We start from the raw sequence: 144,179 nt of genomic DNA on the forward strand, positions 1-144,179 counted from the left end.
CATCTAAAAAGGTTTTGAAAAAGTTTGTAAATTGTCAAGTTAAGAGCTTCATCATTGGATTATCAAAGACTTCAATTAAAAAACCTTTTGTTTTAAAGTTATTTTTACTATTTGTACACTGTGAGGTACAAGAGCAAGTTAAACCTTTCCCAAAATTCAGAGCAGTAATGAGTCAAACCAAATCCCTTCTATATTAACACAGGAAACTGGTTTGGCTTGAACTTGCAGGCAGCCTCTCCAAACTCTTCGTTTTCGCTCAGACCTTTCGCAAGACTGTCAGCAGCCCAAAGTAGAACGCCTCAAAACAACATACATTCAATTTTGTTTGTCAAAGGCAGTAATCTACATTTAGTTTGATTTTGGCAGGAGAGAATGTGCTTTATGGCTCTTAATATACAGTACCTAACCACAAAATAACTGCAGCCAAGCACTCCTTATGTTTAAAGAAATTCCAATAAAAACTTAAAAGTTATTCAGATACAAAAGTGCACAGGTAAGTCAGTCAATCAGCTTGAACATAACATGTATGGAAACTATAGTCGGTTTCTAACATTAGTAATTTGTAGGTAGGTAACAATACCTTTTTTTTTTTTTTTTTTCCTCAAAGCTAGTTTCAAGTGACTATTTGACCTTTTCCCTTACAGAATCGGTAATGTGAACTTAACCAAATCAATGCTTTAAATAAGGTTAGGCTACATAAAGTTATACCAATAGACCATTTCAATTTTAAGCACTCCAGCATTAAACAATTAGATGTTGATTACATGAGCCCTACAATCTAGTCATTGATTGTTCTCGATGGAAAAGGAGAAATGAAGAGCTCCAGGCCAACGCAGCAGGTTCTCTTTACTTACGTGTTCTGTGCAAGACGCAAGCTTGCCTCACTATATTGCAGACACTGATAATGGGATGATTGTCACAACTTTATCATTGGCATCTTTACTTTAGTAAGCAGTATTGCAAGATTACTCCATTTCAGAAGTCTTTGCTTTCCCCATTTGAAACATCCCATCTCAGTTTTTTGGAAATGAAACAGAGATCAGAAATGTGATTCCTTAGGACTGTAGCTCAGCCTATTAACTTTTATATTAATTGGAACCAGGCCAATCAACCCCACCCCAACCCCCACACAAAATACAGAATACAAAATTTTCATACAGATGGGCTTCAAAATACATTTATGAAAAACAAGACCAAGAAAAGTACTTTAAAAAGTGGCTTTCAAAATCCCTAATGGGAAATGTATATAATTGATTAAAAAAAAAAAAAAACACTAAAAAAAAAAAAAATTAAAAGCTGAAGATTTCAAAATACTACAAATCAAAAAGGAGAAAATCCAGGGATTTGTCAGGAGTATAGGATGTCTTTAGGTTACCTTTTATTTACATATGAGCCTCATCCACATTCTGCTCTAAATGGCTGCATTAAACAGAAGGATTGGGTTTAATGTCCATGTCAGTAGAATCTTTCACATGACAAACGAAACTAAGTAGTAGTTCTGGAATTGGAACATCGATTTGATGAAGTCTATGCAAGGAACTCCTCCTGTTTCGTTGGCTTTTGGTAACCTCCATTGGAGTGCTTCTGCTCATCCAGGGCATAACTTCCTTCATCCTTTTTCTTCATCCTGTACACCATTAAAGCGACAAGCAAAACCGCAAAGGCCAAGCCAATGATCCCACCAGCAATAACACCTGCAGAGAGGAAACAAAAGGTTGGCACTTTATACTGACAAACATCTAAACACATAAGGATTTTATGGAAAGTTATTCATGGTCTTAGTGCTCTCATTAGACTCATACTGGATCAGATGGTTTAATCAGAAACATCTGGAGATTTAAACCAGGCTAGTGGTAGGATAGGGTGTAATGGTTAAGCATTGGTCTGCCCAAGGAAATGACCAATAAAAGCAGCAATTAAAGTTTTAAAAGAATTTGAACAGTTGGTTTTTAGAATAGAAAAATCATCCACCTCAATTTCTCACTCCAGTCTAAATTGTAATCTGTGCATTAAACACATCAGGAGCGGTTAACTAGGGTTTTGCTTAAAATGAGAGTCTTTTAAGACAGGAAATGGTTCATCAATAACAGTCTGTAATATAAGCCACTCATATTTACCCCCAAGTACTTCCTTGTTGTCCAGGAAGCCCTGGCTCCTAGCATTTTCTGCAGAATCCAGAGCACGCGTGTTAGAATTCTCGGTTGGAAACGAATCTACGAGGATGATGTCAGAGTCGTCCTTTAACACAAGATGGGGAGAAAAAATAAGTTAGTTTTATGGTTTCCCCCACTTTAAAATGCACATTTACACATGCTCTGGTGCTCTTGAAACACCACCCCGCCATGCCATTTAAACTTCCTCTCTAGTGTCCTTCAAGAAACAGCAGGGAAGAAATTCACCACCGATTAGCTAATGGAAACCAAACCGCAAGACAATGAGCCAAATGGGGTCTTGGGCGTACCCACTCGCTCATGATATTTAAGAAATAATTATTCATACTGGTCTTGCAGAGGATGTGTGGGTATGTTGTACAAGTTTAAAAAGTTTAAGACTAACAGAATATGAATTGTGTTAACATGACGTGGAAAGGAGAACTCCTAGCAGAGAAAAAATAGGACAACCCCCCCCTTAACTTTCACTTCTACAAACCCCATCAAGGAAATAAACAGATCCTTAAAATATTAACTAACCTACCTCCACTACATTAAAAGTGTATGGTGAGTTTAGAACTAACAAAGGAATTGTGATGCTTGGGGTTACAGAGCAGACTAACTAGATAAACATAAGATTTTAGACCAAAAGACTCTTTAAATGAAACGCGATCCTTACGGATTCGGTAGGGTCCTTGGGTGCTGGATTAAACATCTTGGAATCGATTTCGTTGTGTATGGGGTTTTCACTGAAAGTCTGCGTGGTGTAGACAGAGGGGGTGGAAATGACCTTCCCTTCTCCTCCAGAGGGGGCATCTTCTGGCTTTGACGTGAAGGGTGATTGGTTGACAGTGATGGAAGAATCTTTTTCTTTGGGAGCAAGATCTGGGAAAGCAGACGAAGCAGCGGTGGTAGTGGTGGTAGTGGTGGTGGCGATGTGAGGGGCCTCTGTAGTAGTGGGTGCCGAGCTGGTCACTGCACCATCATGGTGGACGGCACCTTGAGTTGTCGTATCTGGTACGGCAGAGGTGGTCTCCTGAACTGAACTGTCAGGTACTACTGCAATGTCAGGAGAGGCCGTTGAGATGGGGCTGATTGCGTAGGTGCTAGTTGTGATGGGGGTGGTTACAACAGGGTGTGTGGTACTTCCTTCAGTGCTGGTGAACGATGTAGCCTCTTCTTCCTTGTTCTCCTTTGGAACATTTTTAGGCTCCACTAGTAAAACATTCCCGGTTGTATTCACAAAATCTGAATGAACATCATGTCCAGGAGGGGTTGTGTCTACAAATTCTGCAAAAGCATAGGATAAAGGTCTGAGAGTCAAACTAGACCCAGATGAAACAAAGAATACAGATTCATGCTGAAGGACACATTTTGGCAACATCTACTTACGTAGATGTACATTAAATGTTACATTTGCAAGTTGGGTAGACTGATTTGTGAAGCCCTGTCTTGAGAGACTTATTTTGTTACCCAACAGCATGATGCATGAAGTTTTGACTACCTGCTTTTTACTTTTATAAAAATAAAAAGCAGCAGGGTGGAGTGAATGTTTAACCAACAATGCACGGACTTGAAGATTATGTCATTAGTTATAAAGTTCAAACATTAACTATGCAGCACAAGTAACTCATGGTAGAAAGATTCTACAACAAATAAATAGCTCAATTTACTGAAAAACAACTTGATTCACAAAAGACTGGACTTAAAATATGTGCCAAAAACAGTTAAGAGGATTTATGACAAAGCACAGTGGGATACATGAAAACATGTTTAAAACATTGAAGCGAGATCAGAACAAACGACCGAACCGGGTTTTTAACTTAAAGGTGTGTGTTGGACCAAACCATTAGGTTCGAGTGTCACCATTCTTGCCCCATTTGTCTAATTTTAGTGCACAGAGCCTGCCAACAAAGAGCTTACCAGCACTGTCTCCAGAGCCTGAGAATTCCTGATCGTCAGCTGATCCATCAAGGTCTTCAGGAGGAGTGGGATTCTGTTGGAAAAAATGGGAAATGCATAATTAACATAATACAATTTAAGTTAGATGTGTAGCTGACTGCCATGAATCACAGCCAAGAAGAGACACTTTAGAAGAAACCATTAACATTTAACAATCACATCGTATTCCAAGTTATGAATGTGGCGCCTATAAACAGACATTTAGACATTCAGGCCTGCTTCCCCCACACTAACAGAATGATACAATGTTCATTTAAGCTCTAGGATATAAAGACGGGACAACTCCAAGCTGGCGTTTCCAAACTGAAAGCACTATCTTTTTATTGCTCCTTTTTATGCTCTTACTATCAATGCACTTCTGATAAGAGACAAAGACATCTGTTGTCCACCCCAAAAAGCTAAAAAAAAAACCACAAGGGTAACATTTTAGGATGCAATCTTTACATTCATACTTTGTTACATCTAGTCTTTCAAACAGGCGTCCTCATCTTAGATCCTAGTTTAAGACTTCTCACAACCACTACCATTAAAGTATTTAAATGCAGGATTCTTCTTTCCCCAGATTCTGTCCTGATACTGCATTCATGTACAGTTGATCTTTGCCTATATACAAAATTGGATTAAAACCAAGGTATCAGAGTATGCCGATATGCACCATATATAATTTCATAAAACTTCCCATGTTACAATGGAGCAGTTCATAGCCACTGAGACAAACCTATAGCAAACATAACCAAAGCAATTAAACTTCATAGTATTGATGAAAGATCATGAAGTATGCATTTATTTTTTTTGTTTTTAAGTCAAACCATTAATCAAATCAGAAATTAAGTAAATCTATTGTAGAAGTGAGTTATTTTTATGTATTCTATATATGGGGGGTGAGAATACAAAACTATGAGAGTATAAAAGCAGGACAGTCAACACAAGCCACAGCAGTGACGATGTATGTTTCACCAATGTCTTCATTTCAAATCACAGTATTTGAGATGCAAATTTATAAACCCAGAACAATACATTTAAGAAGTGAAGGAAAAGCAAATGAACAGGCACGTCATACATGTGTCCCCCACAGACTGAAACAAGATCTTTAAACCGGCCACAGAAGCAGGTGCATCCAATTAGTCTTGGTCTCAAAAGTAAGGCAGTTACAGGTGGAGAATCTCTCTTGCTCTCTCTCCTGGTGTTGTGACTTCTCACTAGGTTGGTACTGTACCTCAGGTTTAAAGAACACTTGCTGAACCTTGATAAGATGCAGGAATCCTCCTGAGCAGTCTCAGGAGCTCCATTTGGCATCAAGGTATAATAACTAAACTCAACAGAAGCAGCCTTTTCCATTTTGGCAAACAATATCCTGCTTTATTGTACTGGGTATTACCTTTCAAGACGTTTCAGGTTGAGCAGCAGCACAAAGCACAACAGCGACGGGGTATAGGGTTTCCTCCGAGAGGCTGCTCTGAGCTTCAGCCTGGGAGGTTTCCACCAACAGATTTAAAAGTGAACATTAGGAGGCTAACAGGACTGCTGTCTCTATGGCAATAAAACACCTACACACAGTCTGGTTTGGTTAGTGTGAAGGTCAGTGGGATTTCCATCTTTAAGAAATGCATGCATTTGGTCACTGCCCTCTCAATGCCTCTGACAAACAGACTGGTTTAATTCCATGTAGGTGGATGTCCTTGTCATTTCATAGGCAACTAAATGAATGAAGGGTACTGGAACATCTTCATACAGGTGAACTTGAGGAAACAAGCAAAGCAAATTTCAGGGACCAAATGCAAAACGCTGGAAATGGGTCCAACTTCATAGATTTGGGGAAGGACAGGGGGGCGTTTTACTGCTGGCTGAAACTGAAGTAATACTTTTCCTTAAGATGTTTTATCAGCGTCAGCTGTCATGCTGAGACCTGAATATTACCTGTGATTTGGTAATGCCTTCTTACACTCTAAGATAAGGCAACAGTCCCACCTCAGCCTCTGGGGAAGGTTGTGAAATGATCAGATTCCTTTATACTAAACGATTGGCAAGTTACTAACAGGGAGCAAGTACTGGCAGGCTGGCCAATAGTTCTCTTTGTAAAAGGGAATTCATAATTGTCAGTAAGCATTTAGAGACAGACCCATAATAGCAGGTCTGAGAGGTGCAGTTTCTCTAAATGGAACTGGTGGCAATCTGCAAACTTAACCCCAAATAAAACAAATAAACTATGTTCAGTGAGCAAGTTACATTAAAGCAATTTGCAAAATCACTACAACGATTTAAATGAGGAGTCATCGGTACAGTAAAGCAGACCGACTGTATTGTGTACTTTCAAAAGATTACAGATTAGAGGAGGAGCTTTTAGAAATCAGGGAGGCCCAGATCCCACACCACATTAGTTCTTATGTAAACATTTATGACTTCTAAAGAAAGGAAAGGTGCCAGAGCAAGACTGACCTTTCACCTCTCCAGCAAACCTCACATTACACCGTTCTATATATATTTATACATACTTACATATTCATGTAATTGTGTGCTGATCAGTTCAAACATTTTATGGGGAGAACCTCACAATGCTTCATTTAGAATATTTGAAATGGATTTATTTTGCTGGGGGGTTGGGGGTGCTCTCCAAGCAACCGTTTTCCCAGTTGACAGTAATGTGAACCATGTACCAGGGGCTTTGATAAATTGACCTGGAGATATCCTTTTTTTGCATCTAGAGCAGTTTAAACTTTGCAAAAATCAATAAATGTTCAACCATAAAAATAAAGTGATTTATAGCCAGACAGCAAAGGAACTCCACATATCAAATTACTCATTCTGAACAGCACCTTTGTGGTAAAGAAATCTGAAACTCTTTTGGCACAGTAAACTATACTGTACAAGTCCCACCCTGTCTTTTAATACAAGTACAGTGCTTGTGAAACTTCCAAGATAATCTTAGTAGCTAATAATTTAATCTAAGGCACAGGTGGAATACAAGATTGTAGGAATTGCATTTTATATACATTTCACTTAGTCCTACATAAAGGCTATATAAAACAAATCTGTGCAATTCTCTCCAAATGCAATGAAGTTGCACATTATGATTAACCAAAGCCAGAGTTTACAGCTACATTTCTTCAGTGTTTAAGTTGATGTACATTTTTAATATAAATGCATGCATGCACGAGAGAATGTTGAGAAAGCTAAATGTAGTTGCATTATTTTACTGATGGAGTCTTTAAAATGATCAGCCTAGATCCGATTAATATATTCAATTACAAACTGGAAGAGCCTCATATTAAAGATGGGCTCCAAATGCTGTTTGTGTGTAGTGTAGCTTTCTCAAGCCCCTCCGACCGAGAGCCATGCTCACGAATGCTTAGAGAGGAGCTGCTGGTATTAAAGAGAGCATTTAACAGTCTCTCTACTGGCACCCATGGAATGTGCCGTTATCAAGATGTGAATTATTGTACATTGGGCTTGATGACAGCTCCCTGTCACCACCTGGAAGGTTAGCTGGCCGGACTTTAAGGCATTCAAAGGCACAGTCCAGGGCCAATTTCCTGCAGAACTGAGACAAAGAGCTCATGTTGGAAGGACAGACTGGGAAACAGGAACCAGATACCACAACATGCCAGAAGAGCAAGAGCCTTTCACAAATAAGCATATCATGTAATTTAACCAAGGTTACTACATTTTATACTGAAGATAAAACCTGTACATCCAGCCGTCTTAGAAATTGATCTGCGCCTACATGGGAGAGAGGGGAAAAAATAAAATCCATTCTTTCAATACCTGTCACAAATACCTTCCCACCATGGGATTGTTGCAAAAAAAAAAGTATTCCTTTGCATGTTTAGGACCTGGGTATTTTCAGGAATACCTAGGAGGAATGGCATGAATAGTATGAACAGTACAGCCAGCTGTGTGGAAACCCTGCACAGTAAGATGCGCCAGGTTTCACAAAGGACATGCTGAATGCCAAGGCTTTAAGAGAGACCCATAATTAAAGACATAGAGCTGGAGGTCCCAAGTGATGGGAAGTGGGGGGGGGTTACATAAAATAACCTATTGCTCAGTCTGCCTCTGTCCTATGGCCTCTATACCGTGTATAAACATGATGTAATGCAGCCACTGTCTTAACAATGAAGCTTCTAAAACTTTTTTTTAAATCTTTAGTGTTTAAACTCATTTCTCACCTTTATCTTTAGTTCTACTGGAACTACTGGAAAAAAACAAAAGCAAAACTATGTTCCCACACAAAGAGATCAACTTTAACTGCTTTACTGTCACTTGTGTTATCAGCTTCTCCATCAAAACAAAGAGAACCAATCTTACCTACAGGCTGTGGCCCGTTTATAATCTCCAAAGGTTTTTCCTCATAGCCTCTTCACAAAACCAACACAATGCCTCCCAGGGCTTTGTTTTCATTAATTCAATTCAAATCAGAGGTCTCTAGGTTTCAACTATATACTCAATTTACCACAGAAAGTATTTTTGAGTCGAGTCCCTTATCTTTTTCTATCAATCTCGATCTAGGACTCAAGTTAGTATTTTTTCAGTAGAGGAATATTGGACATCACAAAGTGCTTTTATTTCTTCTTGCAAATAAAATATGGGTGTGTGCATTTATGGCCAAGAGTGAGCAAAGCTCAAAATCAGGCTTAGCATGGAAGCTACTGCTCCCAATCATAGCAGATGTTCCTCATCTGTCCTAAAGAGGATTAGCTTATGTAAAGAGTCTTGTTTAAAGGTCAAGTAAAAGAAGAAGTTGACAAAGTTAATTGGTAGTCTTATTGCCCTAAAGTTCATCCAGCAAACACAAGCTGGTGTGGCCTGGATTCTTTCCACCTGGCCTAAACATCTGGGTTTCTTATTGACCATTTGAACGTCTGAAAACTAATCTTTTACAAAGGATTGTTATTAATATTTCTGATAATAAAGTCTGCACCTTTGGATATAAAGAGAAATGATAGCCTACAATACAATAGATAAGTACTGTAATCAGGTCACTAAATTGTTTTTCTTAAAAAGAAAAGTCTTGCACACTTCCATTTTAAATGAAAGATTACTCAATCTCCAATAAAGGGCAAATCTTATTATTGATTGAATCACACCAAATGCCTCTAAATTTGAATGCAAAAGGGAGGACTTGATCTATGAGGAGAAAAAGTCCTTGATTCAGTCCGAATGGATGGTAAAAAAAAAAAAAACAGTCTGAAATGCTTTGCAAAAAAAACTGCTTGGTGTAAGTGCAGAGAAAGGGACAACTGCAGGCTTCTTGTTCTTCCAATGCTATATTCTTCAGTTTGACAGTTCCCATGGATCTACTGAAAACACAGAGGCTGCCAAACATACACCTCAATGCGAACCACACACACAAATCAGAGGAAACTTGTTGAAAATAACATTAAAATTGACTAAACAAACTAAAAACAAGCCATAAACTAACCAACAATGCATCTCCAGAAGAAACAAGACTTTAGATTTAAATGCTGAAGAGCACATATAGGCTAATACTTTTTCCTTGCATTTATGCCAAGTCTGCAAAAAATAAGGTATGCCAAGACCACATGATAAAGCCTTTAAACAATCACTCATCTCAATACCACTAACTTTCCAATAACAGAGTATAGCAGTAAATAGACTATAAACCGTAGATTCAAATTATTTAAATGGTAAATCGCAATGCAAACCGGCTAATAAATTGAAGGCAATTTAACTTGAGTTATGTTGGAAAGCTTTTACACTGAAAAAACAATTGGAATAGCAATAAGTTTGTCTGAAGTTAATATTCAATGATGACACACTTGATCCTGGGAGAGGTTGAAGACAGGTTTGCTTAACCTGTAACCTATGGAGACATGTCAAATGTCTACTATTGTACATGTCAGATTTGTCTTTATTTACTGTAAGTGATAAGGCTAGTTGTAAGTTTACCAAATAAACGGAATAGAATATTTGTTGGAAACAGACATTACCCAACACACAAAGGCACTACTAAAAATACAGTATTCCTACATCTTTAATACAAAATAAAGAAGCTGTACTTTATTAAATTGACATTGGGATTTAACATGAAAGAGAACTGCTTATATTACAAGCAGAGCAACACTTGAAATCCAAACATTTGATTCTATAGAACAAGAACAAACTGGGATTAAATTAAAAGTTTATAGTACCAAACCTGAAAAATCTGTGCGTGTGTGTGTGTAGGAGTAGTAAACAGTTCTATAAGCCACTACTTAAATAAAATGAGTATCTATCTCAATTATGACCCCAAGTCTTCAAGGTTGTTAAATAGTGCAGTCTGACTAGTTAATTATACAGTTTACAAAACAAACAAGAGACTAAACATATTCCTAGCAGTGATTTTGGAGAAGACCTAGCATTTCAGATTTCAGAAGTAATTAATTCCAGTCTATCATCATGGGAAGCATATATATGAAAAGTTACTTGAATATTTCAACAGCTTCTTCATCAGTGTAAAAGTAAAATCAAATTTATTTTAAAAACAAGTGACAAAAGATCAGAGTGGGGTTTGTTTGATTACAGAAAGTGTAATTTAATGTTTGATATACATGCATTTGTATATACTTCTATTATGTCAAATCAAACCATTGAAAATCTCTGAAATGATTAAAGGATATGTATTCTGACATTTAACATGTTACTACTTTTTGAACAAAACAAAATGTGAAATAATAATCTCCTTATGTACACTGTATACAACAATAGTGTACTTTGTGTCCTACCAGCAAAAGTCAAATAAAGTGTGCATGTATAAATCAGACTAAATTGAATGAAGTCTGGTCTAAGCATGGCACCCAGTTCATATTATACCTAGACTGTGAAACTCACAGGAAAAACTGCAGAAATATCCAGACAGGATAACGCCAGATATTCCCTGCATAATTACTTCCCAAAAGTAATGTGTTATTTGCAGAATGAGGGTCCCAGAGACTTTTTTTTAAGGAGGGGGTTGCTGAAAGCCAGACAACACCAGAGTCTTAACTCAAGAGCCTCAACTTGTTCTCAAAAAGCCTACAAGAGTTTAGGTTACAAATAAAGACAACTTCAGAGCTCTCAGATCAAAGAATTTAAACAGTCAGCAAGATGCACAGCTGCTCACAGTTTATTTCCATGAATAACTGACTTATGTAAATATGCATGTTTTTGAAAAGAAATACCTGTTTCATGCTTGCCCACAAAGCGAACCGAGTCCTTAGAGCAGCAGTGTGCCACCGTGGTAATTGGGAGCCGTAACACACAGGTTGTACAGAGGGGCTCCCAACCTTTTACACACTGTGGCCCAGCTTTTTGTGGGATTAATAGTACGGAGGACAATCACAATATGAACTATACATTTTAACACAGACACGCACGCACTTGTGCAAAGGAAAAAAAAAATACATAATTACCAATAAAACAAAGCAAAACCAATACAGAGCACTTGAAGCATTTTGAAATATTTCCTTTACTACTGGTATAGAGAACTCCAAATGGTGACCAGAAACACCGTTTATCACACAGCAATTAAGCAGATGGCCCAATTAAGTAGTTCAGAGCTCACCTGCAACAAACCAGAAGAAGCAGCGCATCTCTTGGAACAGAGCTGCATTAGTCAGAAATCTGAAGTCAATACTGAAATACAGGATTCTTCAATACCAGGAAATGGTATAGCAAATTCATTTAATGAAGCGCTCTGGTGCAAAGAAAACCGAAGGAACATCTGGCCCTAGACCGGGGGAACACTGCTCGATTGCCCCCCTACATACCACCCTGAGGAAAGCTGAGGGGGGCATAGATAGGATAACCCTGCAGGAGATTGACTGCTCAGTTTGGGAAGCGCTGTTCCCTGGGTGAGAATGCAGTCATTAGTAAAGGTATTCTTTATACTTCTACTTCCCAGTATACAAACACCAGTGCTTTATTAACATGCACAATTAACCATTTCCTACCGTCTCTGTGCTGCTCTAAATCCCACCCCACCAAAAGACTTGGCAAAAGCAATTACTTACAACTCTTTTTAAAAGTGTCTCCCAGAGAACCTAATAATCGTGCACATTTTCCAGTAGCATTAAAAAAGCACGTTCATGCCTGCATTGCCCTGTCCCGACTCTGCTGGTTGCATTGAGACCATGGGAAGATGCACAGCAATCATTACAAGCTTTTGCAGACTGAACATTTGGAATTAGGAATAAAGATGTGGGTGGCAGTATGACTTTAATGAAAACTAAAATTAGTTAATGTGACCCCGACGCAGCGTGGTTGATGAGCATATCCAGTCATCAACACATTTTATTTTTAATACTGAAATGATTGAGCACTAGAGTTGAAAAGGTCTCACCGGGGAACCTATAATTCAGAATAACTGGCAAACGGATGATACATCAGAAAGACTTTTTTGACAGGCCGTCATTCACCCAGCAGCACTAATAATTCATTTTGTGTGATTTTACGGACTTGTGTGAAGCTGCTTGGAAGGGATCTATTGAGTGAATTTAATGATAATGACCATTTGAATGCAAGAAACCTTCCCAGCCAACATAAATCCAAACATATTGTGAAATGGCATGACCTGTAGGGTTAATCTATGAATTAGAATTTATAATGAAATTTCAGGAGTAAACAACCCCAATACCATACATACATACATACATACTTCCACTCAAACCATAAATCTGCTTTCTAACCCACCCACCCCCAAGTATTTGTCATTTCGCATCCCACCTCCTCTCCATTCACCGCCTCCGCAGCAGGTTCATTTCACTTGGCAGGAAGGGGTCCGACAGTCCGGCCCTTTCTGCCAAGCTCTCATTCCCCTTGGCCAAGTGAGTACAGTTGCCCAAAGCTTTCACACAACCAATCCCTCAAGCCAAGTCTTAATTGGGTTTGTAAACTACCATATTAATGGAATGAAAAACATCTTACATGAAGCCCATTTATTAATGCAGCACTTTCTAGTTTGATAAAAAAAAAACGGTCACTCAATCTTTCTAGCAGCTATACTTAAGATAGAGCTTGAACTGGACTCTGGATGCCTTAAGCCATTCTGCATGAATAAAATAAGCATTTCTCTCCGTCTTATTGCCACGTTGAAGACAACTGCTACTCAACCTCCCAGCATGAAACAAAAACAATTTCATTTTATTGAACCAATAAAGATTAAGTGAAATCATACTCAATTTTTGTGTTGCTTTTGGGCTAATAACAGGATGTCTGAAATAGTCAGCAGACAGTACAATTGTATACAACAAACAAGGTATACGTTGCATTACAGAGAGGAAAACAAAAAAGACCGGGTGTGTCTTCAGTCAAAAGCCAAGACTTTCTGGCCGTCAGCCTAGACTGGGAATTGCTAAATTGCAGTTTAATTGGAGACTGCCTTCTAAAACACAGACCAGCATCATGATCAGACATTCCCAGCCCTGACAGAATTCAGAGCACTCCACAAAAGACAAAAAAAAAAAAAAAAACAGATAACATGGGAGAAATAAGAAATAGTATTTTTCCCCCCAAGGAATGTGTTGCTTGAGAGGTAAAGTTTAAATCTGGCTAACCGAGGGTCGACTTCAGGGAGTTAGTTTGAATCCACATCACTGAAGGGCTTCTACAAATCTCCTCAACTGACACTTTCAGGTTTACAAAACCGCATGAATCCGTCTTGCTTGTAAACCAAACTTTTCAACACGTCCGACTTAACTGGGTTTCCACATACAAAATGCGCATACTTGCAACATTACACACAGGAGACCCAGCTGAATGTACAGGAGTTGCATAATGGAAGAATAAGAAGTGCTCATGATTCATCCCTGACATTAATCAAAAGTAGATGAAACAAAGCCCTTGAGGCAACCTCAAAGGTGCCGAGTAAAGCTAAACCAAGAATGCAGGACTGGGAACAAGAAGAATCTGTAAGTGTAGCCTCCATTTCCCTTTCCAAGAAAATGGCAAAATCCAAAACAGTTTTGGATCATGATGATCAAATGTTTGCATCATGCATTTCTTTGTTAGAAGCTTAGCAAGACATTCTGTCAAGCAACTTCTAAACCATAGAGTTGCAGTAGCCTGGCAGTGCAGTTTTATTCGGTTTTCAGTTATTTTAGAACATAATTTGCAAGTCTTTTGCATAACTGACTTGTTTGTCTGCAGTCAAATTTAACCCACAAATAACATGCATAATAAAAGGTCTCTTTTTAAGAGGACAAACAGTATTCTGGCATCTGTCATTACGGTGCCGGTACAGAGGGGTTCTTAATTTAAACCAGCTCAGAAGTCTTTCATTCAAGCGGTCACGCACAATGAACAGGTATAGCCTGCCAGCAGGATAATTATGTAGATAGAAACTGTCATTTTAGGAAAGATTTAGCTTCATGCTTTCTACAATTACGATTTCAAGGGGGTTTAACTGCAAAGCCTGTTTAATCTGCAAATAAATTCTGAAAGTACAAAATAGGTGAATTGTGCAACACAGTATACCAATATAATAACAAAGGGTAATGCATTATACATAGGTTAGTTATTAAAACAATCTAAAACGATAACAGACTATTAAGTATGGTTCTCGGTTTAATCTTAAACCGTCCAAATATAACCATAAAAGTTGGGAAAAGTTGTGTAAGCAATAAAACATGACGACATTGATTTACTCCCAGCTCAAAGCAGCAAACCTGTTCCAGTAGTGTGATTTGTCAAGTTATGCATTTTTCTTTAAACAAACTACAAAAAAGTAATATTCCTTTAATACCCAGACATATCGTTTACCCGAAAATAGCTATATCAAGTGATTATTTTCTGCACACAAAACACATTAAACCTACATGGCAAGTTTGTTTATATATATATATATATATATATATATAGCAGATGACCTTATACAGCTTTAACTACCAGTATTAGAGGAAAGTAAATAAAGTTTTTTACAGGACGTAGAAACTTCGAAAGGAATAAACGTGATGGATTAAAATGAGTTAATGACCGCATTACGTTTTAATGGTTTGTTCAAACTGAAGTCAGGAATGCGGGTTTGGCGGCGCAGAGCGCGTCCTGCCCGAGAAGACCACAGCACGCTGGGAGTCCAGGAATAAAATCCCCATTTCAGGGTTGGTTTTGCCCCCCAACTTGCCCTCTGCCTGCCCGTTTGTCAGCGGCTTGTTTTTTTGTTCTCAGTAACGTGCATTACAAACAAAGGGAAACGCACCCTACCTGCGTTACCAAAGCCAATGCAACCCACCTGGCTGCCACACTACAGCCAGGACACGCAGCCCTACTGCCCCACTCCTTTCCTCACAGGAGTCCATGTCCATTTTGGGACAACCAAAAAAGAAAAAGAAAGAAGAAACGCATCAAGGCCTTTTCTACCGAAACATGACTATTTCAGACATGATCCAATTCACACACATCAGTCCAACTCACCGACAGAGCTGCGGGAATCCACAACCCCAGACACAACAGTAGCGCTGCGGCGGCTCTCATTCTCATTGCTGGCCTATTTCAACAGTGGTCTTTCCTCTCGGGCAATATTACGGTTTTCTTTATTTATCTCAAATGATGAGAATAAGTCACCGGCCGATGTGTGAACTTTTCCCCGCTGGCTGCCGTGTTGTCCCGCTGCTCGGCGCAGTAAGCGAGGGGCGGGCCGGCGGGGACTATAACCGGCTCACAGGCCCGCCCCGCCGCCGCCACTCGCCTAGGTGAGCCCGGTGCCGCCTCCGCCGCCGTACGTGGACAAATCCGAGGCGCAAGGAGGGAGATGCGCGAAACTACCCAGAGAGCAGGTAACATTGAAACAACATTGACAGTTACGTCGATTCAACATCAATTTGGGGTACATTGAATCAATAACGTATTTACAATGTTTGCTTCAATGTTGTGCAAATTATTATTATTATTATTATTAGTAGTAGTAGTATGTTTTAACTTGAAGAACACTATTATGGAGGACATGATTAAAAACACATATACACAGTACAGGGCATAAGGGAATACAATTCAAATAAATGTGTGAGAGAAGAATGGACTGGACATCTGAATTTAGACAGTCCTTGCACTGTTGCATTTCACCATCTAGGGGCCAATGCAGTAATATAAAGGTTCACCATATTCTAATCACTTAAACCTAAAAACATGGCTAATATATTAAAATGCATCTGTCACTGATTGTAAAGTTGTGTTTATAATACATGCATGTTAAACGATGTACATTTACTGTGTATGCTGTCGGTTGCATGCAAGAGCATAAAACCACAAAAGCATTTGAAGACTTCCTATTCAAACTTTTTTTTTCCAGAAGAGGGAGAGTTAAATGCACAATGCAGTCATGATTAACCGACATTTCTTAACTGTAGCAGCCATTGTTTTTGATGATTTACTAAAAGTGACTGGTTTCCTCTGTTGTGTTTAGCAGGCATAAATATATAGGCTATAGTCAGAATGAGCATTATGTCTAAAGAGAGAGAGATGGGTCTTAGAGGTTCAACAGCTGTGATGGGATGCTCCAGGGCTCAGCGCTCAGACAGGTGAATGAGCAGATTGGGCATTGCTCAGATGTCCAGTATGTAGGCTACAATTAGGGATAGTATAGGGAAGGAAAACTGGTACCCATCCCATTGCTTTCTTGTTGAATCGAGATATAGCCTTCATTTGCTTCATTCATTTAATCCTTCACAGACAGAAGATAAGAGATTAATATAATGTGTGAACCCCCCTTTTGTTACTCTCGTCTTGTACAGTTACTTGTAATAGGCCTATAATGTCTCTTGTACCATCTAAAAGCTATTTAGGAATTAGGATAGTAACTAGCCCATTCTGTTTTCTGCATCATTACCAGTTCAGTTTCTATTGACATTGGCTACAGGCTACTGCAACAAACCCAAAAGGAATGGTCACCAATACCTTTACTTTAATAGAACTACATAACGAGCATAAGCAGAACCTCAGTATATAAACTAATGCTTATCCTCCCCTCTATCTACTACTATAGCACTGTCCTTTTATTACAGATTATACAGTGACAGTCAGAGGAACCAGCACAGTTTGTACTGACATTAATCTCTAACAATACAAAATGAATGATCACAAAATGACTTTATTTAAAAATATAATGATATACAGTAACTCCTTACATTTCTATAAAATAATGCCTATCCTCCAACACAGGTTGTTTGAAACTGATTACACAGTGACAGTTGTGACTGGAGAGCAACAGTGATATGAATTAAGCCTGGTCTTGTCTGCTCTCACCTGCTACACTCACTGTATTCTGGTGAGGTGGAAGTCTGATAGTATTGTAGTGATCTGGAACTGATCTGTGTCTGTTGTGTTAAATGAGGGGCTGCTGTGTGTTTGTGTGTCTGTCGGTTCTGTGTGTGGGGCAGATCGAATGGGGATCTGAGTAGAGAGCAGGGAATTGTGGGGTCTGGGGTCAAAGTCTGGTCCTCCTCAGGAAAGTGGGGAGATTGGGGAGAGGACATCATCGGGGTGAGGGGTGCCCTGGTCCCCCTGGGCAGATTCAGATTTGGGCTAGGCTTAGAGACTTGTGAGAACAGAGTGTGTGAGAGAGAGATTTGATGGCAAGTCTGTACCACTGATTCATTTAATGTGGAGAATAAACCATTTGCATATTTATCCTATGATTATTTATTGTTTTATGCAAGCTGGTGGATCCAGGTAGCAAAGAAGCTGAAAATGCTACATTTGGTGTCAGAGTTGGGGATAGAAACGCCGCTGTGCTATGAAAAAAAGAAGAAAGAAATGGATGCACCACACTTCGCAAGACGAGAGGAAATGTGGGGTGCTATCTTGTGGAGTGAGGAAGACTCAAACTCACAAAGGTTTAAATTCTGTGAGCTGTACCCGGAGCCTGAGCAGACAGAGAGTGACTACCTCCAGGAGCTTTGGGATACGGCCCAGTTGCCTAACCCAGGACGAGCAAGGAAGAGACACTAGACCTCATTCACGCACAGTTCGAGCGGGGGGCTGTCTCAATGGGGCTGCCCTGAGGACGAGGTAGGGTGGTGGAGGTTTCTGTCCAACAGGACGTACCTGAACAAACCGATACAGAGTACTTCCATGAACTCTGTGAAGCAGCATTGCTGGCCTTCCCCGAGTCCAGTCAGAAGGAGAGACTAGAACTCGTCCGATTACAGTTCGACTAGGGAACAGGGACGGACCCCCCTACTAGAGGCAGCAGCCGAGATGGTGAGAAGGGCCCAGTAGCAGCATGATAAACCCGTGGCAGAGCAGCAGGCAATAGTCGTTACCATGGAATAGGAAGCAGAGGTAGGTCGTCACTGCTACCCCGCTGCTGCTGGGCCTCGTGCACTGTGGGGTGGCAGTGACGACCTGAACAGAAGCTGAGCTGGACCGTAATATGAGTCAGACAAGGCAGCAACACATTTGGTCCCTTTCAGCATTTTTATACAGTAAAGTATAGTGTGGTGTACTGTGGTAAAAACTTGGTAATGACTATTGAGGAGTACAGTGGTGATGCAATAAAGTGTAGTGCATTGTACTGTGGCAAAAACACAACACAGTGTAGTGTGATGTATCATGCTAAAAACACAGTAAAGTGTAGGGTGGTGTACTTAGTGTTTAGTGTTGTGTACTTTAAAATCCCTACCTCTGCTCCTTCATATTTCATAATAACAGTGGCACAGATACTAAGGGGAAAGGTGGCAATTACGCCTCTTGGTCAGAAATGTAATACAATTCTGAAAAATTGAAATGCCTTAAAAATACTCTGGTATAACTATACTAGTTGGTGTTGGTTTTCTGATTCAGTTATTAGATAATGTGTAACAAACCATTCACGTCTAATTTGTATATTAAAATGTAATGTATGGCTGTAATATGATGCCTATATAAACATGATTAGGCCTACTACTTCGCAAGACAGACAGAGCTGATGCAAGTCTAGCAAAGCAGACAGACATCTGGAGATTACACAAATCCAACATGCTTAGTTGTGCAAAGTTGTTGATGGTGATGACACACACACACACAGAAACAACTATGAGAATTCTCACATTCAATTGATCAGCTCGAGGGTGCAAATTCGGTATGCAGTCCCTGGGACAACAGCAAACCCATTCCAAGTACACTAATTAGCTTTATGTGTGTGTTTCAATTGTCTTTCATTTTGGAGTTAAAAAAAAAAAGTCAAACTACACCATTGGTCAGCAAGAAGGAGCCCAGTAAAGATCTTAAATTTTTATAGTCTTCATGTATATGAATATTTATCATTGCAGTAATTTAAAGTTTCTTCACAATTTTGGAAAACATTATTTATGTCTGGGTTTCAAATTAAGTGAGGGTTGTTTAGTAAACATTAATCTGGATTTAGTCAGTGTTTGTGGAATTATATTAATTTCCAGTTGAGAACATAAAAACACCTTGCTTAACAGTTCAGTTAATCCCAGAGACTATGAGACAGATTAAAGCAGATCTACTACCCATGCTGGTGTTCATGGGAGTGTGAATCCTTATCAACGAAAGTGTGATGACTGCTCCCTAGCACTGTTTTGGTCAAGGCCATTCTGCACCCCTGTTGACTTGTGAGTTAATTTTAGACAGAAACACTGGCCTTCCAAATGCAAACAATTCCATAATGGAAAGAGTGATGGCAGAAAGATTTTGGGGGAGCATAATGTTGCCTACTGTTGACCTAAATCAAAACCACGCTCAGCCCTTCAGTCTGCTGCCCATGGGATTTATATGCAATACCTGTGTGGGATTGTTGCTGTGGGCAACTCAGGATGTCATGTCTGGGCCTGACGGGGTTTGGTTTCACTCTTGGTGTTCCATTGCTTGCCTTGTGATCAGTAGCATTGGAGATGGAGATCTGTGATGCATGGCTAAAATCATTGTTCTATATGGCAGAAAAGTTCACACAAGGTGACATTAGAACCATATGTAACAGTTTTAGAACCCTGAGAACTCCACTCTTGGGGTCACACTATTGTCTTTAATAATATTAATTAATTAAAGTTGCATATTTCTTGAAACAATGGCAATGACATATTGCTTAAGGAACAAAGGGATACACTGTTGTTGTACAGCCTTTTTTTGGTGTTTTTCTTACAAAAGTTTGATCTACATTTTTCAATTACTGTTTATAAAACAGGCCAGACACACTGCAGGCAATTTTCTTCAGGCATTTAACATGACTTACACAAGTGTCTTGAAAAAGAAAAGAAAAGAAAAAAACAATTCTGTGAATAAATTATCTCTCGGTCTTACCTCTACAGGTTTAATACTGAAATGTTGTTATGGAAACAGAACTCTTACTTTTCGGTAATAATTTGGTGCAATAATAACAGACATGTCGTTGCAATGTGAACACAACACTCTCAGATTTGAACTCTCCACAGGGCAAATGTAAAGATTATCAGCGCTAATGTTTATAAGATAATACAAAAAAACTAATTTTAACCATCTAAAGGGAATTACTATGTTAAGTATACTAATACCTATGAGAGCCTACATTCTAGTTAACACACCTTCACCGAGATTTCTTTCAACAGCAGGAAACGTGTCTGAGAGCACGTGAGCTGGTGATGCTGACAGCTCACCTCATATTTGTGTTAATTTCGAGTTAAATGTCACCAGAGATATATGATATTCTGCTAACGCCAGAGTATAAATATCACACGATCTTTATAGCAGGAGCTCGTGTTATCATTTCATGGAACAAAAGAGACATAAAAAAGTATGAGCAAATAGTGGTGGGATAATTGGGAAGAAAAGCCATCCATCTGTTTTGTACTTTTCTAACTGAAGACTTCATGCACAAGCTGGGGTGAACACACTCTCACCTGGATGAATGACAAATGCATTGTCTCTACATTGGTGTCACCAGGTGTTAATGAAAAACAGTATAAATGCATATGATAGCACTGGCTTCAGTATTGTTTTTTTTTTTGACTGAATGACTGAAAACAAAACAAAACATGTATAATAATTCAATGTTACAGATAATTTAGTTGTAGAGAGTTGAAGTTTATCATTGGCTATTATTTGTCATTCTCCAAACTATAGGAGTAGTTAATATCAGGGACATTTACCTATTGATATATCATATACTGACATGCACTGGACTTTGGGTTTTCTATTTTTCTATCTATGTTATGTTTCTTAACACTCTGTAGATAATACAGCATACCCATACAATAACACAGTACGTGTTATAAATGGTATCAGCACTACACAGACAGCTGTTATCCTTTGCATATAATACACACAGTAACATGTATTTGAATAAAATGGCACCTTTCTGTTCTTCTTCAATTTAAAGCATCCTATAATTAAATGTTTGAGTGCAAACAAACCTAAGGCTGGGGTCTATGTTTCTCTTAACATAAAAAATTAGTACCATACACTGAGAAGCAAAGTAGAAATGAAAATGAATTACCCTTATGATGATGTAATTGTTCTGTTTTAAAAAAAGGAAGAAAATACATGAAGTAGGGAGTTCAGCTGGTAGGACTCAGTGTTCTGGAATTAGTTCTCAACAATGCACATGTGGGGAGCACTGATTTACATGATAGGATGTGTTATTAGTATGATATTAGTTCCTCACATATTATTATTAAAATATTAACATTTTGTAGAGTTGGGTGATTAAAAGCAAATAATGCATTAGCTATATAATTTAATCCTCCGGTATCCAGTACAGCATCTGGTACAAATTCAGATTGAACATCAGAGTCACTCTAGTCCAAACCTAAGCAAAAAACACACACAAAACACACACTCCCTGAGACAGGAGCTACGCTGCTTTGTGGTTTGTATATTGCTCTGGGATGCTTGATGCAATGACCCGAGGACACAAATGGAAATCAAGTGAAGGAACATTCAGTACTGAAAACAGGAGACATTCGTTCATCAACATTGAAATCATGTATGAATTCAATATAAACTATAATCATAGAAAAGCTTTTGATGATGAACAAGATTCTCTCTTCTTCATCTAATAATAATAATAACAACATCATCATCATCATCATCCTTCCTTAGGACAGGTTTCTCACTGTCCAATATGAAGCAAGAAAGCAAGCAGTCTCCAGGCAACTGCAGGACTGGTTTACATTGCAATCTGTTTATATTAACTCTATTTGCTTATGAAAAGAAAATGTATATGGGTTTTCTTATCTAACAATTCTGATAGCAACCCTTATATGGCTTTGATTCCGTTGTCTGTGAAACCAATTTAAAGTGAAAGAATGGTGGGAAGGACTTTTTTTTGTTTTTGACCATAGACTGACTAAATCCTCATTATTTCAAGTCTACCTGGTCCTTGCTAAAATAAAAAAAACACACACAGGCACAGCTGGTGACTTTTAATGACTAATAGGTGGGTTTGAAGCTCCAAATTGCAATATAATCCTGTCGGATGCCTTGGCTGACCAACTGCAGTCCAGATCTGGTCTCCCACCCCCTTCAAATTCAAACCACACATTCTGCCCAGCAGCATCATACAATCATGAAGGACAATAATAGACTATATAAAAATATTATTAGAATGAAGAGCCACATACGTGCATTCCTAGTAGTGTAATATGTGCGATCTCTTTACATTTAGAAAATGTAATACATAATACACATTCTTCAGAAATCTGTGTTCTTCAGAATTGTGACAAGTCTCTGAAAAAGCATCCATCAGCGTTAGACTAACATCTACAAGCCTGCCAGTAATAACCAGAGCACAATCCGCATGGATAACCAACATTAACGTCCGTTGATTGGTTGTCGATGCATCCGTCTGATACCACTTGCTTTATGAGACTTGCTTCCCCATCTGTGCCAATTCTTTGAATCCAGACAGTCCATGAATTGGCTCCATGAAGACGAAGTTACTGGTTATGTTAACCAGAACAGGAAAATAAATACATAAACGGAGCAAGGATAGGTGGGCTTAATTCTTATAAATCGGATCCTTGAACAGGACAGGATGTGGGCCAGAGGACCATTATGCAGAATGGTATTTCCCCCACAGCAAATGCAGACTATGAGTGCAACTTTGTGAGGGTGTGACAGTGTTGCTGACTCTTTCCTTTTCTTTCAGATTTGTGCATGCGTGTGTGTACATTAGGAGATATGCAGTAGAGATAATGCACATGTTTTTAGAGCAATTCCCCGTTTCCTTGTTGCCACCACCCTGCATTGATGAAATCTAGGTAGAACGTCAGTAATGCATCAGCTACTTTTCCCATGGCAAATAAAGGATATTGCGGTTCAGCCCTAGTTTGTTTGGGTCTCCTCTCTATCCTCCAGTGAGTCACTTGGTGACACTGTCCAGACATTTCAATGAGGCATCATGTTACATCTACAAGACACCTAAAAAGGGCTTTTATAAAAAATCTGTGAACCTACATTATTATCACTGCTGAGCTGCACAATTCCTGGCTGCAAATAAACAATAACATAAAAAAATATATATGAAGATAAATTGGATGAACCTGGGATCTATGAAGTTGTACAAGAAATCATTTGAAGTTAAATTTCACAAAGCAGGAAAGCACAGCTTTGTATATATTTAGATAAAGAACACCATGCACACACTAACACACACACAAATGAGTCATGTTGACTTCTGAGTGATTTCAGACAGCAGATGTGGTAGTGGATTGTGTTGCCTGGGGGTTACTGGGGATATTTTTTTTTTGTTCTTCATTTATTCCATGTGGCTTTGTATTTTATTCTTAATGATGTATCCCACACAGGCTATTTCATGTGTAATTGGGAACAGCAGCAGAATGAAGTAGTCTCTGTTTATCAGATGTCTGAACCCTTTTCTTCATCATAAAAAAGGGTTGGGGGTGGAGGGTTCCTTTGCAAACCTGGAGACGCAAGCTTACACACTGCACGATAATTTACTGCACTCCTACACTGTCCCGACACAAAGACATTGCAGGTTAGGTTCCCAGAGCACACATTCTTCACCTGCCGTCAATCTGTGTTCTTCTCCCGTTTATAACTGTTAAGCAGCTGCAAATCAGCTTGGTTGGGGTCTGTTCCCAGCAAGATAAAATTGAAAGCAAATGAACAGTCCCTGTTCCCAGCAAAGCAACTTCAAAGACAGGAGCCTATTTGAGGTCACATTAGATCATGTGACAAGAGAACAAGACAATGAAAATGAAGTTCAGATAATTTTGAGATTTTCCCTCAGACCTCAGAAATAACCAAAGGTTATTTAACCACACATTTAATCACTTGGTACAACCAGTGAACAATCAGACATCCATCATGAATGTATAGGAAACGTTCCATCTCTTAACTCTTTTGTTTGTGCACGTTTTAATTTTTTTTTAAATAAACTTCCTAAAATCTTAACATTAATTGTCGAGGTAAAAAAATTAAATCTATAGGACTTTCCACACTAGTTGTTCTAAATTGTTTGACATTTGGTTGCTAAACAATGTACATATACAACCCCCTCTGAATTTTATTACTACTATTTATTTTCATGTTCTGTTTGGTTTACTACATTTTCTTCCACATTCAAGAAACTACAACACAAAGCCATAGATTTATAGTTTTCCGCTGCATGATAAAACTATATATATATGAAGAAAAATAGGTACGCTGCCCACCTGTCTTTTCACATTTTTCCAATTACCCCAGCCAACCACATAAATGTAGGTTATGGACAGCTTTATATTAAAAAAAAAATACTTCTCACTGTTTCTTTATCCCACTTAAATACCGTACACACCCCAGGAAATCATTCTTTATGAAATAACTGTAATTCAAAGTCATTACAGTTTAAGAGGAGAGAAACTGTAATTGCTGCACCACACAACACCACTCAATATTTCATCACACCTGTGAGAAAAAGGGTAATTTTATCAGTCAAGTCCCATGTAAGCTAGAGTTATCTAGAGAAAAACATCTACACAAAAAAAAAAAAAAAAAAAATGCATTCATCAACAGGCATACTTACTCTTTCAATAAAACAGACTCTAGAAAAGATGTTATTGAACAGACCCTCCCACTCCTGTAGTCAGACAAGATAAAGCACTTCAATGTGTGAAGATCTATAATCCACTGATCTTTTGAACTGTCCTTTCAGGAGCTAGAAGATGCTGCTGATCAGGTCCACAGGGTTACAGTAATTTCCCTTCATTATTGTCCCTGTATGTTTGAAAGTGTGATAACCGCTGCTGTGAAGAAACTAGTGTACACAATGTATTTGGTGTAGCAGTAAATATACTTAAAAACAAAGCCATATATGGATTTAATAAAGATTGTAATATAAATAATTTTAAAAGTCCAATGTTTTAAGAATAACACTTAAGTTATTACAATGATCCTCAATTTACCAGCAGGGAACCAACTATTAAATGCGTCTAGGTGTAAAACTAGGATCGATACATTTGATGGGACACAACATCAGTGCCACCTGTAGGTTTTACTTAAAAACTGCAAAAGGCTGTGCAAGTACCATACAGACTGCACACAATTGATCAGTAGTTCTGTATAAATACATACTTTGTAAAATAAATACCTTACACAGTGATACTATGACTTGAGTGAAATTAACCTTACTGTTTTTGGGTTTTAACAATTGTGTACTTATTACATGTGCCATGGGCACCAGGACTAAACCCCACTGAGCCGCTATGGGCTGTGTGTACAGTGTGCATGTGGTGCCCACTGCCAATAATCCCTGCTGAGGTGGGAGAGCTAGAAAACAGAACGAAAGGACTGCTCTATCCCTCCCTATTTGATAGAGAAATTCAAGTTGTCTTTAGAGTTTGCCTAACATGGGATTATGGGGCCAGGGAATGTGCACATTTGTACTGAAAGGAACTGAGCAAAGGATATTAACTGAACTATAAGTTATTTTTTCCATAGCCAATTACACATTATAGAGGAACATTGCCTGAGGATTTGAATTTAAATAAAGTATGGAGCAAGATGTCAGAAATTTAAAGGTCTATGGAGCAGAGAGCATATGAGAGAGTGTTGGAGATGTGAGCTGCCTTTAAAGTGATGCCACAGGACTGCTTACAGAGACTACCACAAACTACTAAGTAAGAACCCTTCACAATTAGGCCACTTTGAAATCCTAAAACCTTACATTTGAGTTGACCTCCAGAATGCTATAAAGCAAACTATTCTCATATGAGCAAGGAAGTGTTTATTTTTATGAAATACTTCTCAGTAGATCTTTCAATTATTCTTGTCGTTTTACTGTACTTTTCAAAACAATGGGCATTTTTTCCTACAGAAAACACATGACCGAGTTTATTTCATACAATGTTATTCACATTTCTTGTTTTTTTTTTTATACAGCATATACAAATTATTGAATAACAATTTCCATCAGAACAGCCATGGAGCCTGATAGCAGATTGAATCACACATGAAAGACAGATAAACTGGTCCATATACAAACCATGTGTTAAAGAAAAGATTGGAGGAAAAGCTCAGTGGTTTTGTCACAACTGTGAAGTTCCTGATCAGTACGACCATGGCTCCTGAACACCGAACCAAAAGGAAACCACAGCGTCACAGTCCCTACACAGTAAATAAATAGTTGCCATGGAAACTAGGGCTGTGCTCCCCTCACATCTAGAACAGCTCAGATGGAGTCCTAATAAACCACACGACAGATTGTAACAGTTACCTGGTTTGCATCAGGACATTTCACACAAAATGAGGTTACAGACTATGGGCATCAAAAAAATGCTACAATTAAGGCTGTTATATTAAAACAAAATATACATAATTTGTCAGTTCCCTAAACATAGATGTAGTTAAGTGAACTTCTGAAAGAACAGCCCCAAATAATCATAAAAAATATTCAATACCCATAGGCATCTAATCCAAGGGATTTGAAACAGAATTGGTAATAAAAACCTCCATAACATTCAAAAATTTGTCATCTTCTGTACAAAAAGCTGACTACTAAAAGCCAGTAAAATACAAAGCAAACTTTTAAAACGTTTGGAAACTGAATTTACAAACCGGTTTTCAAAATATATCCAGAGTCAAAGGTTACAAAGAATTGTTTAATTATACATATCTTGTCACAATTCTGCCTGCAAAAGAAGGATCCTTTTATCATTATTACTTCGGGAAATGTACATAAGGCCGCCTGTAAATGTACATCACTTTTGTTAGTGTTACAACCTCATATGTTCAAATGAATATAATTGACAATATCATACATTTTCACTTACAAGTTAGTAGATGTTTTAAAATACAGTACTCCTCTGTACAAAAAAGTCCTGTCACGTTAGATGGAAAGTTTCCATGGTAACTAAATGTTGTCCAGTCCTTTTGATTCTAAGCGCAGAGTACTGAAGTTATGACTGTATAATTTGTCAAAATTACCATATTAACAGAATATTTAACAACTATATGTATAAACAAAAGCTACTGTTCCTAACAATAGATAAAAAGAATGCAATTTCATATTTTGAAGCCATATAAAGATAGAATTTTTAAAAATCACTCTTGATCCAAAGAAATTTACAGTATACAACACTATATGCCATGGGAGAGGGGTGGGGTAGTGAATATACACTAAAATGCAAATTTTTGCGTTTTTTCTCAAAAGGGTAAAAGACATCACATTTACAGCATCAAGGTTTACAAATGTACAACTGTACAAACAAAATAAGCATCACTACTAAGCTAGCAAGGCTTGTGATAAACATTGAAACAAGATTGATTTTTCTTTTTTAAATTCGAAACTGTAAACTTACATCTATGTAAATAACTAGACATATACACTAAATATTTATGAAGCAAAAAACAATGGCTATTTGAATAATCATGCATGCCTTACAATGAGCTATCAAGTATAACTTTTGATGGCCCCTTTAAATTCCTAACTCTGCTCACGATTTGCATTTTACATTTCAAAGCAGAAAAACACGTCTAGACCTTCATACTCTTGACAATTCTGTATGGGGGGGTGGGGGAACATCCAGCTTGATTTAAAATTCAAAATATGCTCAAATGTTACTTTATAAATGGGGGGAGAAACAAAAACTAAACACCCCCTCCAGATTTTCAGTTTTTATACGTTTTTTTATTTTTTATTACTGCAGGTATGGAAGTACCATCATGATTTTATCCTCTACCTTTTGCAACGATTAAATATTTACTTATATACAAAGCTGCTATACATCACTGAATTGCTTGCTGCATAAAAATAATATAAATCGGGCAGTGTTCATCTCAAACTACTGAACATTGACAGTTCCACCAAATGAGATGATCGTAAATCATTAAAATGATTGCTAATATTATATTCTCTAACAGACTTATGCTAACTCTTGCCCTTTCCATGAAAAAGTTACAAAATGTGAACTACCAAAATACAACTTAACCTTGTGTTCTGTATCTACAAATTGCTTACATTTGTTCCTGTCAGCCACCCCCAACAGAGATGAAGCAGAATACATACTGTATATATATTTATATATAAAATGAGGGATCTCTGTTGTGCTGTCATGCCAGCAGACTTATCAAGACACTTGCTGGTGTATTGTAAGAATACCAATTTTCTTAGTTAAAAACTACCCATATTTTTACAGTGAATTTACAAGGTAAAAATTTACAAAATATGTGACAACTAATTTGATACAATTACATCATATACAAGCATTCTGTGCTTTACCCAGCATAGCAATCTGATAAATCTCTGGCAGTGTGCTGGAAGTGTAGCCATATACCAAAACAAGACGAGGACTGCTCAAGTGGCCTAAAACAACGTGAAGGGAGAGAGAAGTCACAACATTCTTAGGTTAAGTTGATTTTTGGTAATTCCTCTCAACTGATTGGATGCATCAAACACCTTGAAGGGCTGAAGTCGACTGCGTACATTCCTATATCAGCCCGTTTGTTGGTCCACCAATCGGCCCTAGGTCAGTGCTGTTCTTCATGTAATACTTCTCCAGTTTGGCCAAGATGTGTTTTCCATAGGTGTACTTGCGTAAAGTTGCGATGTGAGGCCGTATCTGTAAAAACAACAGTCAGTGTTTGCATACAATGGTAGTTACAAAAGGACAGAGGCCGTCTCTCTACAACCAGCAGCAGTCGAAGGGGGCAAGTCATGCACTGCACACTTCAATACCAATGGGATACCTTTCCAAGTGTGCAAAACAAAGCAAAATATATTTAACAGGACACCTTAAGATGTTATAAATAAAACTAGTATTATGGGCAACATAAAGACAAGGCTGCATTGTTTATGGTTTTATTTGGTTAAACATCTTCCCTTTGCTCTGCCAAATTGAAAACAAAGCAAAAAAAAGTTTTCCCAAATGCACAGGATATATTATTCAGAGTGTAGTAACATCCTGTCGGACTACTGACTGGAAAGCAACGATGATAATCCACTTCACAGGGGCTAGACTAAGATGACCAATCCTTCATTGCACAATATACTAAAAGTACAGTTTATTAACAGGGGAAAGAGGAAGGGAGGGGGGGTACACAGTAAGAAATGGATGCTTCACATTTTCCATATAACTGATGGAAAAATAAAAAATGGACACCTACCTTGTGCATGATAATTTTGCGCTGAGCTGGTTCTGCCATGTCAATCATCTTCTGCACCACGTAGTTGGCATACTGGTCTTTCATCATGGTGTATAAGGCACTGTGTGGGCCGTCATTCTGACAGCAAACCTCATCAATCAGCAAAGCTCTCTCTGCACGGGAGGAGTGGGTCACACACTTCTCCACCACATTGCTGACAAAAACAGCAGAAACAAAGACAGGTTTACAAACAACAATCACCATGGCACGTTGACAAAAGGGTTAGCGGTTAAGGCTTTAGACAACTTCAAATGAGATTTTCGGAACAATTCAGATTGTTTTATGTGCAATCCTCATGTCTTTCTTTCATGGCCCTTTGAACTGCCTTTCTAAGAACTTTGACCCATCTTTTCCTTAAGATGCGACACCACGACTAAATTAGCAGCGATTCATAAAAAGTACATTCACTCTACATTTTTTACATGGTTTAATGTGTTCTCAAATATGTGGTACACTACTTATATTTGAACATATTCCCTTTATTTCAAGTTATTTCCATTTCAGACCACAAGGGGACAGTATTTAAATGTGAATCAGTCATTTCCATACATTCTGGTGAATCAGCGTTAGCAATTCATGGAGTGATTTGATTTTTTTGAGCATTTTAAGAGAAAAACAATGCAAGGCCAGGCTGTTAACTTACCTTGCAAACTTATGTTGGCTCAAGGCTAAAACCTTCCCTCTGATCTCAGCTACAATTTTACTTTTATCTTCAGGGCGGCCATGTTCGAGAACATGCTGTATGACATAATTGCCATACTGATCCTGTTGGGTGGACAGTAATGTTATTTTCTTAATTTGTTGCTTGTTTTATGCTTCAAACATTGATAGACCTGCTGACCATTCTTTCCACATTAAGATCTAACAAATGCAAGAGCAACTGCAATAACAATCCCCCAGGGCCAGTATAATACCAAGATTCAGACATACAAACAAGTTAACTGCACATTAAAATCTAGAGGAAGTCATCCCTCAGAAATATAGAATATCCCATTCACACAAACCATCTCAATACCATTATATTAATAGAGGATAGGAACAGAGCACCTATTGCACAGTAGTTTTTAGTTATTTTGGGTTTATGGGCTGTCGTATAAAATGCACTGGTGGAGGAATTAACAGACATGGCTATACATACAAATGATGTCCACTATATGACAGGAGCACAATGTAAATGCATATGGATGCCATGGCATGCAACTGACAATTTCACAGACATTTAGAGATGAGTGGAACTTTCAAAAGAAACTAATATGATACCCATGGCTTGTGGTTTAGGAATATGACAAAAGAAAAATTGAAACCTTAATAAATTACTTTCAACAATGGTCTATACTGTCTAAAAGGAGCATTTCATGCCACAACAGCAACAGAGTAATAAGCTACAAGATTAGGGTTCATTTTAATCTACCCATCTGATCCAAATGGTCCTAATTGGCATGATGTGAAATTTAACAGACACAACAGTAAGTTCAATTAATGTTGTTTATATCTTTAATAGATTTAAAATGATCTGATTAATACAAATAAATCAATCACACCAAAAATGTCAAGTAGGATGGAAGTCTTCAACTTCACTAGAAGATCCCTGATTTTTCTGTATATACACAAGGTGACTATCATGATAAAGCTCTCAATAGCATGAAGTATTATAAGAGTAGTGACCAATGTTTCAAGTATAGCAGTTTAGGGCAATCCTGGTGCCGCAGAGCTGGTGGCCCTTCGGTATTTGTTTCACCCGAGCATGTTATTACCAGCAAGTGAGGATAGAGGGAACTATAAAACCTGCAGGACTGTAGGCCTCCAGTGCCATTGTGTAGCCACGCTGAGCCAACTGATAAGACTAGCATTACCATAAGAAATCCTGAAGACTTAACACAAATATCATTAAATATGTAATGCCATAAGCTACATGCCAAATAGGACGATGTCTCACTGGAAATAGTTTCTCAAATGAAGCCTACACGTTTGCACTTACTGTAGTTGTCATACTCTAACTACGAAGTGTTACTGGCAACTATCCGTTATAACACACAGAAAAGCTCTGTAATTCAGTTAATTCTAGATCTGCCATTATGATCACTCCTACTGCAATACAAACAAGGACGCTACCAGTAACACTTCAGAGAAAAAGGGCTCTTCCTTTTTGAGAAGGATCACGTTGTTCCAGATTGTGCAATGCTATTTACAACAAACATCTTTTCAAGCACTGAAAGATTTGAGAAATTGAGGGAATTAGAAAAATCCTCCAATTGTTTAGAGAATGTAATTGCTCTGACCTTGAATAGGGCATCACTTGACACTGTATAAAAAGTTTTGGATGTCATCTCCAATGAAACTCCTTGATATTTCTAGATAAAATAAGGGGTGTTTTATAAGAATGGTTCCACTTTTGTTTTAAGAAACGATGCACTGTTTTGTAGCATGAATATAACTTAAAATTATGGGGACATTTCAGAAATACAAATTGTCCATAATTAAAAAATATACAACACTATGTAAACATAACATGCAAACAGAAAACATGCACATACTTCTTTAAAAATCAACACCCCCCTACTTAAAATGCAAATGGCATTGCTAGTCTAGGTGCAACAGTTGTGGCTTTAGCTAAACAGCACTTCTTGTATTTCTACAAAAACAGGCATGCATTTTACAAGTGGAGTACATTTCTAAACCCCCCCCAAAAATATATATATATATGCCATTGGAAAATGGAAACATGCTTTCAATGGCAAATATGACAGTGATCAACAAAACAAGTGAGTGAAGCACAATTGTCAGGAGAAAAAGTGGAAAACAAATGTACAAGCATGACTAAAATTTACGTAGATAAAAATGCTGTAAATTCTGTTAAAAGAAAGACATTTTATTTTAAGTTTGCCCCCTCCGCGACTACACACCCATGTGCGGCCCCAAACCCCCGTCAGGGCCCCAGTGCTGCGGGTCCCCACGCGCGCTCACCTGTACAAGCTGCTCGGTGTGCTGATGCAGCTCCTCCAGGATGGGCAGGGTCTGCTCCTGGGTGCAGTGCTCCAGGATGCGCTGGATGACTCGGCAGCCATACGGGTGGGTTGACAGCACGAACACCTTCGAAGGGCAAAGCAAAGCACACTTGAGAAGTGAACCCGACACAAACGCACTCCTGTCAGAAAGGACTAGGTTGAGTGCAGTGAGACTGCAAAAGCATCTAGCCACCAGTTTGAGCATTACTGTGTTTATTAGTTGATTTGGCTGAGTATACTTTTACTGCACACTATCTATATATAAAAAAAACTTACTTTGGGAGACTCACACAATCACTAGAAGACAGAGGCAGAACAGCAGAGTGTCTGAGGAACAGGCGGTCAATACTTACTTGTCCTTTAAACGCATCTATGATGAACTGCAGGGCCTGCGGCTGGACACACTCTATGCACTTCTGCACAACGTGGTTCCCGTTCTGATCTTTCACACACTTGAGGACATGACCATCCAGTTCCCTGACCATTTCATTCTGGAGAGAGCAGTTCACAGATTACAGTTACAAACTTTTGCACAGGTACAGGAATTCCCCCACAAAAATACATTGTAAATCATTACAGAGGCTCAAATCTCATGTACTGAATACGGTCAACATTTATGATTGCCTCTCACTCTCACCATGTTCAGTCTTCCATCCCTTTGAGATTTAGCAATCAAGAATTTCAAAATGCGATCTTTTGATGGCCTAGCTGATATCATTACAGCCTCTAACTGCATGAAAACCAAAGGAAAAAAAAAAAAGATGTATACTTAAACTAAGATGCTAAAATATGGCACTAATTTTGTATTTGAGAAATACAAAAAATTTGCTCTAACTTACAATTACCTGCTGGTCTGAGGAGATTGACTCGAGGGCTTTCTGAATCACACGGCAGCCATACATCTGCAGAGCGAGAGGAAGAACGTGGCCGCGGATTCTAGTGGCCAGAGACAGCTTCTGATCAATACTTCCAAACTTGCAGAAAGAGAAAAACAACATTAACTTCAGAAACAACCAGTTACACATAACTGTACCTCAAAATTAGGTAAATCGCTGACTCAGTGACTGACCTTGGTTATTTTTTAACCATCATTTCACCATCTGGCATCAACATTTAAAAAGTTGTAAAACACCATAAAATAAAAATTGAGTAAGGGGAAGGTCCTGTAGAACTAACTCACACCAATTCATTACCTCAAAAAACTTCTGTATCACATAGTTGCCGAAAACATCCGTCATCAGTTGGTAGGCCGCCTGCAGAATTTCACTGAAAACCATCTGCCGCTCTGCAGGGGTGGCGCGCTCCAGTTTCTGCTGGATAAACCTGATCAACGGCACAAGAATGAGAAGACGATCATACAGTCGCTAAAGCAGCTGTTATTTCCCTACGGTACAGCACAGCCTAAGCAAAATAAAGTAAACAAATTACACATGAAATTCTAACAAATGTGGTCTGTTGAACAGCAATGCAATGCTTCTCAAACTCTCCCTACCATATGACAAAACTACTGAAAACATACTGTGTAATGCACAATCAATGTTTGGTGTATATAATTTGGTATGGAGCCATTCCTCCTGCCAGGCTAATGCGGTTACTACAATCATTTTGCAGTGAAAGGCAGCACACACAAGCCATTTTATGTAAATTTCTGAATGTAAAAAAATGTAATAAAGGCATGACAGTTTCTTTTACATTATCTGAAGAGTTCGATATTTCCACCGAGTCTCTAAGGAGACTAACACTGTGGTGGTATTCAAATCCCACTGAGATTACATTAAAATGCGTTAGTGTAAGGCTTCTGTGAAAGCTGGCAGTGGATCTTCCACTCTTTAGTACCCTGAGTATAGCAAATTAAAAATGGGAAATTACTGAAAAGATGAGGCTGAACAACACAGAACTGTAGGTGTTACACTGATCCTGCTTCACACAGCTCACCTGTATTATGCTTCATTGTTATAGGCAGTGTCTTTTACATGGCACTAATTACTGACAAGTTCAATTTTACTCCACCTTAACTACCAACCTTAACTAACTACCAAAAATCTGTGAAATCTGTGACAAATAGAAGCGTCAGATTACTACACCTCTCCCACACACACAAATATTTTATTCGGCATCACCGACTGCAAATGTACCTGGATCCGTGTTGGTCTTGGGAAAACTCCACTATGTGGCCGACCAAGTCCCTCAGCTGGAGGTTGGGGAAGCGATTGTTTCTGAAGTCCTCGAGCAGCCTGCTGCGGCCGGAGGGCATGATGTCTGAGCGGCTGTAGCGGAGTCGAGACGGAGGGAAGAGCTGGCTGCTGGAGCTGAACAGGCTGGAGGTACTGGCGGCGCTGCGGTACTTCGCCTCGGCGCCGGGGGCTGCAGAAATGTAGCGGCCGCTTCCATTGGTAAGCCCTCCTTTTACAGCAGAAAACAGAGCAAAACAAAACAAAAACAAAAAAACTGAGTGGGAAGATGCAATCTGAGGTTCATTCATAAAACCTTAAAAATCAAGTTACATGCATCACCTCTTTTACAGAAGACGAAAAACTAACAGCCAGTTTTTAATACTTCTGTTAAATTGAAAGTTTTACATAATTGTCTATTTTCTTCCCCACTGGAGAAAAACTTGTGTTTTTGTGTGTTCCATATAAAATGTTTTATAATTGTGTTTAAATGCAACATTTATTTTTGCTTTTTACAGAGAGGCATGTGCTTAGGTTTTAGCTTTGTCACCTTAAGTCTGCATAAACATAAAACCTAGTTAAAATACCAATTAATTCCAATTGCCTTTTCTCCAAAAAACTAGCTCAGGCTGCTTATTTGCAACCCCGCTTACACAACACAACACATCCTGAATTCTACATTCATAATAAACACTAGGATAAACGATGCATACAAAAGCGACAGACAAGTGAGCAGCTGGTACGTTTAACTTACTGGGATCTAAGAAGTGAAGGCCCGTAACCTCACCGGTGTTGGACATACCTAGATGTAAACTTGAGGAGGAGCCGTGGGAGGAGAGAGATGGCGGCGGGGTGAGGGAGTGTCCGGGGGTCTGGCTGGGCAGGGGCATGCCGATGGGACTGGGAGAGGAGGAGAAGCTCAGGCTGTTGTAAAAGGGCTGCCCAATGGGCGCCAGGCTGTTGCCAGATCTTTTGTACAGGTCCGAGCTGGCGGACAGGGAATCTCTCCGGGAGGTGCTGCTGCTGGCAGAGCTGGCAACTGAAGACACAAGGAAATTCACTGTCAGGGTATTGCACTGAGCGGTGATGCCACAATAAATATCTGTATAAAACTGATGAGCCGCTATAGTGTAATTTACAATATTTAACCCCTGAACGCAGTTATTCCAGTAAATGCATGCGTCTACAGCTCTACACTGGCACATGCAATCACACTGTAGGTCTATACACTATTTCAAAAGTCAAAATTAAACCAGCAGCTCTCTGGAATGTCAGCAGCAGACCTGCTGATCCGAAGCCCCCGAGTGCTGATCCAATGGCAGCTCCCAGGGAGTTGCTGCTCCCGAAGCCAAGGGAGGTGTTTCCAGGCTGGCCCGGCCCGTGGGAGAACAGGGAGCTGCTCTGGGAGCTGTTGGACATGGAGCTGCTGCCATAGAAGGAGCTGGACTGCATGTTGCTGTTGGGCGGCTGCTGCTGCTGTTGCTGCTGCTGCTGCTGCTGCTGAGAGCTGATGGGACGGAAAAGCCCATTGGCAGCTCCTGCCAGGTTGTTTCCTGTCCCCGATGCGGAGGCTGCTGCAGCTACGGCAACAAGACCAGACAGACACTAATGACATGGTGTTGACAAAAGGTACCAAGAATACGAAGGAGCGGCATTTACATTTCTTCAATTTCTCAAGCCAGTATTACAGTAGTCATTTTATGCTGTTTTTTTTTTTTTTTTTTTTTTTTTTTTTTTTAAGAATGTACCCATCCTATCAAACATAAGCCAGCAATGAATGGGGGAATAAAAGCTTTTTCACTAAGCATTTTTCTATGAACTCTTTTCCACACTACCACTGCAAGAAGGCTGATGCATTTTCAGAATTAGGGCTGTTCAGACATTTAACTGATGTAATTTCATCTAGAAAAACAGCCTTGACTCAGAGCAGAGAAAATAGGACGAGTTCGTACCATAAATGAAACCAATAAGGTGATGAGGTTAGGATTATAAACAGAAGACATAGTGAAGGCCGCTAGGGGTGGGATGACATTACTCCAATACATTTAAAATGTCACAGTATTGCCCAATTCCTGTGGTAGTGATGGTTTAGCACGGCTGCAAGCCTGACCACAGCAATGGAGAAGGTGACCCACCTGCTTGAGCAGCCGCAGAGCTGATAATGACTGGTGTGGAAGCCACCAATCTCATGGGTCCACTGAGTCCCGTCCGAGCTCCCGGGCCCATCACTAAGGCACCAGTCTGATCGTAATAGGCAGCTGGGGCTAAAACCTGATAGCCTGTGGGGATAAGAAGATCAGTATAGTGACAAAGCCAATTTTTACAGACATCTCTTCACATACACAAAAGAACACAATGTGCCTAATGAATTAAATCATTTTACATCTATAAGTATTGTATACAATATTTATTAAGAATTTAAAGACATTTCAAAGGCCAATTTTTGCACTTGCCAAACACTTATTTACTGCAACTAGATAAACATTTAATAACTTTGTATATACTATCCATTAAGGCACCAAACTACTACTAAGCAGAGCAAGCTGGTCTGTAAAAGAAGCATCTTTACCTGCCCTGAAGAACTGACCTGGCATCCCCGTGGCTAGCCCCTGCCCGAAGGCAAGTGCTGGGTTTGCAGCCGCAGCCAGAGACTCAGCCTGCTGGCCCTGCTGGCCCTGGCCGGGGGTGAGAGGACGCTGGCTGCCTCCCGCACGCATAACCTGCGACAGGAATGAAGAGCCACCGACCATTAACACACACTAACAAGTCAATAGACAGGAGTGGGGCAGCAGTGTCCTGAAGACGCACAGCACAGTGCAGACTGGTTCCTAGGTCTTTCTATCACAAGAACCATGAGAGAGAGGAGAGGACAACTGAAAGCCAATTAGTGCATTAATGCACCTATGGACTACATATCCTCTTCTCATCTGTATCTATTCTCTGGCTCCCCAGCCACCAGAGGACAGAGCTTGTGTTTAAATACTTGACCTTTGTGTCTTAATGCATATTAAGATAACCCAGCAGGATGCCCATAATGAAAATGAGATCTGGTGGCAGCTTAAAATGCATTTCTAAATAAGAGAAGGAATATTTTAGTGCCTACTTGTTGCTGCCCCTGTCCCTGGTTGGCAGCCTGGGCGTTCGCAGAGTTGTTGGCAGCTGCAGCCGCTGCTTGTTGCTGAAACAGATTTGCTGGATACACACCCCATGGAACGCCATAGTACTGAGGGGGCACAACAGCAGGGCCTAGGAGAGGGACAGAATAGAAGTGGTCAGAATCAAGTGATGAACACAAGGCTAACATACAGTGACGGAAAAAAGTATTTGATCCCCTGCTGATTTTGTATGTTTGCCCACTGACAAAGAAATGATCAGTCTATAATTTTAATGGTAGGTGTATTTTAACAGTGAGACACAGAACAACAACAACAAAATCCAGAAAAACGCATTTCAAAAAAGTTATAAATTGATTTGCATGTTAATGAGGGAAATAAGTATTTGACCCCTTCGACTTAGTACTTGGTGGCAAAACCCTTGTTGGCAATCACAGAGGTCAGACGTTTCTTGTAGTTGGCCACCAGGTTTGCACACATCTCAGGAGGGATTTTGTCCCACTCCTCTTTGCAGATCCTCTCCAAGTCAGGATTTTGTTGTTGTTATTCTGTCTCTCACTGTTAAAATATACCTACCATTAAAATTATAGACTGATCATTTCTTTGTCAGTGGGCAAATGTACAAAATCAGCAGGGGATCAAATACTTCCCCCCCCCCCTCACTGTAATTCCTTAAATGCACATGAGGAACTGCTATTAAACCTAAAACTAACAGAAATATAGTGCCAGTGGAAGGAGGGAGTTTCCAATACATAAACATATATCCATCCCATTCAAACAATGTAGCAGCAGTGTGGAGTAGTGGTAAGGGTTTTGTAGTCTGGAACAGGGGGTTGCGGGCTGTTGTACCCTTTACCTAGATTGCTCCAGTTAAAACCCACATGTATACATGGGTAATTGTATGCAAAAAATAATGTGATGCAAGTCACCCTGGATAAGACCATCTGCTAGACAAATAATAGTCATAACAGAATAGTGCACAAAGTTTCTGATGTTACCCTATAAATCAGCATTTGTAGCACTCAATCTTAAATTGGATCATTCCAGATCTGCGGTTTTAGATTTTACAATATACATATATATACACATAATATTACATCAAGGGTTACTTAAAACTGCACACAAAAAGCCTAGGAAAAAACAAGACTGCAATGTGAATGTCACATGGTAGTCAGAGTAATACTGAAAGGATGTCTAATGTGTCAGGGAAGTCCAAGACTACTCCCCTCTTATGCACAGTTTCATGTCGGCGATGATTCACAGAGAGAAGGGGAAAAACTGGGGTACCTGCGAGAGTGGCCGCCGCGGCGAGTCCTGCTGCAGTGTAGGGGTCGGTGCCCGGAGGGGCCGCGCTGATGATATATGGGTTTGGCACAAAGGCAGCTGGAGCAAGGCCTGCTGAAAATACACCTGCTGTCAACGAAAAGCAAATGTTTTACAACCATTTACAATCACTGGAGGCAGCTCTTGGTTTGTCAGCAGTGATTGTACATCAGGTGACAGTTATTGCTACAAAGCAAGTCTGGATATGAAACTGCCTTTGAAACCGTTACAATATTTCATGCTTAGATTAAGCAGCCAAATAACGACACATACTCTTACAAATTATACACTGCAAACCCAAAGAGATAAGATTGCAGCACCATTCTGCATTCTCCAGCAAACAGTCTGTTCTCATTCCTCTGGAGGCCCTTGCCCACAAATTTTCCCAGAAATAAGCCCATACCTACATTCCCTTAAGTGCCTTACCTTGAACAAGCACATTATTTTTCAAGCTATCCATGTCAATAAGTAATTTCTCCCCATGCACGTTATTACATCTCACCTATATGCTGCTGTTGAGCTGCAGCCAGTGCGTACTGCTGCTGCTGGGCTGCGGTCAGCTGCTGCACTGTCAGTGGATTGGGCCGTTGGAAAAGCTGGAGTAACAAAAAGAAAATGGGTATCCTTGTTATCTTTCCATTGATACCATCCTGCTGTCTTGTCTGCTCAAACACTAAGCAAGGTAATCGTTAGATAGGAATGGAAGAACAAACAAGGATTACACATCTTGGGATTTATTAATCTACTGCATCACCACACCACACACGTTTATATATTGTTTGTTTGTTTACAGAGCTGGTTCACTGTGGTTCTTCTGTTTACTATAAACCCTAATGAGGTCGGATGACATGCCCTACAGAATACATGGACATTAATCAGAGTACACTGTTGTCTCAGTACTAACATACACTTAATTTCAAGAAACAAACTAGTTGAATCACCATTGATAGTAAATTGGAAAAAATGGGCACAAACATAACATACCAGTAACTTTGAAATTCTCAAACTCAAAGCTTTTTATATTTTTAGAACAGTGGTGCTGCTGTTTTTTTCCTGGAATCCCATGTCATTCTGGTATCACCCGTTATTTCCGAATTGAGGAGAAATTTGTTTCTCCCTTAGCAGGAATGCCAATAGTCATGTTAAACAGGACATACAGGGTAAGTATGTGCACACAAAGCACATTCAAATAACTCCTCAGTGCCTTTGTTATTCTGTCTGGAGTCTGTATAAGGTAGTGCTACTCTGCTTGTCCTGAAATGCACAAACCTGTTGTTGGGAGCTGTAATCAAACAGTCCCACCGGGGCTCCAGATGAGTCCATCTGCACTTGATTGCCTGCATAATCAAACTGCAGTGATTCCAGCCCCACTTGTTCCATGTTGTCCATGTTCTGTGCCTCAGAGTTCTGGAACTCTTCCACAGGCACCTTGTTGACTGCTGGGTTTGAATGCTGCCCCATGCCATCAGCATTGTTGTGACTGAGACCCAGATGCTCAGCAACCTCTGTTGGGGATGCTTGACGGCTGCCAGGAGTGCGACTATGGGGAAAGGAAACCAAGACAGGCTTGAAAGTTATCTTGCACTAAAACTCAAAGGCAACCAAACTGAAACAAGTTATAGATTGCAAATTATAGAGGAAATTATTAGTTGTCTTGGAAGCATCACAAATAAGCCTAAAATGAACAAAGGCAGTTGCATACTTGAAGTCTTTGCAGTCAACATCCATTCCATTGGGTAGCCCCCGGCCATTGTTTTTGGAAACATCGTCATCTTGTTTCATCTCTCTGCTCTTGTCTTCCTCAAATGGGGATGGCTGGCCTTTTGGGTCACTCTTCTCTGCAACAACTGGTTCAGTATCTCCAGCACCCTGAGAGTGGAACACAAACTACTTTAACCCTTTGCGGTCCTATGTTGGACTCAATGCGACATTGTAAAAATGCGGTTGCGGTCCTGTGTGGGACTGTGTAAAACTGGTCTTTTGCATAGAAAAATAATGCTTTTCTGGAATCAGCCTTCAGCAGCCTTTAAGCCCTCCCTGGGAGAGTCTGGAGTGAGGAAGTGATAGAGAGATGCAGGCTCTCACTGCAGGCTAAACATCACCGCATCAGCATTATGGAGTCAGAATACCACACACACATCTGCACAACTGTTACAGATGATAGAATGAGCAGACAGTGAAGTAAATAGTTATTTAGATGGAGTAAGAAATGAGACTATATACTTATTCAAAACCTGCAGAAGAAAGCCTGCCATACACCCAGGTGTATGCTGCAAGAAGCATCATACACTGCAAAAACAGACAGAACATTGAGCATTGCAACAATTTCACATAGTATATCGTTTTTAGGTGACTTATTGCATATTTTTGTGCATTTTATATATTTTTTTCAAACCTCGCCACATGTAAATAGTTGCAAATGTTTTGGGTTTTTTGCTGGTTACCTTTGTTAGAGGTATGTGAAGTGCTGTAAGAAGTTTTGTAGCTTTTCTAAAGTCCTAAATTTATTGCCAGAAACTAACCGTTTTACACTTTTTTTTTTTTTTTTTATTCATTTGCGCCTGGAATGTAAAAATGACTAACAGTGCAAAAAAAAAAAAAAGCCTATTTTCAAATTTAAGGGTGTCCTTTGGAATACTGCTTTGTGCATTTATTTTTGCTAAAAAAGTGAAGTTATTTCAACTTGAACAACACATGCTCTGAAATGTTATATTCCTTACAAAATTAAATTGGACCTGAGCAGCCTGACAGCTGCAAAATAACTGGACTGCAAAGGGTTAATATCTAGCCGACAGCATGCAATTAGTTTTGGAATCGTGAAAGCGAACAACTCGGAGGTCACCCAATAAAACATGAGACTTCAGAAATACAATCCGACCACATTAAAGGAAATATTGAATATTGAATATTGAAAAAAGTATAAATTTATATTTTATAGATATGCAGTAAGATTAACAAATGACAAACATAAGATATTGAAATTTAAAACATTTTGCATCTCTTGATCATTCATGGCATATTTGCTCCAAATTATGTTTTGTCATGTCAAAACACTGACCACTGAAGGAACAATTTTCAGCTGAAACAAATGCTCTCTTGTGCTTCCCAATTTACCTAAAATATTAATTGTAAAATAATTTCCTATCTGCATATTTTTGTTTTAAATGGTTACAGGACATGACTTAATTCCTCCTGATGAAAGTACTCGATCTCAATAAGAAAATAAGAACAATGTGTAAAAATACTTGAATAAATAAAAATTAGAACTGTCAGCCCTAATGTGTTTTTAATGTGACTTACAAATGCTCCTTTTCTGTAGCGGGCATCCAGCTTGTCTCCAGGTGAGGAGCTGAGGACATACTCCACCATGCTGACTCCCAGACCTCCACCCTCGGAGCGTGGAGACAGGACCGAGTTCACCTCACTGTTCCCATGGAAACCCTGCCCAGGCCGCCGCTGTACCATAATGGGCTGTGATACCGAGTGATCTGTTTCCAGGAGATGGAGGCAGGGAGAGAGAGGGGGGAAGGAGATGGTAGGGGGGAGAGAAGGAGAGAGAAATGGAAATATATACATATACTTATGCTCCGTCAAAGATTTCATAAGTATAAGTTATAGAAATTGCTCCATTATTGTCAATGAGTGCTGAATGAGCTGAACAACAGGTTATGTTCAATGAGGCTGCATTTTTTGGAAGCAGAAAGTTTTCTGAAATAAAAGCAGAGTAATTATTAAATTACTGCTTGGTATTCTACAATAAATTCAAAAATGACATCAGACTAGAAACTGCTGTGCTACCTATATTATACAAAATAAAATCAACACCACAATGGCAGGTCATGGAGTATTGAAATGTGATGGGCTATCAATGATGAAAAAGATAAAATTAAAATATTTTGCACAGCATTATGCTTACCTATATAGATTCCTCGTGTACAAAACATGCATGTGCATGTTAAGCACAAAGAAGCTACAATATTGCTTATTAAAAAGCATCTACAAAGAAAATAAAAAATATCAGGTTGCATCCCACCAACTAATTTACTATACACATGGAAATTCCATTAATTCTATATATTTTGTTCACACTTAATACTAAATGTGTTAATCTCACATTAAAGCACCTTTCATAGTCAGATCTACATTTAGTGTTTGCTCTGTAATATAAAAGCATTGCTATATCAATAGGTTGTCATTCACATTAACTTGAGTGTGCACCACATACACAGCTACAAATCATTTGAATGATAGACAATAGCTTTCTAGTGGATCCCAAGTTTAATTTTAGGAATGCATTAAACGGATCTGTAAGTGAAGAAAGCAAACTATTTTGATCTCTTTCAGGTATGAGATGTAGTATGCCAGTAACATGCACGCAACAAAGCAAGTTCCCCTGTAGTGGCTGCTGAAGGTGCCTGACTGTTAGAGATGTCCTCGGCAGAGTGGAACGCTAAGTTGCACTTGTTTTAGAAATCAGTACTGCAAAACTCATAATACAAAGCTTAGGACTGCAGCTTAGCCAAACCAATATATAAACCATAACTTACGTGAGGCACCCCATGCATTGTCTCTCCACTCATCTCCCAAGAAAATCCCTTTTTGACCGTCTTTAGCTGACTCATCAGATTCCCAGAATTTTTTTGCAGGCAACAACTTTGGGGGGGGACAAAAAAAAAAAAAAAGTGGATTTCAGTTAATGGTTTGTTATCTTGTACTTTACAGTTCCTAGTTTAGTATAACTGAAGCAGTCAGGAGAAGACTACCTGAAAGACAAATTGATGGAGGTGCCATTGTAACCCACTGCTTTTAAACTTTTTTTCTCCTTAATCATCAGTAGGATTTATTAAATTGTGCATCTCTTTTAATGAATGTGTGCCGATAATACAGATTAAAAAGGAATTGTATTTTAAACTGCAATCCTCTAGCTTTTCCTTTGTCATATGCAGCTGTATAAATGGGCCAAATAATTCTGAAATGCAGTTACTGTACAATTTAAGATCAATGGGTTTTGGATGCATTTCTAAAGTGCATCCAAAACCTGTTGACCACAGTGCAACTTAAATGCATAAGCATACTGCACATCAGACTAACCAGTGCCAACATCTTATGTAAATTAGATACTTTACATAATTTTGTGATTGGCAATAAGATTAGTTTAAAAATGTCATTTTGCCCCCATTTTTTTGCAACTAGTGGCTAAAATAACTAGTGCATACTGAACAAGTATGATTAATACAACATTTTAATTACAAGAAATCTGTAGTCTAATATCAGAGTACATAACCTTGTGCTTTCAAACTCCAGACAGTCAACAAAGAAGAGAATTGAAAGCATTTTAATGCACATATATTTATAATGCACCTAACAAAGGGAAGTCCTTTTAAAATAGTTCTTAAGTAGACATTGGCTTCCACAGCAGTAGGGCTGTTTGTGGATATATACCAGTACTTGGTAAACAGTGTGATAACCATGTTATACGTTTTGCAGAACACTAGTATGAGAATGGGCCACAAATGTCCCCATAATCTTCTATTTACACCACCCAGCTACTCTACACCACCAAAATGTCCAATACAAGATGCCAGGTTGATAGGATTTTCACACCAAGGAGCCCTTTATTAGGGAGGGAGCAGAGCATGGGGATGTTCTGCATCAGGGTTTACTTGTCAGACACTAGGGGACACCCTCTATATAGTACATTTGACATACTACAATGCAGAAAACTTTTAAATCTAAAGTTTCTCAAATTAAATGCATTCTACTTCTGCATAAAAGGACCATAGCCTCTAAAATGTAAAGTTAAAACAAAATACTTTTAAAAGCATTGGTTACATACTTCACCCATTCCTCTAGATTCCAGTGCAAGAGCTTGAAAGTCATGATTCATCTCATCCACAGACCGAACCTGTAAATAAAAGACAAACTGACTTAGAGGTCACAGAGAACAAAGGTCAGGTTTGAGGGGCTCTGGTTGGTAATCGGATGGGTTATAGTACAGAAACCTACTGTTAGAATTGTATTTGCACCATGACAAATGCTTCAGAAATTCCTGTATTGAGACACTGAAATGCCATCAGGTAAATGGTAAAGGGTGTGCCGTTTTACAGAATGAGAGGAATATTGCCATCGTACAGCATTAGAACAAAGTTTACAAACGAGTGGATGCCATTCGACACAACGTGCTCGTTTGGTGTCCATTAATACCTAAGTGATCCAAGGATCCTATACAGTATATTTTTAAATGTTCCCAAATTTTCAGCTTCAACCACATCGCTGGGAGTTTGTTCCAGATTGTGACAACACTGTGTGAAGTGTCAGAAGGGTCCGTCAGTGTGTCCCTGCTGATCTGGAAAAGCTCCTCTAGTTTGATGTGGTCAATGCCTTTCATGATTTTGAAGACTTGAATCAAGTCTAGTCTCCTCTGTTCCAGGGTGAAAAGGTTCAGGTCCCTCAGTCTCTCAGTAGGACTTTCCCTTCAGACCTGGAATAAGTCTGGTTGCTCTCCTCTGAACTGCCTCTAGAGCAGCGATATCTTTCTTGAAGTGTGGAGCCCAGAACTGTACACAGTATCCAGATGAGCTCTAACTAGTGCATTGTACAGTCTGAACATTACTGCCCTTGTTCTAAATTCTAGGCTTTTGACAATATCATTTAAAAATTACAACAAACCATGGAGTCCAGAGAAAAGGTTGCACGTTTTTCCGAGGAACTCAGCAGCAGCTTGTATTGCATGGGACACATTGACCTGCAGCAAACAGCACTGAAGAGACAGACACTTCTGAAGTACTACTACTGTAATATATTATATGTATTGTATGTGTATGTAATAGACTTTCAGATTATAAATCTCAATAGGCTATTGATAACTAATGCATACAATTTCTTGTGATTTAAATGTAGATGTCCTACTACATGTGCTTCGCTTTCGGGTGAATTGTATAACAGCACTTTTAGACTTTCAGAATCGAAGATAGACATTCGATTGAACCAGCACATTTTTTAATTATACTAGAAAGCTTCGGCCGCAAAGGGTTAAGATTACTTTCAAAGAAAATATAGAACCGATCAATAGCCTATATAAATATCAATATTAATAAGTTGTGATTATAAATAAATTGCATACACCTGTAAGCAGACCTAATGTCATGCGTAACTGGTTTGTTTGAGCAGATTTGTTTAATTCCCGGCCTGCATTTCGTTTAGGCCTCCTTTTCGCCCGCATATGTGAACGCACTTAAGCCTCCTAAAAATGCAAATGTGAACAGGGTCTCTTTTATAAAAAAAAAAAATAGGAGTAAATTTGAGGCGTCCCAGGGCCGGCCTAATAAGTGTGAACGGGGTCTTAAACCTTCAAAACACACTTTAAAGAAACCAGGGATGTCAAAACACCAGAAAAAAAAAAAAAAATTAGCAATAAAATAAAATGTATACCTCATGTCACTTGGTGAATGACCATTCAATGAAACTTCATTTCTGCATTAATGATTTAAGCACAATTTAAAACACATTTTCAAAGAGCTTACACGAGATTCCGTTGTCCTTATCCCAATCATGTAAACATCACATTACTCATTTTAAAAAATATTATTTTTTTTAGTTGAAGTTTGATAACAGATTGTGCCAACTACTGTAACAGGTGCTCAGCCATACAGGTGTATCAGTCATACATCGATGGAATGCCTTTGCGGGAGAATGGAATTTTAAGATTTCCACTATTGCTGTCAATGGGATTTTTAACGTTTGCAATCTATAAGTCAATTAATCATATCCATAAAAAAAGCACAAGCAAAACTGATCATGGTGAACCATGTAGCATAAGAACTGTATGGGGAGTGAGTGTTTATCAGGATGGAAGAATAACAACATTAAAGATCTTAAGAGAACAAGACTGCATGTTCTTGCATGCAGATTAAGTCATTGCCATACACATTACCACATTGACAACATAAATCCTTACTGTTGGCATAAGGTGCATCAACCACACAGTAAAATGTACAATTTAAATCTTACTGCTTACTTAATTTACACTTGCTATTCAGAGTAATTATTCAAAAGAAAGGGCACAGGCAGACAGGGCAGAGAAATTATGTGGAGAAGAAAAACAGCATTAAAACCCTTACCTGTCAGAATGATATTAAATTTGATTACTAAATCAAAAAGCATAGAAATAAAAGGGAATTAATACATTATTTTGGTAATATTTTAAATATACTTATTCAACAGCTATTAACGGGTTACATTAGAGATATGTCTATATTAAGCATGTTTGTAAATTCAAAGACTGTTGTTACAGAAAATTCTACGTACATGGAAAGAAAGTGCAAATAATCTCACAGCCTCAGTGAGCTTGAACGACAAACTAGTACTTTAAAGTAAACAACAGCTGTAAGAACACCACATCAACACCACAAGAGAAGAAATTGAAGAATCTGACAAGCACTGCACATAACAGGTAAGGAGTTATTCACAATGATGTTCTTAGGTCTTGTTCATGACTGTAACATACAGCTCTAAGCAGATTTATATGGAGTGAAAGTCAAATGTTTTCATACCTCCCATCTTGCTTCAATGAAATGGAATCATTAGTTATCTCTAGGCTGTGTAAGTGTCCAAACATCACTGATAAGGTTTAAGAAAACAATATTTCAAATGTACAGTTTCAAAAGGGTGTGAAGTACAAGTATGTTTGTTAGAACCAAGAACAAAATCAGGTTACTATAAGCTTTAGTATACCTTTGTCACAAAATGCTGGAAGTCAGCTATTTATGGTGTTAAAAGCTCAATTCTGTGCATTATTTTATTTTTTTAAGATGGAAAGATCACAAACCACTTTTAGAGTAGCTGCACTGTGGAGGAATGACAGCTTGCTTGCAATGGCAACTGATAAATATTATTATTTTTTTTATTTTTTAACGGCATCCAGGAAGGTACAAGCAAAAAAAAAAAAAAAAAAAAAAAAAAAACACTAATACAGAATCATTACAAAATATCTAGGATGGGTATAGGACAGGGGTAGTCTACTTTTTGTCAGGGTCCAAATTTCATGGTCATGGTATAGTCCAGGTCCAGACTCCAGGGGGGGAGATCTCCAAATGCCCCTTTTAAACACACACAATTCTGTGAATTAGTAATACAGTGAATCCGGAAAGTATTCACAGCGCTTCACTTTTTCCACATTTTGTTATGTTACAGCCTTATTCCAAAATTGATTAAATTCATTATTTTCCTCAAAATTCTACAAACAATACCCCATAATGACAAAGTGAAAGAAGTTTGTTTGAAATCTTTGCAAATTTATTAAAAAAAAAAAAAAAAAAAGCAAAATGTACATAAGTATTCACAGCCTTTGCTCAATACTTTGTTGAAGCACCTTTGGCACCAATTACAGCCTCAAGTCTTTTTGAGTATGATGCTGCAAGCTTGGCACACCTATCGTTGGGCAGTTTCTCCCATTCTTCTTTGCAGGACCTCTCAAGCTCCATCAGGTTGGATGGGGAGCATCGGTGCACAGCCATTTTCAGATCTCTCCAGAGATGTTCAATCGGGTTCAAGTCTGGGCTCTGGTTGGGCCACTCAAGGACATTCACAGAGTTGTCCTGTAGCCACTCCTTTGTTATCTTGGCTGTGTGCTTAGGGTCGTTGTCCTGTTGGAAGATGAACCTTCGCCCCAGTCTGAGGTCCAGAGCGCTCTGGAGCAGGTTTTCATCAAGGATATCTCTGTACATTGCTGCATTCATCTTTCCCTCGATCCCGACTAGTCTCCCAGTTCCTGCCGCTGAAAAACATTCCCACAGCATGATGCTGCCACCACCATGCTTCACTGTAGGGATGGTATTGGCCAGGTGATGAGCGGTGCCTGGTTTCCTCCAGACATGACGCGTGCCATTCAGGCCAAAGAGTTCAATCTTTGTTTCATCAGACCATATAATTTTGTTTCTCATGGTCTGAGAGTCCTTCAGGTGCCTTTTGGCAAACTCCAGGTGGGCTGTCATGTGCCTTTTACTGAGGAGTGGCTTCCATCTGGCCACTCTACCATACAGGCCTGATTGGTGGAGTGCTGCAGAGATGGTTGTTCTTCTGGAAGGTTCTCCTCTCTCCACAGAGACACGCTGGAGCTCTGTCAGAGTGACCATCGGGTTCTTGGTCACCTCCCTGACTAAGGCCCTTCTCCCCCGATCGCTCAGTTTGGTCAGGCGGCCAGCTCTAGGAAGAGTCCTGGTGGTTCCAAACTTCTTCCATTTAAGGATGATGGAGGCCACTGTGCTCATTGGGACCTTCAATGCTGCAGACATTTTTCTGTACCCTTCCCCAGATCTGTGTCTCGATACAATCCTGTCTTGGAGGTCTACATACAATTCCTTGGACTTCATGGCTTGGTTTGTGCTCTGACATGCACTGTTCACTGTGGGATCTTATATAGAAAGGTGTGTGCCTTTCCAAATCATGTCCAATCAACTGAATTTACCACAGGTGGACTCCAATCAAGTTGTAGAAACATCTCAAGGATGATCAGTGGAAACAGGATGCACCGGAGTTCAATTTTGAGTGTCATGGCAAAGGCTGTGAATACTTATGTACATCTGCTTTTTTATTTTTAATACATTTGCAAAGATTTCAAACAAACTTCTTTCACATTGTCATTATGGGGTATTGTTTGTAGAATTCTGAGGAAAATAATTAATTTAATCCATTTTGGAATAAGTCTGTAATATAACAAAATGTGGAAAAAATGAAGCGCTGTGTTGTCAAAGTACAAAAATAATGATTAAATAAATATAAAAGTATTAAAACTGTTTCAGACCATTTTTAATTTTTTTGTTATAGTTTATTGTAGGCATATACACATCAGAAACTTTCAAGCATTTTGTGTCGTATTACGAGTCTTTACCACTCCCCTCTATCACTGTCCACTATTCACAATTAATGTTGCAAAATGAGGGCAAAGAGGATTGAGGAATTCAGGGCGGGGGGTCTGGGGTTCCTCCCCCAGAAGATTTCGAAAATTGGAGACCTGAAACGTCCGATTCTGAGTCATTTCAACGTCGAAAAACTTAGCTCAAAATCTCCATGAAAATAGGCAGATTTTGACTCAAACATATCTTTACTTCACAACCATATTTCACTAGCAAAAAACCACACATCAGCCAACATTATGAAGGCAACCTAGATGTGGTTTCTGGTGATTGTCAATCACAGATCTATTTCGGTGGAGCTCTGTAATTGAAACAGGTGAGGAGGCACACTTTGATTTGTGCGCTCGTTATATGTCTTCATTGGAAATCAGCCATTTCCACCGCTGATGTAGGAGTTTCTACATGAATACAAGCAATGGCACCGTGAACCCCCCCACCCTGGTCGTGTGAATTCACTTATATTTTGGAGTCAAGGTTGAAATATGTCCACACATCAAATGATCCGCAGTTTATCTGTTTATTTGACAAGTATAAAGTGACGCTCTTGCCCCAGTCCAGAACGCATACAGAGACGCCCGAACCAGGAATCAGCGAACAACTAACGGGAACATGAGCTCTATAGGACATCCCATATTAATATGCAACATTCTACTGTATTGGCTAATAACCAGCTACTAGTTTCCACACAATAAGCACCGAGTACAACAAACCTCCATAACAATACATAAAAAAAAAATCATAATTAAAATTATTCTCATGGTCTATTCATAGGCGTCTGCCGGTCCGGATTTGGCCCACAGTCCGCCTATTGACTACCCCTGGTATAGTACATGTTCCGATATATAATTTGTGGTCTTACTCATTTACATACACTCAGACTACATAAATGATTCACGTTATTTCCTGTTGTCCTCTGTTTATGGGGTTTGTGAATGTGAAAATACACCTACTGACAATAATCAATTACATTTAAAAAGTGTTATTTCCTGAGCATAATTTTATTTCCTAAAGAAAAAAATAATTTGTTTTGCAAACTGCATTCCCAGTCGTGTGGAAAATGAGCCGATTAATATGCACATTACGTGTTCTGGTACAATGTTCTAGCAAGACTGACAGGTGTGAGAAGGAGCTTTAGGTACACAAAGTGCTGGACTGCCAGCTTGAAATCCAAGTACTCCAGGTCAGCAACAGTGACAACAGTCACAGTTGGACTATAATGAGCAACGCTCACTTTGGACACAGTTTTGCCGTGTCTGTAAATGCATGCTAGGATTCTGTACTAGAGTATTACAGCCACATACATTTCTGTACCCCTCAGGATGTGCCACACTGCTCAGTGTTCACTGCATTCTGCTCATCCTACAAACAGTGACCACTACGGGAGAGTAGGGTTGCACAATTTTGGGAATATTCTTAGGTGGAAACTTTCAGTGGGAATTATTGGGAATATATGGGAATTATCAGGAATAAAATGGAAATTTGTGGAATACCACATTTTTGTGAGGCTAAACAATGCTTAAAGCACCTGTAGCAACATAAAATCCTGCTTCCCCTGTTCAGTCTAGTTACCCTGGATGGCACTGACTGAACACACCTGAAGTGATCTTAAACATGTGCTGCAATGTATAGCTGAACAGTGTACCAAATACATTCATTCATACATGATCGATGAAGCAGCAGACCGTGGTCTGTAATTACAGCAACCTCATACAACACGCAATACAAATCTCTGAAAGGCACCTCTATGTATTTCACACTCAAATCCCAGTAAAGGCTTGTCTGTTGATAAAATATATCAATTTAGCAAACCGGGATAATTACAAGCAATTAGTCTGGTGTCACGCATGAGTATAACTTTATAACAATTCGTTTTTCTTCTGAAAGTTAGTCAGTTTATCATTTATGATGCACTCCTATTCATATGCAAAATTCCCCCAAACCAAAATATGATACATTTGTGGTGTAATTTGGATAGGAATTCCACTTACTTACCTTGGGAACCTACTTTTACTGACTAATCTGATAACTAATTGCAGCCCACTGTTCATAATCCTGTCATCTCTCAACTAATTAAACTTGCCCATAATTCATCCATCCTACTCCACAATACTCTTGATGTATGAGGGGGATATCAACCTCATGGGAAGACCCTACCTGTCCCTATTGTTAAACAACAATACAGATATTAAGAAAATAATTACAGAGGGATATCATGATGAAGATATTTCAATTATGGAGCGCCGCACTGAGTTATGATTGATTGATTGATTGTATCCGCATGCAATTTGAACATTTGCCCTACACTGTACAATGAAGATTCTAAAGTGGTTAAATAAAATGTCAATTTCCTCAGATGCCTCACCCTCTCAACAATCACTGAATTACAAAATGAGATCACATAATATTTACTCCAGACATACTGACCATTCTGGTTTTCCTGAAACAGATCATTACTACAAATAATTCTGCCGGTGTCCATTCTTGAATAGTCACCTCACCACTACTTGAAAATATTGCCAATTTATTTGTTAATTTCAATAAGCCCTGGTGAAAAACAATGATAACTCCATAGTGTTGAACATTTAATTGCAAATAAAACAACTTTGGTGTAATTTCACACTGGACTGATAGTGTGGATAAATCACTGCTACTTTGAGCTGAATGTCATTCTTTGGATATGTTAATTAAATCGCTTAGAGTAATAAGTTGGATGATACCATTAGGTTAGGTGCTTTAACACTAGAAGCACCGATATTTTGAACTACCTACAAGTGCCAAAGCCGGTCACTGTAACCGATAGCTCTTTAACAGCTGTGATATGATAATCAAAGGCAAACCATCGTATAAAACTCAGAAGTTTAATTCATGAACATCAAACCCAACATTTAAATAGCACAAATGGAGTATTTAAATTTATACTGCTATAAATAACAAAATACTCTTCTAAATGCGCTCAATGCAGTCAAAACAAATATATAGCCTACAATAAGCAAAAAGCTCAACAATGGCATACAATAAGGGAATGAAACAAGTGTAAATGTAAATATTGGAATAATGCTCAAAAGTAATACTTTATAGTTGAAAAAAAAACTATTGCATTTATCAAAGTAAACATTTTCAACACACATGTAAACTTAGTATTCACTGTATCATATTTCAATAACCTATTGACTATGCATTTAGCCTGAATACCTGACAGCTCGGGACAGTCCACACAGGACATGTTTCTCCACTTTCCCTGCATGAGTGCGTACCACACACTGCATTTTGACAGCCCTGTCCAGGTGAACACTTTTGCTCCACGAATATATAGCATTGCAATAAATGCTCTTCTCTACCCATGAATCATTATTTTCCGTGTGATGTGCCTGTGCTATTGCATTCTGTACTATGTGCAGTAGCAATAGCAATTTCTATTGATCAGTAGAGTAACAGCAAACAGTAAGGTGCCATTTGGACCTGGCGTTTCACTCACAATGTTTTCACAGCACTGGCACAAACCCAAAAATGATCTGTCATTCTCAGTATCACTGATGCCCCTGAATCAGTCATGTTCATGTACACAGCATTTTCACTGATTTGCAGGGTAATCACTGTATCCACTCAATCTGACTACAGTTGTAAGAAGACAGCATTACAGGTACAATGCATGTGTTTTTCAAACACATGAAAGATTGTAGACAGGTAGAGATCACCATACTGACTGTATTGTAAAGGTCAGGCAGGATTATGCATTATATTTGATTATGTATTTAAATGACCGGTCTAAATAACTAGGTAAATGTGTTCATAACTTATTTATTTTCACATTTACGCAGCTAGAACGCTGTAGGCATGCTTAATACACTTAGTTAGGAAAAGTCATGAATGGGTATGTGCAGTGTATTTAGGAACACAGAGTAATTCAAATTTTAATAACCCTTTAATAGCCCTTTGATATATTCACTTTAACTAAAATACTTTTACTTTGAACTGCTGGGAGTTCCAAACATTATTTCAATATAAAATGTCCACACAAACTATTGGCATCTTAAAAAGTGGTGCCAGGAAAATCTATCTACATTCAAAAGAAAACATTTATTAAAGATTTTTAAATATGAACAACTACAAACATCTAAAAAAAAAAAAAAAAAAAGGAAATGTTTTCATGTTGTAATTTAGCCATGTTTTAATACAGTGCAGGTCTCACTCAGTAACTTCCTGCTTTGATTATAAAGATGGGCAATATTTGCTTTTCTAATTCAAAGTTAGTTACTGTTTTCAGTGCATTCATCCTTTTAGGATTATATAAACTTTAGGCAAGTTTAAGTAAATATTTTGGAATTTCATTTGGAGATTGGAAAGTTCAGTGGACTAAACTGCAGAGGAAAACTTTTTTTTAGAATTCAGTGCATGTCTTACTGCTTTCAAAGGGCCAGATGAGCACTAGCCTTGGACTACCATGTTATTTTTGAAGGATAGTCAAGAAATACCACTAATTTGGGTCTGTGAAACCCTCAAAATGTACAACCCTTCGTTCTGATTAGCCACACCTGGGTAATAGTAAGAGACAACCCTGTTCACCTGCACACTTACTGTCAATGCATCTTACCTGGTCTACGTGGATGCTGTCTCCCGTGGGCCAGCGGTGCTTGCTGGTGTAGCTCCCTAGCTGCTCTCCCGGCTGCCGCTGGAAGAAGTAGCCCACTGTGGCGTCGTCCTGAGAGCGCCCACTGAGAGGGGGCTGGGACCCCGGCGCGCCTGCAACTGCGGCCGGGTGAAGAGAGTGAGGATTGGAGCCCACATTGAGTGCTTGCGGAGGGGGTACAACACCCGGGCCCGGCCCTCCACCTGCACCGGCCAAAGATCCAGCCACAGGAACCCCAACTCCTCCGGTCTCCTGAGCACCATTCGCATGCATCATTCCTCCCCGGGTCTCCTGCCAGGCAACTTCATTCATGCCTAGGAGGACGCATGGAATGCTCATTCCACGTAGAAACCTGTGGAAGAGGGAAAAGGCAATAGCATTATTGGACATAGCTTTATTTAATTATATTGGAATATGGGGAAAAACTATAGAATGTTGCATTCGATTCAGTATACTGATAATGGTTCATGACAAAGTTCCTTATTCTTGTCAAAATAAATCATGAACTTGAGGTTTAAATATTGTAACCTCCATAAACAGTATGTAATTATCAATATAGTTACCAGCTGATGCAATATTTGAATTCCTTTCAAAATCATCACAAAGACACTTTTTTTTCAGTTTACTTTCTCAAATGGTATGTATAGTGGCTTTAGAGAATTGTGTGTATGTAGGCAATTTTTCATTTGCACCTATTTTTAATGTAAAGATGAAACACACACCTTTCAATGAGACAGTTCACATAAGTCTAAAGTCATAAATACAAATAAAAGTGATGAGACCTCCATGTTATTATGGCTTACACTGAATATTTTAGCCTGATTACATGGGCATTTTAACATCTCTTAGCTGGTTTAGAGTTTTATTCCAACTAACTGCTGCTTTGCAGGCTCAGAAAAGGATTAAAGCCATCCAAACTCCAATATAAATACTAAATACCGCCTAGAGACCTCTCAGCAAAGAGGTGTCAAAGGGCAACACCCCCCACAGAATTGCCATATGCCCAAAAAAGAAAATGGGAAAATAAACAAAAAGAAAAAAGTTAGTGTTCTGTAATTGCCTGGAGATCTGAAATTCACACACAAAAAAGCTACATTTTAATTTGTTCTTTTGGCATGTACATTATCAGTAAATACAACAGTTGCCATGTGTAAACTACTAATTGTGATTGAAAATGTCCAGTCCTAAAACATGTCCATGATGTGTGAAAACCACTTACAGAGAACTATAATGAAATTTAAAAATAACACACCAACCTCAAATCACTTAATGGGCATCGCCTCACTGGGACAAAGCCATAACTAGAGGTTTCTATAAAAACATCAACTGGTGTCATTTGTAAAGAATACACTATCCTTACTCCACCCTCCCCTCCCCCATTTCTTTTGCAACAACAGGGGCTTAGACCTGTAGGGTCTATGACCTTTCTGGCCTATTGAACAAAAGTGCCATTTCTGCTACCCTGCTGCTTATCAATGAAATGCATAAAACTGAATGCTTTATTAAATACATAACTAAATAGGCAAAACGTAATGAAAAATAAAAACGTTTCAGGCTGGTTCCTCTTTTAGATTTAGGCATTTAGACCAATGAAGGCACATTCAAATTAGCATTCACAATATTTTCAAATAGACTATAGTTTAGTATTCAAGAAAGGAAAAAAAAAAAAAAAAATTAAAAAAGTGGGACACTGATGATGAAAACTATTACATAGCGCTGAACTGCTCCTGACTGTTTTGAACACGCATTTCAATACACAAAGCATAAACAAAGAGTGAGGCCTAGTTACTGTCATGGCCAACTGTCTCGCCACTGCAACAGCTACACTGAACTTAGTGGAAAAAGCCGGGATTGTGCATTTCTGGACACACGTCCGTAAGTCAATAAGTGTCAAAACCGCGGGTATTTGTCACAGAAACGCAAAATCAACAATATTGACGGAAAAATGAGTCTTAGTGACACGGCACCGACAGCACCCGGTTGTTAGTAAACAAGCCAAGTTCTTCACAATTACAGCAGGAACAAGAACCACAACAAACCGAAAGGCTGAAACCATCGGCCGACCACATACTTTTACTCTTACACTGTAGTTTTGCTGCAATGGTTTTTTTTTTTGACCGCTCGGTCGCCTTTATTTTGTTACAGTGAAACAAGACACCTCGTAGAAAACCTCCAACACAAAAAAGCAAACATGATAATATGTATAAATTCAAATGCACTGCTTTCATAAATGAACCTATTTTTAGTTTGTTTGCGTTTTTACCTTGAACCGGACTAGGAAAAGACCAACACGGAGAGCATGCACTCGTCAAGAAAGGTCCCCCATCACAACAGCCCTTACTTCAGCCTGACCTAACTTACACCGTATTTACACACAGCCCGGGCCTCTTACCTTCACCTTTTTAAAAATGGAAGAAAGCAAGAGCAAGCCGGACACGTTTAGAAACACACATCGCTTGCCATCGCAGGGACGGAACTGCTCACGGAAAGAAAGACAAAAAAAAATCCCAACCAACACGAATCCACCAGCTTCTTAAAATAATCCACTAACACAACACAAACTCCTTAAAAGCAGCCGAGCCGGCCATTGCTGCTGGGTTACTACACTAACATGGCCCCCCTCCTTGTTCTAAACAGAAGGGCCTTACCCGCTAAACAAAAGGAAATTAAAAAAATAATAAAATGTTCTCAACTCTCGGTCCCTGGCAATAACCCCGGATTTGAATCCCCCGAGGTGTGAATCCGATCCGAAGCGGGGGCTGGACGGGATACTCACGGGCCGTGCTGTCGGATGGCGGAGGATTATAATTATATGTGTGTTTTGTTGTGTTTGGTGCAGGTCGGTGTTTAATGGTTGGGGTTTGGACGGGGGATGTGGAGTGGAAGTGTCGCCCTCTCCCCCCTCCCCTCTCGCACTGAGCCGCGGCGAGAGCAGTTCCGACAACATGGCGACCGCCTGCGAGGGAGGAGCCAGCGGAGAGGCCGGCGCCCGCATTTCTGCGCAGATCTGCACCATCCCGCCGATCCCATTGGTGGAAGAGCGCAGACCTGCGGAGATCTGCGCCGCAGGAACGCAACCAGCGCAGGCAGCGGCCGCAGCCGGGACTGTTAACAGCGCCGGCGTCTGTAATGTACGTTGTCAAAGTGCGTCTGCGCATTTAGAGTTACAGTCAGCCAACGAAAGAGATACGGCATTTTTGAAACAATGATCTTTATTGTATCTGTTGCTTTTTCAAATAGTCAAATAGAATAAAAGACGCCGTCGATGCCGAGATGCACTTCAAAAATAATTGGCTGATATTAAACAAAAGACATACAACGGTACACACGGGTGCAGACATACACTCACCTAAAGGATTATTAGGAACACCTGTTCAATTTCTCATTAATGCAATTATCTAACCAACCAATCACATGGCAGTTGCTTCAATGCATTTAGGGGTGTGGTCCTGGTCAAGACAATCTCCTGAACTCCAAACTGAATGTCTGAATGGGAAGAAAGGTGATTTCAGCAATTTTGACCGTGGCATGGTTGTTGGTGCCAGACGGGCCGGTCTGAGTATTTCACAATCTGCTCAGTTACTGGGATTTTCATGCACAACCATTTCTAGGGTTTACAAAGAATGGTGTGAAAAGGGAAAAACATCCAGTATGCGGCAGTCCAGTCTCGATTTCTGTTGAGACATTCAGATGGTAGAGTCAGAATTTGGCGTAAACAGAATGAGAACATGGACCCATCATGCCTTGTTACCACTGTGCAGGCTGGTGGTGGTGGTGTAATGGTGTGGGGGATGTTTTCTTGGCACACTTTAGGCCCCTTAGTGACAATTGGGCATCGTTTAAATGCCATGGCCTACCTGAGCATTGTTTCTGACCATGTCCATCCCTTTATGACCACCATGTACCCATCCTCTGATGGCTACTTCCAGCAGGATAATGCACCATGTCACAAAGGTCGAATCATTTCAAATTGGTTTCTTGAACATGACAATGAGTTCACTGTACTAAACTGGCCCCCACAGTCACCAGATCTCAACCCAATAGAGCATCTTTGGGATGTGGTGGAACGGGAGCTTCATGCCCTGGATGTGCATCCCACAAATCTCCATCAACTGCAAGATGCTATCCTATCAATATGGGCCAACATTTCTAAAGAATGCTTTCAGCACCTTGTTGAATCAATGCCACGTAGAATTAAGGCAGTTCTGAAGGCGAAAGGGGGTCAAACACAGTATTAGTATGGTGTTCCTAATAATCCTTTAGGTGAGTGTATATTGGTACTACATTAATAGGATTTTGGAAATCACCTGATTTGCAGTCAAGTCGCACGTATTTTATGTCACTCGGTACAGAATATGAATTTTATTAGAGAAAAGGATGTGGTGTTTTCTGTCTAGTAGCTCTGTTATTAGTGCAATATGTATGTTCAAAGTCTTTAAGAGCAACATTATGAAATAAGAAGCACCCTTGTGGTTATAATTTGCTGTGCACATTGCTGTTTAACACTAAAATAACCACAGAGATATAAAGATATATACATTTATATTGTAACACTGTAAATACTATTATACAACATATAAATAGTTCCATATTACAGTTTGAAAGCCAGTTTCATATCTGAGCTCCAAAACGTTAAAGACAGTATAAAAACACTACTGGTAATGTTTTGTAATTTGTGTCATAACTTTCCAAGAAATAATTTAAATCCTTATGATTGTTTTGAAGGTTGTGCAAAATGTCTCTAGCCAGGATTAAGTCTAATTTGGCCAGTTAGATTGTTCTGTGATGCTTTCTACTGAATATGAACAACCTATTGCATCCAATCCACCAGCTTCCTTTTATTACCTTTTTCCAACCCAAAGCCATATTCAAGAGCAAGCATCACAGAGAAGTCTTAAATATCTAACTGGCTAGATTGTTTCAGTAACTACATGCATTTAGTTGTTCAAGAAACAGATTCCTGTTTATTAAACTCAATATCTAAGATCTCAACATCTTTGTTATAATATTCTTCGTGACAGCCAAGTGATCTGACAAAACATGCCCTCACCACATTACTCATACAAATAACCCTTTCTACAAAACCACATTGGAAAACATTCAGAAATGCCTGTTATGGCTGTTTATTTTCAGTGCTATAACCCAAACATGTTGTGCAAGCAAAGATTAGCACATTTACTCACCCGAGGAATGTAATTATTAACTCTGACCTTGTCCTCTCCTGATGCCAAATACTGCTGTTACTTTCATATTCTCTGTTTTCTTAACAGAAGACAGGAACTCCTGAGTGGAGAAACGGGAGAAACTCAAGGAGTGAAAAGTCTGCCTCTGCAGAGACTCATGACAAGATGGAAAATCTCAGTCTGAAACGAGACCTGGGACTGCTCAATGCAGTATCCTTGATAGCTGGTACTATGATTGGTTCTGGGATCTTCATGAGCCCTCAGTGGGTTCTATACCACATTGGGAGCCCGGGAGCAAGCCTGCTGATCTGGGGAGCCTGTGGTGTCCTGGCTATGTTGGGTGCACTATGTTATGCGGAACTGGGGACAGTGATCACAGAGTCTGGTGGGGATTATATCTACATCTTACGGACCTCAGGACCACTTCTTGCCTTTCTCCTATCTTTCACTTCCATGATGGTGGTAAGACCAGCCAGCTATGCAGGTTTGGCCCTGAGTTTTGCAGAATATGCTGTGGCTCCTTTTTATCAGGGGTGCACCGCACCCCAGCTAATAGTAAAAATCGTGGCTGCTGTTTGTATTCTTGTGCTGGCAATCGTAAACACCCTCAGTGTGAGGTTTTCCATGTCTATTCAGATCTTCTTTTTGGTAGCCAAGGTGCTAGCACTGTTGGTGATAGTGATCGGAGGGGTAGTGATACTGTTCCTTGGAGGACACAGTGACAGCTTTCAGGATGCATTTCAAGACACAAAAGTGGGAATAAATCCAGTAGGAGCAGCTTTTTTTCAAGCTCTGTGGTCCTTCGAGGGGTGGAACAATCTGAATTATGTGACAGAAGAACTGAAAAGGCCTGAGGTGAGTACATTTTGACTTTGCAAATGAAATCGTTTTTCATCTGATATCACAATACCAACCAGATGGCTTTAAATTAGTATATACAGTACTGTCCAAAAGTTTTAGGCAGGTGTGAAAAAATGCTGTAAAGTAAGAGTGCTTTTTAATAGACATGTTAATAGATTATATTTATCAATTAACAAAATGTAGACTGAATGAACAGAAGAAAAATCTACGTCAGATTACGGCTGGGCGGTATACCTATAAAGGCATTCAGCATTCAGCTATCCCACAACTCGCTGCGCCGGCTGCTTGAGACTGCGCTGTCTGACATGAGACGCAAGACATGCGGTCTTGTAACGCATATTTCTGCAGATCTGCACGGATCTACCAATGGGATCGGTTGGATCCTGCAGATCTGCGCTACAAGAACGCGAGCACCTTTCTTCACAAACCATGCAGAAATCGATGTAATTGGATGACTTAAGTTATTATTTTTATATTATGTTTTTATTTAAAAAAATAGAATTGCCAATCATTTAAGTAACAACTTAAATATCGTGCATCATAGATTTGCATTATATTTAAAACAAATAATTGATGTAATTATTTAATAAAGCATTGACAATGCTAAAGTGTTGAGCTAGTATTCTGTATCTGTGGTTTTGACATTGCTGTTCACAGCTTCATTAAATAATGAAGGGGGCAGTAGCAGTTTTCATTCAGTTTAACTTGATTTCTGCATAATCTTTTGTCCCGCAGCCGCTTGTCAGAGCTGTGCTGCGCTGTTCGATTCTGCGCAGATTTCTGGGGGCGGGGCTTAGTGGCGTCACGCAGAAACGCTCCAAGAACGCGCATCTCTGAGTCTGCGCAGATCTGCGATTCTCGAACGCGACCTTGTATTGGAGTGAATATTCCTCAGCCAAATATCGAAAATAAATGCCATGTGTATTGCGTGTTGACATAAACAAACGTGATCAATGCACAATGAATGAAGACGAGATGGAGGAGAGCAGTGTGGGTGAAACTTCACAGCAAAGTGACCCCAGTGAATCTTTCCCCAATAAAGGTGCGTCGTTGATAGTGTGTGCATGATTTGGTTTCAAGACAACTGACACAGAACAGGGAAACATAATTCAATGTCAGTTGTGTCCTATTATTTTTGCTTTACGAACAGTAGAAAATGGCCATTGAATAATGCCGTCATACCATCAAAAAGGTGAAAAATACTTCAGCAAACAATCTGCCTTCTGCTACAGCCAAATATTTCACATTTTGTCTCATCAGTCCAGAGCACCTGCTGCCATTTTTCTGCACCCCAGTTCCTGTGTTTCCATGTGTAGTTGAGTCGCTTGGTCTTGTTGCCACATCGGTGGTATGGCTTTTTGGCCACAAGTCTTCCATGAAGGCCACTTCTGACCAGACTTCTCCGGACAGTAGATGGGTGTACCAGGGTCCCACTGTTTTCTGCCAATTCTGAGCTTATGGCACTGCTGGACATCTTCCGATTGCGAAGGGAAATAAGCATGATGTGTCTTTCATCTGCTGCAGTAAGTTTCCTTGGCCGACCACTGCGTCTATGGTCCTCAACGTTGCCCGTTTCTTTGTGCTCCTTCAAAAGAGCTTGGACAGCACATCTGGAAACCCCTGTCTGCCTTGAAATGTCTGCCTGGGAGAGACCTTGCTGATGCAGTATGACTACCTTGTGTCTTGTTGCTGTGCTCAGTCTTGCCATGGTGTATGACTTTTGACAGTAAACTGTCTTCAGCAACCTCTCCTTGTTAGCTGAGTTTGGCTGTTCCTCACCCAGTTTTATTCCTCCTACACAGCTGTTAATGATTGTGTTTCAACCTACATATTGAATTGATGATCATTAGCACCTGTTCGGTATAATTGTTTAATCAGACACCTAACTATATGCCTACAAAATCCCTGACTGTGTGCAAGTGAACCTAGAAGAATTGATGCTGTTTTGAAGGCAAATGGTGGTCACGCCAAATATGGCTTTCATGTAGATTTTTCTTCTGTTCACTCACTTTGCATTTAGTTAATTGATAAATATAATCTTTAACATGTCTATTTTTGAAAGCATTCTTACTTTACAGCATTTTTTCACACCTGCCTAAAACTTTTGCACAGTACTGTATATGTATATCTATATATAAATATCTGTGCAGCTGCATTTAACAACAAAAATATTTAAAAATATTAAAATCTGTTATATAAGTGTATATAAAGTATTTTATGTTTCATGTGCTGAAATGAAATGATCCCAGATGTTTTCCATATGCACAAAAAGCTTATTTCTCTCAAATTGTATGCACAAATTTGTTTACATCCCTTTTAGTGAACATTTCTCCTTTGCAAGATAATCTGTCCACCTGACAGGTGTGACATTTCAAGAAGCTGATTAAAAAGCATGATCATTACACAGATGCATCTTGTGCTGGGGACAATAAAAGGCCACTCTAAAATGTGCATTTTTGTCACAAAATACAATGCTACAGATGTCTCAAGTTCTGAGGAATGTCCATGAGAGCCATTGCCACAGAATTTAATGTTAAAATCTCTCGCATCTAAAGTCGTTTCATAGAATTTGTCAGTACATCCAACCAACCTCACAACCACAGACCCACGTGTGACCACACCAGCCCAGGACTCCACATCCTGCTTCTTCACCTGCGGGATTGTCTGAGACCAGTCACCGGGACAGCTGATGAATCTGTGGGTTTGCACAACCGAAGAATCTCTGCACAAACTGTCACAAACCATCTCAGGGAAGCTCATCTGTGTGCTCGTCTTCCTCATCAGGGTCTTGATCTGACTGCAGCTCTGGTGGACATTCCAATCGCATGTTCCCTCAAAACTTGAGACTTAAAATCCATAGATTAGGACCTAATACATTTATTTCAATTGACTGATTTCCTTATATGAACTGTAACTCATTAAAATCTTTAAAATTGTTGCATGTTGCATTTTATTTTTGTTCAGTGTATGTTGATATCCAGAAATTGTAGATTGATAATGTGTAAATCACAAAATAACTGGAGATGTACATTGCTGTAATCAATTTGTCAATCATCAACAACTGCTGGGCAGCTACTGTGTTCATTACAGTTAAATTGCTGAAAACCTAGTCTGTTGCTTTACTAATGGTAGTAAGCTTCACCCCCTACAGTCAATATTTGGTAGAGACACCTTTGGCAGCAATTACAGCCATGAGTGGACAAGTCTCTACCAGTTTGCACATCTGGACACATCCATTTTTGCCCATTCTTTTTTGCAAAATTGCTCAAGCTCTATCACGTTGGATGGGGACCTATGGTGAAAAGCAATTTTCAACTCTTCCCACATATTCTCAATTGGATTGAGGTCCGGGCTTTGACTGGGCCACTCCAGGACATTGACCTTCTTGTTTTTAAGCCACTCCAGTGTGGCTTTGGCTGTATGTTTGGGGTCATTGTCCTGCTGGAAGATAAATCTTCTCCCAAGTCCCAGGTCTCTTGCAGACTTCAGCAAGTTTTCTTCCAGGATTTCTCTGTACTTTGCTGCTTCCATTTTGCCCTCTATCTTTACAAGGTTTCCAGGCCCTGATGGAAAGAAGCATCCCCATAGCATGATGCTGCCACCACCATGCTTCACAGTAGGCATGGTTATCTCAGGATGATGTGTGGTGTTAGGCTTGCACCAAATGTTGCACTTAGCGGTGAGGCCAAAAAGCTCTATTTTGGTTTCATTAGACCATAGACTCTTCCTCCACTCAGAGTCTCAGAGTCTCCCACATGCCTTCTGTCAAACTCTAGCCAAGATGTAATGCAAGTTTTTCTCTCCCACTTTTGTGAAGTACCCGGGTTATTTTTGTAGTAGCACAGTGTCTCCCAGCTCAGCCATGGAAGACTGTAACTCCTTTAGAGTTGTCATAGGCCTCTTGGTGGCCTCCCTGACTAGTGCCCTTCCTGCCCAGATACTCTGTTTTTGAGGACGGCCTGATCTAGGCAGATTCACAGTTGTGCCATATTCTCTCCATTTCTTAATAATGGACTTTACTGTGCTCCTGGGGATATTCAATGCCTTGGAAATGTTCTTATATCCTACCCCTGATTAGTTATTTTGAAGAACCTTATTCCAGGTTTGCATTGAATGCATCTTCATCTTCATCTTCATCTTCATTATATAGTTTTTGTTAGGAATTGTACTAACCAACTGTGGGACCTCCTAGAGACAGGTGTATTTAACCTGAAATCATGTGACACACCTTAATTGCACAGAGGTGGACTCCATCCAATTGGTTTCACCACAGCTCAATCAGGGGGTGATTACTTATCCATTCAATAATTTTCTGTTTTGTATTTGTAATTCATTTAGAAGAATTTTCAGATGATATTTTTCACTTTGACATTATGGACATTTTCTGTGTTGATCAGTGGTAAAAACTCCTGATTAAATCCATTCTGATTTCATGTTGTAACACAATGAAATGTGGAAATGTCCAAGGGGGTGAATACTTTTGAGAGCCACTGTATGTCCATGTTAATGGGGTTCACACCAGAAACACAGTACTTGTCTCCTCCTTGCGCCTCTTGAGTCAACCTTTCGGACTGAATATGGCAGGAGAAAGTAATTTGTAAGTCTCTTGGCTGGGGCTGCATATACTGTACATTGACTTTTGCTTGCCAAACAGCAGCCAGTAAATGCAGTTGTGAAAACTATTTTGATGCATAAAATAAACCAAAAATGAAGATTGAGAGTCTGAATGACCTGAGAATTAAACTGCTGAGTGGAGCAACTTCCCTTTGGAGAAAGTTTACAGTACTTGGAGGCAACTGAGACAGAGTATGACTCTGATGACTCAACTACTATTGAATGGTTTAATTAATCACTACCTACATTAGTCTTTTTATTTTATTCATGGAGATTTTTCTATCCTTGAAAGTTGATATGTTTCATGTCACATAGCCTAATGCACATCCTCCGTCTTCAAATTAATTATCAGTAAATCAAGATTAAAATTATATTGTCAGCTTGTTCACTGGCAAGCCATTACCTTGCTCTCTTTATTATTAACTTGTGTCAGTGACACCATTAAAAAACAATCATCTTCAACATGTCTATTGTTCAGTGCCTATTTCTCAGTAACATAAGGGTCACTGTTTAAATGTTGTCAGTATGTGACTAACCCTTCCAAACACAATGCCCTGTGTTCTGTGTATGGTCTTGCTGCTATAAAACCATTTATTGCAATACTAATTGTTTAAACATTGGCAAGTAATTATTAACAAAGAAAGGTGAACTTTGTTCATAACTGACACAGGGTGGTACACTTTGACAGTTTGCTTTTATCAAGGGATCCCTATTTAAAAGATCTAATCTGAAAAGATGAAGGAAACTGCAACAGAAGATATTGGCATATCCAGTGCTTGTAGAGATACAGTAACATGCAGAAAATCAGTCAGTGGTCAGTGCAGTCTCAATGATAGCAGGCACTACGATCAGGTCAGGCACACAGCGGGCAGGCCCTATTTAATGCAAGGGCTTACCAGGACTCAAGCCCCGGGGCCTGAGCCAGCAAAGAGGCCCATGCGTCTTGAGGAAATTTTGTTACAAAGTATTCTGTATCTATGTCGTCTTTGCTTGTGGTCGGATTTGCTCTTGTGTGTACGCAGCCCTGTATCTGTGCCACCTGCCAGCCTGTGATGCACTTGGGGGAGTGGCGGGGGCAGAGAGACGCAGCTGTTTGATCTGTGCATGTTGATTTCCTACTGGCCAGGCTTAAAAGAAAATCTAAAAAATCTCTTATTGTGATTTGTCCATGGGCCGCAGAAGCGGGGGTGGGGGGGGGGGGGGGCGGGCTGCTATTGGCGCTATACATGGAAATTCGAGGAGTGAAACGATATTACTTAGCATTTTCAGTTGGCTTATTTCAATCAGCCTAGCAATCTTTCAGTATGGTAAATTATCATTCTTTCTGTGCTTTTAGTTCACTCATTTCCATTGATAGTGTATCTGAGAATATAATATTTTGGAATGTGGAAGCATTATCTTCAGTCTGCTATGCATGGACACTTCACACTGTACAATGTCTGCATGTTGCTGCGTGTAAATGGAGTGGACAGGGGGGGGGGCCTGAAAGCAGGTGCTCTATAACATTGGGAGCCCAGATGTTTAGTAATCTGGGTGGCCTGTGGCCTGGTGGCTATGCTGGGTGGGAACTGGGAACCATCATCAAAGAATCTGGTGGAGAATTCATCTAAATCCTATGGATATATAGATCGTTCCAGGCTTTTTTTGTGGCCTTGACCTTTTCACTGGTGGTGAAGCCATGGGGCATTGCAGCTTTAGCCCTGAGCGTTGCACAGTGTGCCGTGGCTCCTTTTTACCAGGGGTGCGAACCACCTCAACTGGTAGAAAAGTGTGTTGCTGCTACTGCCATACTGATGGGCTGGTGAAGCTCATTGATGGAAACATTGACAGCTTTCAGGATGCATTTCAAGGCACAAATCTGGCCATCAATCCAGTGGGCATAGCCTATTATCAGGGGCTGTGGTCCTACGCTGGCTGGTACAAATTGAATTATGTAACAGAAGAGCTGAAACATCCTGAGGTAAAGATACTTGAATTGGACATCTGCCATTATTTTCACCCTATAATTGTAATAAGTTTCAAAATGAAAAGTTAAAGCATACCTGTAGTCAAAATGTACAAAAGGCAAAAACTGTAAAATATACTATAATAGTTATTACAGTCATGATTTTGGTATCTTTCATTCACCACGCACTGTTATTACTCTTTAAAGTTCTTAATTAGGGACAGGCTTCGCTACACAGTCAATACTGGGGAGTTAAAGTGGTGCAGATGCAGTTGAAGATTGCCTATATGAACCAGTGAAGGCAGATTACAACACATTTAGTTGAGAATAATTCTGCCAGTGACACTGTTATGATGAAAATGTTTCCGGAGCAGAAGCTCTGCATCAATGACTATGCCAGCATGACCTTTGATAACAAGTGGAGATGAACTTCACTCAGTGTGTGTCTGGTTCTACAAGCTATTGCATATGACTGGAAAATCTCTGGAAAATCATGTGTGTTAGTGACTTCTGCCATGAGAATGTCTTATTAACAGCTGGGCTTCAGGGACACTGGGATTATGACTAAGTTGTCTGAGCAGTGTGATGAGTTTAATAAACACTCAGCTACCAGAATTCTAGAATATGCCTGAATGAACGCAGTTATTCTAAAACAAACAAACAAAAATACACATTCTGATTGTTAATTTCAGTGTATCATTATTGTTATATTCATAGAATAACTGAATGCTGATCTATTTATAATATGATATCATCAAAGAAATTATATAACACATAGAGTATCACTGCCTTTTCTGTTGTTGCACAAAACATTCCATATTGGCATTAACTCACCTAAACCATCCTGCCTTAAATCCACTGTTTTTCAGGTTAATCTACATAGAGCATTGATAATTGCCATCCCCATGGTAACAGTGCTTTACCTTCTGGTGAATGTCAGCTACCTGGCAGTCATGACCCCGAGAGAACTGATGACATCAACTGCTGTGGCTGTCACATGGGGGTAGGATCGTGTTATTATTCACAGACAGTAACTTATTTTTGGTGCTATTTAATAATCTCAAAATAATTGGGATTTCAAGCTATCCTGCAGCAGCAAATGAGGGGTTGTTTCTGTAATTACAGATACCTTACACCTAATGCTGACTTTATATCAAGTACATTTCATTTTCATATTTCAATTCTTGAAAGGACCTGCCCATTTCACCATGATAAAGTAGTGTGAAAGCTATGCATATAGATAGATGGAGCTGGAAACTGAATACTGTGGCTCTGCCTTTTCCTATCAGATGCATATCCTTAATTATTCTTTGCACAGAACAGTATTCAGTGTTCTGTCCAAGATACACAGCTGACACATACTGTACATTGAAACTCATAGTGTGCGTTTTATTGCCTGAAAAGCAAGAGCAAAGTTAACTCTCTGTGTTTGTCAACAGGAACAAAGTGCTAGGTAGCTGGGGTTGGCTGATGTCAGTGGCAGCGGCGATGTCTGCCTTCGGGTCTCTGAATGGGTCTTACTTTAGTGGGGGCCGCATGTGCTTTGTGGCAGCAAGGGAAGGCCACCTGGTAAGAATATAAAGCAATCAATCAATCACTATATCCATTTAATTTGATATAGCACCCTACAGACCACTTTACATGATGCACATGTCAATGTATGCATGACGTACAATGGATATATAAACCTTAAGACATGGAGGAGAGAATAGGAACCCACCACAGAAAGAGAACGCCTTGCATATACAGCTAATAAATGCATTTGTATAAAGGCAAACTGACACTAAAAAGAAGACAAAGGGAAAGGTATCCTTCAGCGATGGCTTTGAATCCAGACCTTATATTGCATCCCACAACTCTCCTTGGATCTGTATCCTGAATTGATGCTCTGCTATAGCCATTGATTTCTGGAATCAAATTTAAACTACATTTGTATATTTGCTGGAACTAATAACAGATTGAAATACTCAAATGAAATACATATGAGTAGAACTGTATCTTGTCAAAATTGCCCCCAAAATGGTTTGATTATGATGTACAGTAGTTGTAACAACATTTTTCATGTTATATATTTTAGATACAATGTTTACTAATTAAAGATGACAGTGAGGATAAACATTGTAAACTCTCTGCCTTCCACTTGTGCCCGGTGAGTAACGCAGTGTGTGTATGTGGTCTGTGCAGATGACGTGAGCGTCTGTGTTTGGGTTTTGTTCAGCCAGAAATCCTGTCCATGGCGCATGTGCACCGTCTGACTCCTTCGCCTGCTCTCATCATCAACACAGCTATGGCTTTACTGGTGCTGATTCCTGGGGACTTTAACACTGTTATCAGCTTTTTCAGGTACTGCCTCATTTAATCTGTTGTGCTGAATGGCATTCATTCCAACAGACTTGGTCCAAATTACATTTCAGAATAACAGCGGTATAAAAACAATTTCACAAATACAGTGGATAGTTGTTGTTGTTGTTTGCTGTTAATTTTTTTAATGAAAAAATAGCATCAAACTTATCTTTTTTTTATCTTTACACTAAGTTGTTTTTGACTTTTAACTAGTTAAATATTTGCAGTATAAAACTAATTTGGCATTAACTACATAAGAAGAGAAAGATAAGAATACAATCTCTTTCCAATCAAAAAATTTGTCTTTCACTCTGAAAAGGGGAGAGGGGAATAGCAATGCCTTATATTTGGATATGCTGTTGTGGATAATAATGTGGATAATAAGAGTAAGGGTAAACACTTTCAGAGACAGCAATATCATCTGCTGTTCACAATTTTAATTGCATGCTCTAGACATTTCCCTCCCAGTTTCCTGTGCTCTACAGTGGATCAGATACTGCAGCTGATACTTTTACAAAAGCCAAATAGTGTGAACATCAATCAGGAAATAATCTAACATCATTGAAATAAAAACACAAAAAGCTTATCCTAAAATGAACCTATACAGCCACATATAACACAATTACAGAGAAAGTCTCAAAACTAACTATTAACTAACGAACTAACTATTATGTTGAGGGTTCACAGACTTCGCAGAGCTGGTAATGACTGATCCATTTATTCAGTTCTACATTTCTTAACCCCTTTCGAACTCACAATTTTCAGTACAGCAGGTGTCTGTAATGCAATAATCCTTTTATTTGAATTCCATTCATGTCTTTGAGATTTGGTATGGAGTGGCATAACCTGAAAAAGAGGATCCTGAAGAATGTGTTTATTTCAAGAATATGTTATGTATTTATGTATATAGGATTGTTTATTCATAAGATATACTATGTTCCAGTAAGTTATTTTATGTATACTGTATATATCCATAATATTGTATAGATTTGATAGTGCATTCACAAACTAAAGGCTATTTCAACCACAGCTTCACTGTATGGGTCTTCTATGGGATAATATTCTCCAGCCTCCTTTACCTGAGGATTAAGAAACCGCACCTTCACAGACCTTACAAGGTGAGATAAATGCCATTTAAAACTTAGTTGTTTTTCTTTAAAAAAATAATTTAAAAACATTGTTAATTTGAAACATGATATCATTAATAATATATGCAAGGCATTCTAATATAGGAAAGACCATGATTGTTATATATTTCAGCCTTAAAATCTTTAGTTTCCTGATAGATCACACTGTACTCAAGCCCTTGATACAGGTAAATCCTGAAATACTATGAAATTATACCCTGAAACAGACAATGTTTTCATTATACTGTAGTATAAAGCACCAGAGGCCAACATGTCATTTAAAAAAAAAAAAGGATTTGAAAATGGTTCATTCATAATGTTACAGATTTTACAATTAACTTTGGAAACGAATAATTTAGTAATGTGATTCCTTAACGACAAGCATACATGTCAAACTATGTTTTCTTTCTAAGCGCTCAATTTCTTTCAGTACTGTATGAATCTACTATCTGCCAAGGTCGATTAAGCTCTGTTATGTTTACCCCTTGATTGCAGGTCCCTATTGTCTTCCCGATCATCATGTTAATAGCTGCAGTGTTTCTGGTGCTTTCTCCAATCGTCGACAACCCTCAGATAGAATACCTGTATGTGATCCTCTTCATTGTCAGTGGGACTTTTATCTACATCCCTTTTGTACACTTCAAACTTTGCCCAGGGTTACTGACTAAAGCTACTTTGTTTTTACAGCTCCTTTTTGAGGTTGCTCCAGTTGACAAAAATGTGTAAATATCCTATAGTCTGATGACACAAATTACACACAGGATTCATGACGATCACCCATTTTGCATCTTATCCTGTCCATAAAATATGACTGTAACAGTTGCTGTTAAATGGTGCTATGCAGCTCTGGGGTGGTAGGGGAGGCTGGGATGTAAAAAGATCCTCAAAACATTAGAGAGAAAGGAGTATCCATATATGGGGCAAAATTAAAACAACCTATGACTTTATCCTGAGAGTTGTTTCTTTTGGCAATTTCTACCTCCAATCATGGAGGTATATATATATATATATATATATATATATAACATTTTACTGTATACCAAAGAAAAAGTGAACCTTAAGCAAGATAATCTTACATTTGTATAGACAAGAATTAAATCCTTAATGTTTAATTTCAAAGTTTCGTAGTTTATATATATATATATATATATATATACATACACTCACCTAAAGGATTATTAGGAACACCATACTAATACTGTGTTTGACCCCCTTTCGCCTTCAGAACTGCCTTAATTCTACGTGGCATTGATTCAACAAGGTGCTGAAAGCATTCTTTAGAAATGTTGGCCCATATTGATAGGATAGCATCTTGCAGTTGATGGAGATTTGTGGGATGCACATCCAGGGCACGAAGCTCCCGTTCCACCACATCCCAAAGATGCTCTATTGGGTTGAGATCTGGTGACTGTGGGGGCCAGTTTAGTACAGTGAACTCATTGTCATGTTCAAGAAACCAATTTGAAATGATTCGACCTTTGTGACATGGTGCATTATCCTGCTGGAAGTAGCCATCAGAGGATGGGTACATGGTGGTCATAAAGGGATGGACATGGTCAGAAACAATGCTCAGGTAGGCCGTGGCATTTAAACGATGCCCAATTGGCACTAAGGGGCCTAAAGTGTGCCAAGAAAACATCCCCCACACCATTACACCACCACCACCAGCCTGCACAGTGGTAACAAGGCATGATGGATCCATGTTCTCATTCTGTTTACGCCAAATTCTGACTCTACCATCTGAATGTCTCAACAGAAATCGAGACTCATCAGACCAGGCAACATTTTTCCAGTCTTCAACTGTCCAATTTTGGTGAGCTTGTGCAAATTGTAGCCTCTTTTTCCTATTTGTAGTGGAGATGAGTGGTACCCGGTGGGGTCTTCTGCTGTTGTAGCCCATCCGCCTCAAGGTTGTACGTGTTGTGGCTTCACAAATGCTTTGCTGCATACCTCGGTTGTAACGAGTGGTTATTTCAGTCAAAGTTGCTCTTCTATCAGCTTGAATCAGTCGGCCCATTCTCCTCTGACCTGTAGCATCAACAAGGCATTTTCGCCCACAGGACTGCCGCATACTGGATGTTTTTCCCTTTTCACACCATTCTTTGTAAACCCTAGAAATGGTTGTGCGTGAAAATCCCAGTAACTGAGCAGATTGTGAAATACTCAGACCGGCCCGTCTGGCACCAACAACCATGCCACGCTCAAAATTGCTGAAATCACCTTCCTTTCCCATTCAGACATTCAGTTTGGAGTTCAGGAGATTGTCTTGACCAGGACCACACCCCTAAATGCATTGAAGCAACTGCCATGTGATTGGTTGGTTAGATAATTGCATTAATGAGAAATTGAACAGGTGTTCCTAATAATCCTTTAGGTGAGTGTATATTGATGATGCTTTTTACCTATTATATTACAATGCTGAAACTATTCCACTGGGTCAATGATTTTGCAACATCACTTACATTAGAATATTGTGCATAACAAATTCCATTTAACAAAGATCGGCACTTAAGGATTATTATTATTGCTTTACCTAAAGTTCACCTCAGCTATAAAAATATCTGCATTACGCTGTTGAAGGTAGAATACACAAATCTGGAAAGTTACATAGGAAGATATCAGCTGTGTTGTTTTGCAGATATATCTGAAAGAGACATTCAGGAATCTTTCACAGTTACTGACAGGATCATGAGTAATCTAGTGATTCCCACTTCCTCTTTGATTTACAGAAATCTTGTGGACTTGGCACATACTTATTTATTTCACTGCAACACTAGGCCCTCTATTTGACCAGAAACTCAACAGAAACTCCTAGTGCAAATTAACAATCCAGTACTAAATAGGTGGATTTCTGTGGCCAGGTGGTAGAAGTAAAAAGCAACTCTGGATTGGTGTTGTGCAGCTGGAAAGATATTTCAGGTTTTGCTATAATCCAGGCAGTGGTATACATCTGGTCCACAGTACTTATGGTTAAGTTAATGAATGATCCTGAAAAAATCTATCTATTGAATCACATTTTCATATTCTGCCTGTTCTAATTTAAAAACATGGATATTTCAACTTCGAAAATCTGAACCAGGTTTTGCTGGTACTTGCAGCACATTTACTGCCCAGAAGATGGCGGTAAAGAAACAGCATTCATTTCATTTCATTTCATTTTCTAAATTGAATCATGTATATATATATGTATAATCAGACGGGTGACAAATTAAAGGAAAAACCAACATAAATTGTCTCAGTAAGGTGTTCGGCCACCACGAACCCCCAGAACAGCTTCAATGCTCTTGGCACAGATTCTGCAAGTCTCTGAACTCTACTGGAGGGATGAACACTATTCTTCCAAAAGATATTCCCTCATTTGGTGTTATGATGATGGTGGTAGAGAGCGCTGTCTAACATATCGGTCCAAATTCTCCCATAGGAGTTCAATTGGGTTGAGATCTGGTGACTGTGAAGGCCATAGCATATGATTCACATCATTTTCATACTCATCAAACCATTCAGTGACCCCTTGTGCCCAGTGGATGGGGGCATTGTCATCCTGGAAGAGACCACTCCCATCAGGATAGAAATGTTTCACCATAGGATAAAGGTGATCACTCAGAATAACTTTGTAATGATTTGCAGTGACCCTTCCCTCTAAGGGGACAAGTGGACCCAAACCATGCCAGGAAAATGCCCCCCACAGCATAACAGAGCCTCTGGACCCCCTCACTGTAGGGGTCAAGCAGTCAGGTCTGTACCGTTCTCTTGGTGTCACCACACATGCACTCACCCACTCGTTGAGAACATTAGCCAGTTGAGTGTTTTTGTGACTGAAGCTCCTGCCATTTGTGCCCCAATAATGACCTCTCTTTCAAAGTCACTTAGATCCTTTCCTATTGCCATCTTGGTCGAAAATGGAGGTCAACTGGGCCTGCTCAGCATTTTTATACATGCCACAGAGCATGATAGGATGTTAATTGCTTAATTGTATCATGTAGTACACCTGTTTGGAGGCATCTGCATTTGTTATGTTCCGCCACTCATTTATTCAGGATTTTCCTTTAATTTGTCACCCGTCTGTATATATATATATATATATATATACACATACATACACACACACACACACACACACACACACACACTCTAGGTTCTAGTCTAAGAACAATAATTTGCAGCAGTTAAAAACAAGACTGTGAAAACAATGACAATGAACTGCACCCAGGGAACAGGTGGGAGTAAGTTTCAACTTCTCTTTACACACTTTCAAGCGAAACCTGAGACAACAGGAAATCACTTCCATTCTAGCTTTTTATAAAACATGTATGGGTTGATCCTTGAGGCTATGCACTCCTCCATTACAGGCCTCACCTCAGAGTGAAGTGTGAGATCAAGGCCCATTTCCCTCCTCCTGACCCAGACGTGTGCAGTCTTACACGGTGAACATTGATTGTACTGATCTGTTTATTGACCTCTTAACCTCTTAAGGCAGACAGATGTTACATCAATAAAGTGACAATCAATCTTCTTAGCCTTGTTAATATAGAAAAATATATGATGATATCACAATTAATGTCCAATACTAGCATGACAACTGGGACAGCCAAAGAGGGAAAGAGAGGAAATAAAACATAGTCCTGCAAAATATTTCGGCGAAATTTGAGAAGCAGTCTTTTATTACCCACTGTCAGTCTGGTTTATAGTCTCCTGTTTTTCTGCAAATTAAAGAATATGTGTGAATGTGTGGGGAAAAGAAATACAATTAAAATTTAAAATACATGCATTTAAAAAGCCATATTTAATATCTTCATTCCTTGACTGGCTGGCCTGGTAGGTATCATTAACAAACAATGTGTGCTCTCTACTCGTTGCCACAGCAGAGATGTTTGTGCTCAGATGGAGGTGATGAAGGAAAACACGAGGAACACATTAACATCCTCACTGTTAGCATTCCATGTCAGTGTACTCATGTTGTGCTTCGCTATGACCTTTTTAAGGAACAGCCTCGTTTGTTACTAGATTAACAATTTGCAATGTGTAACAAATTTGCGTCACAGAACGGAGTCCAAGAACATGGAATGCATGGAATTTAAGATGCAGTAGGAAGCGTACTATGTTCTTTAGAAATGTTCTTTTCATGTCCAACACATTTTTTTTATATTTTGTTATGGCAGTTTATTTTTAGTATGGTACCTACACATATTTCTGGCTTATTAATCATTGTCTCAATCAAATAAGTAGCTTCTATTTCAAAGGGGCCTAACCTTTGTAACAAATTGATATGAAATGATGATTTTTATGTTTAGACTGTTCATTTTCTATGGGAAAATTATACATTTTCAATAAACAATATATTATATTTTTATTAAAGCTGTCTGACCAATCTGACTAAACCAAAGTGTTTGTTATTTATTTATATAAGGAAATTATATATCATACATCAGGGTGTGTCTGAAAACAAAAAAACAAAAGGGAAGTAAACTTACAATGTACGAATGAACACGTAATGATGTAATGTAATGTTACAATACAACATTTAACACACCTTTTAAAGTAGAAAACAACTTGGGAATGTAATAGAACATTCTTAAAGCACTAAATAAACTATTAAGGTCAATTTGAAGAAAGGGGGAAAAAGGTGATGTTCCACAATCTTCCAGGACATTTTCAATATACATAAGAAACCGTATTTAACGTGTGATTGAAACTTATTTTAACCACAATATTATATTGAACTCACATAACTTAAAATTATATATTCACGTTTAATTTAATAAAGTACAGTGTGGATCAATAAGTGGAACAGCATAGTGTAAATAACAAGGAAAATAAATAGACAAACTATCATCGGTTTAAAATAAAGCTAATTTTAGGTGAAGAATTGTACTGGGCACTCAGTAAAACACAAAAACTTCCCATGTTCGCCACATGATGTCTCTATATCCCCGTAAAAAAAAAATTAAAAACTCTTCAAAGTTTAGAAACAGCGCTTCGTTTCCAGCAGAGAAATCATTACACACGACAAAGCACACTAATGTGTTCGGGTTATTCTGTGACTGTGAATGGGCGAAATATACAGTCTTGTACCACAGGGCGTCAATACATGTTTGGGAATGGATTTCATTACAGTAAAACATTTTCACTGGACTTATTCATTTAGATTATGTGTATTTTATATATACACACACACATATTCACTAAATGCAAGAATGCTACAGAAACTGCGAAAAATGTATAATCCAACGAAAAGAGAGAGAGAAACTGTTACAATGGCAATGGGCCGGATACATTTAAAGAAGAACAGATAGGCAAATAATAATAATAATAATAATAATAATAATAATAATAATAATAATAATAATAATACAAACTTACTTGATTCACTATTTGTCTTGGGTTTACGGCTTGTTATACTTAAAACGGTGGAGGGTTCTGTATTTTAAGATTATACATTAGGGATTCACGCCTTTCCTTGGACTACAATTCCCAGACGCCGACGGCCTGGCGCATGCGCACTCCGGCCCACTGAGCTCATCCCTGGACGGTGCGCGTGGATCCTCGTGGTGAGTAACTAAACCCCGCCCACATCGGAATAGTAAGATCGCACAGCCAATCAGCGCGGCGCCTTGGAGCGGTGACCTCACCTCTCTCCTTCCTATTGGCTTGCTATATTAAGAAAGCGGCTGCGGTCTTTAAAAACGGACGGAGCCCAGTTTCCAGTTAAAAAAAGGGGCTGAGCGGAGGCGGACAGCAGCAGTGATTGCGGCGGAGCGGACGGACGGACTGGAGCCGGGCATCTCACTGCGAAGGGCTTTCAAAACCCCAAAGAGCAAGAGCCAGCGAGCTACTTCTGAGCACAAGCTATACACTACTTCGCAATCCTGCACTTTAATATATATAGTTGTGTTACACGGACAGAAGGAAAATAAGCAATAATGGCTGCTATTCGGAAAAAGCTGGTGGTGGTCGGGGACGGCGCCTGCGGGAAGACCTGCTTGCTCATCGTGTTCAGCAAAGACGAGTTCCCCGAAGTGTACGTGCCCACCGTGTTTGAAAACTACGTGGCGGACATCGAGGTGGACAGCAAGCAAGTGGAGCTGGCGCTGTGGGACACCGCCGGCCAGGAAGACTACGACCGCCTGCGCCCGCTCTCCTACCCGGACACCGACGTGATCCTCATGTGCTTCTCGGTGGACAGCCCGGACTCGCTGGAGAACATCCCCGAGAAGTGGGTGCCGGAGGTGAAGCACTTCTGCCCCAACGTGCCCATCATCCTGGTCGCCAACAAGAAGGACCTGAGGAACGACGAGAACGTCCGGAACGAGCTGGCCCGGATGAAGCAGGAGCCGGTGAAGACGGAGGACGGGCGGGCCATGGCGGTGCGCATCGGGGCGTACGACTACCTGGAGTGCTCCGCCAAGACCAAGGACGGGGTGCGGGAGGTGTTCGAGACCGCCACCCGGGCCGCACTGCAGAAGCGCTCCCGGCCGTCGGGCGGATGTGTCAACTGCTGCAAGCTGCTGTGAGCCGGGCCGCACACGGACTACTGAGACGGACAGCGGAGGAAAACCATCCTCGCTACACTACAGACCGACCCGTGCCCAGGTCTGCACGACCGCACCAACCAATGGACACCGAGACAAAAACAAACCAACAAAAAGACTTGGGCTCGTTTCTTTCTGCCGGTGTGCAAATCGAGCAAAGGAGAGGGATCCAGAAATGTGGCGCTTGACCCTATTTATTAAGACTTGCTGGTGGTCACTTAAGGATGGGGTGGGTGTGGGGTGCCGTGTTACCATGATCATGTATGTTGATTTAAACAAACAAATATGGGGGTTGGATATGTTACTCCGCAACGGCAGCAGTGTTAAACATTGTGTGGATTTTTTTAAAACAATATTTTGTATCCAAATGTCCTCTGCTGCATCAAGATCCTAACTGTGTTAGTCTGTGGACGAACAATGGACGCTGATTACCCCTAGAGATGAATTGGCACCTTTTTTTTTTTTTTTTTTTTTTTTTTTCCTTTGAAACCAAAAGGGTGGGACTAGATGTTTTCTTTCTCTCTTCTGAGGGGTTTGGCATTGTAAAGTAAGCCGGGAGGGGGTGTGTGATGGGGGGGGGCTCTGGCACGGTGGACCTGCGGGGTTTGTGCTGCAGACTCCTGATGTACAAACCATCCATCAAAAACAAGGTGCCTGCTTTGTTCCAGTCCTGATGCATTGACTGCTGTTACTGACATTTTATACAGGTGGGGTGGGGAAAAAAAAAAAAAAAGTTTGGTTTTGCTAAATGAAAACCTCTCTCTCCCCCTTCCCCCCCTGCTATTGCACAGTAAGGTTTTGATGGCACACGGAGGCACTTGTTCTCTGAACTTTTCCACGGGTGGACCTCCGTGTGTCCTGCGTCATTGTTGCTCGACTGGGATGAAGTGTATTGATGCACTGTGGCCAATTTGTAAGGGATTTGTGCCTCCGAGAGAAAGACCCCAAATCAAACTCGGTGGCCGCACTGGTCTTTGTGTATAATACTGTCTTTCTTTCTCTGTTATAGAGGAGGTTAAAAGGTCTGTTTTATTGTAATATCATATTTTTATACGTCTTGAAACACGTGGTACAAAGGATGTTTGTCTTTGTTAAAACATAATTTAAAAAAAAATGACAATGAAGTGATAAGACGTATGAAAGGTTTACATGAACCCATAAGTATCTAAGCTGTGTAAGCAGTTTTTACAAAAAAAGTATTAAAAAATTAAATTAACTACCGTCTTTGTTATCCTTTTTTTTTTAAACGTTTTCCAATGTGAAATGTATGCATGAACCCCCTATGCGTTTTCGGATCCTCCAAGCCAGGCATTGCTGTTCACTGAAAAGGGGGGAGGGGGCTGGTAAACAAGCCACAACAAACGCAGAAAGGCCAGTTCAGTGCAGGATGAAGCCCACTGAACAGTCTTTGTCTTGCGGGGTGGGGTCTCTTCGCATGCACAATGCATGCCTCTGCCGGGTCCTAGTGCCACAATAAACCCATTTATTTAGAAGTCCGTGCATGAATAACCTTAATGCTAGTCTCTTCCCTTCAACGGTCTCGGCCAGCCACCCATGATGGAATAGTTATCAACCCCAGGGCTGGTTTTGATGCATGTATATTTTATTGTACCCCACCCCTTAATGATTTTTGGAAAAATAGCTGTAGGTAATAAATGCATAGAATATATGTATTCAGAATAGTTGGCAAAGGTTGCTCTATTTATACTCTTCTAATATTCTAAGTATACAATTATCTCCAGAGCTTGTTAGCATTAAAGTCTGCTTGAATTCAAGTTCTATAGACTGCCCCAACATTAAATCCCTAGATCCTAGATAGTTCTGCAGCTCATGTGCTCATCCTTAATTAAATAGTCTTAATACAATCTAGATAAAATAAAAACTTTAATAACCCATTTACAAATTTGAAAATTACGTACGTGTGCCCTATTGTGTTTTTATTTATAATTAATAGAGAGTGGTTTCTGATAATAAATTGAAGCATAATTGAAACAAATGTTATTTGTGATTGGTGGGTAGGTCTGTGCCTCACTGTTTTTAACACTAGCTTTGGCTTATAATGTATATGCTGTTCAGTCTAATCTTATAACATTATTCACCATTTGCATTGCTTTACTGAGGTTTTTGGTCTTGTATTTATCTGGTCCTTATGTATATCAATACAGGACAAGAAATTACAACATTACAAACTGCCCATGTCAAAGCAGTAAATCTAATCATGTGTAATTCTGAAATAGACTGAGTTAATCTATATATATATAAAGAAGTTAGAGTAACCAGTGAGAAAGTGGAATACAAAAGCAACCGCAGTAAACAATAATTTAAGACTATAACCTGTTATATCAGGTAAAGAATGGAAAAATACATTAAAATCAATACAGGATAGCTTGTAGAAATGCACAGTTTACTGCAGCTGTAGTGGTGTGTGAAAATCTCGGGTTGTATTCACTCAGAAAATGTGTTTCGTTAAGAAAAAGGAATGGGAATGAGTCCAGTATGAGTGGGCTAAGAGAGAGTTTCAAATAAAGCCTTTCCCATGAACTTCCCTGGAAATAATGCTGCAGTGGGGAAATGCATTTGCAAGCCAGCAGGACAGACCATTGCTCTTTTATTTCTTTACAGCTGGTAACTCGATACCAGTGTGTTAATCTGCATATTTGGTTTAAAGATTGTATTAGGCAGCATTTTTTGAATTGCTCTTCCTGTGGGAACGAGGCACTTCAAATAAGATCATTTTGTGAAAGCAATTTATTTATATTTGAATCCCGAGCAGCTCATGTTAATTAATCCTGCTAACTTTCTGCGGGTTTAGCCGGCCCCTATTAGGACTTATTTTTGAAAGCCCTTAGCATACATACTTTGGCATTAGGAAGTCCACAGAGTCCTAAGTAAAGTACAAGAAATTACTTGGTAATATATATTATGTACTAAGTGTAATATATGTGTGTGTGTATATATTTTATGTATTAATTCCTTATATATTGTTAGGTTGTGGGGAATACTGTAGGGCAGTCATGATATAGCAGTTTGTTATAGATATTTCATTAGTCAATAGCTGAATAACTGGAATAAAATTAAACATTACAAAGTAAGCATGTTATTTTCTAAATTAACTAACAGCTCAAGTGGAATGAAAAACAGAAGATCCTGCACCGTTCCAGGACCTGTGCTGGCCTCCTCTGCTTTAGGGTAACTATGAGAAGAAAATAAATGAATGGATTTTCATAATTACATTTTTAAATAGTTTTTTATATTAACACAGAAAATGGAGGCTTAAATTAAAAAACAAACAAAAAAAACATGCATAATCAAACTAATTTACTCTTATCCCTTTGCTCTAGTGCTCTTCAAGCAGAATTAAGTGAAATTTGAATGCAGTTTTATTTGCATTTTGTATTTAAAAGTCTCCCAAAATAATTTGCTTCAAAGTCAGAGGCATGAAAACATGAGTTATTTCTAGCAAACAGATGTAATTAGATATAATATCATGGATTGTTACTATGAAAAGATGAAAGCATTAAAGTAATTGCCTTAAAAAGATAAAACAAATAAATCCTGATTCAGAGCACAAGAATACTGCCATCTTGTTCTTCTAATAAATGTTATTTATGTTATATAGGTCCTGAAAATCTACTGATTTCTGCTCACTTTCCATAAGAAGTGGTCCTGTTTGTCCTGGAATTATAGTGTGTGATTTTGCTCCTTTCATCTGCTTCACCATGAAAGTTCTGTTTAACCTTGGAGGAATCACAAATATGAAGTTGTGGAAAACGTTTGATGTGAATTTATTATGATTTCCCCTTGATAGCGCCTTAATGAGTTTGGAGAGTGTTCAAGCCTTTGTTCAGTGTCCTGGTTCTCAGGCTGTTAAATAAAAGGTATAATGTGGGAAAAAAGAAAATAACAAAAAGGCACAGCAGCTTTGGAAACAATAATTATTGTATACTTAAGTAAATACTGCTTAGCTAAGATTTACAGTTATTCCATTCTCTTGCTACATTATATTATTTTACTGATAGTGCCTGGATAATTCATACTAGTGGATTCTGTACCCTATAGGTGTGAATATTAATGAATGTATTTAAACCACTGCAATAAAATTTGAATCTAATCTTATCTATCTTTTTTTTTTTTTTTACTGTTTTTACTATATGGTTTGGTGTAAATTTCAATGTATTAATAATTTTCTGGTTAAATAAAACCTAACCTCACCTATCTAGCTATCATCTAATGTCTTTGAATTGTTATCTCTATATATTTGATATTCTACCAATAAGCAGGATTTAAACAATGTAATATTTAATCTGAATCAAACAATACTCTTAAATAAGTATTGTTAGCCACATACTGTTCTCTATAGTTCCTTTTTTTGTAGCACAGCATTTGTGTTTTGCTGTTTTTTCAGTTCAAATAAGAACAAAAAAGCAGTAACAGATTTGCACTTCATGCATTTTAAATGGTCTACCCAATGTATAATTCCCTCGCTGTGTGTGATTGGAGAAGACAGAATGTTTGGTGTGGCATGTGTGAAAATGCAACATACGTGCCAGAAGCCAAGTGATAAAAGCTAAAGTAAGTCAGCAAAGCCACTGTCCTGCTGATTAACATTAGAACAATGAGAGAGGAAGGCACTTGCCCTTTCAATTGCACATTATCAGACTAGGGGTGAAATAAGGTCATGAAATAAACAGCAACACAAAGGGAATTGCAAAAGATTAGCAAAGCCAGTGTGCTAACCCAGCAGTTCTGTGATTGTGGTGATTCTGGTGAAGAAAGCTGGGTAGTTGGTCTAACAGAAGTGGGGTTTCTCTTTATTTTGGTATAGGGAGTTGGGTTGGCAATGCTCTGGGTTTGTTGGCTCCAGAGGTTCAGCTCCAACTCCAGGCTGGCTCCAGGGGCTGATGCAGACCCCCTGCACAAGCTCTGGGCCGGCTCCTGCAACCAGAGGTCCGGCTCCGGAGCCCCTCCACACTGCCGCTCCAGTTCTGGCTGCTTTTAAACAGCTCCAGCTCTGGAGCCACAAAAAACAGTGCAAACTAGGATGGGATAATTATTTTTAACTTTTTTTTTAAAACTTCTTTTATGTAAATAACTGTTTAACAGAATCAAAATATGAATAACATCAACATCTGTTTAATCATTCAAACCTGGAAAAAGTAGGGAACTACAATAAAGATGTCTGTGGCAATTAGGGTTACCATGCTTAGGGACTGTCTGGTATTTTTACACTACATGGCCAAAAGTATGTGGACATGCCTTCTAATTAGTGGATTTGGTTATTTCAGCCAAATTGCAAATTGTTATAAATTAATTACAAATAAAAAACAGAAAATAATTGAATGCATAAGTAATCACCTCCTTTGCTATGACACACCTGATCAGTTGAATATAGCTATTAACGTGTGTCACATGATTTCAGGAAAAAAGTAGAATGCGACATTCAACATTAAACTGCTGATTTGAAAGTGTAAATCTTGTAATTAATGTGAGTCACATTTTTGTTGTTTTTCTGTGCTTTCCTACTTTCTAGAAGAATTCTAGGTACATCAGTAGTGTCCTGCTCCTCTGTGATAGCTTGCCATATATTTTCTGTCTAATTATTTGCTTTGTTGTAAACTTCATTCTTCATGGTTAGACAAGCAGATGATAAGCTTTTTTCATCAATCCACATGTATTCCTACTGTTTTCCATTGGTCAATGTAATTTTTAACGCACAAGGCACCCCATGAGGTGTCGCGCTCAGATATCTCGGATCCTCCTTCTTTCACAGTGGAGACAGAGGCGGCGAGTTCGGTGTCTGAGTGCTTTCAAGGGCTGAGCATGGAGTTCAAGGCCTTGATGAGACGTGCGGCTATAGCAGTGGATATCTCGTGGTGCCCCCAGGAGGAGGTTCCGAAAAATTGGTTTGTGAGGGAGAGAACCACTAAACCTGCGGAGACCCTTCCCCATGTATGCAACGACAGGGGCGGAATAGAAGGGAATGGGATCTTTCCCAATGATAGGGGACTCGATTTCCAGGCTGGTGCAGGCGAATGCGCTATTAGGCAAAGACCTAATAAGCAATGCAGGACCACGGACACCATGCTAAAGAAGGCTTATTCTGCAGAGACAGGCTCTCTGGCTGGAAGCTTAAGGGCAAGGGAGACACCAAACAGCCCCCTACGAAACCACAGGATCGTTCCTGAAGGGACGCGGCCGCCATCACCAACCCCACCCCCCCAACAGACCGACCGGACTCGACCAATGGCAAGCCTACACCCAGGACTCCTGGGTGCGAATGACGATGACCCACAGATACGCCCTCCAATTCCACTTTGGCCCCACCCTTCAGGGGGGTGCTGACGACTACTGTTGGATGTCCTGAAAGGGCTCAAGCTCTCTCTCAGGAGAGATGTGATGCAGGAGAAATGAGTGATATGATTAGTGGCCGACGAAGGCTCTCGAGCAAGTTTCTACTTGGGGTACTTCCTAGTGCCAAAGAAGGACGGAGGCTTCAGGCCCATTCTTGATCTGAGGGGCCTCAACATGTTACTGAAGAAAAGACCCTTGTTGACTGTGCAGCGTATCCTCCAGTCTGTCCGGCCAGGTAGACTGGTTCACGTCAGTAGACCTCAGGGACACTTACTTCCTCGTCCCCATTCTCCCAGTGCACAGGAAATACCTGCACTTCGCCAAACAGGGCCAGGCATACAAGTTCAGTGTGCGGCATTTCGGCCTTTCACTGGCTCCCCGCACATTCTCAAAGTGCATGGGCGCAGCCTTGGCCCCCCTCAGGGCAAAAGTGAACTACCTGGAGGACTGGCTCCAGGCTTCAGGCAGAGGAACATAGAGCAGAGGTCATACATCACGTGACTGCACTGGGTCTCGCAGTTCACATAGAGAAAAGCTGCCTCGAACCCGCACAGATGGTGGGCTTCTTGAGGATGAAGTTGGACTCTCAAAAAATGCTTGCCTACCTGTCCAGAGACAGAATCAAGTCATTGGAGAAATGCCTGGCGTCATTCAGAAGGGTATCAACACTCCAGCTGATCAACTTCCAAAAACTATTGGGGCTGATGGCGGCCGCCTCAAATACTGTGAGGGAAAAAAGTATTTGATCCCCTGCTGATTTCTTAAAGGGAGTGCTCCTAATCTCAGCTCGTTACCTGTATAAAAGACACCTGTCCACAGAAGCAATCAATCAATCAGATTCCAAACTCTCCACCATGGCCAAGACCAAAGAGCTGTCCAAGGATGTCAGGGACAAGACTGTAGACCTACACAAGGCTGGAATGGGCTACAAGACCATCGCCAAGCAGCTTGGTGAGAAGGTGACAACAGTTGGTGCGATTATTCGCAAATGGAAGAAACACAAAATAACGGTCAGTCTCCCTCGGTCTGGGGCTCCATGCAAGATCTCACCTCGTGGAGTTTCAATGATCATGAGAACGGTGAGGAATCATCCCAGAACTACACGGGAGGATTTGTTAATGATCTCAAGGCAGCTGGGACCATAGTCACCAAGAAAACAATTGGTAACACACTACGCCGTGAAGGACTGAAATCCTGCAGCGCCCGCAAGGTCCCCCTGCTCAAGAAAGCACATGTACAGGCCCGTCTGAAGTTTGCCAATGAACATCTGAATGATTCAGAGGAGAACTGGGTGAAAGTGTTGTGGTCAGATGAGACCAAAATCGAGCTCTTTGGCATCAACACAACTCGCCGTGTTTGGAGGAGGAGGAATGACCCCCCAGAACACCATGCCCACCGTCAAACATGGAGGTGGAAACATTATGCTTTGGGGGTGTTTTTCTGCTAAGGGGACAGGACAACTGCACCGCATCAAAGGGACGATGGACGGGGCCATGTACCGTCAAATCTTGGGTGAGAACCTCCTTCCCTCAGCCAGGGCAAAGAAAATGGGTCATGGATGGGTATTCTAGCATGACAATGACCCAAAACACACAGCCAAGGCAACAAAGGAGGGGCTCAAGAAGAAGCACATTAAGGTCCTGGAGTGGCCTAGCCAGTCTCCAGACCTTAATTCCATAGAAAATCTGTGGAGGGAGCTGAAGGTTCGAGTTGCCAAACGTCAGCCTCGAAACCTTAATGACTTGGAGAGGATCTGCAAAGAGGAGTGGGATAAAATCCCTCCTGAGATGTGTGCAAACCTGGTGGCCAACAACAAGAAACGTCTGACCTCTGTGATTGCCAACAAGGGTTTTGCCACCAAGTACTAAGTCGAAGGGGTCAAATACTTATTTCCTTCATTAACATGCAAATCAATTTATAACTTTTTTGAAATGCGTTTTTCTGGATTTTATTGTTGTTATTCTGTCTCTCACTGTTAAAATACACCTACCATTAAAATTATAGACTGATCATTTCTTTGTCATTGGGCAAACGTACAAAATCAGCAGGGGATCAAATACTTTTTTCCCTCACTGTATTCTTCCCTTGGGCCTTCCGCACATAAGCCCATTACAACGCTGGGTAAACGCCCACAAGCTACACCCAGGGAGACACAAACACCACCCACTGACAGTGACCTCAACGTGCTGGCAGGCACTGTCCTGGTGGAGAAATTGGAACAATCAGTCAAAGGAGTGTGGAGCGGCATCTGGTCAGCCGCAAACATCAACGTACAGGAGTTGCAAGCAGTGCGACTGGCACTGCACCACTTTCGCCATGGTCTGGCAGACAGACACGTCCTGGTTCGGACAGACAACACGTCAGTGGTAGCCTACATCAACAACCAGGGAGGCCTGCACTCCCCCAGACTACATTGTGTGGCGTGCAGACTCCTGTGGGCGCAAGACAATTTCCACTCCATACGGGCATTACACCTGCCAATATAGCGGCGGACATTCTCTCCAGGGGAGAATGTTATGAAGTTTGGTAAATTATCCTTCCTAAAATCAAGATGCCGTTTTTAATTTAGTACGTACTTACTGTATCAATAAGATGTTTGTGTTAGGCCTAATGCCTAGCGGATTTCATGCGTAATGAAAGTTATTGTTATTATGTTGATATGTTGCTAAATTATTTAATACTGTAAATAACTTAATGTTATGAGGTTGATAAGGTGCTGCCTGAGTAAATAACTGACTATTATTTTGTTAATAAGATATTACATGATGTAATAGCGTAGGACTGGAATGCGTCAGTGATGCAGTAGTAAACAAGCCAATAGAAGAAGTGAGATAAAACAGTGCAGTCTAAATAAGTAAAAGAATATTCCCTTTACAGAAACAATACATTTGTTGCACCGGGTTGGACTCTTCTTCATTCTAAAAATGCTACATATGCTCTAACTTTACCAGCAAGAAAAATTCAAATTAACCACCGTCATAGTAATGAAATGCAACTGTCATCGCAACGACAGATGTAAATACATCATGGCCGCCTGTAGAGCTGTGTGTGATCGGCAGTTCCTGGGGACTCTGGGAGTTTGTGGCCATGCTGATATTAATATTAATCAGTTTGGGCTCCACAATATCAGTAGAAGAAAGCGCAGTGGCCTCAACGCAAATCTCACCATGCTTTGGATTCACAATTGCTGTAGTTGTCCATTCATTCGGACACATATGTGAGGCCAACCTCAACCCTGCAGTAGTGCTGGGCATGATCCTCGCTGGAAAGGTCACACTATCCAAAGGTGTTTTATACATTGTGGTCCAATATTTAGCCTCAGTAATTGGTACAGCATTGCTGTTAATTGGAACATGAGGCGATGCAATGGAGTGCAAGGCATTCGGAGTGATGAAGGTGAGAGGTCCAAAAAGGATATTCCTTTACCGATTGATAATAAATTATTGTATTGTGTAAAAGTGCTCTAGTGCAAATAGCAGCATATTTACTTATAGCATATAGCATATGCTGCTATTTTCACTTGCACACTTTTGCACTTCCAAAAATAAATGTTTCATTTAAAATACATTTTGATCATAGTCAAATACAACCTGTAGTTGCCTGAATCAGGGGGATGTGTTGTGTTCTTGGCAGGTGAACCCCAGCATCACCGTAGGCCAAGCTCTGCTCATTGAAAGCACTACCACCTTCATCCTTTCCTCTTCTGATCACAACAAGAGAGATGCCGGCTCCCCGCTCCCCTGCTCATCAGGCTGGCAGTCACCGCTGGACATCTCTTCACAGAATACATTTCTTGGATACCACTGCAAAACATGAGCTGAGATCAGATCCCACAGTATTCACTCCCAGCTCAGTGTGCAGGTGGCTGCAGACACTCCTGATGTAAAGAAGTCGTTCATTTGTTGTTGGTCTGCAGGTGCCCTTCACTGGTGCCAGTATGAATCCTGCCAGGACACTGGGGCCCAGCCTGCTGTGCGGTGAATTGGAACATCACTGGGTATGTAATCACTGTAATTATTGTTCTGTACCGGCATGTTCCCTGTTATTATTCTGGGTAAACAACGTTAGAGAATCAATTAAAATTAAAAATGTATACCTGTCTGAGCTCAGTATCTGATTCTGTGTTCCCCTCCTCTGCAGGTGTACTGGGTGGGACCTGCTATTGGCGCAGTGATTGCATGGTTCCTGTATGACTTCCTGTTGTGTCCCGATTTCAAGTTCAACAGGTGGCTCAATGCGCACCCACCCCAGATGGAGAAGCCGGGGAAAATGAGCAGATTGAATGCAGTATTACAGTAACACCAGAGGACATTTCTCTTGACTAGAACCAGCCTGATTTGTGATTGTATTTATTTGTATAAACTTGGGTTTAGGGAGATCTGCAACCTGAGCACCAGGCAGGCAAAATACCATGCGGGTCTCCTTATCACTAGAACACACTGATCTACGCCTCTAAGAATTGAGTCTCCTACTATAACTATTTCCCTTTTCTGGGGGGGAGTGGGCACCATGGTGCTCTGGTGCTCAACTGCCCTCCCATCACCCTCTGAGCTGTGTCTGTCCAACTCGGTGTCCAGCAGTTGGAACCTGTTGGGCATTTCTAGCTCTTGGGATGTCTCTAAGGGTTGTGCACGCCCTTTTCTGCGGTTACGACCTACTGTAACCCAACAGTTATCTACATTGTCCTGCTCTAAGGTCTCAACTCTCCTAGGTTTTGGCGTGCACACCATCTCTCTCATGGGCTGATTGACCAATTCTTCCATATCACTACAACGCAGATCAACAAGCTGAGCCTCAAGATCACGGACCTTGATCTCTATCAGAAGTATTTCCTTTCGCTTTAAACCCACTGTCTGAGACTTGAAGTTCTATAATTTAATTACATTTTGATTTGTTTTCCCTAAATGAATATCCTTGAAAATTAGATATATTCTGAATGAATCACATACTAGGTTTACTTATTATACTGCAATGCAAAAAACATAAGTAATTACAGTACAAAGTACAATAAGCCATCCTTATTATTGAAAGTTCTGACCCCGAAAGACCAATTATAAGAAGAGATTGATATGTGCAAAGTATTTTGTTGGTTTGTAACATTTTTACATAGTTTTTCAGTTTCACAAAATGCAAGCATTAACATTTTTCATTGGTCATGGAATAGAAATGTTCACATTAAAGGCCAAATAGCAATACCAAGTAAAAAGATGTATGCCTCTCAGTTGTCCATCTCTGTTATTATATGGAGTTTTGGCAGTGAGGTGGAAAGGGTGATGGAGTCAAGGGAAACAGATAGAAAAGTGAATACAAAACAGAAGAACAAAATATATACAGGAGATAGTTGGACAGGTAAAGTTGAGCACATGCAATATTGTTGTACTGCAAAGTCACATGAGTTTTATTTAATGGATGGCAATTGGTAGAGGTTTGATTATGTCTCACTCAGTATTCACCCCGCTTTTTCTTTTTTTTCTTATTTTGTTGCCCTACAACCTTGAATTAAAGTGGATTTTTTGGGGGGTTTGTATCATTTGATTTACACAACATGCCTACCACTTTGAAGATGCAAAATATTTTTTATTGTGAAACAAACAAGACAAAAAAACGAAAACTTGAGCATGCAAAACTATTCACCCCCCCAAAGTCAATAATTTCTAGAGCCACCTTTTGCAGCAATTACATTTTTTAAAACAAGTTATTTTTTTCTTTTCACTTCACCAATTTGGACTTTTTTGTGTATGTCCATTACATAAAATCCAAATAAAAATACATTTAAATTCCAGGTTGTAAGGCAACAACATAGGAAAAATGTTAAGGGGGGTGAATACTTTCGCAAGGCACTGTAGTAGATCATCGATCCACGTCTTGTCCCGCCCTCTAAGAATGATTGACGCTAGGAGGAAATTAATAGTGAAAAGATTGTGCCAAAATTAAAAAGGAAATAAATAAAATAATAAATAAATAAAATAATAAATAAATATATAATATAAATAAAACACACACACACACACACACACACACACACACACACACATATATATATATATATATATATATATATATATCGATTTGTTTCCTTTTTATATTCATTTATGCATGCATTTCCTATTTTATTATATCTGCATCGTTAAGGAGTGTACACCAGACATTTATTATTATAACTTATTCATTAACTCATGTACATCCAATTCAGGCATGAAAGGCCATACATAAATATGTATCTGGACAAATGATCATGTACGTATAAAATATAAAAATGGAGCAATTATGTTCAGGGTTAAACATTTTCAAGTTTACAGTTTTACTGTCTTCAAGTGAGCAATAAGGATTTAATACTGACATGCTCGTAAAGCTAAGACTCACTAGTTCCTTGCAGAAATAGTTTGGATCCTATCATTAAAACAAAGGAACAAATACAGGGAGTCATCTATTAATCAGGCAAAAGCTGCAATAGATACGTGCTTCTTTCTAATCAGTTTTAGATGATGTGTAGGGAAGGCAACTCTTTGTTCCAAATGAAAAGCACACTGTAACTTCTGCAGGCTGGAGGAGAAAATGAGAGGCTGCCGTATGTCAGCTAAACAAATGCAATGCCTTCTGTAATTATCTTAAGTTTTGTGTTTTCCAATTCCTTCATCTTCACTAAATACACTTGGAAATGTACCTTTCTGTGGTAGAATTCAAAATGATTTTCACATTGAAGGCCTCCTTTGATAAATTAACAACTTGGCGGATATTGCTGAAGGGAACCGATGCTTATTAAAGGGTCTCGAGTAATTTATACAGAACTCCCAAACCATCACATCTGAGGTCTTGTGTTTTCAATGAGCTGTAATTTGGTAAATTACAGGCATGTAGTATAAACAAGAAAATAAATACCAAAATTAAAAGACAAAAATTAGCCATCTAAAAAGCAATTTCTTAAACAAACAAACAAACAAACAAACAGGAAAAAACAGAAATAAATAACATATACACATCTTATAATCTAAGGGAATGTTTCAGATCCAATTAAGACATTTAACAAAATCTGTGTTTTACTTATTCTTAAAACCTAATCCTTTAATTCGAATCATGCTGAAGTGCCTGGAATGTAGGACATCTTTTTATGCTCAGTATTTCAGAAAATACTTAATGTGGAGGCAGTGAATATTATTTTAATAAATGACTCTAGGCAAGTTAACAATTAAAATCAGTGTCTGCTGATCTTTAGTTTTCTGGTCATAAAAGAAACCTTCTTTCCAGCTGTACACTTTAAAATACTTCCCAATCCATAATCAAAATTTGTTTTGGCTACTAGACCTATAAAAAGTGGATAATCTACAGAGTGCAAGAAAACAAGCTTTAGAAATATCCCTTAAAGGATTTTTGAGACATTGTGAAAGTGTATTATGGCTTTACCATAAAAAAACACTTAATGGCTTGTTGCCAGGCAAATTTTCGAGGAGAAAAATAGTTGACCTACTTTTTTGTTGCTGACTGCCAGTTGTCTGATGTATTATGTATCTTCCTATCTTATGGTAAGAATGCCCTTAAATGACTTCACAAAACACGAGAGGGTAGACACATTTTGGCTGCTTCTCAATCCCCATAGATATAATCAATCTCACTTCGTCTTTGATGACATTAATAAAAAGAACACATCCTATCAGAATCTCACATGGCTTTTATGTATACTGCATATTTTGTTCCTGCATTAAATATATATATATATTATATAACGGGTGAAAGTGAGCGGCACTGTCTTTGTCCACTGCTGACAGCCTTCTACCATTTTGCACTGTCATGCCTCTGGAGGAGGGCTGTTTCAGTGGAGGTCTTTGGGGGGGTACTGGTCCATTGTCTGGCTGTGATCTGCAGCGAGGACATTGCATGCTGGATTGTCACAGTGCGCCAAAAGCTTTGGTGATCCCAAACTCCCCATTGTTTCTTCTCCTAATGGGCTTTTGTGAAACAATAAAGCCCTGCAAAACCTCATTGGGATAGTGAATCAGGAATTAAAATTATGTATGTGTTAATTTTCATTACTTTACTGCCAGATTTTGTACATACTCTTTATTTTCTGTAGGACGTTTCCAGTTTTCCTAACCAGGATGTCTTCAGAGGTTTCCTGTGGATATTTGACCAGGAAAAAGGTGGTACTGGCATTCCTCTGCAAAACATAGGTTTATTTGTCCAATATTCCACAGAAATATTTATATAGTTATATGTATTTATTAGAGTTTCTTAGAAATTAACAGAATGCTTACTGGCTATTCCTTTTAAATATGTAAATTAAATCACAGATATCAGTTCCTGATCTCTAAGGAACGTATTTGCTACATGTTTGTACCAGGAGAAAAATACCCTTAACTGTACATTTGTTTTGTGTGTTTCCTGAAGTCTAAAAACATCGCTTGGAGAATGATCCCAAGGAGTGTTTAATTCTCAAAATACCCAGTGAGTACACAGGCCTTTCACTAGTGTGTAGATGAGTAGTTTGATTTACATGACCCGGGATACAGAATAAACTTGAAGCAAATAAAACCCATTCCTCACACCTGTTTTTCTGCAGCACCACCCGCTTTAACCCTTGATCTGGTTTTATGATTATTGCTCTCCACTTTCCCAGGCCACATCAGAGAGTGGTGGCACACATTGCCTTTAGCTGAGCCTGAGCTCAGACAGATGGAAACAAAGGGAGAACACAAACAGCATTAACAGGGATTACATGGCTATCTGTAAACCAGCAGTCCAGCACAACAAATTGGTTAGTTCCTACTTTTGAGGTATAACTACAGCTGGGGAAATGGGGTTGTGTGAAATTGGGGATTTGTCATTGTTTCCTACAGCTGGGAGGTTTTCCTTCCCTCTACAGTCTTTATCTGGGAACAATAACAGTGCAGTATTGCTGTCAAAAGTATCAGTGCCATCATAGCTGTATCGGTTTCTTTGTACAGGGAATGTGGTTGTTTCAAAAACGATGTTTCCAATCGAATATGAAAATGCTGGATAAGTCAGTGTGCCAGAGGGAAAGGAATCCTTTGACAGACAGTACCAATCACAGGGATAATGAAAACCACCTCTGCGTGACAGAATCCTTAAGTATTATCAATATGAAATAAGCACGATGGACCTTAATTCAGCTGTCACTGTGAGGAATGAAGGGCTGGGGAACAACATATACAAAAGCAAGTACTGTAGGAGGGCCAACATAGGAGCCATCATTTTTCTTTCTTTGATTTAGTTGATATTAATTTCCTGTGAACACTTCAGTATTATCTATTTTATAAACATCACTATAGAGAATAAAATGGGTGCTTGGCTTTCCATTTAGTGTGCTGTGATGGAATAAAATACTGTGCGTGTGTTTCGTGTTTCAGATCTTTGCAATCTCCACCAAATAATCCAGAAAACATTATTGAAAGTTAATACAGATATGTATAACTGTCTCTGAATATGCATCAGATGTGTAGACATGATGAAGGAAGTATTACCAGTGATAATTGACCCCCAAATTTAAATAGCCACTAGCAGTTGGAGATTTACTGTACACAGTTAATGAATTCAACTTCGTTCTGAGAGATTCCTCCCCTTCCCAGACTTCCCACAGCTACTTGGACTACAAATGGTTTTGATGAAAAGCCATATCTCCATACATTTAAATACAAACAAACACTAAACATCTTGTCTATTCCTCTAACAAAAAGGTAGATTAAAAAATAATAATGGTAGTAGTCAGATGTCATGTGGTATTGAATGAAAATCTATCAGCTTGCTTTGACATATTTTATTTTGTTTATAGCCAGGCTGATGATAACCAAAGAAGAAGCCTGACATAAGCAGAATGTATCTCATTGTCTCTCTACTGAGCCACTCATAGCCTTTTTATTTGGTGCTTGTTGTGTCTCCTGTTTATAAAAACAAATCTGTGATAGTCTGGAGGAATCAACAGCCAGTGCATGACTCAGCTATTACCAGCAGCCTCCTGATAAATGGCTCAGAACAGGGAATGTGCTGAGGAAGCCCAGCTGTACCAGAACTCCTGGGGGGAGTGACACCCTGTTTATGTTTGTTTGTTTATGAAGACAGAAATCTTACCTCACCCAACAAACCTGAGCCCAGCAAGAACAGTGTTGAATTGATATATTTTACGGCCAAGGTAACAATGGCATTCTTCCTCACCTGATTTTGAATGATCCAGGACTCTGTTACACACTAACAGGTGTGAATTTCAGACAGTGTCATGGGTGGTATGCGACACTGTCTCCTCAAAGTAGACTAGATATTTATGAGGGTGGGGAGCTTCACAACCACCCCTCACCAGTACAGGTTTGGCAAGATCCCAAGACACAGACCACAGGTCCAGGTAAATACCTTGTCACTGCCACCTCTATCACTGCCCAATCACACACTGGGCACCCCACATCTTCCATTTGACTGTTCTCTCTCTGTCTGTTCTCTCTCCTGGTCTAATTCCAGCTTAAGTTGTTATTTCTGCATAATGTTTCAGTTTCATACAGAGGAAACGCTATAAAACTCAGCAAAAATTGTAATAATGAAAGTTAAACTCAGGAGGTCACTTGTCCAAACTGGTCTAAGTGCTAGCCTACTCCCTGTTCCAGGATCCTTGTCCAGGTGTTGTTCAAGGATGCGAGGGGAATGTCTTTCACAGGAGATGATGCAGAAGAAGATGCAGAGGATGATACAAATTGAAACAGGAGATTCACAACCAGCCGATATCCCTAGAGCCGACAATACAAATCTGCTTAGTGAGGTACCGTAACATCCAGGCCGGACAAATCTGTGTTTTGTTTTTCTCCTCTGCAGGATATCCTTGCATTCAGCGCCAAAGAAACAGTTCTGGAGTTTCCAAGAGACTCCCTGTTGACCCCAGTTATGTCATTTCTATTTCGTGATAATAAGCTAACGGCCACCTGCAGTGACATTTGAAATGCCAGATATTTGTTTTTTCATTTCTCTCCACAGAACCGTCTCTCACTTGAGTAGAAAGTCTCCTGATACAGGCAGAACATGATTTCATACGTGCCTCTAGCACACGGGCCACTGTGTGCTGGGGTTAAGAGGACCTGATGCTTTTTGTTTTCTGATGCTTTTGAGCACGTGGAACAACATATCATATAGCTTTCCTCACAGGTATATCCATCAGTTACACAAAGAAAGGTAGACATGCCCAATGAGTCATATGAGGTCCTGATGATTAAACCTTTGCTATCAGTGCATTTGAAAGTAAAGATATTTATGACATAGTATTTAGGGGCAGATGTGCAATTTAGGAAATTCTATATTCTGAGAGAAATACAACAATAACCATGGTGGTGATGAAGTACATATCTCATCCTGAGCGTTCTTGACATCATGAGAAAGATCTGTCAATTATCATACGTTTGCACTACACCACATTACACTATTCACTGCAATATGTGTCTAATAAATCCAGAGCAGGTACAATACTCAAATTGCAAAAGGTTTGAATGCTAGTGCAAGGTCTATCCTGTCTATTCTACAAATGTTAAGACTGATTGGTCACCCATTCAGTAGCCACTTGGAAAGTGATGTGTTACAAGGTATTATAAATCATGTGACCTATTTGTTAACGTGAGACACAGTATGGTCTGATTAATTTTATTTTAAGAGATTGTCTCCTCCCCTAGCCAGACTTCCAAGACCCACGTAGACTAATGACTTTAGTTTAAATATATGGAAATACAAATTATATGAAAAGTGAAACAAAAGCAGTATTTAAGTAAAGACGAACTTCCAATTCTTATGTATCCTTCTAATAACATGTCCGGATGATGTAGAAGTGAGATCTCATGAGGTATTGTATCAGTAGGGACAATAAATACAAAATAAAATTAATTAAGATGTTAAGCTAAGAGCTTGTCTGCTTATTCCTGTTACAATCTAGGCTGATAATAGAAGCAGAAGTTGGACATAAACAACATTTATCTCATTGTCCATCTACTGAGCGACTCATAGACTTTTTTTCCCCATGAATGTTGTGTCTGCACTCAGCCAAGTGTGTCTGGTCTACACTGTGATACACATCTGTTAACAATCTCAGCCAGTTTCAAGTGTCAGTCCAGCAATAAAATGAATATGTTATTAAGCTGAAAAAAGTTTTAAATGTTTTGTTTCTTTTTAACTAAGTTGTTCATGAAGAACCTTTCAAAGTCTCCCAAACTGGATGCCACAAAACAAACATTAGCACATTCTTTAAATGTACATTTCACATTATCCAACCTAAATCAACCTTTTCTTCCCATTGTTCTAATTAATTTGTCTTTGATACTCATAAATGGTTTTTTTTTTTTGCTGTTTTGCTGAATAGCTGATCTTCTTGTGCTGAGGCACTTATGTCTATTCATGATTATGTTGATTCATGGACAGAGGTCAAAATGATATTGATTAGTCATGAATAACGGTCTCTGTGCAGCGCTTCAGAGTGCTGGCTGGTTTCAATGTGGTGACTTGCACGGCGATATATTGTTCCTATACGACGGATTTATATGTGATATCTTTAATTCTTGCCGATGTTTCAATGAATGATCAAAACACCAAGGAGACTGCTTGTTGCCAGTGGCATAGCTTGACTGTTTTCTAGGAGAGGGGGAGAAAAGAGCGAATTCAGCGAATTAATGGAATCCAGTGACCATTTTCAAGATACAAATTTAAGGGGGTTGTACAAGAGTTTCAGGGCTGTGAGATTCTGTAATTAAGGCACTCAAACCCGTAACAGCGTAACCCATATTATGATAAGCAGCACAGTGTTGGGTTATCTTTGTGTGTGTGCATACAAATATCAATGGGTATAAAGACAAGTCTGTAATTTAAAATCTGAAATGAAAGATAATCTAAACACACAAGTATATATAAATAAGTATATATATATATATATAAAATGGCAACATGTACCTGGAATGGATTTACTGCAGCCAGTGGTGCAATTTCACTATGGATGTAGAATTCAAACCCCCGAATGTGCAAATCAGGCTCCTGGAGGTTTGACTGAGAGGGCACTTCAGATCGAAATGGCTACATATGCATAGCTGCAGAGAGTGCCTTTTAACCCCTCCATACATGATTGTTAACATAGGCAAATAAAAGTCAGGAGGTCATTAAAGTAAATCAGTTATCAAGCCATTCATACTGGAAGCGTCTTGTAGATATAAATACTTTTAACAATGAAAGGATATGGTAGCTCTGTGATAATTGTCCAAACGTCTGCATTCCAGCCAAGAATGGAAAGTTTAGAGATTTATCAGAAAGGATGTCTGGACCTACCAAACAGGAAGAACGGGGAAGACATATTTAAACTGAAAATCAGCACAGATTACTGGCTTGGCTGACATTTATGGCGCTTGGATGTTGTGAACAGAAGTGACTCACTGTTTGTTTAGGATAGAAAAGGGACTGGAAAAGACAACACAAAATACCTGTTGTTTTATTGTTGTTTACAAGATGAAACAATAAGTTGTTCTTCTACTGTGTGTCAACAAAATTCTGCTAATGATGCAGTCACTACAAGTTACCTCACAGAACTCACATTTGACAAACAAAAAGATTCCCCTCAAAATTGTGGAATCAAGACAATGCAAGACAGTGAATAAGTAGGTGGCCCAAGGTCAGCATGGGTTTCTAATCTGTAGTAGTATATTTTTGTATTTACTAACCCTAATATTGTTTGCTTTCTATGAATAAAGGAATAAAAGAAACATGTTTGGCACTTCTGACTTAATAAAATTCAGGTATGTTCAGTGTGGTTTTTAAACCACAATAATAATACTACATTCAGTACAGCATTTCATGATACACTAAGTGGTACACAAAAAGCACTGTATCATTAAACTTGCAGATAACTGACCTATTTGTGTTTTCTGCTTAAGTGCACTGGAGTATGGGCAGAGAATCTCTGTGAATGCAAGTTGCATGTTCTCTAACGCTTCTGTTATTTACTGCTGCATGCGGAAATCTATGGTCAATACTGCTAATGCAGCAAAACAAATGTCTATAGGAATGTTGTTGTCAGGAAATGGGTCACTTAAGAGAGCTGTAGGGTTTTGCAAGTGTTAAAGGACCCCCCATCCCATACAAGTCTCCTTAAAGTACTGTTTTTGAGTTTTAAGTCCTGTGTAAATATTTAACATATAAACACAAACCCTCTGATAAATCCAAGTTGTCACCATTTTAAAGGTTCTCTTCAAGTAATGTTTGGGTATAGATACACATTATACCCACAGGTGATTTGCCATTATTGTATAGATACTATTTGCAGTTTTGTTTTAATCGTGTTCAAGTAAGATTGGAAGGAGGAAGTTTGTCAGATGGTTGTCAGAGCAAATTATGCAACTTTAACCATGAGGCAAATCTTTCAAGGGATTAGAACAAATCATCTTTTACTTTTTCGGCAGTTAAGGCTAGTTAAAGTTTGAAATGAAAATGTCTCATAACACATTCCCGAATTTCAAAATGGCATCTTATTAAAGTTGTATTCTGATGTGCATCAATGTCATACTTTTAAAGTCACATAGGGAAAAGATGTGAAAAAAAAAAGGATTGATTGAACTCAAAGACTTAAAATGTGTTTTAAATACACTGCCAACAGCTCACAAACTGCTGGCAAAAAGCTGTGGCAGAGAAAATAGATGGTTATGACACTTTTGTATGTATATGGGACTCACCAAATAAGCTACACCTGATAGAGAGGCTTGATACATCTGATATGTCTACAGCATGAGCCTATGAGGGCTCTTCAGGACTGATAACGTGAAAATGCCTCTGGAGGCAGCTGTTTCAATAATGAAGGTGTGGAAGGGAATCAGAGTGTTTACCATCAGCCTCTGGGCTTCAGGTCAATACGACTGAGTTCTCTCTGTTTCACTGCGCACTGCACATCAAGTGGAGGTGTGTGGGGGGGGAGGTGATAAACAAATGTTAACAGCAACCAACTCAGCTTCTCATAAACCATTGGCAGAAACTCTAGCAGAAGTCCAAAGGGTTGCGCACCTATTATATAACACTGTAGACAAAAACAAAATAGAGATAAAAATGGGTCAAGGCCTCCAGGAAAGTGATTAAACAATTTATATTAATTAACAAACTGGAATCCTGCTGATGTAATCCTCCAAGTAGTCTGAAGTGAGAAAGATGGCTTAATTAATCTGTTTTGCTAGAACAGGAACACCTGACACCTTTCCATTACACCATCCTGTAGACACATTTAAATAATTCTTTACATTTTTAAAGAAACAAATGTAAAACCAACACCATTTGGCAATTTGCCTGCTTAATATTTCTACCACTTTTGCTGGAAAAACTCGTAGCCTTGTTAAGGGAGAAAACTAGAAATGAATTCTGAACTCTGACTCATGTACCCTCTATTCCCTGCCCTTCATAAAGTTTATTCCCTTATTAGACAGGTTTCGTATATAACAGTTCCTGTCTAGTACAGGAATAGGTTAGAGGTATAGAACGTGAAGTACATATTATCTGCTTCAGCTCAGCTTTAAACCTCTGACTTCACACAGCAAGTGATAGAGTTACAAACAAAATAATTCTGTCGTTTTTGTTCCCAAATGCTTCCAATATATTGTTCATTGGGATCTGTGTTGAGGTGAAGCAGGCTATGAAGCAAATGCCTGAGAAAAGCCTCTCTGTGAGAAATAGTGTGCCGAACAACGTCACAGACTTCAACTATTCGCCAAGCATTAACCAACAGCCTCAGAGCCCTGAACATGAGCCCAAAGTGACTGAGGATTCCTTACGTCTTGCGTTAAATTGTTTACTCAAGGGTCCGTGTTACAGCAGGGATCTGCCTTTGGAAAAGTGTGGTTCAACACAGGCAGAGGTTGCCAACCTCCTGAGGGAAGAAGCAGAGAGGAAAAATGAACAATCAAATAATGATGAGGAGTCATGGCTTCATCTCCAGAACCATGTTGAGGCTTTTATATATTAAAGTCTGAGCCCGGAGCAAAGCCTTTATTATAATTATGAGGAGCTTTCATTCAGACCTCTAAGCTAGGAGAGGGCAATGAAGGCTAAAAAGAGAGGGGTTAATAAAATAACAAGCTTTTGCACAGGTCAAGGCCTAGAAGGTTGAATTTTTGATCGCTTTCCATTTAGTAATTTCCAAGTCACCTGGAATGTTATATATGTAGTGTAGCCCTGAGATGCTTTAGTTGTGGTACTTTCATAGCTGCACCGAAGGGAAGTTGTACATGAGAGCAATTTAGACACATCACCACACTTCTAAAATGAAATTGACCTTTTCTTTATGACTTGAATGACGGACTTATAAGTACAGTAAAGGGAAAGCTGATTGAGGGTTTCTCTGTTTAGCTATTTTACATTTTGAGTTGACAAGGTGAATTTGTGTCCTGACTGTCAAGTCCCCCACCTACATTGCTATGCTTTTCAAACTGGAATGAGAGGCTTCAGGCTGTGTCGATAAGGAGATCAATACTGCAAGGTAAAAGGGAGGAAATGGCTCATTAAAGATTTTCCCCCCTTCCATTAATTAAAAGACACACATGCAAATAAATCAATGGCTTAGCCCTTCAGTGCTTCTAAGCAGCTTTGGGAACATGAACTTGATAAGCATTCACAATCCAGGTAGTAAGTTGCCTGTGGAAAACTAATAAGAAGCCATGCTGCATATGAGATAGGGATTAACCAATTGCCCTCACCCTAGAAAATAAAACTAAATAAATAATCACACCTTGTGGGAATGAAAGACAAAGCTAATTTTAAATTACATACCAAAGCAACACAAGCAGTCCTTAAAACTGATTTAACTTGACTGAAGTTGGCATCTATCAGGGCGCATTTACACATCTTATTTGGATCATAATCCCCAGGGAATGTATATATCCAGTAATGGTTAAGTCCAGGGTTGTCTTGACTGTCTCAGCCTGGGGAAGCAGTGTGGCTGTCTTGAGGAGCTGACTGTGGTCTCCAGTGTGAGCTGGCCCAGCAGCCAGGACACTGGGACTGAGGCCACTTGGCGCCAAAAGCGCTAACAAGAAGTAGGTCACTCAAGTCAAACCCACCTAATTCATGGCGGCACCTCCTTCTCCTCATCCTCCTCCTCAAATCCACAGCTTGCAAAAAAAATCTGCACCCTAAAGTAATCTGCAAGCAGCCAGAGTAGCAACTTCATGAATAATTTGCAGATGGTCCATCAATGGGGTCCATCTTCCCTCTTTCTACTCCCAGCCCCAGGGGACACATTAGTATGCATGTGAGGAGTGCCAGGGTCTTTGATGGTTACCTGGGCAGATAGCAATCACCCTGTACTGCTCAGGCAAACAGACCACCAGAATGAAAAACCATGGCAGGGCTCCTGCTGTGAGAGACATTTCCCTGCAAATAGACAGTAATTGTTTTATTGCAAGAGGAATTTTCCTTCCTTCCTTTCTTTCTTTTCTTTCTTTCTTTCTTTCTTTCTTTCTTTTTGCTCAGCGTGTGTGGACAGCTTTAATGCAAGAGGATTTGCTGTGCAGCAGTGAAAGCTCATCCTGGGCCTAAAACAATGACATCATTCTGCATGACTGGGTGCTATCATGTTCACTGTGCAGCATCACCTCCACCCTGACGTTTGGGTGTGTCAGCTGCCTACACACGCCAAATACACAGGGCCACAGGAGCAAGGGTGTGGCGTTTGGCTGTTATTTTCTTCTCTCTGCTGTTAGAAGTTGAGGATTATTAGTCTGAACATGACTAGGATGCTGAGTATTGTTCTCTTGCAGGATCATTATTATAACAACAACAACAACAACAACAACAACAACAACAACAACAACAACAACAATACAAATAATATATTTCAAAAAAATTCTATAGTTGTATATGGCAGCTTGTGATGATAAATTAACTAATTCATTAATTACCAGTGGTGAAGTAATTAATTAATTAAGCTATTAGGAGATTGCAAAACAAGCTGCTCCTAATACCTATGCATGGTTTCTTAAAGCAGAGGTTGGGTTGATTGTGCATAGTAATGCAGCACATGAACCGGAGGAGAAGTAATTTATTGACTCTGGTATTTTCTAATTTCCGCCCCTGTAAACCCTTATTAAATATCAAGGAAATTAATGCAATAGATTTCACATTACTTCCCACTTACAATTGGAAACCATTTAAAACACCCTGCACCAGATTCAGTAAATGCGATGACAAATACCCACATTCAGAGAAGTATTACATATGCACAGACTCAAGTCCAGGTTTTGAAAACTGCTCACCAAATTAGATTGATGTTAAAAGTTCACCTTGCATCCCCTCTTCCATGTGACTAATATCAGCAATCCTGAACTTCACAATTGCACTACACATGAAAGGGTGGTTGCTGACAGTCTGTTTGCAGGGATAGGTTGAGGACAGCCAACACAAGCTCAACAGAGTTTATCTCCAGTGACTGACTATGCCATATCTGAGTTCATTCTGCTTGCATGATAGATACTCAAAAGAGCACAAATTTGCAAAAGACAATGTTCCAAATGTTTGTCACATTTCATTCTGATGCTTTTGAACTGTTTTCTGACAGGCAGTAATGTTCTGTTTTCAGATTTGTGAGAAATTTTCAATTTATACATGTTCAGACTTGTGCTGACTGTGAAGTCTTCCCTCCTGCTCCAGCCTCGCTGGTGTGAATACAGTCACGTTGCAGCTGAGTATTCATTTGCACGTCAACTTAAGGACAGGCTGCATGACAATGTTTTTTTCCACATTCTGAATAATCAGTTAAGTGCCTCCACTCTTTAACCAAGTATAAGAGGTATTCAGTTAACAAAAGCCATGGTAATAACCTTGCTTTGCCTTTGCTTCAGTTCAAATGCATAGAACATCCATTGTTTCTAAACAAAAACAGAAAAACCTGATTTACAATGTGCAGTAGGACATTGGGAAGCAAGATAAACTCAATGGTTTAAAACATGTACAGCAACCTACAACAGATACCACTGCCTTAAACTAACAGTGTATTACATACATTTTTAAAGAAAAGTATGATATGTACTTCAAACATTGACAGATCTATGTTTGATGTACAAGAAATTTTAGATCTTGCTGCCAGTTCACATACGTAAAGCCAGCCATGAGTAAATAAGAGGCTGGGAATACCACACCCAAACAGCAACAATTCTGTGAGTGAGATCATAATGTTCAGTACAGAATATGTTTTGCGAGGATAATCAGTTGGACAGAAGTTTAATAGAAATATTTTGTAATGATACAAATATGACTTAAGCAATATGTTAATTTAAACAAGTCTTTGAATAGACAGATTCCAAATCATATTTTGCAAACCATAACTGCCTCACATTTTTGTTTTCCTATATTAGGCTAGGAAAAAGAGCCTTTACAAATAGACATTTTTCAATGGATAAGTTGGATCTGTTGAGACAGACTATTTTCTATTTCCATTAATGTAGATATTTTCATTTTAATGCATAGGTTAAGATCATAAAGACATCTGTTTAATTATTAGTCTGCCAATCAATACAGTGCTGCACCTTGTTTGCTGTATTATTGATTCATTTTTTGCCACTGTTCATCTTTTGGAATTTCATGTTTTAGTCTTTATTCTTCATTATGAAAATCTACAATAGACCTAGTTAATTATTACTTGTGGCAACAGATACTTTGTTAATTTTTTAGATAAAGTCTGATACGCAAATGCAGAGTTCAGTTTCAGCTGTGTTCACATGAACAGACCATGTTTTAAAAATAAATGCCTGAGACTTTTATGGACTTCCAGTTTCTCCTGAACACCAGCAGGATGAGTAACTTTTATGTGAAATTCATCTGTTACAGCCTGACTACAAAATGTTTTGGTAATGATGTTTATGTAAAGCACACACAGAGACAGAGAGAGAGAGACTGAGAGAGCGAGGGATACTTTTTTACCAGTTATTTAATGACACCCTAATTTGCCAGTTTGTTATTTGTAGTAAACCATGTTTTGGTAAGAAAAACAGGTCTATTGAATCAAAGTCCAGTGTCACTTTCTAACTCCCCCACTCTCCAACACGGATTTAAGGAAATTAATAAAGTTGTTAAACATTTGAGCTCAACTGCAAACTGCCTTATCCAAGTTTAGCTTGATAAACTTACCATAAGATTATTGTAGTTTTATGAGGTTTTACCTTAGTTTAAATGAGTTACCTCAACTTGTTTTCCTTGTGCTTAAATAGCCTTTACTATTTGTACAATAATGCTGTTAGCCTTGTTCACCCCTAACCTAATTGATGAGTCAGAAAGCACACCCAGATGGATTTTGTGTGCAGATCACTCCCATTCTCTTGTATTCACTTATGTTTAATGTAATTGGTATCATTCTCAGCCCTGTTGTGTATCCTGATTAAATGCTTTTGAATTTCTTTTGCTGCTGACAAATTTTTAGGTACCCTTTCTGATTTTTTAAAATTTAAAAATCTGGCAAGTTTGTTACTGATATCTGAGTATAGCCCATATTTGTATACTAGCCCTGTTCTAAATACTGATTCATGTGATATTCCACCGAGTATTGGTATATCCGTGACAGTTCTTTATCTTAAAAGTGGATAAACTACAGAGTCTGGTGTGCAATGACCTTCACAATATGGATATTGCAGTCTTTACCGCTGTGAAAAGCTGGAATACACCTGTTTCTCAGGGGGCTGAGGGCAGACAGGCTGACGTATTCTGCCTATGCTTATTTGTACAAATACGTATGCCTGGAGGTTTGGGTAAACTTCTGTCTGCCTCTTAGAATTAATGCGCAGTAAACACATTAACACAGCAAATGACACTCTCGAAAGCACTTTTTTCAATGCAATGGAGACACAGCGTGCTTTCCCCAAACCATACAGCAAAAGAATAGTTCCCACTTAAAACTCCATATAACAGTACTTAAAACAAACCAAATCTTCACATCATCTTACTCAATACTTCCTTACTATGCTTCAAATAGATTAATGAACATTCTGACCACCAACTGTATTTGGGAAATCAACTGTTTTAGTCAAAAGGCTTCACAGATTATCACCCGGGTACATTTTTTTAACTCAAATAAATAAATAAATAAATAAATATTATATTATATATGATTTACAAGGGCTATAAGCTTTAATCCATTATTGTATATATTATATTTGTGTAAACAAAGAAAAGACTATCCCGGGAGTGTGTTAATTTGCTCTAGCTTTCCAGTGAAATATTCCATGGTCGCTTACTAAGATTCTTCAGCTTCAGGGAGATAAAGTGAAGCATTGAGAAAAAAATAGATATTGCCCCTTGTATGACTTCAAAAACCTGTCCTGTCTCAAGGAATCTGACCCCCAAATTATTTTCTTTACAATGAGCATCCTTCACTGTTTGTTAGCAGCGTCACACAGGACCAGGAAAAAAAGTATCCTGAAAAACACAAGCAAACCACTAATATAAACACTGTGAAATACAAAGTAAGAGAAGACGATGTCAACTACATCTTTTAAATTGTATTGAACTAATGATAGGAGATGAAAGAGAAAACCCTAACCCCAACCTCAGACCCTTATTATTATTATTCACATAATATAATTGAATTGAATATTGATAGACAAATCCTGCATGGATATAAAAACCGAATTATCATAGAAGTCATAGAATATTTTCCTCTGGCAATGTACGAACTTCATAAAAACCCTACTCACTTCGATTGAGTGGATAGTATATTCCTTAGGTGCTTGTTTTTAAGGAAGTATTTTTGGATTATCTTTTTTTTTGTATCAGTTCTCTGTTAATAAAAATCCCCAAGACAAGACAGCTTAATGGGAGCTTAGTTCTATCTTCTGCTCTTGATATATTCCAGACCCTGGGCGTATAATGAAATATAGGCAATCTGGGAGCAGAACTGTCAGACCTAATGGAAAATGTATAACACAGTAGCACTTTCTTAGGATTTATTTTATACACTGTTTTCTTCAAAGAACTCCTTGCCTTTTCCTTTCTCCCTTATGATGACAAACCATTGCAAGACTATATGATTTCTTCCCTTTTTCTTTTGTGTTAGATAAAACATGGAAATGCACAGAAACATCAAATCTACATCTCATTATCAGCCCTCTCGGGACGTTTGGTTTCAGATACTGACTCACTGCTGTCTGCTTCCAATGCCGTGCATAACTTAGGAGGAATAAAGAGACCAGTAGCACACTTCTGCTTTAAAGACTCCGGTTACAGTTTCCCCACTTTTACCTCACATGGATTATGACATGTTTCCTGTTACAGATTCTCACTTATTAACAGGAATTGCATTTTTTAAGTTTGTATATTTTTATTTTCATTCATTCCCTATAGCTCAGTTGATTATAATGAAAGGATAACTCAAACTTTCCAAAATTATATTCAGGTTTCTGATTCTGAGTGACAACATGCAAACAATCATCCATCCAGCAGTACCACAATTACAGACAGGTGTTTAGGCACTGCCAATCAAATACTGGTTGGAACAGATAAAGATTAAAGATTACACATGGGTTTCTTTTTAAGTGCTATCCCCACCTGTCTGTATAACAGACTACCCAAAATGTGGCTAAGAAAAGTGAGTAAGGCCATTGTTAAACATGTATTAGTCACAGGGGGTCAGGACCCTTAAAAAACCTATGTGACGTTCAACTATACATAGTGGGTTGCCAACACAAAACAATACTCTGCAGAGGAAAAAGCTTTTAATCCTTTCAATCTGATAGCCACAAATGCTTCAGAGTGTGAGACTCCTGGCTGTGTGTATTTTAAACCACCCCTAGTGCCGTACCTTCCTGCCATTTCACTTTGGTTGCTCCTGGTGTTCCAGGGGCTGGTGACTGATGAACAATTAATCTTGACAGATCTGGAAATTAGCCCATGCTGCTGAGGAACAACAGCAAACCGCTTGTTACAGATACTGTCCAGGGGGTGTTCGCTTGAGCATCTCCTCACTGCAATTGATTTGCTCAGGAAACATTCCACAAATCTATATTTGGAAATTATATGGAAATATCAATGCTGTTGCAAGGACATGCCATCTGCACTGTTGTAATTGGCAAATGATACAGTATGTGCCATTTATTTATGTCATCTTGTGATCTTATGTAACCACAATGCAATACAGAAAGGTAGAAAATAATTATTACGGAGAGCTTCTTGTTCAAGATGTTTAAATGCATACATTTCACTAACTCTTAACTACCTTTAAAAAAGCATTTGAATGACTTAATTTGTATTCACATTCTGTATCACATGTGGTGCCGAGTGTCCTTTTCATGTGTTTGATCTGGGCCTCCAGTGCAAAGTGTGCGCTTTTCTCTTCCCAGGAACCCTCTGCTTGGAGAGCAATTACCAACCTGAAACGCTGTTGGGAACTCAGCCTCAGCCCTACTGAAAGTAAGCACATACTGTCACTGGATGTAATCTCTGTCTTGTCTTCTAATGACAGTATGCAATTTAGTGATAACAGTGGCGACATTGACTTAGCCAAACTAAAAAAAAAAAAAAAACTGAGGCAAAAACAGCCAACATGACAGTCAAGGAATATTACTCTAGCCCCAGTTATAAAAACACTGACACCTGTCTTAGTCAGTAAAAGACAATACTGAAGACAGATGCCATTTTCTTATGTTGTCAGGCTGAGTTTGTTTTGCCTGTTTTATTTATTTATTAATTAATGCATTTATTCTGTTCTAAATATGACAGACATGCTATGAGCTGTTGCTACTTGTTGTGGAAATAACTCTCAATTACACAAGCTGCGCCCCCAGGGAAGCGTTGATGTGTAAGTGTTCAGGGTACAAAATTGAGAGGGAAAATACAGTGAGGACAAAGTGTCATTGAAGAACAATAATCTTCTCTGGCAGAAAGCAATTTTTTCCTCTTTCGGGCACAGATTTTGATTTGAGTTTTGCTTTCTTTTATTCAAAATCTTTTATGGGGATTTTTTATTACCCTCTTGACATCTTAATTCTGTCTGTGCAACACGAGACAAGTTTTATTTAATCTTGTAAAGACAAGCAATGGTTTTAGAAGAAACACACAATAATATGAAACTCCACAGTAACTGTTAATACAAATATGTAATATTAAAAATGTAGTTTACAGCTGTAGAGGCCTTCTGGAAAAATCTTGTGTCAACAACACAATATTTTCAACACTGACGCACTTTTTCTCACCAATAAATTATGTTTTAAAATCTTTTTTTTTTAATAACATTTGTGACACAGCTGCTTAAAAAATTTAAGGCTGACCCTGCCAGAGAAACATACACCCTTTATCTCTTTACTGGATTCAATTTGAATACAAATGCATAGGAGGCAGATGTTTAAACACTCAGAATAGATTAAATGCACTCGGGGCTTAGAGAGCCAGAAAACACTGAGATCGCAGCATCATTGTCAACAGGATAATAAATCATTGAATAGCCCAAATCAAACATATTACTTATCTTGGAATGTAACTGTTTTGGGATAATAAAATATGACCAAACACTTGACATTAAGAAGAAGAGTAACAGGATTCTTAGAATTTTAAGCAGGTATCCAAAAGCTACCCAAAACTGTCTTGGAGAGAGAGCTATTGTCAGTCTGATCTCATTGTATTTCAGGGGTTAAGAAAGGGTTGGGCCTGGTTAGTAACTGAATGGCAGTCAGCAAATTAGTGTCAGGTTGCTGCTGAAAGTGTTTGTTGGACCAGTAGATATTACCTCACTGGTATACTGTCTAGAATGTACTCTCTTTTGGATGAGGAGTGTTAGTCCTAGTGTCAGTTGTCAACTACAAAACAGGTTATAAAATCTGGCTTCCCTAAAGTTTCCTGCCTGAAATGATGTATTTGCCATTCCCAAGCCTCAATGGCATTTGGATAAATAGATTGGACTGATGATCTTAAAATATGTATTTATATCAAATTCTACACATATAATACACAATTTGAGGGCATATGTAGAAGGGAAAACATTGAGAATAATGTTTGGAGATTTCCATTTAATGTAATCCATATTGAAAAATGTAATGAAGCATCCCAGAACATAACAACACCCAGAAGTCAATCAGGTTAAGCTTGTGGAATGGGCCTCCATTCTTGTACCTGTCTGTCACTGTCTTCCTCTTGTAATATAATCCATTGTGCCCTTTTTCTGAAACTCTGATCGCTCTAAAAGCATTTTCCAGATATGACATTTATAATGAAAAGGCAATCATTTGGTCAGAGGCTATTTGAGTAACCATCCACACTTATGTATACCAGACCTACTGCCCATTTCCAACTAAAAGAGAGAGCAATATCCTCTGAGATTAACTGTAATTGCGCTGGCTTTTTAAGAACTAATGTTTTCCTTGCATGAGAAGAGGGACCACATTTGATAACTTTACACTAATTTATTGTGTTTTTTCAACCCATTAGTGTTGTTCTATTGGTGCCTTGAGCACATTTTGACGACAATTCCAGTTGCAGGCTGATTGTGATTTACTTTTCATGCTGGATCCATCAAGATGTCTCCCCAGTTTTAAAGGTTAATGGCTTGTCTTTACTGTACTATTGCACAGCGAGCATGTGATTTATCTTGCTCATTTGTAATTAATATCTCTCCAACACACACTGTGGAGGATTGGAATCCATCCCCTTGGTAAGCGGCTGTCATAAAATATTCACACAGCAGAACTTGAAGCCATGAAACACTGTAAATTTGTGTCCGCGCATTCTGGCTCTGCCTTTCCCAGGCCAAGCGTCCTTCTGTCATCCAGATTGTTTTTCTCCTGCTCAGAACAAGGCGTCAGAGGCTGTTCCTGCAGCTTGCAATAAAAACAGCAGAAGAAAAACTTTTCTAGTTCGGCTAATCCTATTTGGCTTATTTGTTTCCTTCTTGGCAAAGATGTTTTTTTTAATTTAAAAAATCATAGTTTGGCACATCTAGCAGTGATGTTATTCTAACAGCAAAACATTCCCCAAAATGTTAATGGTGTCCTCAGTAATGCCCTCTCATCTGAATAAATGCGAAAATGCCTCAGTTACCTCAAGTGAGGCCAGTGTTACAGTGCCCTGCTTTAATAACTTCACCTTCCACATAAAATGAATGCTTGTGTAAGTAACACGTCAGCTGTGATCCCATCTAAACAGGGCATCTGACGGGCAGATTCAGAGTGAGGCACTATCACCACACTGAAACAGGCAGATCCTGCAGTATTTGTCTGTACCCAAAGATGTGTGAAACGCCAGTCACAGTGTGTCAACATTCAGCGACAGATTGCAAAAGATCTGGGCATAACTGAGATAGCTGTGGCTATAATTTTGAAGAGTAAAGACAAGTCTCTTCAATTCCATGTCAAACAAAGCAATATGTTCTCAATTTTGTGTCAATCAATGAACACACACATCCCTGTTAGATGGTTTAACGTACATGGTTGTTAATATTAACATATCACCTATCATAATATGCTGTTGCCACAAAAGTGTTAAAAAAATGTTTAAATGTTTGTTTCTTTTCGTATCGTATCGGTGGGTGTTTATTGTGCCAGTCATAACTGAAAACCAGTCATAACTGAATGTGTGATGCTTCACTGTGATGATGTAACTATTCTATTATTTTATTATCTAATTCAGAAGAAAAAATGTACAGTAGTTTTCATATTTCTTTGGAATACAATAATTTTTTATTAATTTAGAGAGTGTCTTTTAAACTCTAGCTACAAATACAGCTAATTTTTTGTATTTAATACTTGAAAGATTTTAGATAATGGGCAAACCAGTGTTGCTATGAAATATTCTCCATATTCAGAAGAGTATTTGCTTGGAAACTTTCTGGGGACATTTGAAGAAAAAACAAAAATATTCCAGCCTACAATTTAAACACAAATATACTCTGAAGTAGTGCTACTGCTTTGTTGGAGAATTGATAGTTAGCAAATAATCAGAATGGTTTATTTTATTGTATGTGAGTACCTTTCTATTGATGCCAGGAGCACGTTCTTAGGTATTGACAAATGTTATCCGAAAAAATCAGAGCATTAAATATGCTCTAATGATAAAGGTCTCAACGGATCTCATTAAGAGGAATTTGGTGAATATTATGAATGAACCAACAATATTAATTGGATACACTGCCTTTTGAGGACTGGGCTGTAGTTTGTATTTAATTTGATTGAATCTTCCAATATATTGCTCTTCCCTGTGGGATCTGTGTTTAATAATCTGTTAATAAACCTGCGACAGACAAGCTCTGGCATGACCCCACAAGAGTATTCTGTCTAGTGTCTGTAACTAGTCACAGAGGAGGCTATATAATGAGGCAATATTTCAAAAAGGTACCTGGAATCAAGAAAGGTTATGAGATATTGAAAGTAATAGCACAAGATATAAAAAATAAAATATAGTTCTTCCTAATTCCCTGGAATATCTTGTCTGGTATTGCCTCTCCACCAGACCACAAATAAGTCAGCTAAAAAGACCCCAAGCACTGGAGAGGATGACAAGATTGCGTTCGGCCTACACAATTCCCTCCACATGAAACAGCAATTCAAAGGATATGCTGAAAAAAAGCTTACTGTTCCACAAAACAGCAAAATAGGGCACAACAGTTATGTGGGCCAAAAACATGATGAATTGCTTACAAGTCATTCATTTGAAATATAATTAACAACCATGTTTCCTTCCAGCGTTGGGCAGTTGGAAATATTTTGTTAGATTGACCAAAACCACAGAAAGCCTGTAATTATTATATATATATTGAAAATGCTGAAGTCAGTACTGTGAGTATATTCCCTTATCCTCACTGCTGGGTCCCTGGATGATAATTGCTGGAATCCACAGAGAGTTTGGCAGAAATGCCTTATGGTTTCTCACATGAATCTTTAAGTTTTCCTTGACAGAGCACACAGTGAGAATTAGGAAATTAAAGGTTTGCTACTTTTGTTCCCCAAATCCATCACAATTTGGGTAGGGAGTTTTTGTAGGTGAGTTCTCTCAGCTGTGGCATATGTTCTGAGAGACTCATGCACTAGCGTAAATAAAGCAAAGCCCCTATTGACGTGTTTACAGCTGCATCAAGTCCTGTCCTGCATTCGTGACCTCCATTCATTACCTACTGTTTCAGAACTAATTTACATTGCCATAAATGTTTTACTTTAACCCTCAATTGTTGAAGCCTAAAGATACAAAAATAAATGAATAAATAAATAAACAAACGTATGCTGGTTGTTCTATTGCTCCCACACAGTCAGTTCCTCTGACCCAGCTGGACCCTTCTGCCCTACATTCTTCCATTAGTGACGGATGATGTTACTTTCATGGTTCATGGCTAATTTGCAATGTGCCGAGGCCATTTGTAAGATACTTCAATGAACTGCTCAGCATTTTCCTCCCAGAAAAACAAACACACACAGAAAAAATAAAAACTTGGAAACTTTTAATACAAACCAGGAAACAGTTGTGTTATGGTCAGATATGTAAAGTCTGAGATATCAATCCAACAGTACGTGTGTCAATCAATGAACACACACATCCCTGTTAGATGGTTTAACGTACATGGTTGTTAATATTAACATATCACCTATCATAATATGCTTTTGCCACAAAAGTGTTAAAAAAATGTTTAAATGTTTGTTTCTTTTCGTATCATCTTTGAAAAGAAAGCTTGGAACTGAGCTCATATGGTGGGTGTTTATTGTGCCAGTCATAACTGAAAACCAGTCATAACTGAATGTGTGATGCTTCACTGTGATGATGTAACTTTCTCAAGGGGATAAACAACGGGTCTTGATGGCAAACCAATCAACGAGTTAATGGTATTTCTATTGAGACATTTCACTTAGTTAATATTCACTTTGATGCCCGAACTTGATCTGAGAATGACATGTTTTAATGCATATCATTAAATAGTTGTTATTCTAACATGACAATTCTCATGTAACATGTAAGTCGCCCTGTGTAAGTACTTACATGAATAAATATAATTTGGAGGCTGAAGTCCTGAAGAACACTTTTTCAGTGTTCTGTCAAACCTTGATTAAACCATATTTTTTCCTCTCACAATCAAACCCTTATAATTATAACTGATTTATAAATTGACATACAGAATGACACCCACAACTCCCCCCAACACACACACTTGTCCTCTGATCAATAAAATCAAAGTCAAATTGTTTTTCAGCACATCTATTACTGTTAATGCAATTTAGATTGCACTAACAAATTACCAGTGTTCATTATTCTCTTTTGTGGTAGACTCGCATAAGGGAAGGCGATTGTAGGAAAATGGTTTATGGTGCCATTACAGGAATAAATACATTTAAAATTCATCAGTTTATTCTTCTTTTGACTTTGATTTATTCCACCATCATGAGCTATCGAGATGACAAAGATACCTTGACAAGAGAATCATCAGAGCAGAAGGGAATTCAAATCAATGCCTGTAGCATTAAAACAGCATGCTATACTGTGTTAGTTATTAATACTGCTCTCATTGTGACGCTAAATATAAAGAAATGTGAAGGACTTAATAAGAATAAAAATGAATGCATTCATAGTGCATTTTTCATACAGTACATATGCTCTATGCTATGGAAGGCAGAAAATGGGACTTAAACGCAGTGAATCAAAAAGACGATTCAGATTTAATATTTCTATAATGGTTCTAATTTTATAATGATGAAAAATGTAGGAAATACAATCTGTAATTCTTAACATGACAAATTCCCAAAACAAAACGATGAGCACATGAGTTTGTTCCAGTTGCTTCAGTCACAAAGACCTGCGCATGCATGTCTTAGAACGTCCTCTTCAGTCCCATAAAATGTAATATATTTGTATTACACAATGTTTTATAGTTATTATTTATCATATGCACAGAGAATTAATAATGAGATCGGCACATTATTGGGAACCAGGATTATGCAGAAAATGATTGCCTATTATAGCGCCTAAAGCTATAAACTCAGAATATTGATAGCTACCAGGGATTGTAAAACCAGCCCAAGGAGACAAAGCATTTTCCACAGAAAGTTAAAAATAAACTGTATTTTTGTGTTAAAGCTGATTGTGAGAGAAATACTTCTTCCCAGAAAAGTTGCCGCACTCTGTCAAGTACCTGGTGGACAATTTAAGAAACCTGTATCATGAAACAGTATATATTTAATGCAGAGTTTCCTATGAAGAGTTACTAACCTGTCACAAACTAGAATACAAGGGTTTAGCTGGCATAAAAAATCGGGAAATCCACCATCTTTGTTGTCTTGGAGATATTTACACACCCTACCATATTTCTAGATGGATTGGTAGATTTTAGTTTTCTTTCTGTTAAAATATATTTAAGCAAGAGGTTAATGGCTAGTGTAGATTTAATTATACTTCAAATACTACACAGTGTACAACATGGTCTTCCCATTGTTAAATAACAAATCACAGTAAAAAGCACTTGGAAATGTTGGCATTCCATATACAGTATCTACCTGAACAGAGTAGTAACTTAAAACACTGATCGATGAACTACGGTAGTTAAATAACTGGCCATCATTCTTTCAGGACAATCAGTATCAAATCGTCAGACAGGGGACTAGCAGGCCAGGGTCAATGTCAGGTCAGCCAATGCGGCTGTCTCACACAATGAGACAACCAGAGTCCCAGGCTGCAGTTGCCAGCTCTATAGTGGCAGGCTGGCAGAGTCCAAAACAGTCAGACAATGTGACTTAGTATATATTAGTATATATTAAACCCATATGCATATTTACATTTTGCAATGCCTGGTCTGTGTGATTCTCTGCCATTGAGAAACCATTGAGTGAGCTTCTGAGATCGTCAATTTTCAAATGTTTCAAAGTGTTATAGAACTTACATTTTCAATTCACAAATTAATGACACAATGTCCTTATATATATCACCATCACTATCAGCCTATATTGACCAATGGCTGGATGAAGGCCTTCCCAAGATTTTTCCACTTGTTTTGATCTACAGCTGCTCTTTTCTATATCACACCTGCAAAGTTTATGATTTCATATTCCCATCTTTAATGTCGTCATTTTCTGGGTGTTTTTAGTATCCATTAAATAGCTTCCTTTGCCCATCTTTCATCTGTTCTTGTAGTGTGTCCAGACAATTGCCATTTTAACATTTTCACTCTATCGATGATGTCACATATTTTGATTTGTTCTTGCATCCATTCATTTATTTTTCTATCTCTTCTTGTTATTGCAAGCATATGCCTTTTGATGTTCAAGGTAGACATAACTTTTGACTTCTTCAAGTATCCGTTGTTCAACTTTTCTTCGATTTAACAGAGCTGTTAAACAAAACTTTGTTTTTACTGAGGTTAATTTTCAATCCAGTTTTCTTGCTTGCATTTGAGAGTTCTTGAAATTCAAGCTGCAGGTCTTCAGGTATTTGCAAATGGAAAATCATAAGCTGTTCAAATATAACTTGATTCCTTTTTCTTCCCAGTCCAAAGTCTTGAACACGTCTTCACCTGTTTAGCTTTTTCCAGATTTGTGAATACCAATACATACCAATGCCAATGTGTGAATAACCTCACAATGTATACCCAGCCTGAAATCTTGTCTCTCGTAGACACCATTAGTAAGAGCAGCTCATTGTTTTGCTCTTCAATGAGTTTCACCCTGTGACAGCACTGACCTAGATTTATCTGTCATTAATTAGGACTGTTAGATAATGGGCCTTTGGGTGTGAAACTAACACAATTACAGAACAGTGCTCAGCAGTGGCAGGTACTTCTCTTTTTTGATAACGTCAAGAATCAAATGCTTTCAGATAATGAAGTGTTGTTATTTCGGTCCAAGAGCAGATACCGTATGATTTCAAAGTGACAAGAATGTAATAACGTACATTGCTTTATCACCATTATTTAAATACTGTGGTACAAAACAAATAAAACAACACACTGAGCCTGCCATACCTATAGAACACTGTACTGTATGTGTCCTTACAGCAGGATATATAACATGTCAGGTGGCATTTTTTCTGGGGAACAACTGTTGTTTAAGCAGATTGAAATGGAACACTCGGAAATCACGTGGTAAACCTAGGTTGCTTGTTTTCTAAATTAAATAATTTCTCTAACAGGATGTGGAATGTCAGGAATCACGTTTTTGACATCTTGTGAAATGCAAATCACAGATCAAAGTATTAGGCTGCTCTGCTTTCTTTAACTGCTTTAATGGTTAGGAAGTCGAAAACTACTAGAGTATTGTTACTGTTTACAGTCACTAATGTTATCCAATCTAGAAGGAAAGCAGGGACCAGATCAACCAAAAGATTAAACTGTGACTTTCTGAGATATCTTTCTTTCCATTCATTATAGCATCAAAAACAAAATCAGTTTTGTCTTGAGTCTAATCAATATCCAGTGATTACATGACACCATTTCACAAACATAACTTACATTCTACCATGAGGCTGGAATCTTCCTGTTTTATGTAATTACAAAAACAACCATTGCACAACATTGTTCCATATTTTCTGCTTCAGGGGATATTGACATGAGCTGTCAATGTATAGTGAATCTACAGATGTAACAGAGGGGAACGAAAAAAGCTACTGTGACCTCTTTCTCTTCTGTTTTCTTTTGAATGTTAGGTAACATAAATTAAAAGCTTTAATTAATATTCTAATAAAATGAAGCTTGCTCAGAATTATGCAAAATCAATGTCTGTATTTAAGCTTTAACTAACGGATCTGGTAAAACATTACAAACATGCATATTAGGCTATTTAAATGCCATTTTCCACTTTATTTAGTGCAGAGTTTGGATCATTGTACTTTTTTAATGAAACATAGTATTGCACAGTTACTGTCTTCTGGGTGGGTAAGAGGTTAATGCTGAAGCACCGCTGGATTTAATTATTCCCAAAAGGGCCCAGGGGATGAAATATCTTGTGCTCATCTATTTTTTCCTCTCTCTGTTTCGCTATCCAGGAGTGATCACATGACACACCTGATCTCAGAAAGCTGCTCTCCTTTCAATGTCTTGACAGCTGCCATTTTGAAGGGTTGAACATTGAAGTGATAAAAAGTGGTTATATGATAGAACTGAACTGCACATATATTGCATATACAGTACCTCACTATACGCAACTCATAAAGTCATGTAAAACTATGATTCTAGAAACTTTAAAGTCCTTCACAAAGCTCTAAAAATACTGTCTGAGTGAACAGTTTAGAGCTTTTGAAAGTTTCCTTGATTCAACCTCTGCACTGCATTAGTAGCACTAAAGATGATCAAAGCCATAATTACAAAACCGCCCACTCTTAAAGTATTAAAAACAAATGACTAAATACAGAAGAGCAGATGGCCTTTAAACCTGGAACAACTTGCTGGAGAGACAGTGATATTTAGCATACTGTTAATGAAACACAATTTAAAATTTTTACAAGATTAAAAAAAACAAAAACAAAAAACATTTGAAATAACTCCTAACAAGCTTTGCTGTGAAGGTCTTAGTGTAAAGACACAGACACACACAAACGCACACACACACACAAAAAATAAAAAAATAAATGGAACTACTCTAGATTTATAGCTATAAAGATGAGGTGTTAAATAAACCAGAGACATTGCATTTTCTGTTATTTATACTTAAATACAGAGATACTCTACTAGTCATCCCTTATGAACATTGTATCTGAAAAAACTTACTTCACAAGACAATGGAGATATAGTGTATTTATTGGTATTGTTTAATTTTCAATAGTTATATACAATACTACATCCATATATCAAGAAAGTACAATTGTGAACTTTAAACTAACAGGCAGAGCATAAAATACAGGTGTTATTTCCTTGGATTAATGCAATGCCTCCAATGTTGAAATTATCAATGCTTTTTTAACACAGTTCTGGTGTAGTATATGTGTCCTTTTATGATCTTATGCTCTAAAACAAATAATGGGTAAATATTATTTTTGGTGTTTTAAAACACATTTTATCACTTACCAGGCACTTTGGACACCTAGCCCTTTCCTGAACTTAATTTGGCAAATTTATGAATCTATAAAAACACAGAGACATCTGTTAATGGTCCCTGGAATACAATGCTTGGGGAAAGAGGGAAACATACTGTGTTTATTTTTCTGTGTACAGACAACATCTGCAAGGGGCACTGAGAAGTAAGTAAAAACTGTTTTCAAGAGAGGTCAAACAATTTAAACTGAAAGTCACACTGCGCTCAGATTCTCAAATCTTATAAGTATGTCAACCACAACTCTCATTACAATAGCCATTTCCAGTCTCAAACGGGAGTGCTAGTGTTAGAAGAAAATTGCATTAACACTTGTGAAATTGCTTTCCCTTGGCTAATGTTTTCCATTAATCTCTTCTCTTACATTACTGCAGAGATGATGTATTATGCAGTAAGAAATCCACTTTAAATATTGGAGCATTTGTGTATGTATTTATTTGTTTATTTATGCATTGCTGTTTGTAGTGAAACATTGTTTTCTCACTACATGCAAAGTTATACAAATTGTACTGATTCTTTCCACAGTATAAAGTGTAGGTACAGTGCATGACAAAGTGCAACTCTTTCATGCTGATTTGCCAACGTAGGGGATACAGGGTCTTTCAGAATCAATCGCCAATCCTTCAGGCGTTTGAAGACAAGGAGTTCCAGATGTGTTCTGTGGTACCTGTTCATTTCCTGTATGGGTGAGGATTAGACAACCAAATGACATAAACTCTCAGGACCTGAAGTGTATTTGAAGAAGGACCTCCAGGGGCCAAATTTTAAGTCAAGTAACATACTTCACCATGCCATTCAACATACTAGGAACTCGAATATCAGAAGGGAAATCACCCTGACCTGTGTGGAGTATTCGCCCCTGTGTTCTGTGTGTACAGCTGTTGGGGTGGGTCAGAAATTAATTCACAGTGAGGTGAGGATTGTCCCAGCCTACTGCTGAGGGGTCTCCTCATCATCTTCTAAAGTCAGTGTCCACATGGTCTTAATCACTGATACGGCATGTGTTTCCCAATCCCTTTAAAATCACAATTATGATTAGTATGATTGTTATAATTATGCTTTTCATTCTATATTGTATATCTTCTGAATAAATAATTGCTCTCAGATCCTCAAGATGACAAGCCTAATCTTTGTTTGTTAATTTATTCTTTAAGTGTTTATCCTTTTGAAAATTAAGAGGTAGCACATCGTGAAGGCTTCATTAGTATACTGCAGAAATCAAACAGTGAAAAGCAAAGAGGTAGAGCTTTGACAAGGGCATTTATATTGCAATATTATTTTCACCTTGCCACAAACTTTTTTTTTTTCAGAAGGGGTTTTAAATTGATTTAGGTTCACAGTCTTTATCAGGAAGAGGCAGAAGCTCAGATACATTTTTTACTGCTTGGTTTCTCGTTGTACTTTCTCTGACTAAGTCTAATGAATGAGTAAGTGCTTCCCTTATTAAAAAAAAAAAAGATAGATTACAGCTCACTTCACTAATTCTTCACTGAATACAATTTGCATAAACTGTACCTGGAGGCTGAGGGATTAAAAAGTCACACCAGGCAGTTTTTCATAAGAAGCAGTATAAACTGCATTTTTATTAGAATAATTACCCATATTTCCATGCACTTTAGATGATTAACAAGAAAATAAACCTGTGCCCTGGCCTGTATCATGAAACACATCAGGTTTAATTCTGCACAACAGTGGGGAGACAGTGTTAATGTGTGATTCTTATTCCATTATGGAGCAGAATCGGAAACCAAGGCTAGTTCAAGATAGCATCTTTGATTTTTAATAATTTTAAAAAGTAGAAAAATGATAACTTGTTGACTTTAGATACTGAGGGTTATCTTGCTGAAAGACAATGTTACCAATGTACCATCTATAAATCCAGTGCAGCCTGTTTGTGTCCGATTCACAAGCCAACATGGAGGTGGTCACCACCCAGTTATGTTCACTGTTTGAGATTAGTCATGCTTTGGAAAGTAAAGTCTGGTAAAGTAACTATATGGAATTCCTTAAAGTTGTTTTTGTTTTCAGTAGCGTTTAAACTTCCGATGTGATAGCTGACATTTACAGTTAATCTAGAAAATTTGAATAATAAAACACAACTGTGGAATTTTCTGTTCTAAGCCAAGACAAGGACATCAAAATACAGAGGAGGAAAATAAAACATCTGCACTCTGCAGACATATTTACAGTATTTGGTCAAACTTAAATATTTATTTCTCAGTGGAATGGCTACATTTTCGGGAGGTCTTTATTAATTGTATCCCAATTCAATTCTACTCAGACAGTGTATTCTGTCACTGCTGGATTTGAATAAGTTAGAGCTGAGACTACCCAGGCTATACATGTGGTTAATTGTGAATTATGAACTCCCTTGTTAAATAGATTTTTTTTTAAAGTGATAATTCCTTCTAATGTAGTGTTCGCAGTTGTTTTCTACAGCGTTGACCCATGGAATGTGTACAGTTATCTATTTGTTACAAGGATGACATATTTTCTCCCCACACCTCCCCAGTTCACCTCAGTCGTCATCATCTCCAGATTTCTGAACAGCATTCCAGACATTCCATTCCTCACCTTCATGTGCAAAAGTTCCAGCATCCCCCATCTCTCATTGGTCCAGCTCTTCCAACCACTAACAATTGCCTTACTCTGATCTACCTATATATACACTGATCAGCCATAACATTATGACCATTGACAGGTGAAGTGAATAACACTGATAATCTCGTTATCATGGCACCTGTCAGTGGGTGGGATATATTAGGCAGCAAGTGAACATATTGTCCTCAAAGTTGATGTGTTAGAAGCAGGAAAAATGGGCAAGCGTAAGGATCTGAGCGACTTTGACAAGGGCCAGATTGTGATGGGTAGACTGGGTCAGAGCATCTCCAAAACTGCAGCTCTTGAGGGGTGTTCCCAGTCTGCAGTGGTCAGTACCTATCAAAAGTGGTCCAAGGAAGGAAAAGCGGTGAACCGGCGACAGGGTCATGGGGGGCCAAGGCTCATTGATGCACGTGGGGAGCAAAGGCTGGCCCGTGTGGTCCGATCCAACAGACGAGCTACTGTAGCTCAAATTGCTGAAAAAGTGACTGCTGGTTCTGATAGAAAAGTGTCAGAACACACAGTGCATCGCAGTTTGTTGCGTATGGGGCTGCGTAGCCACAGACCAGTCAGGGTGCCCATGCTGACCCCTGTCCACTGCCGAAAGCGCCTACAATGGGCACGTGAGCATCAGAACTGGACCACAGAGCAATGGAAGAAGGTGGCCTGGTCTGATGAATGCTGAGTTCAAGGTGTTGACTTGGCCTCCAAATTCCCCAGATCTCAATCCAATCGAGCATCTGTGGGATGTGCTGGACAAACAAGTCCGATCCATGGAGGCCCCACCTCGCAACTTACAGGACTTACAGGATCTGCTGCTAACGTCTTGGTGCCAGATGTGGTATCTGGCACCAAGACGTTAGCAGCAGATCCTGTAAGAGGTCTAGTGGAGTCCATGCCTCGACGGGTCAGGGCTGTTTTGGCGGCAAAAGGGGGACCTACACAAAATTAGGCAGGTGGTTATAATGTTATGGCTGATCAGTGTATATCCCTTTTCTGCACTCACCCGTTGCACAGTGTTGTTGTTTGTGACATTTCTGAGTAGAATCTCCCAGTGTTTTTGTCTTTGTGTACCAGTCCCTTGTTTTCTTCTCTGACTACCGATTCTTGGATTCTTTTGACCAGCCCTTTTTGCCTAATCTCTTGACCACACACCGGTTTCCTGACAACGAACTCTGCCTTGCCCTTATTGTTCCTGTTTACCGGCTTTGGACTTCTCACCTATTCTGACTCTCCCCTTTGCCCTACACTTGGGTCCACCACTCCTGGCATCCCCTGCAGTGACAAAGGAAGAATTGCAGTAACGTAAGTAAAGGCTCATTACATTAAACTTTAAAGTCAATTGAACTATTACATCAGACAAAGATATAGGGAAAGTTGGAGCCATAGACAGAGGTTTGACTGAACTGAGTGAATGAACAACTGTTTATCTACATTTCTGTCTGCACTGTTGTCTTGATGTTTTCATTGCCATGTCATTGTTACTGAGGGCTCTTGCTCTGCAGAAAATCTAAACTAAAGATTTAGCATCGCAGTCTAAACAGAACTTGCAGCAAAACATACACAGTGCCAGTCATACACCCGCGCCAAGTTCAACCGAGTGAACAGATCCTAATGAAGGCACAGGACATCCACTAATCATGATGACATTATATTAGTCAGTTTGCAAAAACAGAGAGCCTAACGTCCAATGTACTGAAGTCAAACATAAATTAGCCTTATATTTAAATATCTTGTTTATAAGTTACTGGCAGATACAATGATTTAAATGGTGCTGGTTACAACCCATAATCCTACATTGCGCTGGTGTTTGGTCCTTTGTTTATATGCATCAGCAGCACCATGGGAACTCAATGTACCGGTTTCCAAGCCTTGACAGAATTTCTTTGCCAGGAGCTAAAAATTATGGTCTTTACAACAACAAAAAGTGACTTGATGGTTACAAATGAGATTGCAAATTCCTGGCATTGTGGTATTTCTTTCCAAAACATTGAAAATCTTGAAGTGTTTATAGACTATTAATTACCAAATATATTTCAGTAACAAAAACCAAACCTTACATTTTTTTTCTTGTCCTATGTATTAGCTTCTTACTCACTGTAGCTCCACTCTTGCCAATTAGTCTTTATCTTCAACACCTAATGTATTGGTGGCTATGTAGAATATGTTTTTATCATGGTTATAGCAATGGCATCATATAATTCAATACTGACATAGCATATAAGTTAATAGGTCATGTGAAGGGTGTCTCTTATTGTATAAGAGATGTCATTGAAGACAAGATAAGTAAATATAGGTAATCTGATATCCATACCTCTTGATAACTGGGAAATAAATGAATATGTGCATGCAGTTTGCTGAACATTATTTACTCAGCACTTGTATTCTGTGCTTATTAACATGGATTTTACAGACCAATGATGTGCATAAAGCATGGACTTCACCTCCTTCAAAAGAAAGATTGCTGCCCTGTACAGAGGAAGTATTGTTCTACCCATAGCACAAGAAGTTCATTCAGTATCATTAGACAATCCATTGTCATGCACTTGAAAAAGTAAAATATTTAAATCTTAAATGTGTTATTTTAAAACTTACAGTTATTCATATAATGGACTGGATGTTCCAGGCACTCTAATGCAACATTGATGAACCAAAGAAAGTTTTATGTTTGAAAGTCACAAGCTCAGTGAAAAAGCTCTTTGGAGGTTTTGAAGAGGCTGTAGGAGATTGCGTGTGCTTAATGCTTATCAAAGTAACTGTTATTATTCTCACAATATCTGGTTTGAGGTGCTCTTTACTGAAAAGCCCTTGAAATCCTGCTTGAAAGATTCATGCGTTCCCTGCTGTATATAAAGTACATTGCTTTACATTATTTCTAATCATGTTGTCTTGCATAAAGTGAATCAATTAAATAAACATGACATCATGGCTAGTACACACATACATACACACATACACACACTCAAACATAGATATAGCAATGATTTACAATGAGTTTTAAGCTTTTGAAATAATAAGTTACTTTATGTTTCAAACTAGATGCAGGAGCCATCATTTGTGTCAACTGAGATATGAAGGTCACTTTTGTTTTCCTGGGGCACATGAATATAGCCATTACAGCTTTTGGAGGGTGGACATAACCTCCACAATGACCCTAAACTGCTGTGTGTCCAGCGGGAGATCGAGAAGGAAGCAATTCCATTACTTGCTGTCTCAAAACGCTGTTTAATCCATAATTTTCTTAATATTAGGGATTTCTCCATCCTATTACATTTGCAGGAGATGTTAGAAAATGATTTTTAAGGTTCACTTGCATTGGTAAGAAATCATTAAAAGTTGACTCGTCTGGCTGTGATATTTACTGGATGGATAGGCAATAAAAAAATCTGCTGAGAAGAAGAAAGTCGCATGGTTCAGACATGAAATGCATCGCACCCCTTGCAAGTAACAGGCTGACAGAATTGTATGTGAGGTTAGTAAAGTTCAGACTTGGGGATTTTCATTCCACAAGACAGGCGATCCCCATGCTTCTGACTCATGTCCTCTTTGCTGTCACTCAGTGTCATGCCGTGGATGGGCTTGACATTTTTCCTAGTGCAGTGTCATGTTTCGGAAGTTTGTGTGAAGTAACACAGACGTATTGCTGTAGACAGTATCTTATTGTCATTATCAGGCTTGTCAACTGTGAGGCTGTAAGACTGAGCATGCAAACATGGGTTCCAGGTCAGCCTGACCACTGTGTCACACACTCTGTAAACAACGGTCGCCTGTCATGCGCGATTTCAGCACGGTTTCCTCTGACTAGCGTTTACGTAGCACATTGCCTGGGGTTTGCACTGGAGAAGGCTGATGTTGTCTCTCTGGAGACAGCTTCCCACTAAGAATAACAAATCACTTGAGTTTAACATTAAACTGTGAGCAAAGGCATACCATCAAGTTAAAGAGGCAGTCACCTAGCATTGGCTCTGATTGCCTCGGACATCTTGACAGGTCTGTAACACAAAACAGACAGTTACCTATATTAAAACCTTTTTTTCTCTCCTTTTGTTTTACATCCCTCAATGAATGTGCATTAGAATATAAAGGAAGTGTCATAACTATTCCAATTCCTAACAATGGCAGGGTAAAAAAAACTGTAGATAAGAGGGTGGACAGGAGGGAGCTTTAATGGCTCTCGTGCATCAGTGATGAAAAGACAAGATAAACAGGTTTCTGTCGAATTCCAAGCCAGGACAAATTTTCATCAGCCGAAGCCGGGAGGTGCTGTGCTGAAAGCATAAATGGTTATTGAGCAGGCCAGTGCACTGAAAACAGCAATCTGCGCCATACTATTTTTCCCTGTTACTATGCTACAACCTGGTCATCTTGTCAAACCTGTTGTTGAGATGAAGGTGAAAACTAAGGATTAAATGACCATCTCTTTCTAATGCATGACAAATGTGGCAGTCTCAGATCTCTGTTATACAAATTGTATATTTTATCCCCACAGATCTATTGCCCTAAACCCAGCAGAGCTGTCGTACCTATTTAACAGGCTGATTAAGTGTTTACTTTCCGTAGTTCAAGCACACTGTTTTGAACCCTGTTGAAATTCCTTTTAACTTCTACAAATATGTATCTATTAAAAAGTAATAATAATGATAGACACCAACTTACTGCTTGTATCTCTGTGCCGCATGAGCAAGCATATCAATATTACATGATAGTAATGGTCAAAGATGGAATAAATTAAGAATTTATCAACTATGAATGTTTAAAGGCTCCTGAATTTATAGCACTTTTGAAAGGCTTCTGGGAACTAAACTTCTGAGAACCCACGGGTCAGCTACTGTAAATAAAACCAAACATGAATCACTGAATAAATCAGGCCAGAACATCTACATTGAAGGTAATCATATACAGACACATAGTATAGACTATATAGGTGTCAAAGAATTTTATTGATGATTAAAAGGCAGGAATGAGTTTCATAGCAGTGATATATGGAAGTGTCATAATATAGAGCCCGTCAGTGTTCCTCTTAGGTTAATGCATGTTTCTGTATTGCCTTTCTAGTTTTGCCAATGGAAAACAACAATAAACTACTCTAAACATCTATTAAAATGAATGGTTTCACTTCCTTTAATAAAGAATAATAAACTGAATCTCCTTTTCCGTCTCTGTTTTGGGAGAGAATCCCCAGATAAATTACACTTCAAAAAGCAGGCGGAGGCCGAGAGCCAGTCAAAGCAGCATTGCAGAAGAAAGAAATTAGCTGGATATCGAATTTCAGAATATATAGGAAATTTGCAGTGAATTTACAATGTTGCAGGTAGACATCTACCTAAATTTCATTATTAATTAAATGTAATTAGTCTTAAAATGTGTTTCAAATGGTTAAATATTAATTTTGCTAAGTAAAATAAAAATATTTTGGAAATCCTATTTTATTAATCAAGCTGCATACAGTTTAGAGAGCATCAATAATTATTTGCATGTTAACATCTGAGCATTACAATTAACTTGGAATATACAACTACCTGAACACTCACAATATTAATAATATTCTTAAAACAACAATCTATGATGACGAGAGGAGGTGAACGGTAGGGGATAACCAAAAACAAAACAATATAACACACAATGGAGAGACTGAGGGAACTGAACCTTTTCACACTGGAACAGAGGAGACTACGTGGGGACTTGATTCAAGTCTTCAAAATCATGAAAGGCATCGACCACATCAAACCAGAGGAGCTTTTCCAGATCAGCAGGGACACACAAACCCGGGGACACAAATGGAAATTGGGCATTGAAGGCAGAAAACAGGAGACACTTCTTTACACAGAGAGTTGTCACAGTCTGTAACAAACTCCCAGCGATGTGGTTGAAGCTGAAAATTTGGGAACATTTAAAAATAGACTGGATAGGATCCTTGGATCACTTAGTTATTCATGGACAACAAACGAGCACGATGGGTCAAATGGCCTCCTCTCGTTTGTAAACTTTCTTATGTTTCTTATGGCATTATTCTTACTTTTTTTTTCCATTTACAGGGTCATTTGGTGAGTATTATAATGATTGCAAGTAAATGCAATAGTTAACTGTATCTACAGATCTGTGTTTCTGAATATATTAAGAAGATGAGTTAGTAGACCCTAAGTCAATATGATGCATTCCCAGCTCAGATTTCAATAAACAAAAAACAACTGCAGCTAGAGAATCATGACCAAGGTGAAAAGCATCGCTGACAGTTATTGATACCAGTGATTTTGGACAAAACGTCCTGTATTTTCCAACTGTGTCAAAGCAATATTGTTTAGTTTTAAATTAATTGATGCAACAATGGAGTCGTAGTAGTGTCAGTAGATTTGAGGTAGACATATAACTTTGATTCTTAAACACAAGGAGCAACAGCACAAGAACTCCATCAGTGTGCAGTCAATTATTTCAACAGGCCGTGACGGTTTCACATTAGGCGGTTCAGGGACTGCAGGCCAAGAATCCAGCTCTGAATATTGTGTTTTACATATCATGCAAATTTAATTTTGTAAGTGTGATGATGATGATAATAATAATAATAATAATAATAATAATAATAATAATAATAATAATAATAATAATAATAATAATACATACTTTTCAGGGAGACCAGTATACAATCTGAGTGTAATGCTATATGGTAAACATGTCCAGGAGCGCTGAAAACAAATAATATAGCTGCTGACTCCATTAGGAGGTGCCTTCTGTTTGAATCATTAGATTCGCTGCAGTGGTCATAAAAAATTCAATAGGCCTACTCCCTCAATCTCTGGTGGTTTTATAGTGCTGAGGACCCCAGGGGCTGCAGCACTCACTCACTCACTTTAGCAGCTATTTTAGAGGTTTATTGTATCAGGTTTTTTTCATTCTTTTCATTCAATGCCTTTGACAATTCAAGGTGTCCTGATTTCATTGAGAAATGTGAATTTCTGAATGGCAACTAACTCTTTCACAAGCTGCAGCTCATGTGCATCTCTGTACATGTTGGAGAACCAAGATATATAAGGAAATATAAACTTTAGGCTTACAGTGGCCTTTGAGACTTTTGGAGCATCTCACAGAATATTCCCCAGTAAATATATGTTTTTCTGTTGTTGTTGTTGTTGTTTATTTAATTGAATTGTGACTGTAATTGTGGTTCATTTAAAAACTTTGCCCAGCTTGATAATTAAAAACATTTCTTCTTAAAATATTTTTTTTGGGGGTTCCCAGGTGATTTGACTGTTAAAATTCTCTGCTTGGAATGCAAGCTGACCCTCATAGTCCAGATATGGCTGATTTAAATGTAAGCTATACATTGATGAGCTTGAAGATGACCAGGATTTCCTTAGTTTGCCATTCAACAATGCCTCCTGTGTCTCCCAAGGTGGCTGTTAACCTGCAGTTCAGGGAGTGAGTTATGCCTCAGTCCTACTTTCACTGTATTAACTCTGCATATCGTGCAGCAAACTTGCTATGTGAAAATAAGCACATGACCAGCATGTGGTAATGTCAGTGGTTGTGTGTATGTTGGTGTCATCTCCCAAGTGCAGACACGGTGTGAGAGTCATATCAGTGGATGAAGCAGATGTAATCTAAAGTATTAATGCGCTTCATTTGAAACAGCTTTCAATTATTTGTCAAATAATGAAGGGTGTGAATACTTTGAGCTACAACTGCATTAATGGTTTTCTTTCTCTGATAGTCACTTTTTGCTGAGAGGATAATTAACCTAAAAGCATAGAAGTGAAGTAACAAGATCAAAATGCAGTTAATATCAATCTCACTAATGAGTATTATTTCTGTTTAGTGGACAATCCCTATTAATATATGCTGACCTGGCATGCAGAAAGGCCCAACGCCATAATTGGGATTAAAGATCATTACAACACAAATGTTTGTGAAGGGGAAAAAGGGTGACTGGGAAAAAGGAAGCCTGCTTGCTTCTTATCATTAAACACAATAATGTCTCTGTAATGGGTGTATTTTCTTTTGTTTGAGCAAAAGCATTTGAAGTTCACAAGTAAAATTCAGGATATATTGTGTGTTTAGTTGCCAAGCAAATATCAATACTAGGTTCACTGCACAATCTCTACTCAAGCAACACAAAGACTTTGTATTAACAAACAACAATGGATGTGGACTGAATACAGGAAAAAAGCAGCAGTGAAACGATCAATATTCAATTAATAAGAGACACAGGCAACCTTATAAAAGTTACCCTAGGAATACTATGGCTAAGGCACAGAGTGGAATGAAACGTACAAAGCTTACTGGAGTAAGGCACGGAAGATTGATGGGATAGACCAAGCCAAAGCATATTAAGCTGCAAAATCATTGCACACTTATCAGTTTTATAAGCATAGACAAAAGGGTAGAATGAGGAAAGCTATCTCCTACTGCAATTAAAAGAAATGCCAATAAATTAAATTACATCAAGAATAGAATCAAGCTGTATCACTCCCGGTCTCCAGTGACGTATTTGCATAGTGATGAAAAGCACAATGTTTATGTGCTGTCAGCCCTCCACTTGTGCAACAAAAGGGTGGAATTGTAACCCTTTAAATTTCATTCATGGTGTGATATCATAATTAAGGCACGACCATCACAAGTCATAATGGCCCATTGATGATTTAGTGTGAATATTAAAAGGACTCACAAAATAACCTCTTTAATTCTCTTAGTGATATTAAATGGAATATGGCCTCCTTTAGAACAGGGGCATCGTTAGTAATCTGTTGTATTTGCCATGAGGATCTCATTTAATGTCTTATTGGGTTGAAGTTTAATCATGGCATTGGATGAACAGTGGGGCCTTTTGTTCAGAGTTTAGAGAATTGCATATCAGATAGGATATTTCAAAGCAAACTTCAGTGGACACAGCCAATGAAACATTTGTTCAGACAACAGCTGCATGCTGATATAAAACAGCATGGGTCAGTCAATTCCCATCTTTGTTGTTTAATAGTGACAATATCTCCTTTTATGGGATCAGCTTAAAATGGTATGGGATCATTACATGGCTTTTCTGTTGCTTTCTAGATAGTAAAAGCATAGAATTATTTCTGGTTAGTTTTGAGGTTGTTGTTTTTTTTTGCTGTTGGTTGCTTTTTTTCTTCTGATAAGAGAATAAAATGGAATATTTTGATAAACATTTCTTAAATCCATTTCAAGATATAAAAACCTAGTAACTAAATTAAAAAAGGCATACATCTATAATTACATTCTTACTTTCCTCATGTAGTCGGAAGTCAACTAAGCACGCAAGGGCATGTCTGCTCATGTTCACTGTTCACAAACCCAGAGTCCACATCCTGAGAACAGGGCTCCTTACAGACAGAATATCCCAGAATAAAAATCAAATATAATAATAAAAAAAAAAACATGACATAGTAGATGAACCGGTGACATATTGACACCAACTGGAACATATTGTGTGTTTTCCCATTTAAGTAACCTATGAGATTAGCTGACTAATTAGACCTAACCTGCATGGTCTCTCAGTAGAAATGTCTCTTCGTTGAGGCGGTCTGTCCTCAATAACCTCCACCCCCTCCTTTGCTCTTGCTCCAAGGTGAACATCAGTTCAGATAAAACCAGAGTAATGACTTTCTCTCACTCCTGCTTCAAACATCTTTATAAACCAAAACATTGTGTTAAATACACAAATTTGATTAGCACACAAATAATTTAACATCACTGCCACAGTCTATAAATATACACTGAAACTATTTTGTTTATAAAAAGATGTTTATGCAGGACTGGGAAGCCGATTAATTATTCTACTCCACACAGTCACCTTTTTTATCCAAGCTAATAAAATGTTGATTGTACATGTTTCCCAGGTGAGTTTTATGAACAGAAGGCAGAGCTTTTCCTATTATCTTATCTTGGTCTCCTGCTTCAATGCACAGAAAAGGCCTACAAGAGCCTCCAGTGATTGTAACAGACTAAATATTTCATGCACTGAGTGACTTTCTGCTAGTGGTCTAGTGGCAATAATAAGTGGCTTTTCCATATGGGCCGAAGATGAGGCTGCACTTTTGTCCCATGCAACATTTTTGTCCATTTTGACATTTTCATGTGTATGTAATTATGTGGTAAGGTCATCTTGTGGGGAGATCATTGTGTGGTTAGGTCATTGTGTGGTAAGGTCATTCTGTGGCGAGATCATTGTGTGGTTAGGTCAGATTTTAGAATGAGTATCTTCTGAGAGGATTTTATAATACATTTTCTACATTTTCTGTCAGATTTGTCAACAGAATTGGACTTCAGTGATGGCATACTATACTGACAGTCTCACAATTCACTCCTTTAATAAACACATTGTGCTTGATAATAGTAAGGTGTAACCTCAACAAGCATTTGTGATATAATTATGCAACTCATTACGAGTCAGAATACACTATTTTTATGTTGCGCTCAAGGCCTAATATAGCTAAATATAGTAATAATAAAATGTTTTTTCAAGTCAAATATAGCCATAGGCCTACAGAATCAGTACAGAAGACCAGTACCAGGACAAACTGTGAAGAAATTACATAAAATAATTGCACATGTCCGGGCCCTCTGCTTTCCAGCTGGGTTATCAATTACACAACTAAATCAGGTTTTCTTAAGTAGTCAAGATTAACATGATCTTTATCCACTGACTGAAGCCATCTAAATCTGATGGCTTCGAACTCTTTAGAACCAGGGCTGGAGAAAAGTGAACTTGAGAGAAGTTACACCACAGCCAAGCCAACCACCTTTATTTAGAGCAGAGCACTGACATCTGTGATTAAACTATTTGTGTAATGAATGTTTCTATTGTTTTTGATTAATTGTGCAAGAGGGGGCGTATAAGAGTGATGAAGGGAACTGGTACAAGGTTTCTAGCCTCAAGCCCAAGATCTCCATTAGCACTGAACATCTAGTTCATTGATTTAGCTATATAACACACAGTTAATATGAGAGAAGTTAAAGAAGGTATAAAACAGAAACACAAATGGTTATACAGTGAAAATCATGTTGTTTAACAGAATGGGAAATAGCTGTATTTATTGATAGACCTACTCTTGAAAGCCATATTAAGGGAGACAGCTGGGCAGATGAAAAGATAAATGAGATTTCCCATTTAAAGCAAATATACACATCATCCTTGTTTAAGCATTGAGCATTGTGTTTTGTAAGAGGAAGCTTGCATATCTTCATGCAATTTATTCACCTTTTATCTGCAAAATAAATTGTTACATTCTGAGTGAGAATAATTTGCATTTTTTAAACATATAGTGCCTTGAGAATGTATTCACCCCCCTTGGTGTTTTTCCTATTTTGTTGCATTACAACCTGTAATTTAAATTGATTTTTATTTGGATTTCATGTAAAATAGTCCAAATTACCTGTTTAAAAAAATTCTAAAAAATAAAAAACGGAAAAATGGTGTGTGCATATGTATTCACCCCCTTTGCTATGAAGCCCCTATACAAGATCTGGTGCAACCAATTACCTTCTTTAATTGTCAAATAATTAGTTAAAGTCCACCTGTGTGCAATCTAAGTGTCACATGATCTGTCACATGATCTCAATATATATACACCTGTTCTGAAAGGCCCCAGAGTCTGCAACACCACTGAGCAAGGGGCACCACCAAGCAAGCAGCGTACCACCAAGCAAGTGGCACCATGAAGACCAAGGAGCCCAAACAGGTCAGGGACAAAGTTGTGGAGAAGTACAGATCAGGGTTGGGTTATAAAAAAATATCTGAAACTTTGAACTTCCCATGGAGCACCATTAAATCCATTATTAAAAAAAAGGAAAGAATATGGCACCACAATAAACCTGCCAAGAGAGGGCCGCCCACCCAAAACTCACGGACCAGGCAAAGAGGACATTAATCAGAGAGGCAACAAAGAGACCAGAGATAACCCTGAAGGAGCTGCAAAGCTCCACAGCGGAGATTGGAGTATCTGTCCATAGGACCACTTTAAGCCATACACTCCACAGAGCTGGGCTTTATGGAAGAGTGGCCAGAAAAAAAACATTGCTTAAAGAAAAAAATAAGCAAACAAACAAAAGGCATGTGGGAGACTCCCCAAACATATGGAAAAAGGTACTCTGGTCAGATGAGACTAAAATTGAGCTTTTTGGCCATCAAGGAAAACGCTATGTCTGGTGCAAACTCAACACCTCTCATCACCCTGAGAACACCATCCCCACAGTGAAGCATGGTGGTGGCAGCATCATGCCGTGGGGATGCTTTTTATTGGCAGGGACAGGGAAACTGGTCTGAATTGAAGGCATGATGAATGCCGCTAAATACAGGGAAATTCTTGAGGGAAACCTGTTTCAGTCTTCCAGAGATTTAAGACTGGGAATCTTCCAGCAGGACAATGACCATAAGCATAGTGCTAAAGCAACACTCGAGTGGTTTAAGGGGAAACATTTAATTTAAATGTCTTGGAATGGCCTAGTCAAAGCCCATACCTCAATCCAATTTAGAATCTGTGGTATGACTTAAAGATTGCTGTACACCAGCGGAACCCATCCAACTTGAAGGAGCTGGAGCAGTTTGGCCTTGAAGAATGGGCACAAATCCCAGTGGCTAGATGTGCCAAGCTTATAGAAACGTACCCCAAGAGACTTGCAGCTGTAATTGCTGCAAAAGGTGGCTCTACAAAGTATTGGCTTTGAGGGGGTGAATAGATATGCACGCTCAAGTTTTCTGTTTTTTTTTCTTATTTCTTGTTGGTTTCGCAATAAAAAATATTTTGCATCTTCGAAGTGGTAGGCAGGTTGTGTAAATCAAATTATACAAATCCCCCAAAAAATCAATTTTAATTCAAGGTTGTAAGGCAACAAAATAGGGGGGTGAATACTTTCTCAAGGTACTTGTAAAGCAACCCCTTAGCCTCAAGCTCTATTACAAACCACTCTCCTCAGGCAGTAAAAACAGTTGCTCCTGTTTACAGAGTGAAAAGAAACTTGAGGATTAAGAAGGGGGTGTCCTTGGCAAGTTTAATTTTTCATGTCTGAATAAGGTTCAGAATACATTAATATATATATATATATATATATATATATATATATATATATATATATATATATATATATATATATATATATATTATATATTTCTGTTATGGCAGCTCCTTGCATGCTTTTATGATAGATATAATCAATCAGTGTCAAGCAAAAGGATTTTAAAATACTTGCAAAATGAGCCATGCCCTAGTCTCCATATTTAGATAAAGTGAGAATAGAATCACATCAAGGCAGAAGAGGGAACATTTTTCATCCATCTTTGAAGGATGGATTTGAAATCATAGGAATGCATTTTTACTTTTTATTCTTTGCCTTGAAATTCTCATTGGACGTTACATTCTCTTTTTGGAAACCACAGTACGGGAAACCACTCTGCTCCCCAGAGTCAAAAATGTGCTCCAAAGGTCAAAAGGACTTGTTGTGGTATATCTAAATTCAATGCCCTTGCCTGTTCAGTTTAACCTCGTGTTTTCAACATTTCAATTTAGGTTGAAAAGCCTTTTGCATTTCTCATTTATGTCTTCAAAGAGGAGAATTTAATTTGTTCCACACATGTATAATACCATCATTTTTAATCCCCAGCCACAGATAAGCAGAATAATATCACTTACAAGGAAGTGAAGTTAAATAAGCAATGGAGTTCTTGTGTTGCCAAGCTTAATGAGCAGCTACTAAGAATATGCAACAAATATCTAAATGTTTTCAAAGGTATGAGAGAGGCATATCTAAACTATTTAATTTACTTGCCAGATCTGAAATCAAATTTCTGACAGTTATATTTTTCAACAATAAAAACAAACTCTGTGATTGAACAAATGGCCCAGGCATTCAATGACTGCACACACAAATTAAAATCTAGAAACACTGCAATCATATTAGTAAATATATTATGTATGCTTTACAGAAGAAGCCATCTATTCTACCCTTCAAGATTGAGAATCTCCTCCAATGTAGTTGCGGCCTCAGTGCACTTCTGCCAGTCCCAGTGAGTGCGGCCTCACGCTGAAAATAGCTCAACTTTGCAATGCTTTTTCATTGATAGCTTTGTGGGAGGCGTTTCTGAAACAAGTTAATTATGTGTTCATATTTTGAATATGAGTGGTTCCTGCCCTATTATGCTATGATCCGTGTTAAGAACTTTGATTGTGCTCTCCATGAACATGTTTCCAATACATGAAAAGGTTTATTTTTCCTATATGTGTTTCTTCCTTCTTCCCCTCAATTTCACAATGCAATAAGCAAACCACTGCTTCAATTTGTTGCTTGAATAACTGGTGTCATTTTTGTAGGCTTTGAGATGATAGCATTCAGAAAAAAAGTATATGGTAAAGAAAACTGGTCTGTAGCTTTCTTAGAAGACTAAATGGCTGTTATGTACAAATGTTTGAAAAAGCTTTGAGAAAATGATGCAAAATGTGTGCTTAGATATCAAACACACACTCACATATGTATACAGTGAGGGAAAAAGTATTTGATCCCCTGCTGATTTTGTACGTTTGCCCACTGACAAAGAAATGATCAGTCTATAATTTTAATGGTAGGTGTATTTTAACAGTGAGAGACAGAATAACAACAAAAAAATCCGGAAAAACGCATTTCAAAAAAGTTATACATTGATTTGCATGTTAATGAGGGAAATAAGTATTTGACCCCTTCGACTTAGTACTTGGTGGCAAAACCCTTGTTGGCAATCACAGAGGTCAGACGTTTCTTGTCCAAGTCATTAAGGTTTCGAGGCTGACGTTTGGCAACTCGAACCTTCAGCTCCCTCCACAGATATTCTATGGGATTAAGGTCTGGAGACTGGCTAGGCCACTCCAGGACCTTAATGTGCTTCTTCTTGAGCCACTCCTTTGTTGCCTTGGCTGTGTGTTTTGGGTCATTGTCATGCTGGAATACCTATCCACGACCCATTTTCAATGCCCTGGCTGAGGGAAGGAGGTTCTCACCCAAGATTTGACGGTACATGGCCCCGTCCATCGTCCCTTTGATGCGGTGCAGTTGTCTTGTCCCCCAAAGCATAATGCTTCCACCTCCATGTTTGATGGTGGGGATGGTGTTCTTGGGGTCATTCCTCCTCCTCCAAACACGGCGAGTTGAGTTGATGCCAAAGAGCTCGATTTTGGTCTCATCTGACCACAACACTTTCACCCAGTTCTCCTCTGAATCATTCAGATGTTCATTAGCAAACTTCAGACGGGCCTGTACATGTGCTTTCTTGAGCAGGGGGACCTTGCAGGCGCTGCAGGATTTCAGTCCTTCACGGCGTAGTGTGTTACCAATTGTTTTCTTGGTGACTATGGTCCCAGCTGCCTTGAGATCATCACCTTCTCACCAAGCTGCTTGGCGATGGTCTTGTAGCCCATTCCAGCCTTGTGTAGGTCTACAATCTTGTCCCTGACATCCTTGGACAGATCATTAACAAGATCCTCCCGTGTAGTTCTGGGCTGATTCCTCACCGTTCTCATGATCATTGAAACTCCACGAGGTGAGATCTTGCATGGAGCCCCAGACCGAGGGAGACTGACAGTTATTTTGTGTTTCTTCCATTTGCGAATAATTGCACCAACTGTTGTCACCTTCTCACCAAGCTGCTTGGCGATGGTCTTGTAGCCCATTCCAGCCTTTAATGAGAGTGCTCCTAATCTCAGCTCGTTACCTGTATAAAAGACACCTGGGAGCCAGAAATCTTGCTGATTGGTAGGGGATTAAATACTTATTTCCCTCATTAACATGCAAATCAATTTATAACTTTTTTGAAATGCGTTTTTCTGGATTTTGTTGTTGTTATTCTGTCTCTCACTGTTAAAATACACCTACCATTAAAATTATAGACTGATCATTTATTTGTCAGTGGGCAAACGTACAAAATCAGCAGGGGATCAAATACTTTTTTCCCTCACTGTATAGTTGTAATAATAGAACCAGTCACTCAATCATTTAAAACACAGTATCCTAATTGATAGCAGGTTTGCAATGGTTAGAGAGTTGCGAATTCTGTCAAACTGCCATCAGGTGTTGGAATAGCAATTTGTGACTAGCAGAAGTTGTTTGAGTATTGATTTGGTCTGGACCTTAGTGTTATTTTACAATTCACGTTAGTAATTAAATGAAGATAACATTATATTTCAAAGGTATTTAGCTTAGATGTATGTAAAGACACAAATCTAGATGCAAACAAAATATATATTGTATTTAAAACTAATCCTATGTAACATATGGGAAATTATTTATTCTAGAGACTTCCTTCAATACAACTTAATCTTAAGGCACACTTCCTTGTATAGTATTGCTGGGAGTCATAACAACTAGTAAGAATGTGTGGAATGTCTCTACTAAGTTGGGGGCAGGGGGATAGGGGGTCTGCTGTAGGGGACGAGAACTGAAATTCAGGTCATCCTCTGGGATGTTTGCGTTTTCAGCCAATTAAATGAGAACAGTGTAGAGCTGCTTAACCTCTGACTTGGCCTTTCTTGACCATGAAAGCTGCAGAATTGGAAGAAATGTTTCTCAGTCAAACAGCCATGTCTCTTGTCAGTGTCTGGCAAGTTTCCCTGAGTACATCGAAATTTCTCCAAAGTCAGTTTTTTTTCCGGGTGACTGGCCATGACTGGGTTGTGGTGCCAGTCTGACTTTATTTTAACCCCAGCCAATGCACGATGTTTAAGAGGGGGGTGGGGGGTGGGGGTGGGAAGTTAATGAAAGCCTTAGCCAGCTGCTATTAGTCATCATAAATCCACAGTGATCTTTCAGTTTAATATCAGCTGTCTGATGAAGATGGTATACATTTCCAGGGTGAAAATTAACATTAAGGACATGACTGCGATCGCAAAATTTCACATCATTTCACAACAGCAGTAAAAGTGATACTCTGCAAATTGGGCTGCTGAAAATGTTCAATCCATGAATCATGAAATGTAATTGATCTGTGACTCTCCAAGCAGGAGCCAGAAAGCTCATAGCTGTGAAAAGTCTATGAAGTTGGCATTTGCAAAATAAATAAATATATAGTTGTAGTTCAAAGTATTCACAACCTTCATAAGAAATAATCTTGTTTGGTGATTCATTTAGATTATAAAAGAGTCTTATTATATTTATTTATTTATCAAAGATATGAAGTCTAGACATGTTGAACCAATAGGAACCTATGATAAAATTATGGTTAAATCACGTTAAGTGGGCAAGCATCCTATGATACATTAAGGGTAATAAAATAAAATAAAGGTAATCTTGACTGATATGATTTTTTTATTACTATTACAAATGTTCATCATTATTTGCAAACTTTATTACAGAATTATTATCTTTATCTACAAAAAAAAAGAATATGGCCATGCTGTAAAATAATACATTTTCTGCAGTTATTATAGAAATGGAATACAGTCTAAATTAAAATAAACAGTTAATACGTTTTAGTCAATATCGGAAAATATAATTGATTCAGCAAACTAATGACTGAAAATATCTCTATAGATTTTACTGTGCATGAATACAACTGCAAACATTTCTTCTGTTCTTCAATTTCACTCCTGTCATTTTTAATCTTGAAAATGAATTGCAGCGGGTTAAAGTCTGGCATTTCTCTGAAAGAATTCTTACGTGCATTCAAACTTTGTTTCGATGTTCTTATATTCCTTTTGTTACATAAAAAAACCAAGTTATATATAATAAGATATGGTAACATAAGATGGACAAGTGAAGAATTGATTCTGAACGCCAGTGCCAACTGTTCTGCTCAGCCTAATTATTTTTTCTTTCTTATCTTTCCTTTCTTTATTTCTCTTCACTCAGTGTCCTTTATTGGGAGGTTCAGAGGAAAAATACATCAAACCCAGAAATCCCTTTTGTGTTATCAGTGTAATTTTCAGCTCACTATAATTTCCCCCCCAAATTGTTTTTCTAATAACAAATGGCCCCGTTTATGTGGGAAAAATGAGATGATTGCATGCAGTAATTGCAATTCGGTGGTGACACTGATTTAAAATGGATTGTCTACCATTCCATTAGGCTGTCTGGCTGTAGCTGTGCTGCCATAACCAGAATCCATGTTGTGCCTCAGTAAAATTCCTTGCACATGTATCCCCTTGTGTCCTTCAGTTCAATAATAAAAACACTGGGACTGGTATTGCAGAGCTGAAGTAGATCAGGCCCTGATCAAGTCATGTTGCAAGTCTCTTATTATTGACCAATGCAATGCCATATCCTTCGGGCAAGTGTGCATTGCATAAGCCCTGACTTAATACACACTAGGGATGGGCTGCACTTCTGTCAGAACACAGCTATGATTCAGACATCCACTCTGCTCGCTGCAGTCTACTTCTGAAAGTAATTATTACCACTCAGTTACATTAGATGATATCAAGCATTACAGAATATGAAAATAGATTAAATGCCCATGTTGTTTTAACACTTAAACGGGACAAGTCAGCGAAATGTACACAGCCTTTGGCAATCTTTCAAGAGAACAAGCATGTGCAACTGAAACAATTATACATGAATTCATGAGGTTGCGTGTGTCAGCTTTACTTGATGTACTCTATTTATTAAAGCTTTAAACAACCTCCCAGCTGTGCTTCCTTGCCAACTTTTCAGAAGCTGTGTTTTTTATGCAATAGTTATTTCACAGGTCAAGTCATATAGACACAGAAAAACAACAGCTATTAGGTGAAAACACAAAGGACAAGATGTGTGAAAAGTAGTTTAATTTAAAGGACAATGTGGGTGGGAGATGAAAATCTGTCAAGTGAATCCACCTTTTATAATGTCATTGATGCAGCTCCACTTGCTTTATTTGGTGCAGAAAAATAATCTGAGGAGCATATGATCAACTGTTTAAAATGAACAGGGGGAATATTTAGAAATGAATTTAGAAGAGTTCCAGTGTTTGGATCATATTACCTAACCACTGTGTAGAAGTGGACACACTGCAATCCTTTAAGTGAGAAACATTGTGCAACTGGCCTCTTTTAATCTGATACCTGTTTTAGGTTGTTTTATCATTAAGAATGTAAGGTCATTAAGAAGAAGAATTTAGCAGTTAATTTATCCTTTAAAATGAGTTAGTGGCTTATTTTCCACCAATCCAAATATTCATGATGAAATAGTGTCTTATGAAAGCATTTGAATTGATTGGTTTCCAGATACATAAAGTAGAATGGAGAGTGGCTCACTGGGTCATGAATATGTAAATGTTATCGTTGCTACTCCCAGTTGGATTAATAACATGTCAGAATGAATAATATTTTTGGTTACGTTCTGTTTGAATTTTCACAGCACATCTCTAGGGCATATCCAAAGCTGAGATTCCTGTTTCGTGGCGATTTATATTTTATTATTGTTGTTCCTCTAGAATTCCAGTCTGTGAATACTGTCATCCAATGGATCCCTTTTATTATCGCTTTGCTGTGGTCTGCAATGCACATTACATTTTTATATTAAATTTTTTGCAAATGCGTAAATATACGTATTTAGTTTTTCTCTCTAGAAGGATCTTGTCTGTCCAGTCCACATCTGAATGCTTACGTGCAGCTCCTCCAGTTTATGTTAGTGAATAAATTACTGTTTGTACTTCTGACTGACACCCCTAACCCCGTTATCTCAAAACAGGAAATTTCAAATGTGTTTCAATCTGTGAAGTGGAGTAAATGTTTTTTATGATCCCTAGAGTAAAAAAATATGCCATATCCTGCATATCAGGGATAAGAATGAATCTTGGTAGTTTTTAGGCATTGTGGTGAGATATTTATATAGCCTGGCTATATCCTACCTCACTTTTGTTGTTACTTTATTTCACTTTGAAGAGATCCATACCTAAATTAGGTCAGTCTTCTCCACAACAGGATAACAAGCAATGAGTGTTTCCTGTCATTCTCAGGTCTAGGATTTTCCAGTTAGTCTGACCTCCGATGGGACACATTTGTTTACTCTAGACTTTTATGGTTATAACAGTTGATAAACAGACAAAATAGCTTCAAATAAAAACAAAAAACAAAATGTCTAGTTTCCAATGTCAATGAGACCCAGTTCAGACAGGATTTAAAGTGAACAAGCTCACTTTACACTGTACAAGTCTCCTCATCTGACTGGGTTTCAGTCTGCATGGGCTTTTGATTGTATTTCCTTTTCCTTTTGTTTTACCCCTTGGCATGGTCTCTATATTCAGCGGCACTAACAGGCCCTTCTTTGAATGTTCTTGAACACATGACAACTTCCAAAGCAGTCAGAGCACTGGATTGTTGGACATATTGAGCTGAAGGGCTTAATTACTTGAGATGAGGAATCGATCCGTGCTAGTGTTGTTATTGAAATATTGCACAACGCCCCTTGGCCCAATTCTCACAAGCAAAAAGTGAGAAAATTTGATTGTTGTTAATTTAATTTTAATATATAAATATATTTTCAAAATAGCCACATAAAAAAAGTTTTTTTTTTTTAACATTTGAATTGGGTGACATTGAAAACGTATTTGCTTACAAGTATCTGAATTTAAAAACAACAGAACTCATTCAGGCACAAATAAGCTGATGGAGAAATATGGGGAAAGATGTTGATTTGACCTGGAGTTAGTGCAATAAACACAAAAATACTGCAGCTATCCAATTTACATCAATTTGCATTTTCTTCTGAGACAGGACACATCGAGAGAGGAATCATGCTGCTTGCCTATATATAATAGCATTTATTTTGGCAGAAAATGACTGTCTTTCACACTCTTAACTAGACCATTTTATCTAAAGAACATATGTTCTTAAAAGGAAGTGACTTCATGACCCCAGCGGAAGCAAAGAAATTAAAAGAAAGGGTCCATTCTAATAATATCATCCTCTCTGCTGACATCACCAGATTTCCATGCTAGGAAGAGGCCTAGACATATAATTGTTTTCAAAGGATAGGCCTATATTAGGCAATATTTGTACAGTAACATCCTGGGGGTTCCCCCTACGGCAACACTCAAACCCCGGTCTACCGTTCCACAGTGCAGTGCAGCTTCCGCATGACTTCATGTGGCGAGGCTTTAGGATCGCTGCACTACTTTGTAAAAAAATATATCTAGATGTATATGTTGTAAATGCACAGTATTGGAAGCGGGACCAAGTAACTTGTAGCCCTGGACTGCTACATTGTCCATGGGTTTGGGCCTGCTGGCGAAGCTGTAGTGTGCGCGCTGTGGGGTTTGGAGAATCACGGTTTGATTCTGGGTACCTCCTGCAGCCCCTTCCAATGTCACAATGTTTTGGACGTCCTTTAATTCATGTATCTGAAAAGTCATCAACTCTCCTTTATTGAGCATAAACTAGGAATGAAAGTGGTAGTATCTGTGTTTTCACAATTGATGACCATTTGCTCATCAATTCTCCCTATTCATGGTTCACTAAGAATGTGCTACAGCTCGTGGCATTAAATATACATTGTGCTTCTGAAACATAACAGCTTAACTGCCATGAATTAGACACAAAGTAATTATAATTTTATGCCATGCCACATTCTTTCAAAACCCATTTGGATGTCAATCACTGTCTGACAGGTACAAGACAGAAATACACCTGAGTTTTTCCTGACAGACAGTGACATGGTATCTGGGCGTACAGCCAGAATTATGCAGGAATGTCAAAGCCACTCTCAAGGTGCCACTGCTGAGAGAGCTGGAAGATTGCTTATGAGAGAGAAGGAAAGGCAAAAAGAGAGAAATAATATATATGAACTATAATGTTATATACTTCTACCATTGTTTTTGAATTGTGGTTTAATAAAGAATCTAGGCCAAGAACACTGCAACATGGTTCTGCTCTTACCACAGTATTTCTATTGTGTCTGCTAGTCATGGATAATTTCCACCCTCAAATTAACTAATCAGGAAGGCAAGAAGACCATCATACTGTAGCTAAACAATGCAGCTGTATTGGCAATGTGCTTGGAGAGGACAACAGTGACATCATCAGAATCCCTAAAGCTGGATAGACATGGGCATGAGAACTGCAGAATTAATCCAACAGCAGCATGACAGGCCAAGGCCTATCTGGACAACCAGAGCTCAAATCAGGGCCTTGTGTGGCAGAGGACATACAGAGTGGAAAGTAAGCAGGTAAGCACCAGCACAGGGTGACATCTCTGACTTGTGTGTCCAGTGGATATACCTGGACTAATACTAATACTAATACTATTATTTTGCCCAGATTACTACTAATACTAATGTAGAGCATCAAAAATCCTGGTTTCAAATAAATGGATATTCATAATGTATCAATTTCTCAAACAGACACATATAAACATGAATTGTTTATCTACATTAAGTGACCTCAAAAGGCTGCGTTTGAAAAGAAGGCATTGCCAATAGAACTTTTTCAGTCTAAGAGTTGCAAAACCAACTCAAGTAAATGGACACAATGTTTACAAACAATCAGGCATACAAAAAGCATTCCTGTGTATTTGTACATGTATGTTGAAAGATTGTATGTAAATTTCTGTCTTAAACAAATCTACCAATTATTCCAAATTAATGAAGTAGTTCAAGCACAACTTGCATAACTCAACTACAGTTTTTTTAAACAATCCCACTCCTAGCAACCACGATCATTCCAAACAATAGGAAAACAAACAACAAAAAAGAAAGAGATATGACTGTTGTTTCTCTGTTGATCATCGTTCGAATGAGGTGCAGCAAAATTAATTATGGACCATGAATCATTTGGAAGCTCATGCTGTGTATAATGATAACATTGGGTACAGATTTAATGTATCATTACTAGCTAGCAGGCAGACAAAGGAACTGTACTTTAAAGTGTTAACATAAGACATGCTACTTTGTCTTTTAAGTCATGAGAGAAGGTGACCAGGCATGTTAAAATACAATCAACT

At 38.8% G+C, this 144,179-nt stretch overlaps 4 protein-coding genes across 27 annotated transcripts; 2 read left to right on the forward strand and 2 right to left on the reverse strand.

The window, feature by feature from the left end:
• Positions 1-1,308: 1,308 nt before the first annotated feature.
• On the reverse strand, positions 1,309-15,721 carry LOC136749449 (syndecan-1-like). Its single transcript, XM_066703756.1, has 5 exons — positions 15,498-15,721; positions 4,074-4,146; positions 2,830-3,440; positions 2,118-2,238; positions 1,309-1,694 (listed from the first exon to the last, which is right to left on the reverse strand). The coding sequence occupies exons 1-5, from the start codon at positions 15,561-15,563 to the stop codon at positions 1,528-1,530; spliced, it is 1,038 nt and encodes a 345-aa protein (XP_066559853.1). The 5' UTR covers positions 15,564-15,721; the 3' UTR covers positions 1,309-1,527.
• Positions 15,722-26,300: 10,579 nt separating this feature from the next.
• On the reverse strand, positions 26,301-57,702 carry LOC136749462 (pumilio homolog 2). Of its 24 annotated transcripts, none has more exons than XM_066703915.1 (23): positions 57,568-57,702; positions 54,756-55,143; positions 45,088-45,156; positions 43,799-43,904; positions 42,552-42,739; positions 40,954-41,120; positions 40,521-40,791; positions 39,754-39,847; positions 39,216-39,323; positions 37,919-38,061; positions 37,403-37,535; positions 36,951-37,094; positions 36,099-36,395; positions 35,618-35,854; positions 34,780-35,047; positions 33,838-33,967; positions 33,484-33,618; positions 32,998-33,135; positions 32,604-32,729; positions 31,919-31,990; positions 30,283-30,404; positions 29,601-29,793; positions 26,301-29,056 (listed from the first exon to the last, which is right to left on the reverse strand). In XM_066703915.1, the coding sequence occupies exons 2-23, from the start codon at positions 55,128-55,130 to the stop codon at positions 28,925-28,927; spliced, it is 3,648 nt and encodes a 1,215-aa protein (XP_066560012.1). In that variant the 5' UTR covers positions 55,131-55,143; positions 57,568-57,702; the 3' UTR covers positions 26,301-28,924. The 24 variants fall into 24 exon arrangements, with proteins under 24 accessions (XP_066560012.1, XP_066559971.1, XP_066559947.1 ...); XM_066703874.1 differs by having other exon boundaries at positions 35,570-35,854; XM_066703850.1 differs by having other exon boundaries at positions 35,570-35,854; positions 37,385-37,535.
• A 2,325-nt stretch (positions 57,703-60,027) lies between these two features.
• On the forward strand, positions 60,028-71,811 carry LOC136749568 (b(0,+)-type amino acid transporter 1). The gene is made up of 6 exons (XM_066703992.1): positions 60,028-60,829; positions 68,264-68,397; positions 68,834-68,963; positions 69,613-69,737; positions 70,768-70,855; positions 71,360-71,811. Exons 1-6 carry the CDS (start codon positions 60,140-60,142, stop codon positions 71,588-71,590), a joined length of 1,398 nt encoding a protein of 465 aa, XP_066560089.1. The 5' UTR covers positions 60,028-60,139; the 3' UTR covers positions 71,591-71,811.
• Positions 71,812-77,563: 5,752 nt separating this feature from the next.
• Positions 77,564-79,609, forward strand: LOC136749611 (rho-related GTP-binding protein RhoB). The gene has a single exon (XM_066704069.1). The coding sequence runs from the start codon at positions 77,785-77,787 to the stop codon at positions 78,373-78,375; it is 591 nt and encodes a 196-aa protein (XP_066560166.1). The 5' UTR covers positions 77,564-77,784; the 3' UTR covers positions 78,376-79,609.
• Positions 79,610-144,179: the final 64,570 nt, after the last annotated feature.

The sequence above is a fragment of the Amia ocellicauda genome, chromosome 1 (assembly GCF_036373705.1).
Source record: "Amia ocellicauda isolate fAmiCal2 chromosome 1, fAmiCal2.hap1, whole genome shotgun sequence".
Taxonomy (NCBI): Eukaryota; Metazoa; Chordata; class Actinopteri; order Amiiformes; family Amiidae; genus Amia; species Amia ocellicauda.

Coding starts and splice junctions, on each gene's coding strand:
- LOC136749449 (XM_066703756.1), bottom strand. CDS start 15,563: ATGAGAATGAGAGCCGCCGCAGCGCTACTGTTGTGTCTGGGGTTGTGG. Junction 3,441..4,073: donor AGGCTCTGGAGACAGTGCTG/GTAAGCTCTTTG, acceptor ATGCTTTTGCAG/AATTTGTAGACACAACCCCT. Junction 2,239..2,829: donor CCAAGGACCCTACCGAATCC/GTAAGGATCGCG, acceptor CTTGTGTTAAAG/GACGACTCTGACATCATCCT.
- LOC136749462 (XM_066703785.1), bottom strand. CDS start 55,130: ATGAGCATTCCATGCGTCCTCCTAGGCATGAATGAAGTTGCCTGGCAG. Junction 38,062..39,215: donor CGCGGCGGCCACTCTCGCAG/GTACCCCAGTTT, acceptor TCCCTCTCCTAG/GCCCTGCTGTTGTGCCCCCT. Junction 33,968..34,779: donor CAAGACCAACACGGATCCAG/GTACATTTGCAG, acceptor GCCGTTGATCAG/GTTTATCCAGCAGAAACTGG.
- LOC136749568 (XM_066703992.1), top strand. CDS start 60,140: ATGGAAAATCTCAGTCTGAAACGAGACCTGGGACTGCTCAATGCAGTA. Junction 60,830..68,263: donor AAGAACTGAAAAGGCCTGAG/GTGAGTACATTT, acceptor ACTGTTTTTCAG/GTTAATCTACATAGAGCATT. Junction 68,964..69,612: donor CAGCAAGGGAAGGCCACCTG/GTAAGAATATAA, acceptor GGTTTTGTTCAG/CCAGAAATCCTGTCCATGGC.
- LOC136749611 (XM_066704069.1), top strand. CDS start 77,785: ATGGCTGCTATTCGGAAAAAGCTGGTGGTGGTCGGGGACGGCGCCTGC.